Source organism: Mauremys mutica, chromosome 2 (assembly GCF_020497125.1).
Source record: "Mauremys mutica isolate MM-2020 ecotype Southern chromosome 2, ASM2049712v1, whole genome shotgun sequence".
Lineage (NCBI taxonomy): Eukaryota > Metazoa > Chordata > Testudines > Geoemydidae > Mauremys > Mauremys mutica.
In genome coordinates this window covers 174,905,853-175,027,748 of record NC_059073.1, presented here as the reverse complement: position 1 = coordinate 175,027,748, position 121,896 = coordinate 174,905,853, and the positions used below count along the sequence as shown (strand labels likewise).

The 121,896-nt window shown below is 43.6% G+C and overlaps 1 protein-coding gene and 1 long non-coding RNA gene across 3 annotated transcripts; one reads left to right on the top strand and one right to left on the bottom strand.

Annotated features, from left to right (window-relative positions):
• Positions 1–1,334: 1,334 nt before the first annotated feature.
• GALNT12 (polypeptide N-acetylgalactosaminyltransferase 12) lies at positions 1,335–102,696 on the bottom strand. The gene is made up of 10 exons (XM_045008033.1): positions 102,153–102,696; positions 77,460–77,629; positions 61,160–61,349; positions 56,804–56,989; positions 56,026–56,143; positions 37,294–37,470; positions 26,816–26,947; positions 16,808–16,921; positions 8,523–8,678; positions 1,335–2,648 (listed from the first exon to the last, which is right to left on the bottom strand). Exons 1-10 carry the CDS (start codon positions 102,539–102,541, stop codon positions 2,511–2,513), a joined length of 1,770 nt encoding a protein of 589 aa, XP_044863968.1. The 5' UTR covers positions 102,542–102,696; the 3' UTR covers positions 1,335–2,510.
• LOC123365298 lies at positions 16,889–42,439 on the top strand. Of its 2 annotated transcripts, XR_006577520.1 has the most exons (4): positions 16,889–17,318; positions 19,948–20,053; positions 37,955–38,118; positions 42,285–42,439. It is a non-coding gene; the product is annotated as an uncharacterized LOC123365298 (long non-coding RNA). The 2 variants fall into 2 exon arrangements; XR_006577521.1 differs by lacking the exons at positions 37,955–38,118; positions 42,285–42,439 and adding an exon at positions 23,783–23,996.
• Positions 102,697–121,896: the final 19,200 nt, after the last annotated feature.

Genomic DNA, 121,896 nt, shown 5'->3' with positions numbered 1-121,896 from the left:
AGAGGATTCGCTGTGAGAAAACAGGAGTTTTACGCAATTTTATGTTACTGTAAACCTAAACCTCATTGCTTTTCTTAACAGATGGTTCACACTAGGCAACAGGATTTCTCTCTGTACAATTCTGTTGTGAAGTCTGTTTTTTCTTCATCTACAGGTGAAATCCTAAAGTCCTGACTCCATGAAAACTCCAAGTTTTCAATGGGAGATCTGTGCGTGTATGGACTGTAATATATGGCTCTTTAACTGACTGATATCATACAATTTTTAAAAGTACCAGAAGGAAACAGAAGTGACCAGATAATCTTGCTTTAATTTTAACACCTCTCTCTTGTGCCAACATCTGGTTTTGATTTGTGGATCCACCAGAATGGCTTTTTTTTTTTTTAAACTGAACACAGGTGCTACTAGCCAGTGAACAAAAGTGCTAATGAGTTTGAGCCTCTATTTAGTCCCTTCACAACCATCGCGATGCTACCACACACTTATTTTATTGTCTCTTCCTCTCTCATGCACACACACACAGTCAGTTCCTTTATTTGTTCCCTTACTATATGTACTGGACTGAAGCCATTACCCTATTTCTTTGTAGATTTTTAGATATCCAGGGACAAATTCAATAGTGAGCTAAATGGCAATGTAAGTGGGTAAGGAAACAGTTGTAAATGGTTAGTGGTAAAGTTGTGTAATTTATACTAATTTGGTATCCAGCAGGTGAGTAAAACTACTGCAATTTGTATACAAACAGAGAGAGCAAGGCAAGAAGTTATTAGGAAAAAAGAACTAACAGGAGTGTAAGATAAAACAGTTGTCTTTTCCTATGTGCTTAATTGTTGGAAGGATCAGGGCCAAAGATCAGAGAAATTTTAAGAAAAAAGTATTGAGACCGCAAGAAAGAAATACTTACAAAAGAGTTTCTAAACTATCAATTCACAAATTATTTTATTAGATCCAATATCAGTTTCATCAACCAAATCCACAGAGACAGAATGGTAAAGGTGTTTATAAAAACATTAGTTTTGCAACAATCTTGGAAGAACCTACATACATATTCTCTAAAGGCACCGAGTCCCCAACAATCATGAAATAAGTATGCAAGTATGACATGAGTTCACCAGGATTCAGAAAAGGTATGGATGTTTATATGGATAACAAGAACATCCATAATTACAAAAGTAAGGATAAAAGAATAAATTTAAGTATTTTGGAAGAGATATAAACACTCATGTTTTAGCACATAAGTGGACCTCTGACAGCGATAAGGAGGAAACTTGCTCTATGGGCTGAGGCATCTGTTGCTGACCACTGTCAAAGACAAACGACTGGACGATGATAACTTGTCTGATTTAGTATGGCAATTCCTATGCTCTAAGCAAACAACTTCTTGTATAGATGCTAATTAAATATCCAGACTTCAGCAGGAATGTATATGATGAACTGAACAGCTTGTTATTCATAATCAAAATTCTTAGAAAACAATTACAATCATGAAGACAAATGTTTAGATTAGCATCAATTACAAAACTTATCACTTAAATTTATTACAAAACAATTTTTGTTACAATGATTTTTGTAAAAAAGGAGTGCATTAACAGTAGCAATGAAACTGAAGTTATCCATTTTTAAATGTATTTGCTTAAAAACTGAACTTTGAATTAAAGCTTTAGTGTCTATGAATCAGATTTTGAACGATTTATTCATGCAGAACTTCCATTTGAAGTACATACTACACACTTCTAAGGTTGGGCCCGATATGAATTTAATTCTTCCCACAAAGTCATTTTTAATATTGGTGCTTTATTTCTTACACTAACAAAAGATCAGTAAATAATCACTAATTTTACTCCAAAGATAACCTTAAGCAGCTTTATTAGGAATCTGTCAAGTACCATGAACATTTAAAATGTTATAACATTCAGTAAAATATGTGCAATCTGGAGTGTTATTTGTGCAAGATTATTAGGACTTAGTCTGGCTTGAGATGTAGACATGCCACTCCACATTGATTTCAATGAGAGCTCTGCTTGACTTTCACATCTCAGGGCAGAATTTGACCTAAATTTACATTTTTGGAATTTAAAAGAAGAATCCTTAGCTAATATCTGTTAAAAAGCCACCACTGTAGAATGTTTTAGAAAAATAAACATTTTAAAGTTACTGGTAGATAGCTTTAGTGCAATTACTTTCACTTCCTTACTTGCACACAGTAGGTTAAAAAAATATAATCATGTGTGAAAAAGCATAAAACATTTTAAAAACAGTATAGCTGCCAAGTAAAGAGAACAGTGGAAGAGGAGATTTCTGCAGTACAGTATATTCACAGTGCCCGTTCAATAGAGTTCAACACTTAATGCCTTTTAGTGCTCCAGAAAACAAGGTTTACAACTTGTAAACAAGTTACAACTCTTTTCATACAAAAATAGATCAGCTATGTAATTCTTCCACGGATTTCCTAGCTGCTGACTAGAAAGTTAATATTTTCATATTCAGCCATACAGTTGATGACATCTGGATCAACTTTTTTCTTTGAAGAACCATTTTTGGAATTCTGAATTGCTACATGGTCGCAATAACGGTGCTGAATTGCCATTATAAGAGTTAGACTCGGCTTGTAGGCACTTCTGGGTTTGTACATGGAACAAAGTACCATCCTGCAAAAGATGATGGAAAATTATTATTTACAGCACAGTCTTAAAATTAGAGTTATTCATTAAATGTTACCATATTTGAAATGTAACAGGAAACATCTATATCTAAACTTATACTTTTCCTTAAAAGTACTGCACTGAATCTAAGGAGCCTGATGCCAAGGTCAAAAACTGTGTCTTTTGACTTTACATGAATGTTGCTTTGCAGCAATAGGGCCCCAAAACCTCAATTTCTTTCTTACTGGCACAAGCTGTGGCTAGAGGAACCTAAGGGTTAAATTGCTCAAGATAGTTAAGACCACAGCAGACTGTGAAGAACTTCAAAAAGACCTCACAAAACTAAGTGATTGGGCAACAAAATGGCAAATGAAATTTAATGTGGATAAATATAAAGTAATGCACACTGGAAAAAGTAACCCCAACTATACATACAATATGATGGGGGCTAATTTAGCTACAACTAATCAGGAAAGAAATCTTGGAGTCATTGTGGATAGTTCTCTGAAGACAACCACGCAGTGTGCAGCGGCAGTCAAAAAAGCAAACAGAATGTTAGGAATCATTCAAAAAGGGATAGAGAATAAGACGGAGAATATCTTATTGCCCTTATATAAATCCATGGTACGCCCACATCCTGAATACTGCGTACAGATGTGGTCTCATCTCAAAAAAGATATACTGGCATTAGAAAAGATTCAGAGAAGGGCAACTAAGATGATTAGGAGTTTGGAAGGGGTCCCATATGAGGAGAGATTAAAGAGGCTAGGGCTTTTCATCTTGGAAAAGAGGAGATTAAAGAGGGATATTATAGAGGTATATAAAATCATGAGTGGTGTGGAGAAAATGAATAAGGAACAGTTATTTACTTGTTCCCATAATACAAGAACTAGGGGCCACCAAATGAAACTAATGGGCAGCAGGTTTAAAACAAATAAAAGGAAATTGTTCTTCATACAGGGCACTGTCAACCTGTGGAACTCCTTGCCTGAGGAGGCTGTGAAGGCTAGGACTATCACAGGGTTTAAAAAAGACCTAGATAAATTCATGGAGGTTAAGTCAATTAATGGCTATTGGCCAGGATGGATAAGGAATGGCGTCCCTAGCCTCTGTTTGTCAGAAGGTGGAGATGGATGGCAGGAGAGAGATCACTTGATCGTTACCTGTTAGGTTCACTCCCTCTGGGGTACCTGGCATTGGTCACTGTCAGTAGACAGGATGCTGGGTTGGATGGACCTTGGGTCTGACCCAGTATGGCCATTCTTATGTTCCCCTCATATGACTTTGTCTGACAAAAATCCTTAGCTTTTTGCTTATTTTGTAAATAGTTTTTATTTCTGTTGGTAGTTTTAGGAATTTTGTATAATTTTTAGGGTAATTTACTCATCTTGTTTAGGTGGCCATAATTCTAGTGCCTCTATTCCAGGTGTGTCTCTTGCCCAGAATCTTTGTGACGTTAGATGCCTATTTTGCTTCTGGGTAGTGCAAGCCTTGGATGGATGCAAGGTCTGCCAGCTCTTCATACACAGAGTCCCCAAGGAACATCAAGCTGACGTTTAAGGCCTTCTGATTACAGGAGTCTCGAGTTCATCCAAGCGAACCTAAACTCCATCAGCAATGCCTGCCAAGAAATTAGGTTCCTAGGAAGCTACATATCTAACTGTGGAGAAATCAAAGTCCCCTTTCCCAGTCCAGGAGGAGATTCCAGGACCCAGCTGTTTCGAGGTTATGCCACAACCTCTCTACTGCACTTTAACATAGTACTGTTTCAATGGAAGTAAATTACTTTGGCATGCACCAACAGCGTCTACACAGAGCAGTTAATGCACAACATGCTAGTGCACTTTAGAAATCACAGCCATGTAAATGAGTGTTACCCCATCATGTAGACAAGCCCAGGGATGAACTATTAATAGTTGTCTATTGCAAAATGCAAAAATTTTCTGAATTGGAAATAACTCTCGTAAAACATTACAAGAAAAATGTAATTATCATTGACAGCATAAAATTTGTGGGCCAAATCCAGAGGTCCTTTTTTTTTTAGGTTTTACTCATTATTTACTTAGGGCCTGATTTAAAATCCATTGGATGTGCCCTGCATCAAAATGTGCCTGTTCACCATCTTAACCTCTGGCAGTGTAATGTATGGTTATTTTGTACTGGGAGTCAATCTTCCCACTGACTTCAATGAGTTTTGGATCAGGCCTCATGTCTTTAAATCAGGCAATTATCATCGGTTTCAATACATGTCACACTATTAATGGTATGATTGTACATTATTACCAACATCTAGAGTATACATGTCAGTACATAATACTGAACCTAATAACATCCACACACAAGACCATTATGTTGTCTAATGACTAAAGTTTCTCATGATAAATAACCAACATCACAAACATAAATATCTAGGGAAACAACATTTAAGTTCTGTTGAAAATCAATACAGCTACTTCACAGCCGCTTATAAAATGCATCATCTTTAGCCAACACATGTAACAAACATCATAAACTAAAATGCAACAAACAACTTAATTCTGCTCCTGTAGTGACTGCAGCCTCATCTCTTCTTCATTCTGTTCCTTTCATTTTCTTAGAGAATGATTTTTCAAACTCTGATTCACAACATTAAGGATTCCCATAATTATGCCTCTACATGGCAAAATGCATTTTCCCCTCTCTATATAGGTTTTTCCTAAATGTTTTTTTAATGACAGACTATGACCTCTGTCATCAATCTCTGATAAATTAGTGCAATTTTACAGTTTCATATCAATTCTATCCTCCAATTTTACCTCTGTCCTACCTTTTTCCCTAAAAGAGCGTAAGAACTTTCCATACTGCAGCTGGAGATTCTCAGTTTCGGATGCACAAAACATCACATGGGAACATATGACAAATGGCAGTGTTCTAATTCCTCTCCTAACCTGTTCAAAAAGGCTTGTGCATGCTTCACTGGAGTATGGAAGGAACAATGTAAACCATAATTTCCATCAGCTAACTGCAGACCCCACAAAAGAGTCTAAACGCAAAATAGAACCCAGCCTTAATTATAGCATCATTGCTGCCCTGTCACACTACATTATTCAGTTGGGTAATTTTTTCAGTAACAATTCCCAATACAAATGTATTTTTATCAGTATTTGTGGTAGGAGGTCTTCTGAAGCTCAAAAAGGGAAGTTAGGTAGGAAGGGACAGATTTATAGAAAGCCTTGAAGGTGGTGACTGGTATCTTAAATCTAATCCAACAGAAGATGGGGAGCTAGTGTAGGGATTAAAAGGGAGTTATGTGATCAAGTCAACAGCCATGGGAGAGGATTCTAGTGGCTCAAAATCAATACATTACTCTTAAAAATTAATGCTTCTGAATGCACTGAACTCGGAAGTATTTCAAATCACATTTTTTCAAATCTTGCTTTTTCTGAAGTGTCTGGTATCCATTCAATATGTGTCATCTTAGGATACGTCTACACTGCATACTCCTTATGGCAGCACACAGAGTACATACACTATACACACCTCTAGCATGGGTATAAATAGCAGTGTAGACAGAAAGGCACTGCTTAGGTAAGTAAAAACACACCTGAACCCTGTGGGTATGTACCCTACACAGCTCTCTATATGGCCAAACAGTCCCTTCCCTGTCTACTTTGCAATTTTTAGCAATGTAGTGTCCCAGTGGGAGCCTTTTCCCACTGCTGGGAAAGGCTCTGGCAGTGGGGATAGCAGCACATCAAAATGTGCCCTCCTTTGGCCTAAAAGTGAAAAGTGGGATGGTGGCACCATTTTGATTGACTCTCAATATTTGTCAAAACCACCATCTTAACCTCTGCCAGTGTAATGTATGGATAACAGGCACATTTTGATGCAGGGCACATTTTGATGTGATGTGATGGGGAAGGCAGCAGGAACTGTATGGGAAGGGGGCTGAGGGCTTGGGGGAAGGAGGAGGTTATGGGGTAGATCAGATGGGGGGGATATTAAGGGGCTGTGAGCTATGGGGTATGTGTGACAGCTGGGGTAGCAGTTATAGTTCCTGGACAGCAGGGTGTGTGAGGTATATATTGGTGGATAAAAGGACTGCAGGGGTAACGGGGACCATGGGGTGGCAGGGCAGCCTTGGGATATGCAGAGGTTGGAGGAAGTAGATATGGAAGCAGGAGATGCTGTGGCTATGGGCAAGGAGAGGATAATACGAGTGATGTACAGGGGGATGTGAGTATGTGTTTGAATGTAAGGGGAATGGGATTTGATACAAGGAAGGGCAGAGAAGAATGGTAGGTAAGTGAGTGGGCAGGGATAGTGGGGACTTCAATGAGTAAGGCATAAGGTCTATGGAGGCAGCAGGGAGCATGGAATTGGCAAGGAAGTCTTGGGACACAGAAAGATAGGCAGGAACAGCAACAGGCAGTGGTGTGGGTGAAGGCGGAGGCATTGCTGTGGTGGGCGATGGGGTTGGGAGACAGTGGTATGCTGGGAAAGGCTCTGGCAGTGGGGATAGCAGCACATCAAAATGTGCCCTCCTTTGGCCTAAAAGTGAAAAGTGGGATGGTGGCACCATTTTGATTGACTCTCAATATTTGTCAAAACCACCATCTTAACCTCTGCCAGTGTAATGTATGGATAACAGGCACATTTTGATGCAGGGCACATTTTGATGTGATGTGATGGGGAAGGCAGCAGGAACTGTATGGGAAGGGGGCTGAGGGCTTGGGGGAAGGAGGAGGTTATGGGGTAGATCAGATGGGGGGGATATTAAGGGGCTGTGAGCTATGGGGTATGTGTGACAGCTGGGGTAGCAGTTATAGTTCCTGGACAGCAGGGTGTGTGAGGTATATATTGGTGGATAAAAGGACTGCAGGGGTAACGGGGACCATGGGGTGGCAGGGCAGCCTTGGGATATGCAGAGGTTGGAGGAAGTAGATATGGAAGCAGGAGATGCTGTGGCTATGGGCAAGGAGAGGATAATACGAGTGATGTACAGGGGGATGTGAGTATGTGTTTGAATGTAAGGGGAATGGGATTTGATACAAGGAAGGGCAGAGAAGAATGGTAGGTAAGTGAGTGGGCAGGGATAGTGGGGACTTCAATGAGTAAGGCATAAGGTCTATGGAGGCAGCAGGGAGCATGGAATTGGCAAGGAAGTCTTGGGACACAGAAAGATAGGCAGGAACAGCAACAGGCAGTGGTGTGGGTGAAGGCGGAGGCATTGCTGTGGTGGGCGATGGGGTTGGGAGACAGTGGTATGGTGAAAGGAAGACGGGGAGACAAGGGATGTGAGGAGACAAGCTGCTGTGTGTGTGTGAAAATAGGAGCAAAGAGACTGTGGGTGGAATAGATGAGTGAGGGTCAGGTGGCACAAGTGCCTGAAATACTCTCCCAGCACTGGTGCCTCAGGATGACAATATAATACAGTTGGAGGTACCAAAACAGGAATGCCAGAGGTGCTGAGTGACCCTGCAATCAGGCACCATCAGCACAGAGGGACCGGGCTCACTCCACAGCCCGTTTTCCCAAGACTCTTTCCCCCACACATATCACCACTCACCCTGCTCCCTCCCTCATGGCCATACCATGACTCTTCAGCCAAAAATGGGCCATTTAAGATTTTTTTTCAGAGTTTCACCTGTTTTGTACTCACATAGTAAGAAAATTATGAATTTTTGTGATTTGAAAATGGACTCGCTTCCAGATGCTAGCACCACATAAGAGTAGGCTACTTTTACAAACAATTAATGTCATAATTTTGGATTGATAAGACAATTCATCAGAATGGTTTCTATCTAAGAGCTCTGGATGTAACACCCCAATCCATATACTGAGTTTGTGTTGCTTGCATGATGACCAGAAACAATAAAGTTAAAAAACTGACATGCTTACCTCTCTGAAAACAAATTTCTGATTTTCAGGAATATTTTGAACATTGTCTTGACACAAGTACATTGTCAAATAGTCAGTCCCGGAATCAACGGCTGCACAGGCTTCAGGCTGCCGGGTGTTGTAACGTATTTCATTATGAGATGTATATTCGAAAAACTGCCAGTCCCAGACAGGAAACAAAGGACATTAATGTTACACGTGCAGTATGCAAACAAAAAGCATTTTATTAGAAAAAAGGATGCAGTAAAGATAAAAAATTCCATCTATCAATGTGCTAATAAGGTCACTTAGAGTTGGAGAGAAATTCTGTTGAGAGTTTACGTTCCAGGAGTCTTGACTAGTACTAGTACTAGTATTTACTTTACTTTCTACAGGAAAGCAATCCTGCAGCAGCATTATCACCACATATTGTTTCTGGTAGCACCCACAACATGCTAAATGCTGTACAAACATGAAGGAAAGCAGAGTTCCCTATACTGACAAAGTTACTAATCTTACAGATTGATTTAAAAGTTTGATTGTAATGCAATAGTTTTTAATCTATATCATCACTACAGTGGGATGAAGACTAGTTTATAGATTGACACTAGGCCTCCATAATTTTAGTGTCACAAATAATGTCATTTTTATTTAAGGAGTTGGTTGTTCATTGAAACATTAAAATGTTCAGTTTGATCAAAAACTTGTTTCCAATTACAGTTTACAGTATGCAAGATGAAGTGCATTTCACGACGTCAATTTTCAGGATGATATTCTCAGCAAAATTAGGTACAGCTTCTTTTAAACATAAATAGGATTTTAAGGAAGTTGTGTGGCGTTGGTTATTGTATAATACTCTACAATCCAGTTTTGGTTGCATTCCTGGGCATCTCACATCTTGTGCCATTAAGGCTGAAAATGCTGTAATTGTAATAATTGGGGTAACAGAAATTTGCTAGGAATTCTAGCAAAACCAGACTTTTTTCCTGCTTTTCCTGGAGCTACAGTGATATTTATCATGGATTTTTGCCAAAATTTAGACTTCATCAAAGGGAATGGGGAAAGTTTAAATAGTTATTTGTATTTAGCATGCTTGTAAATCATCTTGAGCACTATTATGCAAGGATGTGAGGGATGTTTACATTGTTTTAGGGGGACTAAGTTATACTTACTATGGTAAGACAAGAGACTTATCCACCCCAGAAAATATCATACTCATTGTTATCAGTGCAGCTGCCCCAGTGTTAAAAACAGTTTAACTGACAGCATAGAAGAGAAAACCATTTACAAAACAGTTTTAGGAAGTATGACTGAGGCTTTATGGAACAAAATATACCTGAAACAATTGAAAACAGCACTCATGTTAATATGTACAAAATATTCTAGTGTAGAAAGGCCAAGGTAAGTAATTTAAAAATACTTTAAAAAAGCCACTGTAGAGAACTGCTGGAGGACCACATTTTATAGATCACATAAGCTTCCAGAAGCCACATTGTAAGTGCCTAAGGCTTTGTAACTGACAACTAGAACTTGCCTGAAAATGAAATTTCTGTTTTGTGGGAAATGCTGACTAAAAAAAAGAATCGGAACGAAATGTCGAATTTTCTTATGGAATAAAAACTTTTATTTTGAAACCACAGAAACATTTCATTTTGCTAATACTGAAACATTATAAAATAAAATATTAAATATATAATTTTAAACTTAAGGTAAACGAAATGAACTGAAACAATACTACTGAAACAAAACATTTTGACATTATTGAAATGACTCATCCTCCCATAACATTTTGTTGAAATTGACACGTTCCAATGAAATGTCTAAATTTTGACAGAACTGCATTTTCTGATGCTAAACTGTTCCACTGAAAAATTTTCAACCAGCTCTACTTGCAACATGGTTTACACCACTTTTTAAAGAAAGTACCAACCATCTCAATTCTATGAATAATGGAACTATCAATAGTCATAATTAGCACATCACACATTCCCATGCAGGAGAGTCAGGTTATATTTCTGGATTTGATTTCTTATTCCTCATGTTGAGCACACCTTGCTGGGGAGGGACTACATCACAGTCCAAACTAGCCTTTGTAGCAGCATAAGGAGATGAGTTTAATACATTCTATAGAGCCAATACGGAAACATTCAGCAAACTCTCCCTATCAGTGTGGAACTGAGGGTATGTCTGCACTACAGCCATAAGTTGACCTACGTTAGGTCGACTTACAGTAATTATTGTGGTGGCTGATGTCCACACTACCCTCCTTCTCTCGGTGGTGTGCACCCTCACCAGGGGCACTTCCACTGACTGAAGAGTGGCAGTGTGGAGGGCTGAGAGCCAGGGCTCTCAGCTCCCTGCCAGGAGCCCTGCAGTGCCCCCTGGCTGTCAGCTCCTAGTTGGGAGTGGGGGCCGGCCACCTGGGCTTCTCAGCTCTCTGAGCGGGAAGACTCCAGGGAGCAGCCCAACTGGGCGTGGAGAGCCGGGGGTGGCGGGGTTCTAGCTACCTGGCTTTTTTGTCAATTTCACGGCTTCTGGAGACATGAAATTGACAAGATAGCCAACAGCCGATGTAAGTAACACAGTGTCTACACAGACACTGCATCACCCTAACTACACCAACATAAGCACTATGCCTCTCGTGGAGGTGGAGTTATGATGTCAGTGTAGTAGGGCACTTACACTGGTGGGACAAGGCGGTCGTGTGTACACTGACATCATTAGCTGCCTTATGTTCCCTTCTCAGGGACCAGCTCACAAAATCAGAAGGCTTTTACATTCCACCCCTCTACTCCCCATTTGTCTAAAAATGGTCAGCTGTGAAACAGTAACATCCCTGTGATGAGTGCTCTGTGAACCAGCCTCCCCCATGGCCACAAGGTCATCTTAGCTCCAATGGTGATCCCTAGAAATATTATTCTATCATGGGGGACCCATAATCTTAGAATTCTGGAAGGGACCTCAAGAGATCTCCTAGTCCAATCCCCTGCACTCATGGCAGGACTAAATATTATCTAGACCATCCTTGACAGGTGTTTCTCTAACCTGTTCTTAAAAATCTCCAACCTCCCTAGGCAATTTATTCCAGTGCTTAACTACCCTGAAAGTTAGGAAGTTTTCCCTAATGTTCAAGTCTAAACCTCTCTTGCTGCAATTTAAGCCCATTGCTTCTTGTCCTAATCTCAGAGGTTAAAGAGAACAATTTTTATCCCTCTTCCTTGTAACAACCTCAGTCTTCTTTTCTCCAGACTAAACAAACCCAATTTTTTCAATCTTCCCTCATAGGTCATGTTTTCTAGATCTTTAATAATTTTTGTTGCTCTTCTCTGGACTTTCTCCAGTTCAGCCACATCTTTCCTGAAATCTTGTGTCCAGAACTGGACAGAATACTCCAGCTGAGCCTAATCAGCACGATCTCTCAACACTGATTCTTAATCATACTTAAAAAGTCACTGGACTTTTGAGGATTTGAACCCGAAGGCCGGCTACAACCTGTCACTGTGACAAAACTTCCCAGACTGGAAGTGGTGTTCAGCCTGCTTTCAGACTTGCATCCACGCAGATTTGGCTCCTACCACTCCAAACAGTAATGGATCAACTACTGCAGCCAACACTGGCCTCACCTCCTTTCCCCAGTGAGTCCAAATATCTTCCTTCTATACCCCACTCAGACTGATGCCACCATCCTTATAACTTTTAAACCAGTGGTTAGGGTAATTACCTGGAATGTGGGAGATCTGGGTTCAATTTCCCCCTCTGCCTGCTTGGAAAAGAGAGTTGAATTTGGAACTCCCATGTTGCAGAAGAGTGTCCTAGCCACGGGTCTATGGGATATTCTGGAGGGGACTCCTAACCTCCTCTGTTAATGCTGTTCCATTTTTATAAATAATTAAGTAATCATTGGAGCAAGGACTTGAACTTGGGAGTCCCACATCTTTGTGCAACATTAACAAATTCTGGTGACCTCTTTTGTGAGTGCCCCCATGTTCTGGAGCAGGGCACTGAAATTTGGCAGGAGGTGGCCTGTCTGTCAGGGATGTGCCTTTTACTGTTCCCCTTGACTGCACAGGAAGACTTCTTCACAACAGAATGAGAGTTAATTTTCTTTTATTTCTAATCAAGAAAAAGAATAATTGCAAATTGTCATCCTGTCACAATAACTTTTTAAAAGCAGGAATATAATAGTTCTCTCTATTGGTTTTGCCCTTTTACACTTTTTTTTTTCCTGTTGGAACAAAGCTGAAATTAATATGTTTTTGTTGAAAAACTTGCATTAGAATATGAAAATATCCTAAAAAGGAACAGAAACCCCTGAGTATAAAATTACTGGATGAGTGCCTTTTGGAGTTCATCCATTCCTTTGGATGTGATTAGCTCCGATGTCAATCCATGGAAGTAGTCACTTCTTTCTAACAAGAAGCTAGCTGACTAAATTATCTGTTTATCTATTTCATTAATCATCTCACTGAACTACTCATTTGAAACAGTGTGTTGGGGGAGGAGGACTGAATTGTGGAACAAGGAAAGAGATGACATTTAGTGTGCTTAAAATCTAAGATGTGCCTAACCTCACCCAAATCCCTTGGCTTTATGATGTATAACTACACCCCCACCCTTCATCTGTCTTTGTCTTCAGGGCAGGGACTGTTTCCTGTGTTTAGAAAGTACCCACACATTTTGGCCTCTTCTGCAATCTAAACAACAAATACTATTAAATACTAACACTGATAATACAGCTGCTAGTAATAAATCTTACTGCCACATGATAAATCATGGCAGGAACAACTCTGTTCTCAATTAAATTCAATGGAAGCTTGCAATGCCTTTTTCCCCCAAAAAAGAAGGTAAAATTAATTCTGTACTGAAAGTTGCCCTTTGAAGATAGCTTTGCTCACACCCCTTTATATTTTAAATTTCTTCATAGTCTGACAGTTTCAAGAAGTTTACAAAGATGACTGGTAAACTGCATGACCCTCCTCAACTCTGGTGCTCCTCTGAAACTATTTATCCTTCCCGGAATATCTTGTCCCTGTTCACCTCCCCAAACCCAGCCACATGCCCAAGTTTTCTAGTCCCTCTTGCCATACACTTACACTCCTCTGCCTCTCAACCACACACCTAGATATTGCACCATCCCTTCCACTATGGGCACGCCGTACCTCCTCATCCTGGAAGGAACCAGAAAACATACCAGGATGGCTAATACACCAATACATCAGAAAGATTGCTGGCATTTGGAGGCACCAATCAGTCCTCAGTAGAGTTATGTGAAACCCCAGCATTAAAAGGCTACTTACTCAAATATCTTAAGTTATTACAGTCCTGGAGCCCTGCAACCCTTTCAGAGGGTTAAGGTCTCATGACTGTATGTAGATAGACCAAAACTGTACACAAAACTAAAGCCATTTTTGTACTTGGTATTTCAAACCATGAGAAGTATAGAAATTGCAACCCCTTTGGGGTTTAGAGAGCATGGCCCCTTTAAATCTTTTTCCCGGGGGGAGGGAGAGAGTAAGAAAAAAGGAGGGAAACTCCAGGGGGCGGGTCTGGAGCTCCAGGGAGGGAGAGAGGCAGCCGGCAGGCCCTGGAAAAGTGAAGCAGGGAGAACCTGCCTGAAGCCTGGGAAGGCCAGAGCGGCTGATCGGGGACAGCCCAGGACAGGAGCCAGGAGGAGCACGGTGCCAGGGGGTAATCGCCCGAGAAGGACAGGCCGGAGCTGGATCCAGTATCACGGCTGCCCAGCGCTGCATGGGGCTGTGAGTACTGGGGCTTATAACTCTGCATTGGGAACAAGGAGGGAGGTTGTAGCTAGTTAAGTGGGGAGGGGGTCGCTCTGTGTGGCTTTGCAGAGAGTGGCAGAAGAGGGCACCGGAGGGGTTTGCTGGGGAAAGTTCACTGGCGCCGAAGACGACCAGGAGCACCCAAGACTCACCACTGGACTGGAACTTTGCTCAGGCCTCCTGAACTCTGTGTGCAGACACACTGCTCAGTGTCTGTCCTGTCAGACTGTGCTACCACTGGGTCTATGGGGCCTTGGTTTGAATGCAGCCCTGTTTTACTGCTCCCCCTATATTTCCCCTTGTTGTATTTCTCCTCTAATCCCTCTGTTCATAAATATCTCCCTTTGTTATATCCATTGTACTTTTCCTGTGGGTGTGTGTGTTCACTCTGGGGGGGTTGGAACAGGTGCCCCTGGGGTGGAAGGGATTTCTCCTGCTGCGTTCCTGCGCGCGCTGTCTCTTGGCCAGAGCTGCCTGCAGAGCAGACTCCATCTTGGCTACCAGGGCGCTAAAGTTACACTTGGTGGCCCATACGGGGAATTTTGCAGTACACATACACACACACACCCCTGCGTTGCGCATCCTGGACTCTCCTTCACAGAGCAAAGAAACTCCTGAGTGACTTTTATCTCAGTTTTAAAAAAAAAAACATGGAGAGAAGATTATTAGAAGACCTGTGCCGAGGAGCACGAATCCCAGTAACCAAAGCTGTGCTGGTGGCGGGGTTCCCAGAAGAGATGGAACCAAATGAGATTGAGGAGAGCCTAGATGCAGCTGAAATACTGGGGAGGGTAAATACCCATATTTACAACCGCAAAGTGCAGGGCATAGTAGCACTATGTACTCACTCCAAGGAGGCAGATCTTAATAAAGTGCCCAAAGAGGTCCAAGTAGAAGGTATTCCCTGGACAATTTTGGGGGCAGAGCAGTCTCCTCCTAGTGTGCCCATGTCACTTGAGGCAGATTCTTTAGCGCAGAAATTGCAAGCTCTGATGGTGGATGAGAAGCGGACAAGAGAAGAATTAATTTTGGCATTAGGAGAGGCTCCAACACCTACAGCACCCAGCCTGGTGGGATGGGCCAAAGAGCTGGGAAACGCTCTCAAAGATGCATTGAAGCCGGTATATGACAGTGCTCCATACAAGCGGTTACGTTCTTTCTCAGGGGTGTCACCTGTACCCTCAGGGGAGGATGATTATGAGACCTAGAGGGATTTTACAGTGCCACTTGTCCAAGAGTGGGAATGCTCTGATGCTAAGAAGTGGAAGCATGTGCTTGAGAGTCTGAAGGGACCTGCCATGCGACTTATCCGAGCCCTGAAAGACTCCCAACCAGCTGCCACAGTGCAAGACTATTTAACCGCTCTTGAGAGTGTCTACAGTGCTCCTGATAGCAGTGAAGACCTGTATTATCGTTTCCACCATACCTATCAAGAGCCCCACGAACGATTGTCAGATTTCATCAGGAGACTAGAGGATTTGCTACAGCAGGTAGTGCAGAAGGAGGGCATCCCCATTAAGCGCATTGATTCTGCTAGGTTGGACCAAATCCTTTGGGGCACCCGACAAGATGGGTTGATGTTGTGGCGACTGCAGCTGAGGGAGCAGGCCCAAAACCCACCCCCATTCCACAAGCTCATTCGAGAGATACGTGAAGAGGAGGAGCGATTGTTGCAAGTGGATGCAGTGGTGCAGCCGAAGATGGCAGCGAGTCACACCACCACAGTGCTTGGAGAGATGGAAGACGCCCTGTCAGTGGCAGCAGCACTGAGAGATTTGACCTGAGAAGTGGCCATGATGAAGGCTCAGGGACATACTGTGCCATCCTCAAGAGGGGAGAGTAGCAGGAAGAGTGACAGCCGGCGAGAAGGTTTCTGTTATAACTGTGGAAGAGATGGTCACTATGCCTTGAACTGCCAAAACAAGACAGATCATGCAAGGGTATCTCAGAGATTGCAGCAAACCATTAGGAAGTTTCAGGGAAACACCAACAGGGTTTGGGGAAGGAGCAACCCAAGACCCTTGATATTCCAAAGCTCCCCAGAAAAAAACACAAACAGAGGTTACCCAGATGGGCTGATAGGCTAACAGGCTTCAAACCAAGAACGCAAAAACCAAAGCTGAGAAAGGATCAGGTTCTAAGGGAGTTTAGAAGAAACACCTTTACCCAGGAGGGCAATTAATATGTATATATCTAAAAAAGTTAGACACGTATTCAGATGAGAACACATTTTAAAAGGTACAATTGCTTGACAGATGTGGGGAGACTTAGATGGGTCAACATGGCCAGTTACCTTCCAAATGCAACTTAGAACTGTGAAAACCTGACTTCGGTTTTCTATTGGGCACAAGAAAGTTAACAGAATCTCATGGAGGAAACAAAAATAGAAATGGTGCTGACTAAGATCACATTGCAGTGGTCACATGTCCCCCCAGAAATACTGTGGAGCATTTTTACTTTGTATCATACATCCTAAAACAATTAATCATAACATTTGTCATAACTAAAGTAAAAAACAAATCTTACCTGATTTTGTCCCATGCCATGGCATGGATATAATATAATTCTGTGCCCTGTTACTTCATGTTCATTTGGAGGATTATAATCAAAGCAGTAATTTGCCATTCCTCTATTTTTCAGCTAAATAAGAAAAAAGAACAAATTAAAGCATCAGCCTGAAGTAGATACATGTGTGTCACTACATACCCCTATGCTGTATTATACGCTTCCCACTCGCAGTTCTGAACCCTGGTAGAGATGGTTTCACTGAATCTGGCCCTGGCAACAATAGACCTGATAGAGGTGGCTTTGTAAAACTGAACCTGATAATAGTGGACCAGAGTAGACCTTGTGCAGCTGGCTTTGCTGAACCAGAACCTGGCAGCAGCAGATCTGGTGGCAGCAACTTTGACAGACTGGATTGGAGCAGACCTGCTATTGCTGACTTGATTGGACTGGGCCATGCCTGGCAGAAGTGTATGAGAGGCACTCACTTGGATTGCCACATAATCTAACTGGATTCTTGAGTCAAGTTTAGGTAAGTGGGGACTGTATCTGAACAGTAATTTGGGCCCCTAGCAAACTAGCCAATTAACCACTGAGCCTGGGAAGTCTGCCATATCTCTGTAGTTCTTTTTCTCCTTTTGTTCATTTAAATAAAAAATTGTTGGGTTTAAATAGAGATTTATTTCATTTTTTCAAAATAAAAGAACTCTTGTGTGCTTTCAGAATGAAGAAAAAACCCTGTGAAAGTAACTAGTGTTTAGGATTTAAGTTCCTAAAACCTGCATGTGGATACAATTTCAATGGCGTCTTGAACCAAATGTTTTTTTTATTTTTAAAGGGAAGACTAGTCATCATGTTGAACCCAGCTTTTCTAACTGCTATAGACACTTGCAGAAAGATTACATTATTTATTTTTTATTACAAAATATTCCACAGACAAATCAATAAGGACTTCCAATTAATAAAAATATCCAAGATAAACAAAAGTTACTTGAAAATTAGTTGAACCAGGGCATAATGATAGTTTAAAAATTTATACATGCTTTGCACACTCACATATTATCCACTTTAACGAAAGTTGAAACAAAACAACTTCTGTAAATAAACATTAAAGCTAAATGCCTCTTTTACCTGAATCCTACTATGTCACATATAAAAGAATAAAACAGGCAGGGTTAGTGTCAGGGGCAGCTCTAGCTTTTCTGCCACCCCAAGCACGGCAGGCAGGCTGCCTTCAGCAGCCGAATTGCCATTGAATCCGCGGGACCGGCAGACCTCCCACAGGAAAGCCGCCGAAGGCTGCCTGACTGCCACCCTCAGAGGGACCGGCAGGGCGCCCCCCGCGGCTTGCCGCCCCAGGCATGCGCTTGGAGCGCTGGTGCCTGGAACTATTGCTGGTTGGTGTCCCTATGACTACTGAAGGTGTAATTTTGCTTCTTCTTGAGTACTAGGTGATAATTATATCCATAGTTTCCAATGCAGAGAACGAACAGACATGAATAAATTAGGACAAATCAAAGTAAAGCAAGTGAAAGGATATTCCACAAATATTTTTCTTTACTTTTGTTTTCCTCCACTTTTACCTACTACCCAATCTCCTCTTTCCACTTTTTTTGGATCCGTTTGCACTGTAATACATTTAGCCTCAAGAACACTCCTTACACACTCTTCTCCAGATATTTCTCACCATTCTGGTGAGTGCATTAACACCATTAATCAACATGTGACTAAACAATAAGAGTGATTTTGAATTCTGATGATCTCTATCTAAGCAGCCGTAAACCTTGCAGTTTAGTGGTGCTTTCCAGAGCTATACAATACAATATTATTGCCTTTTAGGCACAACACTATTTTGTGTCTGTGCGCATAAGTTAACTACAAACCAAATTATTGCACACAGATACAACTCTTTCTTTGTGTGCTGTAGACAAAGTAGACATAAAGGAGAAGAAAATTTAAACAGGGTTCTGAAACTGAAAACTCAAAAGAAAAAACACTGTATAAAAGATGCCTAATTACCTCAAATTTCAATTCAGAACAACTTTTTATATAGTATTTATGCTCCATCATTATGTCATCGCATCTTTGTGTCCCATACACACACTTCTGTTGTGCAAACTACTAACATGTAGTGCCAGTATTTCAGCCTGACTATAACTGGATCGCTTACTTTGCGAACTCCGGAATTTTCTAATGTCATTTTACAGCCATAAAGTAAGCCTTTTAGAGATCTAAGAACCTTATATATGGGTACAACCAGGTACTAAGCACCTAAATGATGCAAGATGCACCTGCAGATATTTGCACCCATAAACTGCAGGTTTAAAAATCTGGTCCTGAAACCATTTATGCATGAATTCACCAGTCTCTTGTTCCAAGGCAGGAACAGGTGAGAGAGGGTTTGTGAAAACACTATCTTCTCCCATGAACTGACGAAGACAGTTTGCTTTGCGCTGACAAAAATAGTACCATAATATTATCCATTCATTCATGTAATCTCTTTTAATATTTTTTTTCCAACACGTAACAAACAAGCTTAAATCATGCAAGAAGAGCTAAAGTAAGAGTATAAACAGAAACTTAGTATGGGATTTTAAATTTGTCTGTGACTTACCTTAATATTTTAGTAGAATGCTGCATTAAAGAAAATAAAAACGAGAAAATATTTGTTCTCCTTATGAAGCGTTTAGTTCAGCTCATAAAAGTTGTCAATAATTCTGTCTATGCAGGATTTCTGACTGTTTCTTTGCCTACATATTTTTTTTTCTTCCATGCTGTGTATTCTGTAACCACAGTTAGTCACCATTCCCTTTGGAGGTTGGGGATAGGTAATTTAAACTGCAATTGTTAAAATATTCTGAAATATTAGGGACCACTTCTGACAAGAACACATGATAGGATTTTCAAAAAGTGCTCAACACTGGCTCATTGTCACTTGGAGAGGAGTTAGACATCCAACAACTAGTGCTTTTGAAAATCCCCCTCCTAAAATCATAGGCTAACTGTGTTTGTGCCCTTCCACTTCCTCAAAGCCTAACAGATTTCAAAGAAGTGGGGATGGAGGGCGAGGTCTCTTGTCTGGATCTGTATTAACAACGTATTCAAGAGCTTCATTTACAGATTAATAACCTTTTTGTTGCCTTTTGATATTATCACTACAGATCCAAAAAAGCAGTGATAAACACCAAGGATGTAGGACAGAAGCAGCTCTCTTACCTAAAGAATGGCTGGAAGTCTGCTGTCCTGAACTGTATATTAGACCTCAAGGTAAGTTCAACAGTAATGCTGGGCAAAGGTATGGACTGAGTGGGGGGTTTTCATGAACATTTGTATTCTGGTTCTTGCAAAACCAGCTGGCTCTGCAAACAAATGAGCTTTGTGGAGAATTCCTATCTAAGAAATAGGTTAGGTAACTATTGATAAGTGTAAACCAGTGTTCCCTCTAATTTTGTAAGTCAATGTGCAGAATTAATTTTATTATGTGCACCAATATGGTGGTGATATGAGCTGGGGGTGGGACCGAGGGGTTTGGAGTGTGGGAGGGGGCTCAGGGCTGGGGCAGAGGGTTGGGGTGGGGTTGGGGATGAGGGGATTGTGGTGCAGGAGGGGGCTCAGGGCTAGGGCAAAGGACTGGGGTGTGGGGGGAGGGGTTAGGGCTCTGGCTGGGGTGCAGGCTGCCCTGGGGCTGCAGCAGGGAGAGAGGAATCCCCCAGCCCTCCCTCACCGCAGCAGCTCCGGTGGAGCTGAGCTGGGCTGGGCTCAAGCTCCTCTCCCCAGCCGTGGCAGCTCCAGAGGGCCTGGGCTGGGCCTGGGGAGGGGCTCCTCTCCCTGGCAGCTCCAGAGGGGCTGGGCCAGGCCGGGGGACCTGTGAGGCCCTAAATAGCCTGCTGCATGGCTGCGCAGCTTACAGGGAACCTAGGTGTAGACCCACATCACATTGTATGATTTTGTTTTGTGTTGTGCCGTTGTTTCCATCACTTTCTCCCACTTCTAGCTAAATCATGGGTGGGCAAACTTTTTCTCTCAAGGGCCACATCTGGGTGGAGAAATTGTATGCAGGGCTATGAATGTAGGGCTGGGGCAGGGGGTTGGGATGTAGGAGGGGGTGTGGGAGGAGGAGTGGTGTGCAGCAAGGGGCTCAGGGCAAGGGGTTCGGGTGCAGGTGGTGTGCGGGGTACAGGAGGGGGCTCGAGGCAGGGGGTTGGGGTGCATGAGGCATTCGGGGTGTGGGCCCCAGCCCTGCGCCGCTTACCTTGAGTGGCTCCAGGGTGGCAGTGGCGCACAGGGGGATCCCACCTGCCCTGGCCCCACACCACTCGCGGAAGTGGCTGGCATGTCCGGCAGTGGCTCTTGGGGGTGGGGTGGGGCAGGTGGCTCCGCTGCACTCTGCCCTCGCCTGTGGGTACCACCCCTGAAGCTCCCATTGGCCGTGGTTCCCCATTCCTGGCCAATGGGAGCTGTGGGGAGCAGTGCACAGAGCCCTCTGCCCCCTCCTCCCGCTGGGGCTGCAGGGACGTGGTGCCAGCCGCTTCTGGAGTGGCGCAGAGCCTGGGCAGGCAGGGAGCCTGCCTTACCCCTGCTGCGCCAAGGGGCTGGCAATCCTGCGATTGAAAAGCTCTGACGAGCTGGATTGAAAGCCCTGACAAGCCGGATCCAGCACGCAGGCTGTAGTTTTCCCTCCTCTGAGTTAAATCTTTATTTTTTCTTAAATAAACCTACGTTTGTTTTATATTATAAGTGCTCACAAGTGATGTGACTTACAGGAGTGGTGATGGAAAGTAAAAAAGGTAAAATGGGGTATAGTGCACCTTTGGGTGCAGAAAGGATGTTGAATTTATGTGATTAGCCAGTTTCAGGGGCTGGATAGCACAAGGGAACGATTCAAAAGGACTTGGAGATTGGGGTGCACTTATTGTTAACTTGCAAGGCGAAGTCAGGGCTGGCATAGCCCTGGGAAGAGTTCTTCAACTGCTGAAAGGCTGGTGGTGTCAGGTGGCTAACACTCAGCTACCACAAGAAAGGCTCCCTCTTGCTGGAGGCAAGAGGTAACAAGGTGACTCAAAGTCTGGGAGCCTTGAGAACCATCACAATACTCTAGAAGCAGACTTGGGGCTTGTAAAAGGCACTTTGAGACCTTCAAGGGCTTGTGTGCTTGCTAACTCATATTCAAAAATATTATATATCTTAATTCACTTAGCTCCAGGTTGGGAGGGGATCTCATTCTATAAGCCTGTCTCCACAAACTACGAATTAACTTGATGATTTACAAAATCACGTTGTTACTACATATCTTAATAGAACAAACTCTTAGTGTGTACGATGTGTTCCTTGACTTCTCCTAGCAAGGAATATGGTCTGAAGAAGAAAACCTGACAAATTTAAATTCTCTGGATTATTACCATAGATAGAATTTAGAGCAAAGTCCTGAAGATCAAATAATCAAAGTCATGCTAAAGAAAGCCTGACATTGGCTGGAAATCTTGTTGAACTTTATTTTGAAAACTGACCTTTTGTGGATTTGATTTAGACTGTTTTGAATTTGCCCAAGATTGCCTTGCTTTTGAGTAAAGATTATTTGGGATGATTGTTTGGGATGATATACCCTACTGGAATGCTCCGGAAGAACTACTACATACACAGTCTTTAAATTTTTCATGAATTACAGTATAAAACCCAGATTAACCTGGAAAAAGAGAAACTAGTGCTTTTGTTCATTTTTGTCAGGTTTCTTTTATTTAGTATGGTTTGATTTCTTTGTCTTGTTTTTATTTTCCATTCAAAGTTAAAAAGTCTAATGGCATCTTGGTTTTCAACCAGGAACCCTAGCCATTCATAGGTTTGGTTTTGCCTGCTCATCTGATGCTTTTTATACCAGTTACTGACATTGGGGGATGTGAGGGAAGAGACTTAATCCACTAACAGGACCTAGCCTCCATTCCAGTCTTTCTGGATGGACCAGGAATTAGGTTTACTACAGAAAGATTTCCGACTTTGGTCTCAAACTGAAAACAACTACTATCAACCTATCCTTAAAAGAATGCGACTATTCTCTCCCCTCCCATCTTTTCCTTTTCCTGTCTTCTATTTTATATGTGTGTGCACATTTGGTTGCAGAAACTGACCTTAAAAAGCAGTCAGTTTTGTCAGTAAACTGAGAAAGCTTTGCTTGTAAGTAAATTGAGAAAGATTTGGTTGTAAGATCACTAGATCACTAACATTTACCTCATGTAAGAAACATGATTAAAAACAAAGCTCATTTTTGTAACTTGCAGTTTTTCCTGCATGCTTAGTTTAACAGTGTGGGAAGGTTACCATCACATACATTTATTGAGAAATTATGCCTGAGCTCATTAAAAAGAACCCTAAAACACAGCATTTACTGGAGTCAGCCACATAATAACAGTTTGCAATAATTAATACCATTTTTGTTAGTAGCTGAATTTCTTAATTCGTTAGTTCCATCAGAATTTTACTGAATCTCATTATAACAATTTACTTTTCAAATTGCCCATTATGTTTTTGATTATACTTTTTTCTCAGATTTTGTTTCACCTTCACCTGTTAATGAGAGAGACTGGTGTATCTTCTGTCATGCAGATCAATGCAGACAAATGATTTGGCTTCTTTGCAAGCTCTTTAACCTTTGACCAATCTTTTCACTTGTTTTTAATCTAGCAGAACAAGATTTTCTTCTTCTGACATATTTAAAGATTTTACGATCTTTGTATATGTGGCTATTTGTTCTTTAACATTTTTATCATCAGTCTATGGCCTTGATCCTGCAGAACTCTGAAGTTAATGGGAGTTTTGTATGAAAGAGAATAGTAGCAATAGAGGTAGTACAGACTCTCAAAGTGAGGTTCTGTTTTGAAAAGGGACTGGAGTTGCAGGATTTAACAATTACTATCTCAATGATTCTGATCAACTGTGCTCATTTTATCAGAAAAAAAGCTATTTTTTTCCAGTTCTGCAACTCAAACCTGTGCTCTTCAATAGATTTGCATGAATCTGGAAGGAATGGATGAGACTGCTTTGGACTGACTGCATTCTTTGCTTGTTCAGAGGTCCCAAAGGATTGTATTGGACAATTGGTGATCAACTACAAGTGCACTTTCATATGGGGTACTGTAAGGTTCTAACTTATCACCTCTTTAGTTCAGTATTTAATGGGTCTGTGTGACACTCTGTATCTCGGGGGAACACCATGCACCCCCATGTTCATCCTTATAATATGATTGTGTTGTATCCAATGCAAAGTTTGTCATATTGGGTGTCTTCAGAAGGCTCATGATGCTCTGAGCATTGTTACAGTAATGTTATAGGTTGTAATTTCATGTATATAATTATGAGGCTGAAAATGTGTCCCCATGGCTTAAAACAAGCCCAGGCAAAACTCTCCAGGAACAGAGGGGCAGTTCACAGCTCATCAGGGCATGTATGGGACAAACCCAGCCCAGCCTCACAGGAACAAAGGACACTGGCTTAGGCAGCAACAAAGGATCTGTTGGACTCTCGAGTGAGTCACCCCCCTTCCCTTGGTCAGTTTGGGACTATGATGAGGTAATGCTCACCTGACCCAAAAGAGAGGGGGGGAAAGCCAAGAGGGAAGAAAGAACATGATAAAAGGGAGAGATGTTTGCCATGCTCTTCCTCTCTCTCCCACCTCTATCTACGGACACCACCACCAAACGACTGAAGCGCTGATCAAAGGGGAGAGCCTGACTGAAGGACAAGCAGCCAGCCTGTGGTGAGAAGCATCTAAGTTTGTAAGGGCACTGAAAGTGTTAAGATCAGCTTAGAATGTGTTTTGCTTTTACTTCATTTGACCAAATTTGACTTCTTGTGCTTTGACTTATAATCATTTAGAATCTACCTTTTGGAGTTAATAAATTTGTTTATTCTACCTGAAGCAGTGCGTTGGTTTGAAGCATATCAGAGACACCCCTTGGGATAACAAGCCTGGTATATATCAATGTGTTTGTTAAATTGACAAACTCATATAAGCTTGCAGCATCCAGCGGTCATAACTGGACACTGCAAGACGGAGATTCCTACGGTTGTGTCTGGGACCAGAGATATTGGCTAGTGTCATTCGGTTGCACAATCCAAGCAGCGGCTGGCCAAAAGTGCTCACTCATGTAGCCGGGACCAGTTTATATGCCAGAGGCTGTGCGTGAACATCCTGGGAGTGGGGGTTCTCACAGCAGAGCAGGGTAAGGCTGGCTCCCAGAGCTGAGGATTGGAGTGACCTAGCAGATCATGGTCCAGATAACACCAGGGGAATGTCACAGTCTGCTAGGGGAATGAATGAGGAGACTTGCGCTAGGGTGTTTTCAGTATACTGACAACACACAGCTTTATTTCTCTACTGAGAAAAATCCAGTAGAGGCAGTTAAGTGACTAATCCAGCACTTGGCAGTATTAAAGCATGCTGGGTCAGTCTGGCTCAGTCAGGACAAGACTGAGGTGATGTTGGTTGCCTGAGATTAAAAAGCAGAAGTGTCAGAACTTGCTCTAGGAAGGGCCTGAGATTATAAACTTGGGGTAACCACAGCTACACTTAGAAGACCAGGTGACATTTAGGATCATTTACTTGTCCGTGCCTGGCCAGAAGGGTACAGCTTTATCTTTCAGATGTGGCTTTTGTACCATCATCCATGCCTTTGTCCTCTCAGAATAATATTATTTCAACGTATCTTAAATTTATTTGTAAGATGCAACTGGTGCAAAAGGTGGCTGTCCAAGTGGTAACTGAGGGTACATTTACACTGCAAAAAACAAAACCAAAAACAGAAAAAAAAAGTGGCAGTGAGTCTCAAGGTTTGGGAAACCAACTCAGGTTTGCGCTATAGGGCTAAAAATAACACTGCAGACATGCCTGCTTGGGATGCAGCCTGGGCTCTGAGACCCACCCCTCTCTTTGGGCGGGCAGGAATGTCTACACTACTATTTTTTAGCCTGCAGCATGAGCCCTAAGAGTCAGAGTCAGTTGATCAGGGTTCTGAGACCTGCTGCTGCAGGGTTGTTGTTGGGTTTTTTTGCAGTGTAGATGTACCCCTGAGTGTGTTAGACAGCACATGACACCTGTGCTCAGGGATCTGCATTGGTCAACAATTACCTACTGGATAAACTTTCAAATGTTTAGTTTTGACATATAAAGTCCCAAAAGGTCTGGGGCCAGAATATCTGAAGGATGACCACCGCCCACTGCTCCCCATGACAGAGCACCACAGTTGTGATCACTGGAGATGCTCATGCTTGACATAACAGAGAGGGGACAGCTGGCTGAGCATTCTCCATAAGGCCCCCAGGGCTTTGGAATACCTTCCTTAAACTGGTCCAAAACAGTTCAGGTTTGTCAGCTTTGATGGCATGCTTTGGAGTCCTTTTGGGGGAGTTCAGAAACTGAGGTGTTATTTGGTGTACTGGATTATTAGCATTTTTTACATTAAGGATTGCTGCTTAGTAGAAGGAGTGATGCTAACTAAGATGTGTATTACTGATAACCAAAAGCATGCTCAGCTGATTGGCGTGGGTGCTTTATATTGCTACAAATAAAAATAAAATTCTAAAAAAAAATCACTAATAGAAATTTTTTTTTTATTTCCTGACTATTAGTCTAATCTCAATTATGTGTTCATATATGTTTAAAAAGCACTTTATTCCTGTTTTCAAGTTCAAAACTAAAAACATCCCAAAACCCCAACAAATGCTTTTTTTCCTTATCTTCAATGTTTTAAGAAATGTTGAAAGCCATACTCACTAACCCCATTAGCCCATTTAAGACTTAATTTTGAGCTGCAATTTATGGCAGGTTTTGGTCTTAACCATACTATTTTACTTTATATTAAATTTCTAATACCCAACAAATTTTAGTGTCTACCAAGTTTAATTAAATTCTACCAAAATCAATATTTTCTGGAATAAAAATACCAGGTACATCTTTATCTTCCATATTTAACTAATAAAAGAGAGGAGAAAGTGACTTAGTGAGACACTTTCCAGACACTAATCAAGCATGTTGCCTACCATTCCAAAGAAGCCAGCTCTGTCTTCAGGTACATGAAGTTCAGGGTAAATATTCTCCAAGAACCATTTAAAGTCTTTACATTTGAGCTTCTCTCGAAGCAGCCTCCTTTCTGTCACATCTCCATAGGGCTCCTACAATAAAATAAAATACAATAGAAGAATAAGAACAGGTGCTTTCTGTTAGATTAGCAGCATACACTATTAGGAAACTGATCCTGCAGTGCTTTCCCAGGAAAAAAAAACTCCCATTGCTTATCCCTGGATTTGGTTTCATTATTATTAAGTTTCTTAATATTTTAGCAACAACAATGCTTTCAAACACAGTGCAAATTGAATTATTTAAAAAAATCTGTTTAAAGTGAGAACACAGTAGCAAATTAACAGTTAGGGCTCTTTGACTGGATATTTTAAAGTCTCAATAACAGTGCATGAATTTAAATTAAGAGTGCTAAATTATTCTCACCATCCATTTGCAAAATCCCCTCTAAAGACATCATTAAACCTAAATGTGTTTAAAAGTTTGGAAATTCTCAGTTAAGGCTGCCTTTGAAGTTGTATCTTGTAAATCAGTAAATTCAATAAAAGAAAACTAAGTTTAAAAATGGAACCTTAAAGCTGCTAAAGAAAGCCACCACTCAAACTTTTCACTTGCTACAGATTCAAATAGAGCTCACATAATTTCTTCAAATCTGCCTTCAAAATCCACTTCTTTCCATAGTCCAAGGGTTCTCAACCTGTGGTCACAACCTCATTTGCAATCCCCAAGTTTCCCAGAGGCCACCTCTCTTTTCCTCTGCCCCTTTCTTATCCTTTCATTAAAACAAAAGTAAGTTTCTAGCCTCTCCTTCCATCCTTTCCACAGATAAGACAGAGTCTGGGAGGCTTATGAAATTACTTTGTCCTCTGCAGACAAAAGGCAAAGGCCCTACACACATCCAAGGAGTACCACATCACCTCTTGCTTACTCATGTGTGAAATACAGGCAAGTGGATACTTGACTGATGTGAAAGTAAGATATTACCTTAAGAATAAATATTGGGTAAAGCCTCATGAATATTTTATCCTTCTGGAAAACTGTACGGTGAGGAGTGTCAGCCAGGAACCCTCCTAACTCCCCTATTCTTCTGGCAGACATGATTACAACTAGAACTGTTACCTTTATGGAAAGATGTATCAAAAAGCAAGATGCCAGAGGCTCAAATACTGCCCTTGTCTGAGTTGATAAAACCTGGTTCAAGATTTGATTAATAAAAGATTTGGAGGGAAGAATCTAACCAAGCCTTTCAGGAAGCGAGATGGAGTAAAAACTGGATGGCGATCCCAAGGAGATAAACTCTAGTATTCACTTGTCCATAGTGTTCTCCGTCCAGACTGGCAGGTAGTGGGAGAGTCTTCCTCCAAAAGGGTAGAAAAAACAGTGGAAATGTCTAGAGCTGATGAGGTTGTTGGTGCATGTCTCTTGAAAGTTCCATTAAAACACTCACTTTGGGGCCAGTGCTGGCTGGGAGGTAATGGACGATTGCCCCAGAGCACCATTTTCACAGGTCCTCTGATATCTGAGGAATAGTTCTTACTGCTGCTAATGGTAAAAATGCCAGCAGGGCTGGTCTCTGTTGAAATTGCTGCTTGCTGGATTTCCACTTAATCGTAAGTGTGTGCACATCAAGGGCGTAGAGCATGGCTCCAGAGACTTTTAGCAAGTGGAAGGATTCTTCTGTCTTTGCGCAGACCAGCTTGTCGCACTCAAACAGAAGGTCCTACACTGTTGTTTGCATTTCCTTCAGGAACCCTAGAAAAGAGGGAGCCACCACATTACCACTGACATTGCCATTGCTGCCGTGTTCTCCACATTTAAAGCCATCTGGCCATCAGACCTAGCCACCAGCTTCCCCTCTTCGATCAGGGTCTAAAACTGCTCCCTAGCGTCCTAAGGTACTTTCTGGACAATGTCTGTCAGCTTATTAAAGATGATAAAATTATATTTAGCTATCAATGCTTGATGGTTTCAGTTTGACACTGGAGAGAGGCCAACGAGTACACCTTCCTCCTAGAGAGGTCCAACCTCTTTGCCTCTTTCTCATGAGGCACAAACCTGGTTTGTTTCTGCCTACTACGCTCAATAGCAGCTGATACTACCAGAAAGTTGGGAGACCAATATGAGAATAGTTAGTCCAAGCCTTTTGCAGATATGAAATACCTCTTTTCAGCCTGCTTGGATACTGGTGGAACCATCTGCCAAAGTGTCCTGGTGGGTTCAAGGATACATATGATGTTCCGCAGTCTGTGCAGGGCTTCCTGGATTTCTTCCAGGGAAACCTGTGGTGTCTCTGCCACACTTTTAAGCAAGTTCTGGAAAGCCTTAGGATCATCAGGATATGGCTGGAATCACCACCTCATCAGAGAGGAGCATCAGCCAGTGGGAGTGGGGTGGAGGCCTTGGAGCTGGACAGAGTCAAACTCAATGTGCTGCTGAAGAATTGGCCTGAAGAAGGTAGGAGATATATATATATATATATATATTGGCCTGAAGAAGGTAGGATAGATATTATATATATCTATATCTATATATCTATATATATATATATCTCCTACCTTCTTCAGGCCAATATACAGGTCCTTGCAATCAGAAGTTTTCCCTGGTCTCCAGGACCTCTCCATGAGGAATCTTTGGAGCAGGAACTTCCTCAGCTGTTTTGTCCTTCTTGGAGACAACTTGCAGATACTGCACCTGGATCAGACGTGGGTTTCATCCAGGCAGTACAGACTGGCATAATGGTAGTCTGTGATCAGGAAGGATTTGTGGCAGTTGATGAAGTTTTTGAAGCCAGGAATCCTTCCTTGGGGAACTCTCCCCACTAATGTCAAAGAACGGAGGTGTAATGGGGAAATACAGGAATCCCTCTCTGACCCAGAGGAAGATCCCAAATCTCAGGGGACAGAACCTCAAATGTCTATCCTAACTATACTAAATAGCTAAACTATTCAACTTTTTCCTGTAAATAATTTGTAAGAAGTCAGTGTGAACACTGAAGCTCCATCCTAAACCACAAGTCGTAAAAAGGAACTAAGATGGCAGCTGTCTGGCAGCCCCCTTTATAACTTCGGTGCAGAGCACAAGAAAAGCAGGGGCACATACTCAGACCAGATAGACACTGCTAGGAAAATTTCTGCAGTCCTTGACGCATGGCGCAAATGCGTAAACCTGAAGTGCACTACACATCGGGACAAGCTCTTAAAGAAGAACCACTGCATTCCAAGCCATTCTGACACATTGTTCAATTGACTGGGAAGCTTAGGTGCCAATAGACTGGATAAAAAAATCAAACAAACAAACACAAAAAGCAAACAATGTACTTGATAAGGCTCTAAAAGTTGAGAACTTTATTAAAAGGTAAGCCCACAAATTCACATCCCTTCACTATTTTCTGAGAAGAAACACGCACTCTACATTGGCAGCTCCTCCCTCTTTCATACTCAGGTTTGTTGGTTTCATGTGGAAAAGTTCTGAACCACTTATCTGAGATCACACAAGATGCAAGGATTTTCCTTGCTGCATGTGACTTTTCCCTTGCTGAATACTTCACTGATTAACAATGGCTTACTCTGAATACTTTTCTCCCTGGCCAGATTACAATATGAGTTGTCATCCTAGAGTTTGAGACTCCTAGGAAGGTAGCAAATAGGTGTCAGGGATCACGATCACCCTCCCGTCTCCACTGCTAAATGGGAGGAAGACCTGAGATACAGACAGACAGACTCTAACAGATAGATAGAACAATGTGATGTTAATATTGGTGGAGTCATAGCACTATCCGTAGTTAAGATTTTCCCAAAGTTTTAGTTTCAGTGGGAGTGTTCAAGTTTCACCAAAACTGTGTTTTGATTAAGATTACTTTAAAATGCCAATAGTATCTTGTGAAGTGTTTGAATTTTCATGTCCAAGTTGAAGAAAAACATGGCTAATATGAGCTTAGATGTAATGGTTCCCACATTCCAAATGGCTAGCACATGTGGATGAGAACAGCAAGTATGCCCTGTCACCCAATGCCCCCCTTTTCTCCTCAGCAAGGCCCACTATTTTCCTGTTGCATGAATATGTCCTCCACTGGGTTTACGATCTCAGTATTGATTCCCTGGAGATCCCCCTTCCTCAGGAATGCTTCCGTACTCCATCACCACAAAGAACCCTGCTGCGGAGAGAGGCCGTCAAACTACCAAGGGCGGGCAGAGTAAGGAACATCCTGTATCAGGACCCAGGACAATTTGTGGAAAAACAAAAAGCAAACCCCCAGCCTAAACAAAACAAAATCTAGGCTATTAACAGAAATAACTTCATTTAATGACAGTTAAAGATTCAGCACAACATCCTGCAGCCACCCAACACCTTAAAATTATGGAATTAAAAAATAAAGGGAAAATTTCCCAGCATTTATTGCCACCTTCCCATCATGCATGATGCCATCAATAACATTCCCAAGCTCTGGAAAGCATTCAATTCCATCTCCAACAGATACGGAAAAACAATGCACATCCCTGTTTCATCAAACACAAAACTTTAATGGGTAACCTCTGTAATGTTAAAGTAGAACAACTCTACATATATGTGGATTGTGATAATCAGATGTGCCAATATCTTGAAACAAGAGCGCATGAGATCGAAGTTAATGGGGTTTTTTGTTTGTTTTAATACAATACAATAAATATGGAGAATGGAATAGAGTTTGGCCAGAACCCTGGCATTAATATCTCTACTCTTATGAAAAGTGCAGTGAGGTATTTGACCACAAGTGGCCAAGGATATCCAAGTTATGTCTCTTTTGAAAGAGGGTACCTTTGCCAAAACTGCCCCATCCCTAAGGTCACATGTACACTAGGAGCTCTTTACCAATATAGGAATACTAGTATACTATATCAGCAAAGTGCTCCCACTCTAGATGTAGTTATACCAGCAAAAAACGTGTTTTTACTGGTATAGCGGATTCCACCCACCCTATGAATGAAAAAAATCTATTCCAGTAAAGCACTTTTATCCCAGTATAACTGAGTCTATGTAGGAACTTTTGCCAGGACAGCTGTGTCAGTCAGGGATCACATCTCTTCACACCCCTGACCTAGTGGCATAGCTATGTTGAAGTCTGTAACATAGACATCTCCTGAAACCACATTTGTGCACTGGTTAAGTATCAGCTAAAACAGAAGAGGGTTAACTAGTGAATCAACACTACCATATCCTGCAGCATATATGGTATATATATTCCTTGTATGTCTCCCATTCAACTACTGACCCCGTCTGGCCATGCTTAGCTTGTGAAATCAATGGGACACAGGACTAAATATGCTGTGTTGACAGGTTCAGCAAATATGTCTATTGTGTGCTTCAAGCTGTCGTGTCAGCTTATCCATATAAGTACAGGTTTGAAGTGTTCTGTACTTTAGTGAGCAATATGTAAGTGGCTGATGTTTTAAAAAATTCCATTACTCAGTAATGGCTATCCCTCCAGCAATCGGATCAATTAGTGGAGATTCTGCTTCCTATAATTTATAACAATCTGTTTTCACTTCATGATAATAAAGGTATATAGGAGATGGTCGGGTCTCGTGGTTAAAGCATGGGGTTTGAAGATGGAAGTAGAGTCCTGCACAGGACTAGTGTAGAGCCCTATAGCAGGACCAGGATCCTGCTGCTCTAATAGTGGGAACAGCCCAGGAGCAGGATTAAAAATAATCCTGCATAGGGCCCTAGATGGAAGATTTGGGTTCTACTTCTAGCTCTGCCACAAGATCACAATATTATAATTTTAGGTAGCACAGTAGTATAAACCACTGAAAACCATTGACAGTATTGCTCCCTATGGTTAAGATTACCTAAAACTTTCCTACTATAAGGCCCTGTTTTCAGGGGTTTATAACTTTGCCAAACATTAACCATACAGATTGTAATTCTCCATGCCAGGTGTCTGTTTCATGTTGAAAATTTTGGGAAAGTTTCAGCTAAAAATGATTCAGCTGCTTCCAAGAGGGAGATAAGGGGGAAATGTTTTTTTCCCATATTAAAAAAATTCTTATAACCATTTCAATGAGAAGCTCTAGTGACATGTTGTTGAGCTAAAGCATCTTGTTTAGAAAGTAGGGCTGTCAACAATTAGAAAAATTAATTGTGATTAATTATACTGTTAAACAATAATCAAATACCATTTATTTAAATATTTGTGGATGCTTTCTACATTTTAAAATATATTGATTTCAATTACAACTCAGAATACAAAGTGTACAGTGCTCATTTTATATTTATTTTTTATTACAAGTATTTACACTGTAAAAAAAAAAGAAATAGTATTTTTCAATTCACCTAATACAAGTACTGTAATGTAATCTCTTTATCATGAAAGTTGAACTTACAAATGTAGAATTATGTACAAAAAAAGTGCCTTCAAAAATAAAACATGTAAAACTTTAGAGCCTGCACGTCCACTCAGTCCTACTTCTTGTTCAGCTAATCACTCAGACAAACAAGTGTGTTTACATTTGCAGGCAATAACGCTGTCCACTTCTTGTTTACAATGTCACCTGAAACTGAGAAAAGGCATTCTTGTGGCACTGTTGTAGCCAGCGGCGCAAGATATTTACGTGCCATCTGTGCTAAAGATTCAGATGTCCCTTCATGCTTCAACCACCATTCCAGAAGACGTGTCCATGCTGATGATGGGTTCTGCTCGATAACAATCCAAAGCAGTGCGGACCAACACATGTTCATTTTCATTATCTGAGTCAGATGCCACCAGCAGAAGGTTGATTTTCTTTTTTGGTGGTTCAGGTTCTGTAGTTTCTGTATCAGAGTGTTGCTCTTTTAAGACTTCTGAAACCAAGCTCCACACCTTGTCCCTCTCAGATTTTGGAAGGCACTTCAGATTCTTAAACCTTGTGTCCAGTGCTATAGCTATCTTTAAAAATCTCAAATTGATACTGTCATAAATAAACAGATCAGGGTTAAGGTCTCTTTTCCCTGGAAAGGGTTAACAAGCTCAGTAACCTGAGAAACACCTGACCAGAGTACCAATCAAGGAACAGGATAATTTCAAATCTCTGTGGAGGGAAGCCTTTGTCTGTGTTCCTTGTTTGCTCAGAGTTCTCTTTGGATCTAAGAGAGGACAGTCATGTCTCTAAGTTCTCCTGGAGTAGTTTCTACTATTTAATAGTAAGTATTAATTAGAAAGGCGGATTAGTCTTTTGAGTTGCTTTCTATATTTGCAATTGTGTGTTTTGCTAAAGGAAATTCTTTATTCCTGTTTGCTGTTACTTTGCTTTCACTGAGAAAGAAAGGGGGAGGGGGAATTCTCTCCAGAGATTGATAAGTTTAGACCCTGTATTGTTCTATCTTGGATTACAGAGACAAGTTACTTTCTTTTTATTCTTTAATAAATTCTTTTCTATTAAGGACTTGGTTGACCTTTCTTTGGGTGGATTCTCAGGGAAAGGGGAGGGGGAGGTATCCCTCTGTAGTTAAATCCCGGTGTCTCTCCTAGGAAAAGGGAGGGGGGAGGAAGCAGGGGGAATGGTTTATTTCTCCTGGGTGTAAGAACTCCATGGATTTGGGGCTCTTGGAATCCCCTAGGATTTTGGGGAAGGACTGTGTCTCAATCCACGTACCTGATTGAGTGGTGGCAGCTTTTACTAGAGCTAAACTAGGATTTTAGTTTAGAGGGAAACCAAGGCAGGTCCCCACATTGGAACCGAACAGCTCCAAGTGGGGGTGAGACCTATGACAGATACCTTCTTTGCATTTTGTCAAATCTGCAGTAAAAGTGTTCTTAAAATGAACAAAATGTGCTGAGTCATCATCTGAGGCTGCTATACCAGGAAATATATGGCAGAATGTGGGTAAAACAGAGCAGGGGTGTAACAGGATGCTGGCTAGGAGATCCAAGCCAGGCCCCTGTTAGCCCAGCTCCACTTAAAAAGGGGGATTAGTTAGGACTGGCTGGGGATGCCACACCCTAATCACTTGAGGGGATGGACCTGCAGGCCTGAGTGGCCAGCCTGCTATATAACGCTGGCTGGGAAGAAGCAGAGGGGGAGAGACAGGAAAGGGAGGAGCCAGGAGCTCTAGATCCCTGCTGGCAAGAGAAGCTAGAGGTCTCCCAGGATGTTGGTCTGTAAGATATGTAAATAGTAGGTGGTGGGGATAGGCACGAACAATAAAAGAGCACTGGTGCATGTACTTTGGAGCAGTCTCTGACTGAGTTTGTGGAGGGGCCGGGAGCAGGCACTGCTACAAGGGGACATACAATATTGCCCCAAGGTGTTCAGTAAGAAATTTAATTAACACTTATTTTTTTAATGAGCATCATCAGCATGGAAGCATGTCCTATGGAATGGTGGCCAAAGCATGAAGGGGCATATGAATGTTTAGCATATCTGGCATGTACATACCTTGCAATGCCAGCTACAAAAGTGCCATGCAAATGCCTGTTCTCACTTTCTGGTGACTTTGTAAATAAGAAGGCAGCATTATCTCCTTTAAATGTAAACAAACTTGTTTGTTTTAGCGATTGACTGAACAAGAAATAGGACTGAGTGGACTTGCAGGCTCTGAAGTTTTACATTGTTTTGTTTTTAAGTGAAGTCATGTAACAAAAAAAAATCTACATTTGTAAGTTGCACTTTCATGACAAAGATTGCACTACAGTACTTGTATGAGGTGAACTGAAAAATATTTTTTAAAAACATTTTTACAGTGCAAATATTTGTAAGCAAAAATAATATACACTGATTTAAATTACAACACAGAATACAATATGTATGAAAATGTAGAAAAACATACAAAATATTTAATAAATTTCAATTGGTATTCTATTATTTAACAGTGCAATTAAAACTATGATTAATCACGATAAATATTTTTAATCGCGATTAATTATTGAGTTAATCAGCGTGAGTTAATGGCGATTAATCAACAGTCCTATTAAAACGACATCTAAGTTAATCCCCTTCCCCCTATTCCTGCAATGTTAGATATCTTCAGTTTATGTAGATACTTATAGTGATAATATAACCTTCTCTTTGACAAGCAAAATAAATTGGACTCCTTAAATATTACATTGTAAAGAATATTTTTCAGACTCCGAATCATTTCTCTATTCTCTCATCCCTCTCCAATTTTTCATCACCTTTTTTTTTTTTTTTTTTTTTTTTTAAAGTGCGGCCATCAGAAATGGACACAATATTCATGCAATGGTCTTACTAGTGTGGTATGCAAAGGTTATACAATCTCTCTACTCCTACTTTATATTCTCATTTATACATCCAAGGACCATGTTAACATTTTTTGCCATAGCATCACTCTCAAAGCTCACTACAGTGATCTTTCAGAGTGACTGCTTTCCAGGATAGATACCACCCTATAAGGATAGCCTAGATGTTCCTAGATGTATGACCTCTCATTTGGCTGTATCAAAATGCACATTGCTTATCTGTGCCCAGCTTATCAAGTGATCAGATCATTCTATATCAATGACCTGTCCTCATTATTAACCATCCTGCCAATCTTTGTGTTACTTGATAACTTTTAGCACCAATAATTTTATACTTTTTTCCATATTATTCCTAAAAATAACTAATTTTGGGAAAAAACAATCTCTGGAACATCCCACCAGCAGCATTCTCTCTTATTTATGATTCTCCATTAACAATTATGTTTTTAGATCTATATTTTAATCAAATTAATTTGCACCATATTAATTTTGTATCACATTAATATTTTAAAATCACAGTGTACTACAGCACTATGCCAACTTACAAAAAAACAAATCGATTATGTCAACAGTTACTTTTAGAGAGAAAGGTGGGTGAGGTAATATCTTTTATTGGACCAGCTTCTATTAGTGAGTGAGACAGTGCTGGGTAGCTCAAAAGCTCGTCTCTCTCACCAACCGAAGTCAGTCCAATAAAAGATATTATCTCACCCACCTTGTCTCTGTAATATCTCTGTAAAGACCAACACAGCTACAAAAACGCTGTATAGAACAGCTACCTTTATCAACCAGACTTGTAATCTTGTTGAAGAACATTGCCAAGTAGGTTAGATAAGACCTATTCTCCATTAAACTAGTTGGTAGCATTAATTGTATTTCTATCATGTACTGACAGAGTCCCGTATCAGCTGCTGCATTATTCCAATATGCATCAATGTCAAGCTAACCAGCCTGTCATTACCTGGGTCATGCAGCTTACCCTTTTTAAATACAGGCACAGCTATTGCTTTCTTCCAGTCCTCTGGAGTTTCCCCAGTTTTCCAAGAGATATTAAAAATTAACCCTGTAGATAATGTTCAATTTTATGTCAGGGAAAGACATTAATTTGTAAAAAAACCTGAATTTAGCTACTAAAACAAACTAAAAACCCCCCACCATAAATAATTTTTCTGTTAAATTGAAAAGAAATACAAGTTTAGTTCTAAGCACAATAGATATCAAACTCACCATACGTGCATGTGGATTTCGGTGGTAATAAAGCTCTTTATATTCGTCCATCCAAACTTCTGCTGCACGTACACTGTTAGCCAGGGCCTTGGCGCGTGAGTAGGGAGCTTGTTTGGGGAAAACGTGACCTACATGAGAACATGGGTGGATCTCAAGACTTCCTCCGCACTGCCAGATCTAAACAAAGAATTTACATTACGTGTTGGCAATCTGAAATCACGTGAACAATAGAATATGCAGAATAACAATACTTTACAATACTTTGTATTTATAGCATTTTCCCAAACATCTCAAAGCACCTTATAAACTATAAATATCATAGTCTCAGGAGGGAGGCAAATATGATCCTCAATTTACAAGTAAATAAACAAAGGTGTCAAGGCACACCAATGGGAGAATGGGTAAGATAACGGAGCCAGGAATACCGTGGTGCTTTCACTGGAGTTCTGGTTGGCAAAGATGAGATACTACAGATGTTCAAAGCATAATCATGTGTGCTATGCTGAGCTGCACCGGGCAACTCAGGCTTGCTTCCTCCTCTCTGGGGTTCAGATAATCCAGCTCTCCCCCTGGGGTGTAAGTAATATATACAATAGGAAAGTGCCTACCGCCCTAGCTCTTAAACATGTGAACCTAAGCTTTCATTTAAATATATTTCTAGCCTTCCTGGTTGTGAAGAAGTGATGTCTGCCAGAGTCTGCAGACAGCCTTCAGCAGAGGGAGAAACAGCATTCGCTAGATGCAGGGAGGAAGCCACCTGTCCTGAGAGTGGCCAAGATGAACAGCTGGTGTGGCCTATCTCCAGGAAAAACTAACAGATCTAAGGTTAGAGTGCTACAGACCTGTATCAAGAAAACCTTTGGAAAAGACCTAAAACCATTTAGCCAAAATCATGTTAAGGTCTACAAAATGCATGCAGGAACCGTGTCTAAACTTTGTTTCAACAACTGGATTCTTATGGATATGTTTTGGGTTTTCCCAACATTTTTCTTGTTTATGAGCTGAGACTGTTTAAGTTAGAAGAGCTCCTGGGAAAATTCAAGGATTGCTGTGAACCATCTTAGCATTATTCCATAGAGCAAGTATAAAACCCAGAGTGAAGGGTCTCTGTTCAACCTGGTTGGTCTTTGTCTTTTCTTCTGCCAGCTTTTTACTGTCCTATTCTAAACTTTTATTTTTTGTCCCAATTAATTAGTATGAAGACTTTAGAACTTAAAGCCATGATGTTTCCTGATTTTTCCTACATCCACTAGCCACTAAATTTGATTTAGCTGGCTTCTGCCATTAGGGTGGGGGGGGGGGGAATTTTGTCCAGCAGTGGGACTGCACTTCTAATCCAGCCTTCCTAACCTGACCTCAGATGGACCAGAGACTCTGCCCCCACAAAAAAAGAGCCACAACTTCAACCAGAAGCTGATGGCAATCACACCCCACATCCCACCAGAACAGAAAATGGGCACTTATTCTCTTCCATTTTGCCATCTCCTCTTTGCTCTGTCTATGTTCCGCTGGGGGAACTTAAGAAAATTCACAACTCTGTCAGTAAGCTCAGAAAGTTTCAGTTGTATCATCATTTCCATCTTTTTCAAAGAAGATTAAAAACAAAGCTGTCCTGCACACTTAGGTAAATTAAGTTTAGGTAAATTAAGCATTTGGATCTTGTGTTATTAAGAAGTTGGACCCAAGACTGTTAAAAAGCACCCAGAGATGTAGTGCTGTCTGTGGGGTGCAAATTAAAATCAAAACAATCTTTTAACTGTATTTTGGTGGCCTAAAACTCTGCATCTACCACTAGAACAGATCAAGCCTCACCTGCTATTCCTGGGGATGGTATGGCATGCTGGGCTTTGCAGGATTGGTTTCCCATTGCTAGGGCTCAGTTGCCCCTGGGCTCTCCTCTCATTCACTTTCTTGCTCCACAGGTCAGGTGTGTGAATTCTACAAAGTGGCACCCACTCATGGAACCAAGAACCATAGAATCATAGAACTGGAAGGGACCTTGAGAGGTCATCTAGTTCAGTCCCCTGCACTCACGGCAGGACTAAGTATTATCTAGACCATCCCTGACAGGTGTTTGTCCAACCTGCTCTTAAAAATCCCCAGTGATGGAGATTCCACAACCTCCCTAGACAATTTATTCCAGTGCTTAACCACTCTAACAGTTAAGAAGTTTTTCCTGATGTCCAACCTAAATCGCCCTTGCTTCAATTTAAGCTCAGAGCTTCCTGTTATATCCTCAGAGGTTAAGAGGAACAATTTTTCTCCCTCCTCCTTGTAACAACCTTTTATGTACTTGATAACTGTTGTCATGTGCACTCTCAGTCTTCTCTTCTCCAGACTAAACAAACCCAATTTTTTCAATCTTCCCTCATAAGTCATGTTTTCTAGACCTTTAATCATTTTTATTGCTCTTCTCTGGACTTTCTCCAGTTTGTCCACATCTTTTCTGAAATGTGGTGCCCAGAACTGGACACAATACTCCAGCTGAGGCCTAATCAGCACAGAGTAGAGCAGAAGAATTACTTCTCGTGTCTTGCTTATAATACTCCTGCTAATACATTCCAGAATGATGTTTGCTATTTTTGCAACAGTGTTACACTGTTGACTCATATTTAGCTTGTAATCAACTATGAGCCCCAGATCCTTTTATCCCTTTCTGCAGTACTCCTTCCTAGGCAGTCAGTTCCCATTTTGTATATGTGCAACTGATTGTTCCTTCCTAAATGGAGTACTTTGCATTTGTCCTTATTGAATTTCATCCTATTTACTTCAAACCATTTCTCCAATTTGTCCCGATCATTTTGAATTTTAAACCTATCCTTCTAAGCACTTGCAACCCCTCCCAGCTTGGTATTGTCCGCAAACTTTATAAGTGTACTCTCTCTGCCATTATCTAAATCACTGATGAAGATATTGAACAGAACTGGACCCAGAACTGATCTCTGTGGGACCCCACTCGTTATGCCCTTCCAGCATGACTGTGAACCACTGACAACTACTCTCTGGGAACGATTTTCCAACCAGTTATGCACTCACCTTATAGTAGTTCCATCTAGGTTGTATTTCCCTAATTTGTTTATGAGAAGGTCATGCAAGACAGTATCAAAAGCCTTACTAAAGTCAAGATATACCACATCTACCGCTTCCCCCCTATCCACAAGGCTTGTTACCCTGTCAAAGAAAGCTATCAGGTTGGTTTGACGTGATTTGTTCCTGACAAATCCATGCTGACTGTTATTTATCACCTTATTATCCTCTAGGTGTTTGCAAATTGATTGCTTAATTATTTGCTCCATTATCTTTCTGGGTACAGAAGTTAAGCTGACTGGTCTGAAATTCCCCGGATTGTCCTTTTTTCCCTTTTTATAGATGAACACTATATTTGCCCTTTTCCAGCCTTTTGGGATGTCTTCCATCTTCCATGACTTTTCAAAGATAATTGCTAATGCCTCAGATATCTCGTCAGTCAGCTCCTTGAGTATTCTAGGATGCATTTTATCAGGCCCTGGTGATTTGAAGACATCTAACCTAAGTACTTTTTGACTTGTTCTTTCCATATTTTAGACTCTGTTCCTACCTCATTTTGACTGGCATTTACAAGAAGAGATACTGTTCTCAGCAGATTGAGTAGATCTTCATAATTATAGTCCATCTCTTGGGAAAATTTTGGCCAAGCTCTTAGCATCACTTCCCACGTAAGGAACAAAACTTTCCCGCTCTGGCCACACACTCATTTCTCTACTCTGAGCAGTCCCTTTCTGGCTGCAGCTCTCTCACTTAGAAATGCTCTTGGCTGGCTTTCACTGAGGCTAATGAGCCCAAGCCATCTCTGAGCTGTGTTTGTTAACTCTTGCCTCCCCAGCCTGCAGTCCTAAAGCTATTGCACTTGGGTGCACTTTCTGCTATCCCCTGACTGTTCTTGCTAATGACTAACTTCAGAAATATTCAGACCTGGAGACCCCTGCATTACTGACTGCCTGTCATAAGACACTGGCTACAAATTTTGATAAAGTGTTTGGGAAGTACTGCTGAAAAAATTGCAGCATCTGAATTCAGTGTTGTGCAGAGGTACCGTGTGGCAGACATTCTTTGCAGCCTCATAAAGGTTTCTGAAGTTAGTCAGAGGGGAGGACAGGAAAGTTCTGCCAGTGCACTGGAACAAGTTAAGGCTTTCAATAATGGTTAACCTGAGCTATCTGTAGATGCCTTTTGCAAAATACATTTCAATGAGCCAGTTTATTGTTTCATTTTAGTTATTATGCAAGCAGGTAACCCTCTTTGAATGGAGAGCAGGATATTAGGATATGCTCAAAGGTGAGGTAGGGTTGTCCTGCGAGCATCCTGTTATGTCAAATATATTTTTAATGCATTGTTATAAGCAGTATAAGAGGGCACAGCTGTTGGGAAAGTAGAAGGGAAGCAATGAAAATCTTTGTTCATTTGGATGAGAATATGGTTCTGGTAGGCACTAGAGAGGAGAGCAGGCCCATTTTTACACACTTGACCTGTATTCAGCAGCAGCAGGAGCTAAAATTAATATGGACTAGAGCAAAGCAATCTACTGGGGACTAAGGAAGTCTCTTTTGCTCTATCAAAGAGAATTCAGACACTGAAAGACCCTCCCAGCATTGCTGATACCCTAGAGGTCTCTTTCAGTCAGGCTTCCCCAGCAGTACTGTACTAAATTAGCAGAAAAAGATAACTGCTTTGTCAGCACCAGATTGTGAAGTAGAACAACTGGATCTTGATAACTGGTGGACAGGATACAGTTGTTCAAAAAGCACTTGCTACACATTTGTAATTATTTAACTTATGTGCATCCATCATCTGAGAAAACAACTCAAGAATGGTTTAGTCTTTCATTGATTGTGGAATTACAAATACAATTTAGTGAAAAGAAACATTACTCATGTGCCAGTTCTAGAAGGAGAATTAGGGATAGTGTGTCCTGAAGTTTTAATTCTATTTGTTTTTGTTCTTCCTTTCCACAGGGTTAATAGAGTAATAGGGAAGGCATGGCTGGTGTGCTTTTAAGCATGATTGGGAAGGTTCCAAGGCTCAGTATATGTCAACTAGTGAGTAAAAGGGTTGAGAAAACAGAGATGCCTAAAAATTTACATTGTAAAGGCACAACATATCAGTGCTTGTCTACACAACCCCACGGTGCGGGCTATGGGGGTGTGAGTTCCAGCACATAGTAAAGAGTTGTGTCGTAACTGTCCTGTGTAGACCTGCCCTAGCACAAACTAAAGGGTTAGTCAGCATTAATGTAGTCCAGTTTAGTGCACACTGCAACTCACACCCCTGTAGTCAGCAGCATGTGGCTGTGCAAACAAGCCATTTGGCTCTCTCATGTATTGAGGGCTTTAAAACTATATTTAAAAGGTGGCAAATGCTAGTAACTACATTTCAGGAAGTGGGGCTTTCAGTTTTGGAAAGCTTGGTATAAGAATATCCTGTGGGGGATATTATGTGGAAAAACATCTTCCTGTTACAAGTTGTCTTCTGAACTACCTTACCAGGAGCACTGAATTTTATTTAGGAAGTTTTAACAGGTTTACAAATCATCGCCATGTAAATATCAGAGACAAAATTATAATCATTACAGCACTGAACTTTTGTTCAGAGAAACGTTCTACATTAATACAAGCTGTCAGATCTCTCTATTTAACCAGGGGTTACCATATTCCAGAGTGAGTCTGTTTATACTACGCAGGACATATTGTTTCTGGTGATTTTATCAAACTGGGTGAAACTTCTGATTATATATATTTATCAAACCAGGCTTTTCTATCAAAAATAATATTAAAAATATTTGATAGGTGTGCTTTTTGTTGTTGTTGTTGTTTTTTGTTTTTTTGCAGGACAATGTACTATTGAACAAATAGTAACCAAATATTTAAGTATTTATTTGTTCTCTGTATATTTTTCTGGATACGTAACTGGTGAATTTATTGTTACAGAAAATTAACTCCCATATTTTAGAACTATTTCTCTAGTTTTGGTCTATTTTCCTATATGTTGTTTTCCCTAAAGTGGAAAAGACCTTCCCTTATGCCGCTCTCACAGACCCATATCACTACTGAAAAATGACAAATATTTTAGCAAAAATACTAATCAGTCAATTGGAGTCCATTGCCTCCATTTATATAAACCCAGATCAAACTGCATTCATTAAGGACAGACAAATGTTGGACAATATTTGGAGAGTAATTGAAATCAGCCATAATTCCAGATAAAAAAAAAATCCATTACATTTTTTATTACTCAATGCAAAGAAAGTGTTTGCACTGAAAATTCTCATCAAATTTACTGTCCAATTTCACTCCAAAGTCTTTTGGTTTAAACTTTTTAAGTTTAATCTTCTCCCCCATGGAATAAATATTTTGAAACATTCTTCTCTGTATGTTATTACATTTACTGTAATCTCTGTCCAATTTTTTTTTAAATCAGAGTCTGACATTTTTTCAAGAAGTATATTTATATTAGCAACTCAAACATTCTTGTTCCACTATTTCACTAAGGAAAGTAGAGTTTGTTATCATTTGTGTTTTGACCAAACATTTTTAACAGACAGGTAACTGGGTACTGTGGGGTACACGTTTAACTGTGATAAGTTGACAACAAATGAAACAAAGTGGCCTCTAAAAGGCTCAGTCCTGCAACTGCCTAACTCTGTGTATTAATGTGTACCACTAAACTATTATACAATAAGATTAGAAGGAATGGGCCCTAAACTCTACTGAACCAAATAAAGTACACAGGAGAGTGGAACTTCCTTCTGTCCTTTTCTCAGGAAGTCCCATTCCACTCGACTCTATTAAAAAAAAACAAAAAACCAAAAGACTGCAAATGCTCTCCTCAAAATCACTGAAACAGCTTTTAAAATTACAGAAATCCCCTCTACAGTTGTAATTTTAAATGTCCCTAAAAAGAAATCGTAAAGTTACTAAGCAGTACCATTAAATTATATTTTCTTCATTAAGGCATAATTGTACAATATTGGTCACCCTTTTAAAGAGATTACACTGCCAGATTTTTATTTTTTTTTTAATACTGAAGATATATTATGATCTCTATATAAACTGAGATACAAAATGAACAGCTGTAAAAACTAAGTAAAGAATTCAGCATAAAAAAAACCCCAGATACTAAATGGTACTTAATGTGGTATTAATGGGTAGAACTCCTTTCCCACCAAGCCACATCCAGCCAGTAGAACATAAGAGTACTTAATACATAATGTAGAGCTAAGGTAGAGCTGTGCACATTGATTGTTTGGTTTGTAGGCATTTCTGAAAATTTTTAAAAGACATATTTTGGTTACACAAAATGCTTTATGTAACCTGAACTGTGATTTTTGATTGAGGGTGGAGTATTTTAAGATTTTTTAAATAAAAAGGAAGGAAATTATTAGAAAAACAAAAAGTCATTTTGAATAAAAAAAATCAGAACATATCAAAACAAACCACTTCAACTTTCTGAATTTTGTTTGCTTTTTCCCATGACATGTACAAATCAGTGAAACTGACATGAATTTGAGAAATAATTTTGTATACTAAATGTTTCAGCTGAAAATTTTCACTATAATATGGTATGTGCTTACATATATGTATGTGTGTGTTCTAGTTCTTGTTAGCACAAGGCTTTCGGTTAGAAAGCACAGGAATTTTTCCACTAAAAACAATGGAATGACAGACTTTTTCCCTTCACTTTGCCCATATGTAAAAAAACCGCATGTATATGGAAAATATTTTTTATTTAAAAAAATAGATTTTCATATTATCAGGGAAACTATCAAATATATTAAACAAAGGAGACAGGAAAATCACTTTCTGGCTAATCTGTTTGTTGTTGTCTCTTCTCCCATTTTTTACTAGTGGTTTAAGGGATAGGCAATGTTATGATGCCACCTATTGGGAAGCAGAGAGGTAAAGCATTCTGAAACCTGGTCCTTGATGATATACGCCTCAGCTAGACTCTTCCCTCCAGTGGGAGAAACAGTATGCTAGATAAATAATAAAACAAGCACACAGTGGCATACCACACAGCAAGATGGAAGGTGGAATTCAGGAGAAAATGAGACTATGATAAACAAAATTACCTGTAAGTAATTTTACCTTCTCAAATATCTCTTTTCTCCCATCCTATGACAGTGCATTAAGGGACAGAGAGCAGATATAGCAAGTACTAACACCAGGAGGTGAGTTTACTTTTTAGTGCCACTAGCAAAACCCTGTTGCCAAAGGAGGCTTCCAGAGAGCGGAGAGGTTCAGTTGATAATGACATGTAAAAGGAGTAAGGAGATAACAGGTCCTTGCCTTACACACCTTGGAAACTTATGCCTCAGTGCTCACAGACTATGAAGTGGAGATTTCTCTAGCCAAATGGCATCTGTCAAGTTCGCACAAGACTTATCAACATGATTCTACACTCACAATGCAGCCTCAGTCCCACCTAGCAATGTTGTCTTTAGCTGGACCCTTGCCCTTGGTGCAACTCCCAAAACCAAAGAAATAATTTCTTCAGTTTAGAAAATTTAAGCATGAGAAAGACAGACAGACAGACATGTTCTCAAGTCTTAACATCCAACACAGGCAGATTTTCTTGACCTAGAAAGTGTATTCTGTTTGGACAGAGATGAGAAGAACAATGGGTTTGTTCAGGTGGAATTCACTATTCACCATGGCAATGAGTTCTAGAGAACAGTGAAAAGACTCTTTCCAAAATCCTTTGGAGATATGGAGGAGAGATGATGGGCACTCATTTCACTTACTCATCTGGCTGATGGTGCTGCAATAAGGACAGCCCTCTGAAAGGAAAGGAATCTTCCCTAAAGCTTGATAGGGGTTCCCCATCAGAACATGCAAAATGAGGGTCAAGTCCTACTGATGAATCACTTGATGAAAATCTTACCTGTTCTTTGAGTTCCTTTTTTAATCTCAAGACATTCTGCCATGAGCAAGACAGGGGAGTATTGCTTAGGGTGCCACATCAGGCCACAATATCTTCCATATACAAAAGTACAAAAGGCAGAAAATTTTCTGCTGTTCACCAGTCTGTCAACTCAGTGGAGAAACCTTCTTTAAGGAAATTGATCTGCTGAACTCATACACAGCCACCCTGAAACAATGCAAAATACCAATCCCCAAGATGATCTTGGAAGCAGCCATAAAAGGACTCATTTTTAGATTTTCAGGCCTGAAAACCTAGGAGCAGCCACAGAGAGAGCAAAATCACAATTGCTTTATTCTGCCTGATCTCCCTCAGCACCTGGAGCAGCAGGGAAAGCAGAGTAAAGCAGCATTCCTGTTCCCTGGCTACAACTCCATGTGAAGTATAACAAAAGAGGGCATAGGAGTTGGGGGTCCAAGCTTGCAGCCCTGCTCCGCCTCTTTACCTTTCTCTGCCTCTATAGAGCCATGAGCTCCAGAACTGGAGGTCTCCTTCTGCTCCCAATTCTGGTAAATCCTTCTCTGAGGGGTATTTCTTCTGTCCCCAGCTGCCTTCTGTGCCCCACCCTGGGAGATCCCCTTTCTGCTCCTGTTCTTTCAGGTCCTGCAGGAATTTCTGCTGCTCCAGATTCGGCCTGTTGGAGACTGTGGTGGGCAGATTCCTGCACTCCAGTCAAGAAGATGTTAAAGACATTCTTTGGACACAATCAGCCTCAACCTGGTGCATCTGTGAGGCCTGTTGCACCTGGAGAGCAGTGGGTCCTTAAAAGGGAGGATCCAAGTCCAGTTCAGGGTGGCACTCTGAGGTGAGCAGAGCTAGAACACAGAGCTCCCAGGCCCCATGGGGCAGGGGCTGCTTATCAGGGAAGATGCTGAAGAGTAGATGGACCATCTTTGTTTTGTTTTCCCTTTTAGGAACTTCAGGTAGCTCAGCTTGGGTCCTTTGGACACATGGAATTAGGAGTCCAGGCCCCCTTCGCCGAGACTACTTATCTTTTGTCTTGCAGGAAACCACAGGGTGAGCCTGGACCGTTTTATGGGGTTCAGGGCTATTTTTGTTTGAAATGCTTTATACCTTTCCAGAAGGGGACATCCTCCCTCAGACAAACAGCCAGGGGACCACACCTCAAACTCCAAACTGGCTCTACAGTGATGCCAATATCCAGGAAAGGATACCTTGGGATGAGAGAGGCACCCAACCTCATTCAAAAGGGGCTCCCTCGAGGTACAACTTGGCACAGGGCCTTCTGGTGTTTCCCTGCCCTCATGCAATTCTAACCATCCAGCTGGAGAACTCTTGTATTCCCCATGTGAACAATGCAATTTCTGCCTGCAGGTGACCCATTCCTCACTCCACCTTTATGTAGAGGAAGGAGTCGTGACATCAGACAATGGCTGGCCCTGACTGAGCAGGTGGGGTGCCTGGCCACAGGGTTTGGAAGATTGCCTTCCATCCTCTCCGTTCAATCAAAGCCATCAGACTTCTTCTGTCCTTTTCTTTTTAACCCCCTTCTTCATTCTTGTCCTGTCCTCTTGGTCCCTGCACTACAGAAACAGGCAGAAGGAGAGCAATAGTGAAAATTCCCTTTTTCCAAAGTTAGGAGGCAAAGAAAACTGTAGAAAGACACTCCAGACCTCAGCAGATTTACAGAACTCTCTGCCTCCTTGCTTCAGTAGATGTCACCATAAAACTGTCTATTACTTAAATCCACTGTCACAGGGTAAGAGGGGAAAAAATAATACATTTCTTACTTGCTCCTTTTTCCTTCTCTCTCAGAGGATCTTTCTGAATTCATTATGAATGGGTTAATGCCCCCACCAGCTATGGAATTTGGAGGTGATCCAATATTGTTGCAACTGTAGGCCTCAGGACTAAGCTCCACCCTCAAATTGGGCCAGCTGTAGAAACACTCCAGCCTTACCTTAGTGGTAAGGCAACTTGGTATAATGTATTAAATTAACCTTAAGCCAATATATGTCTAAGCCTCCCTTTAGAGAAAATTTTCAATGTATATTCTGCTCATTTACCAGACTACCAGGTTGGGTTAAATTTGGAGAGAAGGTGCTGACAGAAATAAAATAAAATTATCTGGTATGAAAATTCTCATTTGGCTACACAGCTTCTCTTCTCATTCATTACTCATGGGATGTAGCGATCGGTAAATACCTGACATAGGGAGGGAAAGGATAAGAAGAGTTTAATCATTATAGTACAGTAACTGGCAGGAATGGAAGTTCTCCCCATATAAAACAAGAGTATTATAAAATAAGGAATTGTGTCGGAACCAATCCAGTAGCCCCTTCTTACCAAAGGACGCCTCTGCAGAGGAATGGAAACTGAGGCCTGGTCTACACTAAGAATGGGGGTCGAACTAGGGTACGCAAATTCAGCTACGTGAATAGCGTAGCTGAATTCGAACTACCCTAGTTCGAACTACGTACCCGTCCAGACGCCGCGGAACCGAACTCCGCGGCTCCAAGGTCGACTCTGCTAACTCCAGCTGCCGAGGTGGAGTACCGGAGTTCGAACTAGCGCTTCCGGAGTTCGAACTATCGCGTCTAGATCAGTTCGAACCTGATCTAGATCTGTACCAACTAGATCAGACGCGATAGTTCGAACTCCGGAAAGTCGAACTCACCGCGTCGACCCGCGCGGTAAGTGTAGACTAGCCCTTACTTTGCAAATCTTCCACAGAGGAGACTCATACACTTTTCCCTCAGTGCCTAAGGGGACTGCTGTGAATTGTTTCCCAGATGTCTAGCATGCCAACTGGTGCAGAATTTTTACATCTTGCCTACAGCAACCTAGAGGCCGTTGGCCTTGGCATTTGGGAGAGAATGAGATGAACAGGGTACAACTGGTGTATGTACTCCATATGCTTGAAATATAACTTTAGAGCTCTAGGCCATTTATGCCACAACCTTCCAGGGGTTAGAACATAGTGATGGGAGAATTGTTTCCCAGGAATTGTGAAAAAGAGGAACATACTTTGAAGAGAGATTTCTGGAGCTATAAGAATAACCCTTTCCTCAAGGCAGTGTGGTTCTTGTAGGATGTGGGAACAAATTCTAAAACTTGCCTTCCAGAGGTAATGGGCACTAGAAAGACCAGCCACACGCTTGTCTAATTTGTCACTGTTGTTAAACTTGGCATCTGATACTCAAATAGAAGTTCTGATGTGCCTGGCTATAAAATGCCACTATGGCTGGTATTCATGTTTCTAAGGTGCCTGATTATAGGACGCAAACCAAACCTCCTGGAAAAACACTAGTGTAGCTGAGATCACCAGAGCTTTGGGATTATTATAATATTTGTATTACAATAAGCTACAAGAGGTTAGGGCCCTATTAGGCTGGGTATTGAACAAACACAGATGCAGCTGCTGCCCCCAAAGAGCTTTGTTTCCCCTCACACTAGAAATGTTATTTTGACTAGATCAATGAGTGAAATATCCAGACAGAACTCAACCAGGATACCAACCTGTATTAGAAGTTAGTCACAGAATCATAGAAATGTAAGGTTGGAAGGACCTCAAGAGGTCATCAAGTCCAGCCTCCTGCCCTGAGGCAGGACCATGTAAACTTAGACCATCCCTGACAGGTGTTTGCCCAACTTGTTCTTAAAAGCCTCCAGTGATGGAGATTCTATATCCCTGCCTTGGAAGCCTATTCCAGAATTTCCAAGGGAGAATGGAGGATCCATGCTGAACTACACTTCTCTTCTGATATCCAGGCGGTTAGTTCTAGGTGTTCACAGTCTGAATGAAGGAATCTCTGCTTCAAGAGCTCTGGTGTTTTCGGCAGGTACAATGTGGAGTCCTTGACTATCTAGCGAGTGCAAAGTTCCTTCTGGGCCAGTGGCGGACTAGGAGGAAAACTACTACTCTCCCTTTTCCTCTTTTCCATATCCTTTACGTAAACTCTCTTGAAAGTAGCAGATTCTTCTTTACCCAGGAACTATTTCCATTGGCATGGAGAAGCTTTGACCTTTGTTTACTTTCTGGTTTCAGAAAGGATATCAACACTCATGCCCCAATCATAAGCCAATCTCAACTAGGAAGTTGGAGACTTCCTCTGCAACTACCATAATTGCTCACTGTATGGTTTTTTACACCATATAGTTGGTACTAGTCACTGTTACGGACAGAACCTGATCCCATATGGCTATGTTTGTGGCGTTTTCTCCTTTTTGTTTTTAAAGACACACCCTGATAGAGGTGTTGAAAAACTAAAAGGATGTATACTATGAGATTTTGGAAATTTGTTTTCCAAGTATGCTTGCTGCCATAGAGAGCATGCAAAGGTCTACAGTGAAAGTTGGGTTGGCTTTCAGCATGTTGTATGTACTTACCTTACCTCCCCACAAAGAGGCATTCAGCTGTGATCTGAGGATGACACCTAATTTTACATTGCATCAAGTGCATGATTCTATTCCTCAGAAATAATTTTTGCAGGTGCATTTTGAGAAATCCACTCAGGGGCTGAAGCTGATGCATGGCACTAGGAATCCTAATCATTGGAGATAATTGGCTACTAAGGAGCCCTCAGGAAATGTTTGTTGCAATGAAATTTTGGATCTTTGCATATCTTGATCACTGTGGTAAAATTACAGCCAGAGCCATGTCTGTTTTGAGCTCCGGATGAGCAATTCTCTGCATTGTGATCAAAAGCGCCTCTGGATTTTGAAGAACTGGTGGCTATGAATCCTTTCCAGCAGCTGTTCATTTCGGAATGGGTCTGTTTCTCTGGGCACAGTACTGACTGGCATGTTGTCAGTGCATGTGTATAGGTGCATAACATGCAACCTGTGCCTTGCTGTGACTACAACCAGCCACTTATGGATCTAGGTTATGAGGGTGGATCAGAAGGAAGAATCTTGTACAGGAAATGTGAACTCTTGTACACAAATGATCTTTGTCTTTCCATAATGAGGATTTTGGTGGTTTGGAAGACAGTTTTTCTAGGTTGCTTTGTAAGTTTCTGCTCCAGATTTTCCCCTCTGCGAGGGTAACAATCCCTTCTTGGATACCAGGGCCGGCTCCAGACCCCAGCGCGCCAAGCACGCGCTTGGGGCGGCCTTTTGCCGGCAGGGCAGCAGGCGGCTCCAGCGGACCTTCCGCAGTCATGCCTGTGGGAGGTCCACCGGAGCCGTGGGACAGGTGGACCTGCCGCAGGCATGACTGCGGAGGGTCCGCTGATACCGTGGCTCGGGTGGACCTCCCGCAGGCATGCCTGCGGATGCTCCATCAGAGCCACGGAACCTCCGCAGGCACGTCTGCAGGAGGTCCCACGAGCCGCGGGACCGGCGACTGCCAGAGCGCGCCCCGCGGCACGCCGCCCTGCTTGGGGCGGCGGGATTGCTAGAGCCGCCCCTGTTGGATACCGCTGTTGTTTGTAGCCAACAACAGATTGCTATGCTGGCTTCGACAGTGAGGGCTGAGGCCTCTTTTCAAGCTCAGCTACTAGTTTCTCTGATTTTCCCCCCCCAATAGCTCTTCACCTGCAAATTTGCACAAGATATACATTTAGGATGAACAATGGCTATTTGTGGATATAACATGGCTTCCTTGCAATCGCCAAGTTAGAACCATTGCTTGTCACAAATCATACCTTGACCAAGACAGAACCCAAGATGTCCCAATCCAAGCAAGGATCACTCCTTTAGACAATGAGCTACTTATTTGCCGCACAGTAGGCTTTCCTTACTAAATACATGAAAAACCTTTGGTTTGAAAGACTATTGCTGAGACTTTGAAATTGCTGTGCTGTGTGCCACCTCTACTGTAGTCTATGAGTTTTTTTGGAAGAAAGTCCCCTTCAGGTGCCGTGATTATGTCTTTCACTGGTACAGCTACTGCTGCACCTTTAGACTCCCAAAATGTATGAAATTTCTTTGTTTATATACAAATGTGTTAGTTTAACACAGAGGTCGGCAACCTTTCAGAAGTGGTGTGCTGAGTCTTCATTTATTCACTCTAATTTAAGGTTTTGTGTGCCAGTAATACATTTTAATGTGTTTAGAAGGTCTCTTTCTATAAGTCTATAATATATAATTAAACTATTGTTGTATGTAAAGTAAATAAGGTTTTTAAAATGTTTAAGAAGCTTCATTTAAAATTAAATTAAAATGCAGAGCCCGCCAGACTGGTGGCCAGGACCCAGGCAGTGTGAGTGCCACTAAAAATCACCTCGCATGCTACCTTCGGCATGCATGCCATAGGCTGCCTATTCCTGGTTTAACATTTGGTTTAAATCAGATGTCCCCATTTGGATCTTATGATGCCCTCAAAGGAGGCATCAATGGTAAACCATGTATCTAATAAAGCTTGAAAGGGAAGACGTTTTATTAATATTAATGGGTTACTTGCAAGACACTGCTGTACTGTCCTGGAAAATTCCAGCAGGTGTTTTTTTATTTTTTTGTGATGCACGTGTAGTATTTCTTCTCCTGACTGTTTACAGGGGGAAGGTAGTACAATGTTCACTCTGGCCTGGGAACAACATAACAGAGGAGGGTACTGGTACACATACCTCAGTTGTGAAAATGTCCATGGGAGCTGAAAGGCTGTCTACCTGCTCCCCCAGGGTGGCTAGCACCCTGGTAAGTGCTGTAGGAGCAACCTAGTACCACTCAGGGCTTTCCTCAGTCAGTCAGGATCATCTGATCATGAGAAGGGAATTCTCACTTACCTCCCTGTAATCCCATGATGCAGCTTTGCGGAGAGTGAAATTGGCAAGTGCCTGCGTCTGGGCATAGACTGCCTAGTGCTCCGAAGGCCTGTGTGTGGAGCCAGCCTTGGAGCAGGGAAGAGGTGAAGAAAGGGAGGCCCCTGTCCCTGGCAGAACGAGGGCTGGCTGATGATCACAAGGCACAAATCCCATTCCACTGCTGCCTGACTCTTAGCCCCGTCCCTGGCAGAGCACGGGTCCCTGGGCTGGGAGCCAGCCAGGCACAATTCCTGAGGGAAGGTTGCACAGGAGGGATAGTCTTTTGCACATACCCAGACATGCTGCAAAGGGATGGGGGGCGGTGAGCATGGTACAGAGCCTTGCGAGATGGCATCTGTTTAGGAGAAAAGCCCCAGCAAACACACTATCAGTGGGAGAAGGTAAAGGAGAGGGGGTTAAACCCCTGATTATCACCCCACTTGCTTTTTGCCTTTTGGGACTCTCCAAGGTTTGCAGCACTTATCCTGAGTATAATGAAACTCCTCCAATTTGTAGTGGGAGGAAGGGGAGCTGGGTAGGAGCCCTGCTACTTTCCCCAAGTAGCAGAGGACCTTCTTCAGTATCTGGATCCTTTCAGGGTTTTTCTGCCTCCAGCCCAGCTCTTTTGTAGGACTTGCCCACTAAGCTGGCCAGATAGCTTTCTCCTTGTCCTTAGGTTCTCTTCCCAAAGCTCAGAAACCCCAAGTGAGCTTTTGTGCTTTGAGGTCATGACTTCACAGGGCAGGGCAGGGACCTGACATGCCAGTCTGACTCCGAGTCCCTGGCCCTGGGAACACGCAGGGCATATTTCTCTTGCTGCAGAGCCTGTAAGTGCTGCCTCACATTAGATGTAAGCCATGTGTTTGCAGGACAGCTCAGCCATGCCTGAGTGGGGACAGAAGAGGCTGGCAGGAGGGCGCTGCAGTGACAAGGTGGTTGAAACCTAATCCGGAGGAGGAGGAAACCGAAGAGGAAGATTGTAAGTCACCAATGCACAAAAATGAATAAAAATAAAAAGGTTTTAAAACAAAACAGGACAAACTGAACCATGAACTTGTTCCACTGCCAGAAGCAGAATACCTGGTGGCCTAAACTGAAGGGTGGAACTTAGTCCTGGAGGCTCCAGCAACAATAATGGACCATCTCCAGATTCCACAGGTGGAGGGCATTAACCCATGAGTAATCACTTCTAAGACAAGCTATGCAACAAAAAAGAGTGATTTACCACAGCGATATCAATATTGTCAAAAGTCTTTTCTGGTGATGAGCAAAAACAATAAACTCCCAAGTACCCAGTTCTGAAGCCCACACGAGCTGATAAGACTACCTTAAGTTGGGCTACAACTTAACACTGCATCTCTAGCAAGAGGAGGACCACACAGGGTAAAGCATGAGCAGCCTGTGCTCACCTGGAAAACTGCAGCAGTACCAGTAATCACCAAAACAGTAGAGGACAAGAAGCCCTTTTGCCATCAAAATGTGTTGGCCTGTATCTCCTCCCTCCTTCTGTGCCAAGAACCCTTCCCATTCTAGCATAACCATCTACCTTGATTGTTCTCCGAGTGCTATCCCTGGAGAAACGAGCCAGACCCACTCACCCATAAGCTGCTATTACGTCGATGCATGGCAGTTTTCCCTCTGAACTGCACAACCATCATCCTGTTGCATAGTACACTGCTTTGTGGGGGCTCTTTAAGTGAGCCCTCTTGTCAGTGGTCCCAACTTATTGCTGTGGAGGGATGTAGATCATCCCTTTTCACCAACTTCGCAAGGGGTTTGCTGTTGATGCCCCCAATCTATTCCTAAAGTCAAACTGGATAAAGCCTTGAAGGAGCACAGTCTGGCCTCTGCTCTATCAGTAGCTGCTGTATCTTTCTCTCCTCCCACTCTCCCTCTCACTCCAACCACTATAGAAGGTCCAGGTATGGGTCAATATAGTAACTCCTCATTTAACGTTGTCCCACTTAATGTTGTTTCAATGTTACGTCCCTGCTCAATTAGGGAACATGCTCGTTTAAAGTTGTGCAATGCTCCCTTATAACGTCGTTTGGCTGCCTCCTTGTAAGATTCTGCGGAAGAGCAGTGACTTTACAAGAGAGCATTGCACAAGTTCGCTTCTCCGCCTCCTCCCCAGAGCTTCTGTTTGGCGGTGCTTAGAACTTTCTGGGAGGGAGGGGGAGGAGTGGAGATGCAGCGCTTCCCTGCTCCTGCCCCTACCTCCCAGAAAGTCCTAAGCGCCGCCAAACAGAAGCACTGGGAGGGTGGGGGAGGAGGCAGAGAAGCAGAACTTGTGCAGTGCTCTCTTGTAAAGTCACTGCTCTTCCACAGAATCTTACAAGTAGGCAGCCAAACGACATTATAAGGGAATATTGCACAACTTTAAACGAGCATGTTCCCTAATTGAGCAGGGACGTAACATTGAAACAATGTTAAGTGGGACAACGTTAAATGAAGCTGCTGCTGCTGCAAAGGTGCTTCCTAGCGTCCTTGCCTGCAGCGGGCTATGCCTGTGTGGGGTAAGCCAAGGGAACTTCCCAACCACAGTACAGTACAGTACAGTAGACAGTATAATCCCTTTTGTCTGCCCCAAAATATTTCCTTGGAACCTAACCTCCTGCATTTACATTAAATCTTATGGGACAATTGGATTCATTTAACATTGTTTCACTTAAAGTTGCATTTCTCAGGAACATAACTACAACGTTAAGTGAGGAGTTACTGTATAGCTATAAACTTCTCTCTTTCCTCCCATCCTCTCTCCTTACTTCACAGTCCACCAAAGGCAAATTTCATAGATGGCCATCAGCCCACTTATCAAAATTTCATGCTGAAATTCTGAATAAAAGTACATTTCTGCACATTTTGCTTCCAAAATGAACACTGTGGGGTAAGTATAATTTCTGGAGCATGAGAATGATGGAAACAAACTCTTGGAAATCTCTATGCAAACACTGTCACTTTTACACATCTCTATGTTAAACCTCCCTCCCTGTGCAGAATATGTAAAGAAGCAAATGTAAGATAAAGCCAGTTTTTATCCTCCAACAAAATTGCTGATGGTGTCACTTACCCTAAATGAGAATTCAAGGTTTTCTCCTCCCCATACTTCCATTCCTGTGTCATAGGAGCCAAGATAGTCAAAATATTTCTTGCTGACAGCAAACAATCCACCAGCCATAGTTGGAGACCTATGCAAGAGAAAAATAATTCTGGATTAGGTATGGGGAGGGGGGGGAGGAATCTACACATACATCTACTATTTTCTTAATTGTTCTCTAGTTACAAAGTAACAATACACATCAGATAAGTATCCTAGTGATATAACACTTAAGCTTTATTTGCTAATAAAATTGTATTGGAAAAGAGTTTCTGAAATGCATTAAGAATGGACTTGAGAAAAAAATTCTGGGGAAGTAAATATAATATTAAGATAAACCAAGGTATATTTTAATGTCACCACAGGTTCCAGTTGCTTTGAAATGAATGAAAATACATGCCTCTTGCCTTCAACAAAATTGGGGCTTAATCTTGCTCCCACTGAAGTCAATGACAAAATTCTCAGACTTCAATGGATTAAGCCCCTAAGTAAATGCATTCATGACAATTTACATAGCAAAAGTAATGCAGATTTCTTTTTTAAAAGCAAAATTTTGCCAAAAGCATAATGACTGGAACTACATTAAAAAAAGAAAGAACAATTTTTTAAAAACTCTGTACTTTCAGTTTCAGTGCTGAATGCTAAGTGCTCAGTTATACAAATTCTTTTATTTCTCTTCAGCTGAAGTTAAAATTTGTAAATTTTATAAAATTTGACATTTAAAATGAAGATACAGCAAAATAATACTCACCTGATTACATCAGTTTTGGACTGTCTTCGTTTTTGCTCCTTCTCTGGGATAACATGCCAAGTGAAGACGAGTCTCCAGTCAAACCCTCCAATCTGTGGTTCCCCAGCATTTCCCAAGTACTCGAATGTATTCCATTCAATCACATCGATCACAGGACACACAACTGCTGACTCATCTTCCCCAATTCTAAATTATTTTAAGAAAGAAAAAAAAATATTTTTGTTCACACTAGCAGAAACTAGAAATGGCAGGACTAAAGAAAGGGTTTATTAATACAAAAGTAAAGTTTTTACCCCCATTTTACATATATTGGGATACAAGTAATGATCAGTTACTTACAGTAGGTGTGCTTCTTCGAGATATTGTAGTGAGTGTGGATCCCGCTGTAGGTGCATGTGTACCTTATGCACACAAGACCAGAGTTTTTTTGCTAACCGTGTCCATCAGGGCTGCACTTGGGCCCTGTGTCTCCTAGTGTGGACAATCCTTCTGTAGGTGACAGACAAGCTGTATCCTCCCTGAACTGTGGAAGTGAGGCATTTCAGCTGTATCTGTCAAGAAGTGACTGAAGTGCTGCTCTCCTGAATTTGGCATCCAACCTGGCTGCCATGTCAAGCACAGAATGTCTAACAAAAGTTAGTGGGTTGCTTCACTTAGCTGCCTTGCAGATCTCAGAGACTGGCACAAAGGGCTGGCATTAGGGGTATAGCAAGCAGGGCAATTGCCCAGGGCCGCACACCACAGGCGGCCCCATGCAGCAGGGCTTGGGCTTCAGAAATGTTGCAGAAATCCAATGTGTGAGCAGGTAAAGGAGGCAGGGTAGGGGCTCACTCCTTAGCTTCTGCCCTGGGCTCCAGCAAGTCTAACACCGTTCTGGCTGGCACATTCCTAAAGGAGAGTGCCTTGACGTTCAGTGAGAGAGCCTGACCATTATAGCAGATTTTTATTCTCTGAGATGAGACAGTTTGGTCTTTCAACGTGTCCCATTTCCTCAGGCCAGGATCAAAGCTAAGGGGTGCATCACTGGAGCTGGGGTTGGTGCTGAAGGAGTTGCTGCACTGTAGGTTGCTGCTTCTCCCCAGGCCTTGACACCCTTCATGGCTTGGTGGATTCCTCTCTGGAGACTTAGCAGTGTTTGTCCTTATGGGAGGACACTGCACTCCTTCTTGAGCTTCTGCCTCCATGTTTGGAGTGGCCTTCTCAGTACCTGACTTCAGCTGCTGCTGAGACCTGCTGGATCTTTCCTCAGCACCATCTTCTCCATGCTAGTCTTAGGCTTCACCTGCTTGCTCAGTGTGGTGCTGGATCATGCTGGCTCATCCACCAGCAGGATTCCAGAGCTCGTTTCCTTAGGGTCTGAGGAGACCTTCATGGACTGTTCCAGCAGATGGCAATTAAGCCTTGCGTTTCGTGTCTTACGCATTCTAGCAGAGGAAGACAAGCACACCAAGCATCTTCTCTGAATGTGCAGTTCCTCCAGGCAGAGAGACACCTACTGTGCCCATCCTTCAGAGGGATTAGTCCATTGCTGGATGCACAGGATTGGAAGCCCGCAGGTTTTGAGTCTGCCACGAGAAGGAGCCCTGTACAAAGATGTGTGTATGGGAGGCAGAGTCTGAATAATAGACTTGAGTCTTAATGGGTTGCATCAGTTCATGGTGGTCAAATACAGTAGATCAGAATAGCTTCAAAAACTTTAGAAAGTTTAGCCTGAGTGAAGAACTAGCAAGCAGAACAGGGGAGGGATGAAGCCACCCAGCCCTTTATATGGGCACATGCTCATATGGGAGTATGAGGATGCATACATAGGATGCATACACAGCCCTGATGGACACTGCTATTCAAAACAGCTCTATTTTCATGTACATGATGAGGTGCATGTGCACTTACAGTGGGATCCACACATAACTTGAAGAAACACTGGACATTTTTCCATCCTAAAGGAAATATTTCATAGAAATATTTTGCTGTATATTTAAAAAAAAAAAAGTAATTGCCACACAGGTATAATTACAAAAGAAAGCAGATAAACAAGCACAAAAAAAATCTGCTTTTTCTGCAAATTAAGACTGAACCAGATCACCCAAAGTATATTCAGTACACAAGTAAGAAAAACAGTTAACTTATGTTCCATCCTCAACAAAAGGGATCCAGATTCTGAGATCACCTGACTAGGCTGATTTGTATAGAGTTGTATGGAAGGCAATTCACTACATTTTCAGTAAAGAAAATCAGACTATTCATCCAAAGTCCTTCCTAAGACTGCCATCTTCTGGCTTACCTAAACTACTTACAGACTGCCTCTTCATACGTAAGGTTGTTTCTTCAATCACTTGATATTAAAATCCTGATTATTTTAATCACCTTTCCCTGCTGTTTTACATCTAATATGTCTGGAATTTACCATACATGGTCCTGTCCCAGAGGTTAAAATTTAGGGGAAACAAATCAGACAGGTTGTTTGTAACAGGTCAATTAAAAAAAATCAGTGAGTTTGGAGGAAGCTGTCAAACATGCCTAAGGAAGTTAGGAGCATGTTTCTATTGAAAGTCAATGTGATGCATGCTCCTAAACCCATTAGGGCAAGGCAGTTTTGGAAATCTCACTTGTGTTTTTTGTAAAGTTGTACTTTTTGGCCTCTTCTTCAAAGTCCATTATACTCAATGGGAGTCTTTGTATTGACTTTAAATGGGTTTGGATCATGTCCTTTAGCCTCAGCAAGAGCTGGTGCCTTTGGGAAGAATTGAATATAGTCTCCTATCTGCAATACAATCTTCGTAAAGTCTGTTGTAGGCATTGTAAATATTTGCAAGTGTAGCTCTGGCATTAGAAGGGGTCTGGGTGTGGCTTTGAGAGCAGAAAGAAGAAAAAAGATATGGCATCGTTTACAGAGCCTGAGAGAAGCTAAACTCTGCTGTGGGAATATCTATGGCTCCATTCAAACTAGGAAAAATATACAAGTGTATTTAGTAGATGTGTACTATATGGATGCAGCTGAAATAGTATTACAAATGTTTTAATGTAATGTAGATGGGGTATTCCGTGATTTGTTCTGTTAAATGAAGGCTTGGATTCTGCATCATTCTGTGATGGAGATGGCATATGTGTCAAATGACAGCTGTAAATCAAAGCATCGCTGAGTATACAGGACTCAAATTATAGTGTGTGTACACACAATCTTAAATTCTTTCCCTTTGAAAACTCTTTTGCATAGTGCCTGACCCAGCCCTCTTTATTCCATATGAATATGGAAAGAAAACTTGAAAGGCAAGTTCTTCTTTGCCCTTATTTCCAACTTGCTTATGTGTATCTTGCACTGAAATAGTGAACCTCTGTCTAGAATTGACTATCTCTAGAACTGTTCCTTGGTCCCTTACCAGGCTGACAGTGTGGTCACCAACAGAGCTGTGCGAATAAATGATTTTTTGGTTCACTGGCAGGCCAAACAATTGGGGGAAAAAATGGTTTCAGGTTGGACACTTACAGCCTTATCTATTCATAGCAAAGGGTTAGATTCACAAGGCAACTTCAATGCCAGTGGCATTCACAAAATGGCGGAGAAGTCACAGTGGTAGTGCTCCCCCTTATACTTTATAGCCTAGTGGTTAGGGCACTCACCTGGGATGTGGGAGACCCAGGTTTGATTTCCTGATCTGGAGCAGGGACTTGAGCCCAGTCTGTCCTTCCTAGGTGAATGCCCTAACCCTTGGTCTATAGCAGTGGTGGGCAACCTGCAGCCTGACAGGCTAATCCATTGGCGGGCCGTCAGTTTGTTTACATTTGCACAGTCGCCCACAGCTCCCAGTGGCCATGATTCACCATTCACGGTGGAAATTTTGAAACTCACCATTTTGACATTTCTGAATTTTATCCCCTTTTTTCCCCCCCAACAGAAATAAGCTGCCAAAATTGACACAAATTTGCAATATGTTTGGTCAACCCGAATATGCATTTTTCAGTAAAAAAAAGCTGTGGCCAAAAAACATTACCCAGTTCTAATCACAAACACCAAATTAGGTGAAAAGTTCAGGGTTCCATATAAAACATTGTCCCCTCTTCCTGGCAACAATCCTTCAATCCTTTAGGAAGAAGGAAATTGGATCTTCGAACCTCTAATTCCACTAGGCTATTAATCTGTTCTATAGAGAAACAAAATTTGCTGTTAAATAAACTGAATATTTATCATTCTGTTGCACTTCAAATAGCAAATACTTGCATTCTCTCAGAAATCATATTGTGGTAATTATTGGTAAATGACGATATTTTCATTACCTCTACAAACACGGAAATTTAACAGATGACTCTTTTTTCTCAAGTTTATAATAAAAAAAAAATGCACAATTGGTATAACTTTACCTTTCCAGTAGTGGTTCAAGCCACCCTTCATGACACTCACAGTGGCAATCAAGAAATGTCAAAACATCCCCTTTCGCAAGAGAAGCTCCCAGAAGTCGAGCTCGAACCAGTCCTTCTCTTTTATTTGCACGAATAAGACGTACCTTGCGTAAACCAGCCACATAGTTTTCCAAAGGTTTCTTTAAATGGTCTATTACAAAGAAGTTGAACAGATCACTGTAAAATTATTGTACATAGTAGGTTATAAAAAAATAGTATTTAAAGCACTGTTGTAATACACTGATAACAGTGCTGTGCGATCTGGCCTGTAGCCCTTCTCCCACTCTTGGCATGTCCCCAATACTTGGACAGGCCAAGGGAACCGGTGATGTAAAACTAGGGTGGACAAAAATCATGATTATCTTGTTAAAAATAGATTTTATTTAAATCAATTTTTAAAATTTAAAATCAGACTTTTATTTACATGTTGCTAGTTCTTAGCTTTCTTCCTTTCTTACAGCCTTTAATGGCTGAAGTGGATGATTTATACTTGTTTCTTTAAATTAGTTTTCTAATTGTTAGGAGCATTTCAAATTTTACATTTTTTTTTTTACTAAGAAGTTTCACACTTAAAATGGTCATTTATGCTATAAAAAATAAGTTATGGGCCCAATACTGTAACATTCTTATTGTGAGAACACCACAAACTCAAATACAAAATTGATAAACAAATAGCCCATATTATATTTGCAACCAGCACCTTCCAATATATTGAACTTCCACCAGTCAAGAAAATTTAAATGTTCTGCCCATGCTGTTCTCCTCCATTAGGGTTTGCAGCCTGAAGTCAATAGGATGTGTACTCTTAAATCGCACAGTGCTTTTGAAAATACCACATTTTAGGAGCCTAATCCTATTTTGAACATTTTGGCCTGTGTGTACAAAAAAATTCACAATAACTTTGTTCATGTATTTAAAGTTTAAACAGCTTTTCTTTATTAATTTTGAAACAATTTTGTTTTGAAGTGACAAAGATTTTGTGCGGTTAATAGTAAAGATTTTTAATCAAAATACAATTTAATCCTGATGCTGCAAAGTTATGCACTTGCTTAACTTAAGGACAAGCTGTCCCACTGAAATCAAGGGGGAATACTCACATGAGTACGTACTGAAGGGTTTGGAGAGTGAGGGCCTTAATTTTCAATATTTTTGGTTTTTCCAAAGCCTCAACTTGATCTAAATCAATTATTTAAAACCAACCAACCAAACAAAAGATTTAAATTATTATTTAAAATGGTTCCATCTTGTGTTAAAGCAGCTGTACCAGTTTTACACCAGTCAAAGATTTCTCTATGTGTGGGGAAAGGCTCAGTTGCAAGTTTGAGGGAGCTGGTTGCACTGCTCCCATGGAGCAAAGGGGACTTTGACAGGACCAAAAATCCTGACCTTGTATTTCCAATTGAAAGATGTACGTGTGTAGTTGGTATAAAATATTTTTTGAAAAATACACTCTTTTCAAGTGTGGTTCTGCTCTGAAGAGTGCCTATTTAAAAAAGGTACGTAACATATCTACTCCAGGCAAGACTGAGTTCTTCAGGTCAAGGACTACGTCTTTGTATGGAGTATGCATCATGCCTAGCACAATAGGGCCCCAGTACTTTGGGGGACTTCCAGGCACTATTGTAAAGAAATGCTCAGAGAATAAGAACATAAGAAAGGTCGTACTGGGTCAGACCAAAGGTCCATCTAGCCCAGTATCTGTCTACCGACAGTGGCCAATGCCAGGTGCCCCAGAGGGAGTGAACCTAACAGGCAATGATCAAGTGATCTCTCTCCTGCCATCCATCTCCACCCTCTGACAAACAGAGGCTAGGGACACCATTCTTACCCATCCTGGCTAATAGCCATTTATGGACTTAGCCACCATGAATTTATCCAGTCCCCTTTTAAATATTGTTATAGTCCTAGCCTTCACAACCTCCTCAGGTAAGGAGTTCCACAAGTTGACTGTGCGCTGCGTGAAGAAGAACTTCCTTTTATTTGTTTTAAACCTGCTGCCTATTAATTTCATTTGGGGACCCCTAGTTCTTGTATTATGGGAATAAGTAAATAACTTTTCCTTATCCACTTTCTCAACATCACTCATGATTTTATATACCTCTATCATATCCCCCCTTAGTCTTCTCTTTTCCAAGCCGAAGAGTCCTAGCCTCTTTAATCTTTCCTCATATGGGACCCTCTCTAAACCCCTAATCATTTTAGTTGCCCTTTTCTGAACCTTTTCTAGTGCTAGAATATCTTTTTTGAGGTGAGGAGACCACATCTGTACACAGTATTCGAGATGTGGGCGTACCATGGATTTATATAAGGGCAATAATATATTCTCAGTCTTATTCTCTATCCCCTTTTTAATGATTCCTAACATCCTGTTTGCTTTTTTGACCGCCTCTGCACACTGCGTGGACATCTTCAGAGAACTATCCATGATGACTCCAAGATCTTTTTCCTGACTCATTGTAGCTAAATTAGCCCCCATCATGTTGTATGTATAGTTGGGGTTATTTTTTCCAATGTGCATTACTTTACATTTATCCACATTAAATTTCATTTGCCATTTTGTTGCCCAATCACTTAGTTTTGTGAGATCTTTTTGAAGTTCTTCACAATCTGCTTTGGTCTTAACTATCTTGAGCAGTTTAGTATCATCTGCAAACTTTGCCACCTCACTGTTTACCCCTTTCTCCAGATCATTTATGAATAAATTGAATAGGATTGGTCCGAGGACTGACCCTTGGGGAACACCACTAGTTACCCCTCTCCATTCTGAGAATTTACCATTAATTCCTACCCTTTGTTCCCTGTCCTTTAACCAGTTCTCAATCCATGAAAGGACCTTCCCTTTTATCCCATGACAGCTTAATTTACGTAAGAGCCTTTGGTGAGGGACCTTGTCAAAGGCTTTCTGGAAATCTAAGTACACTATGTCCACCGGATCCCCCTTGTCCACATGTTTGTTGACCCCTTCAAAGAACTCTAATAGATTAGTAAGACACGATTTCCCTTTACAGAAACCATGTTGACTATTGCTCAACAGTTTATGTTTTTCTATGTGTCTGACAATTTTATTCTTTACTATTGTTTCAACTAATTTGCCCGGTACCGATGTTAGACTTACTGGTCTGTAATTGCCGGGATCACCCCTAGAGCCCTTTTTAAATATTGGCATTACATTAGCTAACTTCCAGTCATTGGGTACCGAAGCCGATTTAAAGGACAGGTTACAAACCTTAGTTAATAGTTCCGCAACTTCACATTTGAGTTCTTTCAGAACTCTTGGGTGAATGCCATCTGGTCCCGGTGACTTGTTAATGTTGAGTTTATCAATTAATTCCAAAACCTCCTCTAGTGACACTTCAATCTGTGACAGTTCCTCAGATTTGTCACCTACAAAAGCCAGCTCAGGTTTGGGAATCTCCCTAACATCCTCAGCCGTGAAGACTGAAGCAAAGAATCCATTTAGTTTCTCCGCAATGACTTTATCGTCTTTAAGCGCGCCTTTTGTATTTTGATCATCAAGGGGCCCCACTGGTTGTTTAGCAGGCTTCCTGCTTCTGATGTACTTAAAAAACATTTTGTTATTACCTTTGGAGTTTTTGGCTAGCTGTTCTTCAAACTCCTCTTTGGCTTTTCTTATTACACTCTTGCACTTAAGTTGGCAGTGTTTGTGTTCCTTTCTATTTGCCTCACTAGGATTTGACTTCCACCTTTTAAAGGAAGTCTTTTTATCTCTCACTGCTTCTTTTACATGGTTGTTAAGCCACGGTGGCTCTTTTTTAGTTCTTTTACTGTTTTTCTTAATTTGGGGTATACATTGAAGTTGGGCCTCTATTATGGTGTCTTTAAAAAGGGCCCATGCAACTTGCAGGGATTTCACTTTAGTCACTGTACCTTTTAACTTTTGTCTAACTAACCCCCTCATTTTTGTATAGTTCCCCCTTTTGAAATTAAATGCCACAGTGTTGGGCAGTTGAGGTGTTCTTCCCACCACAGGGATGTTGAATGCTATTGTATTATGGTCACTATTTCCAAGAGGTCCTGCTATAGTTACCTCTTGGACCAGCTCCTGCTCTCCACTCAGGATTAAATCTAGAGTTGCCTCTCCCCTTGTGGGTTCCCGTACTAGCTGCTCCATGAAGCAGTCATTTAAAGTATCGAGAAATTTTATCTCTGCATTTCGTCCTGAAGTGAAATGTTCCCAGTCAATATGGGGATAATTGAAATCCCCCACTATTATTGTGTTCTTAATTTTGATAGCCTCTCTAATTTCCCTTAGCATTTCATCATCACTATTAGTGTCCTGGTCAGGTGGTCGATAATAGATCCCTAATGTTATATTTTTACTAGAGCATGAAATTTCTATCCATAGAGACTCTATGGAACATGTGGATTCGCTTAAGATTTTTACTTCATTTGAATCTACACTTTCTTTCACATATAGTGCCACTCCTCCCCCTGCACGACCTGTTCTGTCCTTCCGATATATTTTGTACCCCAGAATGATTGTGTCCCATTGATTGCTCTCAGTCCACCAGGTTTCTGTGATGCCTATTATATCTATATCCTCCTTTATCACAAGGCACTCTAGTTCACCCATCTTATTATTTAGACTTCTGGCATTTGTGTACAAGCACTTTAAAAACTTGTCCCTGTTTATTAGCCTGCCTTTTTCTAATGTGCCAGATTCTTTTTTATGTGACTGTTTATCATCTGATCTGGCCCTTACATTATACTTTTCAGTCCTCTGCTCCTGACTATAACCTGGAGATTCTCTATCATCAGACTCTCCTCTAAGGCCTGGTCTACACTAGGACTTTAATTCGAATTTAGCAGCGTTAATTCGAATTAACCGCGCACCCGTCCACACCAGGAAGCCATTTAATTCGACCTAGAGGGCTCTTTAGTTCGAATTCGGTACTCCACCCCGACGAGGGGAGTAGCACTAAATTCGACATGGCTATGTCGAATTAGGCTAGGTGTGGATGCAAATCGAACTTAGTAGCTCCGGGAGCTATCCCACAGTGCACCACTGTGTTGACGCTCTGGACAGCAGTCCGAGCTCAGATGTTCTGATCAGCCATAAAGGAAAAGCCCCGGGAAAATTTGAATTCCTTTTCCTGTCTGGCCAGTTGGAATCTCAATTCCTGGTTGGACATCGTGGCGAGCTCAGCAGCACTGGCAGCGATGCAGAGCTCTCCAGCAGAGGAGTCCATGCAATCTCAGAGTAGAAAGAGGGCCCCAGCATGGACTGACCGGGAAGTCTTGGATCTGATCGCTGTGTGGGGCGATGAGTCTGTGCTTTCGGAGCTGCGCTCCAAAAAACGGAATGCAAAGACCTACGAGAAGGTCTCCAAAGCCATGGCACTCAGAGGATACAGCCGGGATGCAACGCAGTGCCGCGTGAAAATCAAGGACCTGAGACAAGGCTACCAAAAAATCAAAGCGGCAAACGGACGCTCCGGAGCCCAGCCCCAGACATGTCGCTTCTACGAGGCACTGCATGCCATTCTCGGTGGGTCTGCCACCACTGCCCCACCAGTGACCATGGACTCTGAGGATGGGATAGTGTCGACAGGCAGTTCCTCGGCGATGTTCGCCGATGGGGAAGATGAGGAAGGGTTTGGGGAGGACGAGGCAGGCGACAGCGGTTACAATACTGCTTTCCCCGACAGCCAGGATCTCTTCATCACCCTCACAGAGATCCCCTACCAACCCTCCCCGGCCGTTAACCCGGACTCTGAATCAGGGGAAGGATCAGTCGGTAAGTGCTATAAACATGTAAACATTTATTTTTTAACAAAACAGGAATAAAAACTATATGAAAAGAAGGTCAATGCATATAGGGATCGAACAGAAATCCTCTTGGGACAGTTCCACGAAGCTCTCGGAGAGGTACTCGAAAAGCCTCCGCAGGAGGTTCCTGGGGAGAGGTGCCTTATTGGGTGCTCCGTGGAAGCACACTCTTCCGCGCCAGGCCATCCTGAGGTATAGTGGGAGCATTGCCTCGACCAGCATGGCAGCATAGGGCCCTGGTCTGTGCAGGGATTCACGCAGCATGCGCTCTCTGTTTCTCCTGGAGACCCTCCTCAGGGTGATCTCGCTCAGCGACTGCTGCATCTAATTAGGGGAATTACTTTAATGTTACTATTGTGAATGCTTGACTTTTCCTTTGCATAACAATGACCGTCGTTTAACAGCCACGTGTTGGAGGCTGCAGAGGAAAAGCATACAGGGATCTTTCCCGGGGACAGCCGCGAGGGGCTGGAACAGGGTCAGACTTTATGCTTTCCAGATTGCCTGCAGCAGGAGGGCACTGCTATCCATTAACTGTTAAGCAGCCTAAAGTTTACGGCTTACCAGGCCTGGCTGCTACACGGATTCTGCTGTCCTGCCCCGCTTGTCCGATCTCCAGTGCAAGACCCCAGGCAATGAAAGCGAATGCTGAAAATTCGAACTTGTCCTGAGAGCACATGAGATTAGGTGCCCTGTATGGTCTTGTTCACAGAAACTGAGTAGACTGTGTTCAGTGTTCGCAAACATGTATCTTTGCAAGGAAATCACTTCCTTTTTCACATCACACAGCTGCGGCTCTTTCCCGAACTGCCCCGGCATCCCCCTCACAGAGGCTGGCGCAGATTAGGCGGCGAAAGAAAAAGACTCGGGACGAGATGTTCGCTGAACTGATGGCCTGCTCCAGAGCCGAGGCGGCCCAGCAGAGCCAGTGGAGGGAGACCCTCTCTCAGCAGCAGCGCTCACACAGTGAACGGGAGGACAGGTGGCAGCAGGAAGACCAGCAGGTGACTCAAACGCTGCTTGGACTAATGAGGGAGCAAACGGACACGCTCCGGCGCCTTGTGGATGTTCTGCAGGACCGCAGGCAGGAGCAGAGAGCCCCCCTGAACTGTATCTGCAACCGCCCTCCCCCGCCACAAAGTCCTGTCCCCCCCTCACCCAAAATCACAAGAAGGAGGGGCGCTAGGGGCCGTGAAAACTGTCACTCCACCCCAGCAGAGCGCTCATGTACCAAACAGCTCTCATTCCCTAAAGTATGAGAATTGCTTGCCTTCCTGGCTCACCCGATCCCAAATCCCAGTTTCATCCCCCAACTGTGTAGTTGAGTATTAAAAATAGTTTGCTGTTCATTACTGTTTCCGTCATGTTTCTTTGCAGAAGACTTTGTGTGAAGGGGGGGGGGGGTTGTTAATTGCATAGGACAGCCACCATTAACAGGGTACAGACATGGGGGCAGGATCAACAGCAGGTCACACACAGAGTGCAGTCACTAGGCACCCGGGTCACTCTGCGAGGTGTCTGCTGCCCCAGGTCAGTCTGGGAGGTGTATGTTGCCCCAGGGTCCGAGCGCCTGGCATCCACAAATGGCAAGGCAGGCTGCCCTTACCATGCCCTTCCACCCTAGTCATGAACCTCTCCAATGCCCTGAGCCCCAGCCAGAGCCATCATCCCCCCACACCTACTCACCCTTCCCACACACCCCTCACCCCTTCCTGCAAACCCACCCCTTCCTGCACACCCTCCGGTAACCGTCCTCCCCCCAGAGACCGCTGTAGGAGCAGGAGCCTGTCAGTCCTCGAGTGTAGAAGCGGTCTGTACATCACTGCACACCGTACCCACCACAGTCTGCGTCCCTGTTGGAACCCTTGAACGAGAATTCGTTAGTAAAGAAAACTTTGTTAATTAAAAATGTTCCAATAACTTTATTTTTAAACGTCTGTTGGAAGGGGGGAAACCTGGTGAACGGGGTATGTAACCGCTGAAAAAAGTCAATAGTAACTGAAACAGGGGCAGGTTCAGCTTCTCTGTAAAGAGACTGGACAGTCATAGGTTACCCTGCTCTCTGAGGAACCTAGCTTTCAAAGCCTCCCGGATGCACAGCGCTTCCCGCTGGGCTCTTCTAATCGCACAGCTGTCTGGCTGAGCGTAATCAGCAGCCAGGCGATTTGCCTCAACCTCCCATCCCGCCATAAAGGTCTCCCCCTTGCTCTCACAGAGATTGTGGAGCACACAGCAAGCTGCAATAACAATGGGGATATTGGTTTCGCTGAGATCCGAGTGAGTCAGTAAGCTCCTCCATCTCCCCTTGAGACGTCCGAAAGCACACTCCACCACCATTCTGCACTTGCTCAGCCGGTAGTTGAAGAGCTCCTTGTCACTGTCCAGGGCGCCTGTATAGGGCTTCGTGAGCCAGGGCATTAGCGGGTAGGCTGGGTCCCCGAGGATCACTGTAGGCATCTCCACATCCCCAACACTTACTTTGTGGTCCGGGAAGAAACTACCTTCCTGCAGGCGTCTAAACAGACCAGAGTTCCTGAACACACGCGCGTCATGAACCTTGCCCGGCCACCCGACGTAGATGTTGGTAAAACGTCCCCTATGGTCCACCAGTGCTTGCAGCACCATTGAAAAGTAGCCCGTTCGGTTAATATACTGGCTGGCCTGGTGGGCCGGTCCCAGGATAGGGATGTGAGTGCCATCTATAGCCCCACCGCAGTTTGGGAATCCCATCACGGCAAAGCCATCTATGACGACCTGGACGTTTCCCAGGGTCACTACCTTTGAGAGCAGTAGGTCAACGATTGCGTGGGCTACTTGCATCACAGCAACCCCCACGGTAGATTTGCCCACGCCAAAGTGGTTCGCTACTGACCGGTAGCTGTCTGGCGTTGCAAGTTTCCAGAGGGCTATGGCCACTCGCTTCTGCACACTCAGGGCTGCTCGCATCCGAGTGTCCTGGCGCTTCAGGGCAGGGGCCAGCAAGTCACACAGTTCAAGGAAAGTGCCCTTACGCATCCTGAAGTTTCGCAGCCACTGTGATTCATCCCAGACCTGCAGCACTATGCGGTCCCACCAGTCCGTGCTTGTTTCCCGGGCCCAGAATCGCCGTCCCATAGCATGAACGTGACCCATTGCCACCATGATCTCTGCGGCGCGGGATCCCATGCTTTGTGAGAGGTCTGTGCCACTATCACACTTCATGTCCTCACCGCGCTGCCGGAGCCTCCTTGCCCGATTTCTCAGCAGCTGACTGTGGAAGAGGTGTTCGATAAGGTGCGAGGAGTTGACAACGGCCATAAGTGCAGCGATGATCGCAGCGGGCTCCATGCTCGCAGTGCTGTGGCGTCCGCGCTGTCACTGACCAGAAAAGTGCGCGAACAGAGTTCCCGCCGGCGCTTTCAGGGAGGGAGAGCGGGAGTGACGGTTGAATGACAACAGTTACCCAAAACCACCCTCGACACATTTTTCCCCCAGCAGGCATTGGGGGCTCTACCCAGCATTCCAATGGGAAGCGGGGACTGCGGGAACTGTGGGATAGCTGCCCAGAATGCACCGCTGCCAATGTCGACGCTTGCCCCGTTAGTGTGGACTCACAAAGTCGAATTAGTGTCCTTAGTGTGGATACACAAATTCGAATTCATCAGGTCGAATCCACAAATTCGACCTAAGTTAAATCGAACTACTCTTGTAGTGTAGACATACCCTAAGAGAAGTCTGCGTCCGATCCACACGCTCCTCTGCAGCAGTCGGCTTTCCCCCATCTCCTAGTTTAAAAACTGCTCTACAACCTTTTTAATGTTTAGTGCCAGCAGTCTGGTTCCACTTTGGTTTAGGTGGAGCCCATCTCATTTGTACATCTCATTTGCACCTAAAAGTTTATGACGAGAGAATTCTGAGACAAGTAGCATCATATGAGCAAGGAGAAAACATTTATTTGGAGAGGCAAGAAAGGATATTATTTTAGAAAAAAAGGGGGTGTGCCCCAAAAAATCTTTATTCTGCAGTGCTGAGGGTCAGAAATGTCTTTACAACTATAACCCTCAGGTGTAAACTAAAGGTGCCCAGGGGCTGCTGTTTTTGCAGTGTAAAAGAAGAGCTCTGTATACAACACTAAAGCAGCCACAGACCAGAACTCAACGTAGAAAACACACTCAGAATTATCCAGGGAGATTCCACGCACATGGGCACCAGGTTTGTATAATTTTTGGTGGTGCCCAGAACGGGTCCAAGCAGAGCCGTCCCATCTATACGATGGACCAGGGCAACCGCCCCAAGCCCCACGCTTTGGGGGGCCCCATGCTTCAGGCAGCAGAGAGCGACCCAGCCCCAGCCTGAGCAGGGATGGGAAGAGGCGGGGCGGGAGCCACGGGGAAGGGGGGGGAGTGTGGGCGGGGCAGGGGCTGGAAGAGGTGGGGCGGAGCGGGCTGGGACTGGGTCACTCTCTGCTGCTGGCGCCAGGCCCCCGCTAACCCACCAGCCTGCCCTGGACCCCACGTCCCCCTGCAGCGCAGGCTCCCCAAAGCGCGGGCCCGGGGCGGTGGCCCCAGTCCATCCAAATATAAAGCCCAAACATTGGTGGAGCCGGACCCATGTTCCTGAATATTGGTGGAGCATGAGCACCACAGGCCCATACAACTCACAGCCTATGCCTGAGCACTCTGAGTAACTTGCTTCTGATAGCAGGTTTTTGAACTGCAAAAACGAAATTCATGTGGTGTACAGTGGAGCTCTCCAATTGTTCACGGGGAGGTCTTGATCAAGAGGCTGAAAGTCATTCAGGCAGACTAATATGCATAAAAATCCAGGCTCCCTCCCTAATGTTCATTTGGAATGAGTTGAAAGATGCAATCCACTGAAATATCAAGATTATCAATTGAAACTGTAAAAATGCAATTACACTTTTATTCCAATGTTTGTGTGCAATATGCCTGACTAGGTACTGTGTGCCATCAGAGCACTATAACCAGCACAGGCACCGACTCCGTGGGTGCTCTGGGACTGGAGCAACCATGGGAAAAAATTGCAGCCAAGCTCCCCACTCCTTGCCTCCTCCCCGCCCCAAGTGTGCTGCGGCCCCGCTCCTCCCCCTCCCTCCCAGAACTTCCCACCCCCCAGCCACCTAACACCTGTTTGGCAGCGCTTAGGATTTTCCGGGAGAGAGGGGGAGGAGCAGGGAAGCGGCATGCTCAGGGGAGGAGGCGGAGAAGAGGTGGGGCAGGGACAGGGACGTGGGGGAAGGGAGTGGAAAGGGGGTGGGGCTGGGGTGGAAAAAGGCGGCGTAGAGCGAGGACTTTGGGGAAGGAGTAGAATGGGGGTGGGGCGAGGGCATGGGAGTCGAGCACCCACTGGGCAGAGTGGAAGTTGGCGCCTATGCTAACCAGCAAATGGCTTAGTGCTCCATACATGTTCAAAGTGGACTTTCTGGGTTTTTCAGAAAGATGACAAACAAAAATCAGAACGGGCATTTTGGAAAACCAGACTAAAAAGTCATAATTCCTGTACACACTCTTAGCAATCCCTTAAGTAAATTTAGCTGCTGAAAATGCAATCTGGAAGTGAATGGACTTGGAGATATGATTTTCTTTTAAAAAAAAGTTCAATAGCAGAAATTGTCCCATTTACATGAATAATAGTACAATATTTCAGTAATCTGTCTTCTATCTGTAAACGTTTTGGTGAAAGTTTAGGAAGGGGCTGAAAAGCAGACCAATTTATCTGTGAAAAGGAGACTGTCCTAAAAAAGAATATTAGGTTTGTATTGATTTAATCATTTTGCTCCAACAGTGAGAGAGGTTTAATTTTAAATCTCTACCCCTCTGCCCCTTTCCCCCTCTGCTCCTGTTGCCATGTCCTGTCCCTCTCACACAGCTCCTGTCTCTGTCCCCCTCTTTGCCTCTCCTTTACATTTGAATCAATTAGCTTCTTTCTCCTCCTCTTCCACATTGCCTGGCTGCTGGGGGGAGACCACTGAGGGTATGTCTACACTACGAAATTAGGTCTATTTTATAGAAGTCATTTTTTTAGAATTCGATTTTATACAGTCAATTGTGTATGTCCACATTAAGCACATTAAGTCAGCGGAGGGCGTCCTCACTACCGTGGCTAGCATCAACTTACAGAGCAGTGCACTGTGGGTAGCTATCCCACAGTTCCTGCGGTCTCCGCTGCCCATTGGAATTCTGGGTTAAGCTCCCAATGCCTGATGGGGCATAAACTTTGTCACAGGTGGTTTTGGGTACATGTCGTCACGACCCCCTCCCTCCCTCCTTCCATGAAAGCAATGGCAGACAATCGTTTCATGCCTTTTTTCCGGGGTCCCGTCCACTGGACCCGCTCAGCCCACTGCCTGCCTGGATGATCGGAACCCCAGACTGACAGTGGGCTGAGCGGGGCTGGCGGACAGAGCCCCAGACCGGTAGCGGCTTCATCCGCCGGCCCCTGCCAGCCAGGGTCCCGCTCAGCCCCACTCAGCTGGCAGACCTCGGTGAGGTCAATCAGAGGTGCCTGGACAGACATGGCTATCCTCCTCTTAGAGCACCGACTGGGAGTGACTCCAGGTCATTCTCTTTTTTAAGTTTTGTCTAATGGAGATTCAGTCCTGCCTGGAATATCATGCGAGCTGGAGGCTTCTGCCTCAGGCTGCTCTCCCAGCCGGCAGCACCGCGCGATCACACCTACCCCAGCCTGCCCCTTGCTCCCATGGTTAATGAAGCCTGGACAGTAGTAAGGAGCAGTTCAATTTATGGAATGACAAATCCACAACGAAGGATTGCACTCGATGGGCCACGTTAAGATTATTTCAGAGTCCTAGATAGCATTTAGTCCCGATAAAAGGCTTCATGAAAATTTTCCACCGCCCCTAACAAAAATGTTAATTTATCAAAGAAGCTGAAAGGATAAGGAACCCAGGACTATAACTCAGAGAGAGCTTCCATAGTATTTAACTCATAAATGATATAATTCAAAGTAAAATTTCACAGTGCGGTCTGTTCTAAGACTACAAATGCAGGAGAGGAGTCAGATAAAGGAACAATGACCTGTTTCTACCAGGTTTTGAACCGGAATGTTTCGCATGTTAGGTGAACGTGATCACCACTACACTAAGGGGATTTCGCGTGTTAGGTGAATGTGATAACCACTACACTATGGGGTTTCTCTTTTTTTGCCCCAGACTTTGCCAAATGCACAGGAATGTTTTCTCTACCTACAGAAGCTACCTAATGCAATGTCTATATCTATGGCCTTCCTGCTCACAAAGCGGTCATGCCCTCGTTCAAGGCTGACACAGCGCGGAGTGCATGTGACACAGCGACCTGGCTCGGGCAGGATCGCTAGCGAGGCATGATACTTTTGCCATTAAGCAAACACAGCAATTCTTTCCTGGCCTCTGTCACTGAATGCCTCCATGCATTACACTGTGTCCTATCAATGCGGGAGGACTGCATGAGCTCAGAAAACATGTAATCACGAGTGCATTTTTTTCGCTTTCTCATCTGCGATAACCTCAGGGACTGAGATGATAGAGGGAGCGTAGAAACATTTTGAGGGGACTGCATGGTTACCTGTGCTGCTGAGTGCTGATGAGTTAGCCATGCTGGCCAAACAGGAAATGAAATTCACAAGTTCCTGGGGCTTTTCCTGTGTACCTGGCTAGTGCATCTGAGTTCAAAGTGCTGTACAGAGCGGTCACAATGGAGCACTCTGGGATGGCTCCCGGAGGTCAATACCGTCAAATTGTATCCACACTACCCCAAATTCGACCAGGCAATATCGATTTCAGCGCTAATCCCCTCGTCGGGGAGGAGTACAGAAATCAATTTTAAGAGCCCTTTAAGTCGACAAAAAATGGCTTTGTCGTGTGGACGGTGCAGGGTTAAACCGATCTAATGCTGCTAAATTCGACATGAACTCGTAGTGTAGACCAGGGCTGAGAGTCCAGAAAAGAGTCTCCTGGCTCTCACTTTTATTGCCTGGCAACATAACAGCTAGGAGGATCAACTGCAGGAGAAGACCTGCTCAGGCTCTGCATCCCTGGGAGGCAGTATGCTCAACTGCTCCATGAGAACGGACCATCACAGTCAGTTCAGCAATTAGGAGCAAGGGTTCTGGAACAATTTTTATATTGGGGTGCTAAGAGCCATTGAACCAAATAGTAAACCATGTATATAATGGAAATCACTTCAAGCCGGCACCCCCAGTTCCAGAACCTATGATTAGGAGCTGTGCAGTGACTGATCATGCAGGGAACCATTCCCTGAAGTACATATTTATATTTTCCAATCTTTATGTTGCATTAGTGTGGTCATTTAAGATATTTACAGTATTTTAATTATACATTCAAAAATATATATTAGTATGTTTAACATAAGTTGGAGACAATACCTTACTATATTGTATGCATTGAAACATAAAATGTATATTTCAAAATATATACATTTTAAATAGATTTTTAAAAGTTGTTTTAAGATATACAGACTGTGATAGATATACTTTTTTATTAAGTACATCACAATTAAAAAAAATCATTGAGTAACACTTCTGAATCTAGATGTGCTAGTATAATACAAAAATATTCAGAAATAAGTTGTGGCAGAAAAGAGCAGAAATTTGTAGAAACTGAAAGGACCAATAGCTTAAATTTATCACTCATTTGTGTATAAAATTTTGCATCCATGCTACAATCCTTCACTGTAAGCCATATCAATTTACAGTGCAGGGAAATCAAGTAAAGTTTTTAAAAAGGGGAAGGTAAGAATTTTGAACAAGCTATGTTTGTACCAGAATGTTCTTGATAATTAATTTTTCAGAATTTTCCATACTTCCCCCTTCATGTGGACTTTGGACAATAGTACTGCCACCCTCTATCTTCCTTGTACTCTACAAATATAACCCTTACTTTTAATAAAATATTCCATAGGAATAGGAAAAATATACCCAATTCTTCCACATACATTCAAAGTGATATTTTAGAGTGAAAGAACTGTAAACATGCATTATATATAGATAGATATCTTAGCAGTATCTCTCAAAATCCTGAAAGCTCTTAAAAGATAAGTAGCAATTAAAAAAAAAAAAAAGGGATATCCCCGCCAGTAAGCCATTTCTTTCATATAATAATATTTGCAAATAGCCAGAGTATAACGATCTTACATTATGAATGGCAGACAAAACTACACCTAACATTTTTACGACACATATTTCTATCTTACATGGGCCCCCACTACTGTAACACGTGAGTGCCTCACAAGTCACAATCTTCAATGTTATCCTCATAACAACTTTCTAAGGTACCGACGGGGAACTGAGGCTTACAGAGATTAGAGGGACTTGCCCTCGGTCACATAGGAAGACTGCAGCTGACCAGGGAATTGAATCCAGATTTCTGAAGTCTCAAGTTAGCACTATAACCATTACACTGCTCCTCCTCTTAACTTGCTGAACAAGACACTAAATTTGACAGTCCCAACAGCATGGCAAAGTAAAAGCGATTTCGAGCTGCAGTATGGCTAAATATAACAATTACAAAATGTTAGTGAGCTGTTACCATTATCAGTATACTTTCTACTCCTGCAGACTTTGGCCTTGGCTACACGGGAGAGTTACAGCGCTGGTGGTGGCTTTACAGCGCTGTAACTCACTCCCTGTCCACACTAGCAAGGCACATACAGCGCTGTATCTCCCTGGCTACAGTGCTGCATGCACTCCACCTCGAGGAGAGGAATAAAGAGAACAGCGCTGGTGCTGCAGCGCTGGGGTGCCAGTGTAAACAGGGAATAATCTTAGTATGCTGTAACTGACCTCCGGAAGATTCTCATAATCCTTTTAAGTAAAGATAACTCTTTCCCGAAGCTGCTTATCAAAAAAACATACACAGCTAGTGTTTGCTGTGAATGAGCAGAGGCAGGCAGGGGGCTCCCTTTGGAACACACACAGCTAGTGTTTGCTTGAAGAGAGGGGAAGGGAGGGGGCTTGAGGAGAGGAACAGCGTGGCGGGCGGGGGGGCGGGGTCCGTTTCAGGGAGGCTGCTTATCTGGTCTGTGAGGAAAAAACCAAACCGCTGTTGTTTGCTTTCAGTGAGTGAGAGAGGAGTGGGGGAGGGGGTCGGAACTTGCAAGGCAGGATGCTGACACAGTGTTGGCTCCAAAAATCCACTCTCTCTCTCTCCCCCACACTCCCTGTCACACTCCATCCCACCCCCCTCTTTTGAAAAGCACGTTGCAGCCACTTGAACGCTGGGATAGCTGCCCATAATGCACCGCTTCCCAATGCCACAGCAGATGCTGCAAATGTGGCCACGACAGTGCGCTGGCAGCTGTCAGTGTGGACAGACTGCAGCGCTTTTCCTACTCAGCTGTACGAAGACAAGTTTAACTCACAGCGCTATACAGCTGCAAGTGTAGCCATACCCTTTTACTGCACCCACCTTGTCTGTCTGACAAGAGTACTGTTATTTATACAATGAAATACCTACCTTTGTCACTATAATCATCCACCAGGATAACTTCTTCCAGCAGAATATCTGGGGATGTCTCAAGAACACTATGCACTGTTCGCAGAAGTGTTGACCAAGCCTCATTATAAAAAGCTATTACAACTGAGGTTTTTGGCAGGTTATGATAATCATATTTCTTCTCTTTGCACCTGTAAATAAGGGGACCCAAATTAGTAAAAGTGTGAAATTATCTATAAATTTTCAGAAAACAGTTTTCAAATGAAGACTGCATACAGTGCTTACTAATTTTTTTTTTAGCAAGAACATATCAAAGATATAAAGGAACAATGAGGAAGGTCATGCAATGTGCTTAGTGAGGTAGCTATTATTCAGGGGGACTCTAACTTCTTCAGTTTTACATTTATATTTTAAAAATATCCAATCATCTAAAAAGACAAGGGAAGATGTCTCTGGCTCATTTACATGCAATGTGTGTCCCATCAGAAAATGACTTCAAATTAAAGAAGAATTTTACAATGGGGAAAATGCTGTAGCCTCCAGCTCACCACAGGAAGACACACCCAGTGAGGATACTGCAACAACTAAGATCTGCTGTTATTTTGTGCCTAAATTACTGATAACTTAACTTTTGTCCTGGAGGCTAAATTTGAAAAACTAGAGAACAAAGTGGAAGTGCTCAATAGCAAAATTGCTACTACAGAATAAGCCAAAATATATCTAAAGAAAATTCAGTAACAGATAAAGACAATGGAATTTGTGCAACAAAGTGCCTTAATTCCAAGAAGACCATAAAAATGCTGGAATGTGATATTAAAAACCTCAAAAACAGAGAAAGGTATAAAAGTACACACATAATAGGCTTTGCAGAAGGAGAGCAAATTCACAATCCTGTCAAATATTTTGAAAAATGGCCATCAAACACCAAAATACTAGTATCTCTTGATTAAAAAGTTCACACAGAATTCCAAGGGTGATCTACAACAACAGACCCAAGACTAGAGTTGTACGATTCCAAACATACTGTGATCAATAAGGTTTTTACAGCTTTGCGATCAGAGTGTAAGATCAAGGAATCTGGGAACAGAATTTATATTTTTCAGCATTTTTACTTGCAATATAGAAATAAGAGGGCAGAATGTACCATGCCCCTGCCTGGCAACAATTCCATGTCAAATAGATTGAATTTGCTTTGCTTTACCCAGCTATGATTTACTACAAAAATGCTATTTTTCTACACCAGTAGAAGCACTGCCTCAAGAAACTTCCAAATCTGCCAGATGACTAGACTGCAAATTTAACAGCCTCCTGGCCCTTTAGAATGGAAATGTATACTGTAAGTATAAATGTTGCTGTTTGCGCGGTCTAATATTTAACCATAAAAACATGAATAGAAAAGACAACATATATAGAATCACAGGGTTAGAAGGGATCACATGGGTCATCTAGTCATAGCACTTCCCTAATTTAAAAGCTAGCAGTTATACCTCACCTTTTTGCATTTCCTGACTTGTGTACTTAACTATACTACCCTAACATGACATCCCTCCTTTTATTTTTGTATTTAACTCTGATAAATAGGTTTTTAGTTTGCACACATCACCATAGCATCTAATTATCTACACTCTGTATGAACCATTTCACCTACCCCTGGGGTATTCAACACAACACATTTATTAGAAAGAGAAGGTGGGTGAGGTAATATGTTTTATTGGACCAACTTCTGTTGGTGAGAATGACAAGCTTTTGAGCTTACACAGAGCTCTTCTTCAGGTCTGGGAAATGTACTCAGAGTGTCACAGATAAATACAAGATGAAACAGATTGTTTAGCATAAGGAGTTAACACATATTTCAAAGGGCACATAAGTAAATAACACATATTTCAAGGTGAGGTGGCCCGTTAACACCTCTCCAGTCATAGGGGAGAGAAAGGGGGAAAACAGCTGGGGGGATGGGTGAAGTGGGTTATAGATGGTTGTAATAAGCCATAAATCCAGTGTCTCTGCTCATTCCATGATTTTTAGAAGAAGAATTTCTTCAGGGCAAAGGGCTCACTGGTATCATGTAATGAGGTTCGGCTGCCCTGACCAATTCTGTGTACCGCAATTCACTGATGTCTTAATCTGTATCTAATAGGTGGCATGTAAGATATCACTAGAAAACTAATAACTCACTGATCATTAATATTTTTGTGTGATGTATGTTGGTAAACAAGTCTGCCCTAGACAAAGGAATATGCTTATTTGTCTGACTAGCCTGGTCGTCAGGCAGAGAGAATGAAGGTCTATTTACATATGAGATTAAAAAAAACTATCAAGTTAACAGGTGGGGAAGGATACAGCATGAGGTCTACACCTCAGCTGGGAAAAGAAACTTTATCTGGGCTATAAAGATGGGGTCTGAAGCTCAAGTGATAAGCAACTGAATCAACTGACTGTACAGTACTACTGTATTATAAACATATGATGAGTGAAGTGTTTTATGAAAACCTATGACACACTGGTGATTAATATAATTGTGAACCGTATGTATTAATGCTAAATAAGGAATTATGGATACGCTTTAATATTGTGCTTTACAGTTTGTAACCAAACAAAGGGAGAGACAGGTCTCTCCCAGACAGGAGGGAACATCACAGCTCTCTACCTGTCTCCAATGACATTAAGCAAGGTGTGACCAAAACCAATCAAGGCCCCATTTACATTTCAATCAGCAGCAGGCTGCGAAGATCACAGGAAGTGAAGAACAGCATGGTGTCACCCTGCCTCTTGAAACAAGGTCATTGAACTTTGAGAGATATAACAAACAGAGGCAGAAAGCCATTTTGGCATTCAGCACTACACAGACACAAGGGGCCAGAAGTCTTGCAAAGCTGAGAAAGGGTCCTTCTACCAGCTGGGGGAGAGGGCTTGAAGTCTCTGTGAACTGAGGTGAGAAACCTGCTTAGGCAAAGACCTTTCACCTAAGAAGCCATGGGAAGCCAGCATCTTATACTTCTGTAGAAGATCCTGACCGAGGGAAAGTCAGCCACGGCTGGGAAGAAGAATAATTGGAGAGAGAACCATTGTCAACAAAACTTGTATCTTGCTAGATTAAGGGTTAGGCTTTTAGATATGTGTTTGCACTTTTATTTGTTTGTAACCCTTTCTAACTTTATTCCTTTTACTTGGCATCACTTAACCTAGGTCCTATTATATATATGAATCAGTTTAATTAATAAGCTCTAATGTGGTTTTGTCTCTTTAACAAAACCAACCTTATTATTTCTCTGAGTGGTCCAGGAGAGGACTGGACACTTCAGAGCAGATGGTTTTGGGAAACGTCAGGACTTGCAGTGTGCTGGGGGTCACCCTGCAAGTGGTAACCAAGGCTAACGGAAGCCAGGGTGGGGCTCTTGTGCTGTAGGCAGGCTGCTGGAGTCAGAGCTGCTGATCCAGGACTGTACAGCACACAGGGCTTGGCTACACTTACAAATTTGCAGCGCTGCAGCAGGGTGTGAAAACACACCCTCTCCAGCGCTGCAAATTGCGGCGCTGCAAAGCGCCAGTGTGGTCAAAGCCCCAACGCTGGGAGCGCGGCTCCCAGCGCTGTCCGTTATTCCCCACAGGGAGGTGGAGTACGGACAGCGCTGGGAGAGCTTTCTCCCAGCGCTGGCGCTTTGACTACACTTAGCGCTTCAAAGCGCTGCCGCGGCAGCGCTTTGAAGTGTAAGTGTAGCCAAAGCCATAGAATCGTAGAATATCAGGGTTGGAAGGGACCTCAGGAAGTCATCTAGTCCAACCCCCTGCTCAGAGCAGGACTAATCCCCAGACAGATTTTTTACCTCAGTTCCCTAAATGGCCCCCTCAAGGATTGAACTCATAACCCTGGGTTTAGCAGGCCAATGCTCAAACCACTGAGCTATCCCTCCCCCCAAACACTCAAGGAGTGACCTGGATACTTGTCTGCTGGCATTCTAGTGTGTGAGCCACTGCAACAGGGCATTTGAGGCACCTAGAGTTACAGGGCAGGCAGGGACGCAACCCCTCACTGGTCTGAATTGCACCCCCAGAACATGACACCCCTATTCTGACACCTTTCTTTCCAAAATTCTCTCAATTTTTAAACGACATTTTGCTTCAGAGCTTTGGATATAGGGAGACCAGATGTCAAGTATGAAAAATCAGGATGGGGATGGGGGGTAATAGACACCTATATAACACAAAGCCCCAAATATCGGGACTATCTTGATAAAATCAGGACATCTGGTCACCCTATTTGGATACCCTCTGCAATTCATACACCATTCAGTTTCACATCACACTCCCTGTAAAACCACCGTCCCCTTCTCCCGTTCCCTTCAAGGATCCTTCTCACAAGACAGTACTTTAGGAGGCATGAGACTCATCAGAAAAGGAACCAGATCCCTCAAGAAAAGGTGGTGGTACAGGCACAAGCCTGTTATGCATGGTCCTAGAATGGCTCTGAGAAGGCTACATAGATTCATCACAGTTTTTATGTTCAAGTTTATGACCATGGAAAACATCATCATCCCTTCTGTATCCTAATAAGATTGGTTTGTGGTTCTCAATCCCAAAGATGTCTACTTCCTCATAACCATCAGAAACACATTACAAATATCTGAGGTTATATGTGGGAAAAAAGCACTATCACAATGGAGTGCTACTTGTCAGTCTATCTATGGCATTGAAAGGATATGCCAAATTAAGAACTGACTCAGATCAATGGTCTATCTAGCTGAATATCCTTTCTTTTGACAGTGGTTGGTTACAGATGCTTCAGAGGGAATGAACAGAACAGCACAATTATCCAGTGATGCATCCCATGTCATCCAGTCTCAGCTTCTGGCAGTCAGAGGCTTAGGGACTCCCAGAGCATGGGATTGTGTCTCTGACCATTTTGGCTACTAGCTATTTATGGACCTACCCTCCATGAATTTATCTAATTCTTTTTTGAACCCAGTTATATTTTTGGCCTTCCCAACATCCCCTGGCAATAAGTTACAGAGGTTGACTATGCATTGTGTGAAGAAGTACTTCCTTATGTTTGTTTTAAACCTTCTGCCTACTCAGTTCTTTGGGTTATCCCTGGGTTTTGTGTTATGTGAATGGGTAAATAACACTGCTTCATTCATTTCTACACCAGATTTTATAGATCTCTACATATCCCCTTTTAATCATCTATTTTCTAAGATGAACAGTCCCAGTCTTTTTAATCTCTCTCCACATGGAAGCTGTTCCATACTGTCAATCATTTTGTTGCCCTTATCTATATTTTTTCCAATTCTAATATATCTTTTGGGGCAAACAGAACTGCATGCAGTATTTGAGATGAGGGTGTACCATGGATTTATATAATGGCATTATAATATTTTCTGTCGTATTATCTATCCCTTTCCTAATAGTTCCTAACATGCTGTTTTGACTGCTGGTACACATTGAGCAGATATTTTCAGAGAAATATCCAAGATGACTCACAATGATCTCTTTCTTGAGTAGTAACAGCTAATTTAGACCCGAATATTTTGTATGTATAGTTGGGATTATGTTTTCCTATTTACATTACTTTGCATTTATCAACATTGAATTTCATCTGCCATTTCGTTGCCTAGTCACCAAGTTTCCAGAGATCCCTTTCTAACTCTTTACAGTTTACTTTGGATTTAACTCTCTTGAGTAATTTTGTATCATGTGCAAACTTTGCCATCTCACTATTTACCCCCTTTTCCAAGTCATTTATGAATACGCTGAACAGCACAGGTCCCAGTACAGATCCTTGGGGGACCCCACTGTTTACCCCTCCACTGTGAAAACTAACCATTTATTCCTACCCTTTGTTTCCTATCTTTTAACTAGTTACTGATCCATGAGAGGACTTTCCATCTTATCCTATGACAGCTTACTTTGCTTAAGAGCCTTTGGTGAGGGACCTTGTCAGAGGCTTTCTGAAAGTCCAGTTATACTATATATCCATTGGCTCACCCTTGTCCATGTTTGTTGACCCCCTCAAAGAATTCTAATAGATTGGTGAAGCATGATTTCTCTTTACAAAAGCCATGTTGACTCTTCCCCAACATATTTTGTTAATTTATATGTATGATAATTCTGTTCTTTACTATAGTTTCAACCAATTTGTCTGGTACTGAAGTTAGGCTCACTGGCCTGTAATTGCCAGGATCACCTATGGAGACATTAAAAATGAATCAGTGTTACATTAGCTATCCTCCAGTCATCTGGTACAGAGACTGATTTAAGAGAGAGGTTACACACCACAGTTAGGTTTCAGAGTAGCAGCCGTGTTAGTCTGTATCCACAAAAAGAACAGGAGTACTTGTGGCACCTTAAAGACTAACACATTTATTTTAGCATGAGCTTTCGTGAGCTGCAGCTCACTTCTTCGGATGCATAGAATGGAACACACAGACAGGGGATATTTATACATAATAAATGTATATGAACATGAAAAGGTGGAAGTATGCATACCAACAGGCAGAGTCTAATCAATTGAGATGAGCTATCGTCAGCAGGAGGAAAAAAAACTTTTTGAAGTGGTAATTAAGATGTCCCATAGAAGGTGTGAGGAGAACTTAACATAGGGAAATAGATTCAATTGGTGTAATGACCCAACCATTCCCAGTCTTTGTTTAGGCCACAGTTAATAGTATCTAGTTTGCATATTAATTCAAGTTCAGCAGTTTCTCTTTGGAGTCTGTTTTTGAAGTTTTTTTATTGCAAAATTGCCACCTTCAAGTCTGTCACTGTTAGTTAGTAGTACTAACTAGCAGTTAGTAGTTCTGCAATTTCATATTTGAGTTCCTTCAGAACCCAGGACAACTTCTTCAGGACCTTCATGATGCAGGCAGCAGAGCAAGCCCAATGGTAGAAGATGAGGATAGAGGGACGCCTGACATGAACAGCTCAGCTTCTCAGAGTGGAGAAGACCCTAGCCTTCAGCTGGTCTCTGTTCTGGTGCTGAAAATGAGTGAGGTGAACTGCGGGATAGAGGCAAAAGGCGATGATCTGTCACTTGCTGTACAAGTTATGGAGGTTACTCTAGAGCAGTTGGGCAATATTGGAATGTGGCAGTATCTACAAAGCAGCTGTGTGGGGGATCCAAGCGTAGAGAAGCCCTTAACCACAGAAGCTAATCAGACCCAGCCAGAAGTGTGCTTACGTCTTGAAATAGGACCGAGCGCCACTGTGCACTCACCTCTGGCTGTCCAGAATGGGTTCCTTCACATCCTGATCCACAGCTATGGTGCAGAGCTCCTGATGTCCTCTCTCACCAACCTGGGACCCTTCCGCGAGGACAAAGTGGTACCCGAGGTGATTCCCATGAAGATAGAAATTGTGGATGCCAAGATTACACTGAAGGATGACAGCCCTCGGGTGTACCCTACCTCTCCTGGCACCATCCCCATAACCTTGGCGGTGGATCATATTGTTGTGAAGCGCAGCGATGATGGAGTATTCTCTGTAACAGCTGCACAAAAGGAGGGACTATCTTTACAGAAGAAGCCTGAGCAAGGTCTGAAGGAAAAGAAGGTCCCATGAGCTCCTTCAGAACTTTTGGGTGAATACCAGCTGAGCCTGGTGACTTATTACTGTTTAATTTATCAATTTGTTCCAAAATCACCTCTACTGACACCTCAATCTGGGATAGTTCCTCAGATTTGTCATCTAAAAAGAATGACTCAAATGTGAGAATCTCCCTCACATCCTCTGCAGTGAAGACCAATGCAAACAATTTATACTGCTTCTCTGCAATAGCATTGTCTTCCTTGAGTGCTCCTTTAGCACCTCGATCATCCAGTGGCCCCACTGATTGTCTGGCAGGCTTCCAGCTTCCGATGTACTTTACAAAGTTTTAGCTGTTAGTTTGTGTGTCTTTTGTGATTTGCTCTTCAAATTCTTTTTTTGCCTGCCTAATTGTCCTATCACACTTGACATAAGGTCTAGTTGTGGTAGCTGCACAGCTGAGACATCATGGGATTCATCTACCTTCTCCTACCTGGACCACCAGCTCATATGAGGAAGATCCAGCCAGGCACTAACAGGAAGACATGGACATGGATTTTCAGACTCTGGTCTGCAAATAAACTGGGGAAAATCCATCCTTGTTCCCTGTCAAACGATATGCTGCATAGGAGTAGTTCTGGATTCAGTGTTAGGAAGAATCTTTCCGCCAGGTGACAGATATCTGAACATACTACAAGCCCTGTCTACCTTAAAGATTAAACCACATCAGACAACAATTTTCTCTCACACTGATGGAACTTCATTCACATATATAACATCATATACTTGGTTACACATGAGGTCTGTATAACACTGAACATCCCAAAACTACACACTCCTATATGGACAGTTTGGACTTTCTTCTCTTCAGTCCAACAAAGACCCTAACACAGCTCAGTTGGTGGGAATGCAAGGACTGTTGGGTTCTCTACCCCAATCCAGAATCTCTGCATCTGGAAAGCACAGATTCTAGGCATTTGGCTTTCAGAGACCTCAACTGTTTCTCTCAAGTTCAAGCAATTCTGCTACCAACTTGGGAACCTTCAACTCTGAAATTCTACACCCAAAAGTGGAAGAGATTTTCAACATGGACCAGGAAGAAAGGCTACCGAGTGATAGTCTCCTCCATCTTAGACTGTTACATCTGAAGAAACTAGGACTGTCTCTACTATCTATCCAGGTCCATTTCATTGCCATATCACAAGCTAATACAGAGAGCTAGTGTATACTCCTACTGAATAGTCTCAAAATTCCTGAAGGACCTCACCAATACCTTTCCTTCTCTGAAAGACTTGCCCCTTTTTAGGACTTTAATTTGGTGCTAACAAAGTTAACAGGAGCACCACTCAATTCCCCTAGGAGACTGCTGTTTCACACCTCTCATTTGAAACATCATCTTAACAGCCATCACTTCAGCCAGAAACTACAAGCCCTGATGACTGACCTGCCTTACACTAATATTCATAAGGACAAAGTGATTCTTAGACCACACTTAAACCTTATTCCTAAAGTGGTCACAGATTTCCACATGCATCGATCACACTCTGCTCCTGACGTACCACCCCAAGATCCACACTCTTCTTTGGGAGACCCATCTATACACTCTAGATGTGAACAGGGCTCTCTACAAAAAGCTTTGTTCTCTCCAAATAAAAGTAAAGTCCACTAGACCAGGGGTCTCAAACTCAATTTACCTTAGGGCCAGTGTCAATCCTCAAATCCTCCCAGCAGGCCAATAATGTCACTGAAGATGGTGTTCAGAAAAGAAAACATTTATATTGTATTTTTTATTTCAAATTTCTTAGAAATAATAAACTGGCATACAACTTTATACAACTATTCGCCTGCCAGAGAGTTTTTAGTGTTTGCCAGACACCTGGCAACACTTCAGTTCTGTCAGTTTCTTGATGTTTGGCCTCAGTGACTGAGCAGTTGAAACCTTCAGGATTGCAGCAAGGTGTGCATCAGACAGTTGTGTTCGGTATTTTGACTTGTTTATATTCATTGTGGAAAAAAAATGACACTGCCTTCATGGGTGACTCTGCCCGGCAACTAATGATGCTGCCTCCATGGCTGACTCTGCCCGGCGACTAGTGATGGTATCTCTGTCCCTCTCCCCCAGCTAATAGGAGCTGCAGCAGACAGCTGGCCGTGTGGCTGCATGCGTCTCTCCTCCGCGGGCCACAGTGGGCAGGTTCTCGGGCCGCAGATGGCCCGCAGGCCGGGACTTTGAGACCCCTGCACTAGAGTTTGTAGTTTATGGAGAAAACAGCAAAGGAGATGCAATATCTACTCAGAATAGTCAGAAAATGGAGAAGATCATGTATGGAAACTTATTACAACATAGTTTAAATGCCCATACCTGCAAGGATTAGTGCTCACTCCAAGAGGACTACAGCTCTTTCCATAGTCTGTCTGAGGCCCTGTCAACTTCAGAGCAACTTGTACAGGTCTAACTACACTGATTGTAATTACCCTAATACAAACGTCTCATGTAGATACATTGCATAGATGTAAAATGAGGCTTACAGTAGTGCAGTTTACTTCAGTGTGTTATTATATAAAGCAATCCATGTAGGGGTAACTACATGAATGAAATAGGTATTCTATTCTATATGGATTCTTATACCATGCTCATCACTGTGGTATCTGATCGCCTTCCAGTAGTGCATTAAGCAACATGACTACACATCTGTCATGTGGCATTTGTTCTCTCATCTGCTCTCTGGGAGAGAGATGTGTGCAATGGTATCTTGTTTTGGTAAGTTGTGGATTTGATTTTTTTTTTAACAGTACATGTTGCTTTGTTTTTATGTTAGCGAAGGCAAAAATCAAAGCAATGCGCCTCACACTTGGAAGAGGTGGTGGTGAAATTTGTGGTGGTACTTAGTTCCTCAGAAAGTTCAATCCACAACCGTGAACCCCAAGGAAGGTCTGTCCCCTACACAAAACACTGCAGAGTTTATTTATTTTATTGCAGAATTCCACTGTGACAAAGCAGAGTAGTTGTCAACCATAGTCTGCATCCCAGAGCTTCAGGCAGTCTTTTAAATATCCAGGACCCAGGCCATGGACTGAAACCTTAAACTTGACTCAATATTCTATGAGAGCGCTAAGGGCAGATTCGATGTACTGTATGGCTGAGGAGATGCACTTCAGAATTCTGTACCAGCTGTAATTTCCTAAGTGCCAAAGATTTCCTGCCTATGTATAATGCATTGCTGTAGTCCATTTGAGAACTGAAGGTGCAAATAACTGATGTCAGGTCCTCATCTACCAGGATGGGATGGAGTCTCCTAACAACCAGAGATGACAAATGCATTACTCACAGATGCTGCTGTGAGAACTTAGTATCAACAAAGAATCAGCTCAATGTGTTGCTGCAGTCATCTAAGAGGACACAATATATTAGGATGGATATGGAATGAGACAGCAAGTAATACCAAATAATAAATAAATAATAATAATAATGCCACTATATAAATCAGTGGGCAGTACTTTTCACCCCATCTCAAAAAGAGTGTTTCAGAACTACTGGTGGTTCAGAGAAGGACAAAGAAAATAATTAAGGGCGTGGAAAAACGCTTATATGAAAAGTCTGAACAGCTAGATTATTTATCTTAGAAAGGAGACAACTAGCAGAGGTAAGAGTATATGGTACAGAGAAGGAACGTCTGTTTACCTTGATTTATAATACAAGAACAAGTGGACATTTGATGCAGTTAAAAAGTAGAAAATTCAAAACGGATAAAAGGAAATACTTTTTTTAATACAACATGTAATTACACTGTGGAACTCATTGCTACAAGATGCAATTGAGGACAAAAACACAGCGATATTCAATATGGAACTGAATATTTAAGAACAAGATAAGTTAAAGAACAGGATAACAAGAATATCCACAGTTATAACAGTTAATGCTAACAAGTTTTGGAAGAAGTATTAAACTTCACATTTCAGGGCTGAAATCAGTTCCTAACTACTAGAGAGCGAGAGCTTTCTTGCATATTCCTCGGAAGCATATAGTGCCTGCTCCTGTGAGAGACAGGATATTGAATTGAATAGAGCATGGTGATGCAGGATATTGTGGGAGGTTCATATCATCCTAATCCATTTTGTATAATGTTTGTGAAAAGCAAGGTGAAATTTTCAGTGAATAATGCTGAAGCTACTTAACTGGCCTCAGCCTACGCACTATTGGACAGACAAGCAGTTGCAGCTTGGGCTGCATGAACTGCCTGGTAAGTGTGTGGCACAGATTAGAAATATTCTACACACTTCCAAAACTGGGGATTGAAAATTGTATACAAAAGCAGTTCTTCTCTTGTCCTTCCATTGCAGTCACAGGTTTTTCCAGTGTTAGGCACATGATAGGGCCCAGTCTGTGGCCTGGGTGTATCTTTCATGGTGTATCATGTGTCTCAGTCACTGGAATAGCCCCACTTCCGCATATGGACCTTTGACCTGCCAACTCTTGTCAGAGGCAATTTAAACATCTCCAGGTGGATCAATCCTCTTCTGTGCCTGCAGAAAGGCATTTGACAATGCCAATGTGAATTTTGACATCTGCGTTGAGTAATTCTAGCTGTTCACATCACATTTCCAGCTGGGCAGCGTCAGTGATTTTTTTTTTTTTAAGTGGTTCCATTGCAGCTAGGAACCTTTTCCAAGATTTCAGGCAACTCACTGCCAGCATGCAGCCATTCAACAGATGTCTGGTATCTTTGGCTTGTCATAATCGTTCCATTTTGCTTTTGACCAATCTCCTGATATCTGGTGGATCAATTCCAGCAAGCACATAAAAGTTGTTCACATTTGATGGTTTTAGACACTGCAATATAGCAGCAGCCATCATTCAGAACATGATCCAGCTTTTTTGAATAAGATGATCTTTCCCACACTAGACTTGCGTATTTGGACATTGAACAGCAAAGTGCAAGAGCAGTGGCTCTTAGTGTTGCTGGGTTGACTCCCCATTTTGAATTTGCAAGCTTTTTGAGTATGCTATTCTGCGTGCTAACTGTGCCTTTTATCTTCTCCATACGTGCCTTGAAGAAGAGAACATGGTCTAGTGTCACTCTAAGGTGTTGTGTATTTGGTTGTCATGGTTTTGTTGCTATGGCAACTGAGTTAGATTATTATGGGTTAGCTCAACCGGTTTCAACCGGCTGAGGAGCTCTCTGTATATATGTAAATAAAATGGAGGTTTTGGTTAGCTGCCTGCTCTCTGGTCTCAAGTGATTGCTTCCTACACCGGCTGCCCCAAGTATATAACACTGGCGACGAGGGTGAGACTCCGATGCTGCTCCAGTAACAGAAGGAAGTAGAAGTCAAGGTAAAGAACAAACAAACAAAAAAGCTGCTTGTTTGCACTGACTGTGAAAGTGAAACTAAAAATCATGGCTACTCTGACCAGGCCCCTGGAGCCTTTTGATGAGAATACAGAGCAGTGGCATGTGTATACTGAGCGTTTTGAGCTTTTTGGTATTGCAAATGACATTATAGAAGCGAAGAAGGTGCCAATATTCTTAACTGTTGTAGGGGCTAAAACCTACTCTCTGCTACGCAGCTTACTACACCCTGTTAAGCCTGAGACTAAATCTTACAGTGACATTGTGGAAATCCTGGGGTCTCATTTCTCCCCAAAACCACTGGTAATTGCTGAAAGATATAGGTTCCACAAAAGAGACCAAAAGGAAGGTGAAACAGTTGTACAATTTGTAGCCATTCTAAAAAAGCTAGCAGAACACTGTGAATTTAAAGAAATGTTACATGATGCCCTGCGTGACAGGTTAGTGTGTGGCCTGTACAGTGAAGCTATACGGAAGCGCCTACTGACAGAGGCTCAGCTTACCTTACAGAAGGCTGTTGATATTGCTGTCTCCATGGAACTGGCTACAAGGGAGGCACAATACATCGGTGCACCCCCTAGGGTGCAAAAAGTGTCACAAGAACCGACCCACAAAACTGTGCAGAGTCAAGAATGTTACCGCTGTGGTAAGCCGGGTCACCAGGCATCAGAATGCTGGTGTAAGGACCTGGTGTGTCGACACTGTGGCAAAAAGGGACACATTGAGTGTGCCTGTAAACAAAAGAAAAAGAGGCCTGTGGTCTGGCCGACAAAAAGAGGAACCCTGCATACCTTAGAGCAGACCCAGGATGATCAAGGTGACACCTCATCGCAAGAGGAAGTGCCACTGCATGTTTTGTCTTTGGCAATGGGCTCACATGAATACTGGGTAACCCCGTTATTGGATGGCAAACGTATACGCATGGAACTGGACACCGGTGCAGCCATCTCACTGATCTCCGAGACTGTGTATAAAGAAAAGCTACAGCATCTTCCGCTTAAGGCAACAAAAACTGTTCTGAAGACGTATACGGGAGAAGCTGTGCCTATGCTGGGCACTATTGATGTTAAGGTGGAGCTCAATGGACAGGTGGCTAAATTGCCACTGTTTGTGGTGAGAGGTAACTACCCAGCCTTAATGGGTAGGTCTTGGCTTGGGAAGATTCAACTGAACTGGGCAGAAGTGCACCGGATGACTAAAGAAGAAACCAGTCTAACCCCTATACTAAGGAAACATGCTGCTGTTTTTGGAGATGATTTGGGAAGTATGAAGGGAATCACTGTGACATTGAACATTAAACCTGGCAGTCCACCAAAATATCTGAAAGCCCGAACTGTGCCATATGCCATCAGGCCAAAAGTTGAAGCAGACCTGGAGCGCCTGGTCACCAATGGAGTCCTAATACCAGTTACCCATAGCTCATGGGCCACTCCTATCGTTCCAATCGTGAAGAAAGATGGCTCTCTCCGGATTTGCGGTGATTTTAAAGTCACTGTCAACCCAGTGTTGTGTGCAGAGCAATACCCGCTTCCCCGCATCGATGACCTCTTCGCAGGCCTGGCTGGGGGACAAAAGTTCAGTAAGATTGATCTGAGTCAAGCATATTTACAGATGCACGTCGATGAAAAGTCCCAAGAGCTGTTGACTATTGTGACTCATAAGGGGCTTTATCGATACTGTCGTCTACCCTTCGGAATAACATCTGCTCCCGCCCTGTTCCAGAGGGCTATGGACCAGATCTTGTGTGGCTTGTCAGGAGTTCAGTGCTATCTGGATGATATCCTGGTCACTGGAAGAAATGAAGAGGATCACTTAAAGAATTTAGAGGCTACCCTACAAAGACTGGAAGAGTATGGCCTACGAGTTCGCAAAGACAAGTGTGAATTCTTCAAGCCCTCTGTTGAATATTTGGGACATATCATTGATTCTGCAGGTCTTCATAAGGCCCCTGCAAAAGTTAAAGCTATTGTGGAGGCTCCCCCACCTCGAAATGTAAGCCAGCTGCGCTCGTTTCTAGGACTCCTGAACTATTATGGAAAGTTCATCTCACAGTTAGCCACACTGCTAAAACCACTTCATGAGCTCCTTGGGCAGAACAAGGCCTGGAAGTGGACTGAAGCCTGTGATGTTGCGTTTAACAAAGCTAAGGATGCATTGCTAAATTCTGAAGTTCTAATGCACTTTGATCCATCCTTACCACTGTAATTGGCCTGCGATGCCTCCCCTTATGGAGTGGGAGCAGTCGTGTCACATATTATGCCTTCAGGAGAAGAGAGACCTATTGCTTTTGCTTCACACACTCTAAGCAAAGCAGAAACTAACTACGCCCAAATCGAACGTGAGGCATTAGGAATTGTTTTTGGAATTCGGAAGTTTCATCAGTACCTGTTTGGGCGAAAATTTACTCTTCTCACAGACCATCGACCTCTGACATCAATTTTTGGACCTTACACAGGCATTCCCCCATTAGCTGCTAGTCGTATGCAACGTTGGGCATTGTTACTTTCAGCACACACATATGAAATCAAATATCGGAAATCCACTCTACACGGCAATGCAGATGGCCTCTCAAGGTTGCCTTTGCCGGTCAAACACCAAGATAGTGCCCACAAGGAAATCTTCTACTTTGAACAGGTAGAGAATACACCCATCACTGCTACTCAGATAAAGAAGGCAACTCGCGTTGACCCAGTATTGTCCCACGTTATGGACCTGGTGATGCATGGAACATCTCGACAAACCTCTCCGGTCTCATCCGACCTTGTTCCCTACATGTCCAAGCGGACGGAGTTATCGGTCCAATCTGGTTGTTTGTTGTGGGGGAGACGTGTCATTATTCCACCACCACTGAGATCACAGATGTTAGAACAGCTACATTCCGGTCACTGTGGAATAGTGCGCATGAAGGAAATTGCACGAAGCTATTTTTGGTGGCCTGGACTGGACAGCGCTATTGAAGAGAAGGCAAAAGCTTGTATGTCATGTCAGGGTGTGAGGAATGCACCCCAGTGGGCACCCCTACACCCATGGGACTGGCCTGAAAACCCGTGGCAACGTATTCACGTTGACTTTGCTGGCCCCCTTGAAGGAAGCATGTTCTTGGTGGCAATAGATGCCCATTCTAAATGGCCAGAAGTCTCTATAATGCAGTCCACTTCTGCAGAGAGTACTATCCAAAAACTACGAGGACTCTTTAGTCGTTTTGGTCTGCCAGAACAACTTGTGAGCGATAACGGACCGCAGTTCGTTTCTCAGGAGTTTCAAAATTTTATGAAAGCAAATGGGATACACCACATCACGTCAGCACCATATCATCCGTCCACCAACGGATTAGCTGAAAGATTTGTGCAGACAATGAAAAACGCTTTGAAATCAGCAAGGGGACAACACTCCATTCAAAAGCGTCTGGATACCTTTTTACTTTCCTACAGAAACACACCTCATGCTACGACCCACGCATCTCCGGCCTTTCTAATGATGGGACGACAGCTGCGCACTTGCTTTGATCTGCTGAAACCTTCTGAACCCCGACAAATTGTGCAACATCAGCAGCAATATCAAGTCATCAGACGGGCACCCAGAGCAAAAGACCGAACCTTTAGCCCGGGACAGCCAGTTTTGGCTCGGAATTATACTTCCAGAGCTAAATGGGTTCCGGCCACAGTCATCACTCAAACAGGACCTGTTTCCTACACAGTCCGGACTGCAGAGAATCTTACCTGGCGGCGACATGTAGATCAGCTGTTGCCAGGTCATGCCAGTCCTCAGGACCCATCTGCAGTTGAGGGGTCTGACTTCACCTCTTCTGGTGAGGGATCGAATCACGAGTCACCTGTTTCTGACTGTTCTCCTCCATTACTGCCGGCGGCTGAGATACCCCTTTGCCCAGCACGAGCTGATACCACCTCCTCACCTGTTCGTGCTGCGGACCCTGAGCCCCTAGTGCTTTCGGGTGCAATAACACCAGTAGTTCGCTGTAATCCACCTAGAGACAGAAGGCCTCCTCATCGGCTGGATCTTTAGCTAGGGCGAACCCACGGTTATGGGGCAAAATAATCCCCAGGGTTTAGCCGGGAATGGAGGCAGTCTACCCTCCTTCTCTAGTCTAGTGTGTGTTTTATTTAGGGGACGTTCTTATTAGGGGGGGAGGAATATGTTGTGTATTTGGTTGTCATGGTTTTGTTGCTATGGCAACTGAGTTAGATTATTATGGGTTAGCTCAACCGGTTTCAACCGGCTGAGGAGCTCTCTGTATATATGTAAATAAAATGGAGGTTTTGGTTAGCTGCCTGCTCTCTGGTCTCAAGTGATTGCTTCCTACACCGGCTGCCCCAAGTATATAACATAAGGTAGACAGGATTCCAGCAGTGGGGAAGTGATACCCCATTCCAGATGATGTTGAGTTGTCTATTGGCCTCACAGCTAAGAAGATAGAAGAGACTCACTTGTATTTTGTCTGGACTGGCACGCAATTGGTTCTTGATGTAATAAGAACATAAGAACGGCCATACTGGGTCAGACCAAAGGTCCATCAAGCCCAGTATCCTGTCCTCTGACAGTGACCAATGGCAGGTACCCCAAAGGGAATGAACAGACAGGTAACCATCAAGTGATCCATGCCCTGTCACCCAATCCCAGCTTCTGGCAAACAGAGGCTAGGGACACCATTCCTGCCCTTCCTGGCTAATAGCCATTGATGGACCTGTCTCCCATGAATCTATCTGGCTCCCTTTTGAACCCTGTTATAGTATTGGCCTTCACACAGAAATATGTGGATCATTTGCTTTAAAAAATATAAACTTCAATACATATAATCAAGCTTACATGCCCCTCTAAGTATAGAAGCAGTGGCAATATTAATATTCACATACCAATGCAACTTTTTAAGGTAAGCTATTTCTTTTTCATCATCTTGCTGTGGATGATTGTGAGAGAACAGAAGGATAGAGGTAGTCCAATATGGACTATTGTCCAGACTGAGGGCATAGTACTGGTCAGGCAGAGCAGAGACCAGATGATGGGTTAGAGTAATAGTCTATTTCTCTTACCCTTTCAAAAAAAATTAATTTACTTCACTGTACTCTTTACTCTCTCCTTTCTTATACATTCCTGAAGCATTTTCTTGTCTACCTGTAGTAATGTGTCCTGTCATGCCAAAGTCTTTCTACACTCTTGTCCAGCTTTTTAATGGTGACCCTCACTTTAAATTCCTCAGACCAGTATGTTCTGCCTGAATCCCTAGTCACATTTCTGAGCATTTACATGAACAGCTTTTTTTTGGTTTTTCTTTCCTGAACTGATTTAAGTTAAACTGGTGCAAACCCCTGAATGCACACAATCTTTGTTTTTTAAAAAGTGTCTTATTTCAGTTTAACTTGGGTCCTCCCTTCTCCTGACTAGAAGCCAGCCTGCCTGAAGACAGAGAGTGGTGTCTAGGCAGGAGAGAGGCCCAAAGAATACTGTTTTGCACTCTAATGTGAGTGTACCCTGCCACTATCATCCCAAGAAGAACAAGACTGTTGCATCTTGGGGGCATACCTTTCAACCAGCTAAGGTTCAAATTTGGGACACAATGTGTCATAAAGACCCACAATGTGGAACACACAAATTTATTCAAACACATCATGGAATTCTTTCATTTAGTGCAAATGTCTTTCTGTGACCTCAGCTACATTACTTTTATTTCTAATGTAAATAATTTTGAACATGAGTAAAGGGACACTGTGTGAAAAATAGATAACCTGGGACTAAAAATGAGTGACATCCCTTGAAAGGAGGGATATTTGAAAGGCAAGATGTGTAAGGGTGTGTAGAGGCCCTTACTCCAGCCCTATCACGCCCCCCCCACAATATGCTATAAAAAAAACAGGGCCCTGTTTGGGGGAGAGGCCTCAGAGCTTCAGCCGCTGGGCCGGGAGTGGGGAAGCTTTGGGGCTTTAGCCCTGTGGGGCACCCGGGCGTCTGTCCCGTGGGGCGCTGGGGCTCTGGGCTTCAGTTGCTGGGTGGGGGTGGTTCTTGGGCATAGGCATAGTTTGATTTCTATTTTGGAAGGGCAGGGCCCAGTAGAGCTCAAACCAGCTCCGCACTGCAAGGCCCAGGGAGGGAATGCCACCTCCATCCCGTGACTCACCTCAGCAGGCCACTCAGCCTGTCTGGGTTGTGGGCGGAGGGGCACAACCAAAAATTCTATCTCAAAGTGGGAGGGGGGGGGAAAGGCTCAGCTCAAAAAGTTTTAAAACTGCTCAGGGTGCAGTCAGAGGTAGCTAGGGGCTGTGTGCCAGGAGGACGCCCCACTGCTCCCCGAGGGCTCTGCCAGCCCTGGAGTCGGGTCCCCATGCCCAGTCAGCTTTTACCAGCTGTGCAGTACTCAAAGAGGGATGGGAGCTGAGGAGCAGCAGCAGAAGGAGGTGGAGGAGCACCACAGTTGCCCACTGGATGGCACCAGCCAGAGCAGCAGCCACCCCACACTGCCCAGCTCCGACTTCCTTTTTCTGACCTGGCCAGGGGGCAGGGCCTTGGTGGGGGGAGAACAAGAGGTACAGGGAGTCTGGGGCTGCCTCCCAGGACTGCCCCGCTCTGGTTAAGACTGATGTTCCTCCAACTCCACCCATGGGCTCTGGGCTTTTGCCCCATGGGGCACCAGGGCTCACAGACCAGTTTGCGCCCCCCCCCCCCGAGGGCTGCGAACCCCCAGTTGAGAACTTCTGTTTTAGACAAAAACATCCAATCTTGATTTTAAAACTGCCATGCAGTAATTTATAGACTGTAATCAAGACACCTCTTAACCTTCTTTTTGTTATATTAAATAGATAGACTCAAGATGCTCAATCTTCATTCGGCACATTTTCTAATCCTTTAATCATTCCTGCGGCTCTTCTCTCAACCTTCTCCAACTGATCAGCATCCTTCTTGAACTGTGGACACCAGAACTGAACACAATATTCCAGCAGCAAAATTGCACCAATGCCAAAAACAGAAGTAAACTATTCTCTCTGCTCCTACTCGAGATTACCTGTTTATGCATCCCAATGGCCCTTTTGGCCACAACATTGCACTGGGAGCTGACTTTCAGCTGATTATCTATCATGACCCTCAATCTTTTTCAGAGTCCCTGCTTCCCAAGGTAGAGTTCCCTATCCTTGAAGTATGGCCTATGTTCTTTGTTTCTATATATATATACACACACACACACACACACTTTTGCATTTAGCAGTATTAAAACACGTATTATTTGCTTGTGCCCAGTTTACCAAGCAATCCAGATCACTCTGTATCAATGACCAGTCTCCATTATTTACCACTTCACCAATTTGTATGTTATCTGCAAACTTTATCAGTGATGATCTTATGTATACTTCCTTGGCCTAAATTGTGTAGGCCAAGAACCAATCCCTGTGGGACCACACTAAAAACAAACACACTTGATGCTGATTTCTCATTTAGAATTACATTGAGGCCTATCAGCTAGCCAATTTTTAATCAATTTAATGTGTACTATGTTTATTTCATATCATTCTTTTTTTTTTTTAATCAAAATGTTATGTGGTACCAGGGAAAACTCCTTACATAAGTTTAAGTATATTACATCAACACTATTATCTTTATCAATTAAACACAATCTCATCAAGAAAAGATATCGTTAGTTTCCATAAAACCATGTTGATTGGCATCAATTATATTATGTTCCTTTAATTCTTTAATAATTGAGTCCCACATAAACCACTCCATTATCTTGCCTGGAATCAATGTCAGGCTGACAGACCTATAATTGCCCATGTCATCCCATTTCCCCTTTTTAAATATTGCACAACTTTAGTTTTTCTCCAATCTTCTGGAACTTTTCAATAAGTCTTGGAACTTCTGGAGATCAACATTAACAGTCCAGCAAGCTCCTCAGCCAGCTCTTTTAGAACTCTTGGATAAAAGTTATGTGGACTTGCTGATTTAAAAATGTGTTGACTTGCTGACTTAAAAACTTTAGTAGTTTTTGTTTAACATCCTCCAGAGAGCCTAATGGAATGGAAAAATTATCGTCTTCATATGATGAGACTATATCATCTATTTCCCCCCCAAATACAGAACAGAAATATTTATTGAAGGCTTCTTACTTTTCTGCATTATTATTGATAATTCTATCATTTTCAGCTAATATTGGACCAATACCATTGTTAAGATTCATTTTGTTCCTAATATACTTTAAAAAATCCTTATTGTCCTTAACTCTGCAGACCAAAGATTTCTCCTTGTGTTTCTTTGCTTTCCTTTTAATTTTTCTACAATTCCCAGGTTCTCATTTATATTTACTACTATACACTTCCCCTTTCTTCCATTTGTTATATGTATGTGTGTGTATGTATCTATGTATATTTTATTGTTGATAGCTACCTTCACTTCTCTAAACCAGGTCAGTTTAGTCTGGATTGTGGCTTTGGGGGCATTTAGTAAAATGTTCTTAAACAAATCCTAATTATCATTCACATTTTTCCAATTAAATTCTTCCTCTCAGCTGATTTGGCTCATAATTATTTTCAACTTTGTGAAATTGGCCCTTTTAAAGCACCAAGTGTATATATTAGTGGTCTAGACTTTATTCTGTTGGCACACTATAAATGTGATCAAGCCACGTTCACTTGTACTTAAGGTTCAATTAATTTTTTGTTCTGTGATCGGTTCCTTTTTCATCTGTCAACTCAGGTCTACTATAGAATTCCCCTATGTTGGATGCAACTCTTTTGAGTTAGTGAATTGTCATCTATAATATTTAGAAATTCCAAGGATGTTTTAGTACCGGCAGCAGGAGACGTCCAGCATATGTCACTCCAATTGAAGTCACTCGTGATCATGCAGCTTTTTTCCCCTACAGATGACTGACAGATGCATAAAGAGGGGGCCATTTTGTTCCCTAGTGTGATTTGGTGGTCTGTAGCAAACACCAGCTAAACACGTGTGCTTTAGGTAGCTATGCCCTGCTTTGTCACCTGATTATGGGGTATTACATAATACAGTTGAACTGATCCTGAACCCTCTTTGCTTCCCAGAAAGTTATCAAAGCCTGAATAGTGGCCTCGGACCAGTCTGAGTTATTCGTATGATAGCCAACATTAAGGCGTGCCACTACAGTAAGAAAAACTTCACATAAGTGTTTGAAGATATGGTGGAAACAGCACACAAGTGAACTTTAAGGCCTGTGCAGCACTATTTGTAAAAAGTTAGGGGTGGTTTTAGAAAGCAGACTACTAGTCCATCATAACAGATTCTTGTGCACTGTGGGGCAGCAGTAAAAAAAATTGTGTGTTGTGAAGATTACTACATCAGCAGTCTCCACCCCCACTAGCACTGCACCAGTGGAGACTCTGTGTCAGACCACATAGCTGTTAGTCTTGTTTTGTGTAAGGCAAACCCAAAACAGTGGTTGCAAGGTGGGCACCACTAGGAGCATTTCTGCGTGTGGATACACAAGATGGCCATATCTTATGCTCAGGATAGAAGCTAATGGTAAGCGGCACTGGTTTGAACTTGAGAATATTTGTTCTTGGGCATAATTGCTCATATCTGCTCCACTAAACAATATTTGTTTAAGGAAGATATTACATTGCTATTGCAATTCAAGGAAACTGACCCTCGCCCACCTCCATATGCACACTGCCAATATACTATTTCCATGTCTTTTAAACAAGCATACAAAATACAATAAGATGTCCAACAGTTTTAGGGTCATTCATTTTTAAACACTTTGAAAAATCATATGCAAAGTTACTACAGGGCAGGAAGTCTGTATATTAGTAAGGAATTGGCAATTAAACTCAACAGCTAACTTTGCTCAGAGAGCAGACTGCTGTCATCTAGTACCACTGTAACTGGTACACAGACTGTTTCTAGTCTACCTTTCTAAATTAAGATTTAAAGACCAGCTGACGCTCAGGTAAACAAAGAATCTCGTGGCCCGCCTGGGGCTTACCCTGAACAAGCCGCAAACCAAATTTGGGAACCCCTGGTCCAGAGGGACCTAGACAAATTGGAGGACTGGGCCAAAAGAAATCTGATGAGGTTCAACAAGGAGAACTGCAGAGTCCTGCACTTAGGGCAGAAGAATCCCATGCATCGCTATAGGCTGGGGACCGACTAGTTAAGCAGCAGTTCTGCAGAAAAGGACCTGGGGATTACAGTGGATGAGAAGCTGCATATGAGTCAGCAGTGTGCCCTTTTTGCCAAGAAGGTTAATAATGGCATATTGGACTGCATTAGTAGAAGCATTGCCAGCAGATCGAGGGAAGTGATTATTTCGCTCTATTCGGCACCGGTGAGGCCACATCTGGAGTACTGCGTCCAGTTGTGCCCCCCCCCCCCCCACTACAGAATGGAGGTGGACAAATTGGAGAGTCCAGCAGAGGGTAACGAAAGTTATCAGAGGGCTGGGACACATGACTTACGAGGAGAGGCTGAGGGAACTGGGCTTGTTTAGTCTGCAGAAGAGAAGAGGGAGGAGGAATTTGATAGCAGCCTTCAACTACCTGAAGAGGGGTTCCAAAGAAGATGGAGCTAGGCCAGGGGTAGGCAACCTATGGCACGTGTGCCGAAGGCGGCACTCGAGCTGATTTTTAGTGGCACTCACACAGCCCGGGTTCTGGCCACCAGCCCAGGGGGCTCTGCATTTTAATTTAATTTTAAATGAAGCTTCTTAAACATTTTAAAAACCTTATTTACTTTACATACAATAGTTTAGTTATATATTATAGACTTATAGAGCGAGACCTTCTAAAAATGTTAAAATGTATTACTGGCATGCGAAACCTTAAACTGGAGTGAATAAATGAAGACTCCTCACACCACTTCTCAAAGGTTGCCAACCCCTGAGCTAGGCTGTTCTGAGTGGTGGCATTTGACAGAACAAGGAGCAATGGTCTCCAATTGCTGTAAGGGAGGTCTAGGTTGGATATTACGAAACACTGTTTCACTAGGAGGGTGGTGAAGCACTGGAATGGGTTACCTAGGGAGGTGGTGGAATCTCCATCCTTAGTGGTTTTTAAGGCCCAGCTTGACAAAGCCCTGGCTGGGATGATTCAGTTGGGGTTCGTCCTGCTTTGAGCAGGGGATTGGACTAGACGACCAGGGCTGGCTCCAGGCACCAGCATTCCAAGCAGGTGCTTGGGGCGGCAATCAGCAAGGGGCGGCAGTCCTTGTTTTTTTGGCCCCAAGCAGAACGCTGAATTGCCGCCGTGCACGGTGGGGGCAGTCTGTGTACCATTAGGGCGGCACGTGCGTTTCCGCGGCAGCGGCAATTTGGCGGCAGCTTCTCTCTGCAGCTGTCCACGGTGGCGCCGCTTCTGTCTTCCGGCTGAAGACAGAAGCTGCCGCCAAACTGCCACCACCGCGGAAATGCGCGTGCTGGTCTAACGGCACACGGACTGCCCCCGCCGTCCACGGCGGCAATTCGGCACGCTGCTTGGGGTGGCGAAAACAGTAGAGCTGGCCCTGTGGATGACCTCCTGAGGTCTCTTCCAACTATAATCTTCTGATTCTATAAATCTTAATTCCTGCTGTGTTGGCTGTACATCTTTTAAACCACAGAATGGCCCTTAATGCTCAGTTCAGTCGGTCACGGAAGGCGAATGAGGCGACTAAACAGTCTGCAGGGCCAAGATCCCTGGCAGGGCCAGGAGGGCTCCCGGAGCGCAGCGGCACTTCTGGGGGATCTGGGGCCGCGTTTGCGCGGGGCAGGAGAGGCTGGCTGCCGCGAGTGGGTGCAGGACGGCCGCGCCCAGGGAAAGGGAACCCGCCCCACGAGGGCGGCGGGCGGCACCTGAGCGAGTGCCGGGCAGGGGCGGCGGGGGCGCCGGGTACTCACAGCGGGATCCAGCGCTCGGGCAGGCGGCGGTGCAGGGAGATGCGGTCGCTCAGGTAGACGTTGATCTGGTGATGCCGGATACTCTCCTCCTGGCGGTTCTTCTCGGCCGGGCTCAGCTCCAGCCGCACAGCCTGGCCCAGCTCGCCCAGCGCCCCAGGCTCCAGGGGCGGCTTCTCGTACACGGGTCTCCGCAGGCGCTCGGGGTCCCCGGGCAGGGGCGGCCGGGGGGCCCCGCGGGCAGGACGCGCAGCATCGCTCTCCGGGGGGACTCGCCGCCACACCAGGAAACCCAGTGCCGCCAGCAGCCCCAGGGCCAGCAGCGCCCCTGCTCCCCGGGGGGCCCGGCCCCGCCTGCCCCACCACTTACCGCGGCCGGCCAGCCCCACCATGCCCGCGCTGGGGGCGCTCCTGCCCGCGGGCGGCCTGGGAACTTTGCAAAGTTTCACAAACCTGGGAGCAGCACAACTCCCCGAGAGCGGGCGCTAAAGCTCCCCCTCCAGGAAACCCGGCCGGATCCTCCGCCAGCGGCTCCTCCCTTCTCCCCGCCCCACTGCCAACAAGACCTGGAGGGCAGAGCCGGACAGAGCAGCCTAGGAAGCGTCAGCCCAACAAGAAAAACCCAGCCCCCGCTGCCTACATTTAATAGGCTCAGAGTTCGTCCTGAACTCTTTCAAGGGGGAGGTGAGTGTTGCTGCCCTGCTCAGCTTGTACCGACGGTTCCAGAGGTCCGACTGCTAGCTATGCTCCCGTGGCTGCACAAGCCTCCCCTCCCCAAATACAAACAAAGCACTGCCCATGGACAGGAACGCGTCCTCGGAGTGTAAATGTCAGGCAGGAAGGAGCTCAACACCTGAAGCATCTGATCTGCCCTTAATAGAGCTTCACAGTAACAGGAAGAGCTCCTAACAATACTAATCCTCAAAACCCCATTGCACTTGGTGATGCACAGTTTTATTGCAAGCTTTATGGTATTTAGTGTTTTTCTTAAAAGAACTAGAACCTCTCTTTATTTCCAACACTTCTGATTGCAGAGAAAACCTGGAAAATGTGACCCAAGTGGACCCTAAATGTAAGGGCACTGTTGGCCCCTTACTAAAATTCAATGTGTGTGTATGGGGGAGGGGGTGTAGCGCCCAGTACCAAAAGTAAGTGGTAAGGGCAATGGGAAATCAGGACCCTGATACTGACAGTCCCCAGAAACCAGGGGAGAGGCCAGTGCTCCAGGTCAGCCTGATTGACGGGGCGGGCAGGCTAATGAGGGAGTCAGGATGCCAGGAGGTCCCATCCTCTGTGTGTGCCAGAATTGCCTGGGTCAGACAGACTGGGGCCAAGCTAAGAAGAGAGCAGGGGCTGAGAGCAGAGCCTTGCCTGCCAGAGGGGCCAGAAAAGGAGTCCGGGAAGCAGGTCAGTGCTGGGAGCAGAGCCACAGAAGCAGCCCAAAGAGCAGACCTGCACTGGGAGCAGAGCTGCAGCAACCAGAGCCAGAGGGGCCAGAGAAGCAGCTCAGGGAGCTGGAGGCAGAGCAGCAGCAGCAGTGCTGAGGCAGAATGGAGCTGGGGCTAGGGCTGGTGCAGTCTGGAGCTCAGTGTGGTGAGCAACTGGGGAGAGCGAGGGGCAGTGGGCCCAGTGCAGGGAGACGCCCCCAGCCAAGTATCAGAGGGGTAGCTGTGTTAGTCTGGATCTGTAAAAGCAGCAAAGAATCCTGTGGCACCTTATAGACTAACAGATGTTTTGCAGCATGAGCTTTCATGGGTGAATACCCACTTCGTCGGATGCATATAGTGGAAATTTCCAGGGGCAGGTATATATATGCAAGCAAGAAGCAGACTAGAGATAGCGAGGTTAGTTCAATCAGGGAGGATGAGGCCCTCTTCTAGCAGCTGAGGTGTGAAAACCAAGGGAGGAGAAACTGGTTCTGTAGTTGGCAAGCCATTCACAGTCTTTGTTTAATCCTGAGCTGATGGTGTCAAATTTGCAGATGAACTGAAGCTCAGCAGTTTCTCTTTGAAGTCTGGTCCTGAAGTTTTTTTGCTGCTGGATGGCCACCTTTAAATCTGCGATTGTGTGTCCAGGGAGATTGAAGTGTTCTCCTACAGGTTTTGTATATTGCAATTCCCAGCCAAGAGGCCTTGCAGGCTAGACTTAGAGGGTCCCCATAACGCCAGTGGGGCGGGGGGGGGGGCGACACGAGGAAGAAGGGTCCTGTCACCTAAAGCCTGAGGGGGTGTGGCCACCGCCAAAGCAAGTATCCGACCTGAGGCATCCCTGCAGCACAGCCAGGGCCTGAGAAGGAGGCCTGGGACTTGTGAGGAACAGACTGAACTTCCCTTACATTCCAGAGACTGCTGGTTGTGACAACCGCGCACAGTGGCATGGGGACATGTGTTTTCCTTTAACCTTTCCCATTTTTTTCTTATTTTTTAAATTGATTGGTGTTTAATAAATTGTATTTGCTTTGAACTGTATATAATGATCAGTGGATCAGGAAAGCATCCAGTGCAGAGAGAGCACCCCGGAGTGGGTACACCCTAGCCCCTGCCCTAAGTGACCATGACAAAGTTGGGGGTTGAGCCCCCCAGGAATCCTGGGCCCAGCCTTGTTGGGGTTATGAGGACTCTGCCACACAGATGAGTGGAAGAGGAGCTCTTGAGGTCAGACAGGCCTCTGTGTAAAGGAAGTGCAGCAAGGACTCAGATCCTTTTGCTAGCCCATTTCACCGGGGTAGTGTTCCCCACAATAGCAGGACCATTCCCCCGCTTGCATAATGGCTCAAAGCAAAGGAAAAAACCCATGTCATATAGTGATTTTTGAATGTTTAGGGTTAGCAATACTCATTCTATGGCACAATAGGGCCAAATTTCCCAAGATCCCCTAAAATTTCACAACAATGCTAATTCATTTGTATCCATGAAAAACCCTAAGGCTATGTCTACACTTAAACCGCTACAATGGCATAACTAACATGTCAGTGTAGCCACTCACTAATTAATCCACTTCCCTGAGAGGCAGTAGGCCTTCTGTTAATCTAGTGCTGTCTACACCAGGGGTTAGGTCAATTTTACTAGGTTGCTCAGAGATATGCATTTCTCACATCCCTGAGTGACATAGCTGGGCCAACTTAGCTTTTTAGTGTAGACCTGATTTTAATTCTCATCCCTTTCCCCCCCCCCCCCCCCCCCCCAGACAACACCAGATGAAGGCATAGACATTGTAGGCCTGTGCCCAGGGTCCCAGCTCCTGAAGTCATGTGATTACATCAGTCTCTTAGCTTTCATTTTAAAACACTTTTCTAATTCTCATAGGTGCAAAGGAAATCTTGAAAATGTGACTTTGATAATCTGCCTGTGTCTGTGGACAGCCTAGAGCAACAGCTCTGAGGTGTGAAACACCCCCACGTGTAATAGCAGAGTGTTCATTCCAAGATTCCCTGCTCAGGAGGTGCGGGACCTACCAAGACCACCTCAGCAGAGGACTCTGTAAAAGTAGAGCACTAGAGCAGGGGTTTTCAAACTGGGGGTTGGGACCCCTCAGGGGGTTGCAAGGTTATTACATGGGGGGTTGCGAGCTGGCAGCCTCCACCCCAAACCCCGCTTTGCCTCCAGCATTTATAATGTAAAAGTGTTTTTAATTTATAAGGGGGGGGGTCGCACACAGAGGCTTGCTATGTGAAAGGGGTCACCAGTACAAAAGTTGGAGAACCACTGCACTAGAGGCTTTGCCCATCCACTCAGACACACCCTGACTACTGGGACAAGTGGCACTGGGAGGCGCCTGCTGCCGTTACTGGCAAAAGAAGGGGACCCCATTACGCTGTCCCTGACTCTGGGAGTGCAAAAAGGAAACTCTGCCTCTGTCATGCCAAGTGGGGGCAGAGCCATGACATAAGAATGGATACACAGGAGCTCCTCCCTCACCCGCCACTCCCCGTGTTTCTCTACAGTGTCTTAAAGCCTTGCTGTCCCCAGACACACAAAATATGGCCAATAGCTGAAAATATTTGACATAACATTTACCATGCAGCAACATTATTTTTGAGTAGAGGTTTTCTTTGTAGGTTCTCTAGGATCCATAGGCTTGGCAGCCCAGATAGCCTGGCTCAGAATCTCATTGCCCCAAGTAAAGTGAAGGAGAGAGCTAGCAGCCAGTTTCAGCAGCTCATCTTTTGGGTTCCTCTGGCTTCAACTGCTGCACTGCACTCTAGCCAGCCCAGCTCTCGTTGATCCCTTGTTGCAGCCGGACTCCAGCTCTCTGCTTCCCTTACTTGCAGAGTGCTGTGGTTTCCTTAGCAGTGTTAAAACAGAATAACTTTGCAAATACATGAAATGGGCAGCAGTCAGATATGCTGATCTGTTAATAAAAAAGAATATGAGATCACTGTTATGGTTTTGCATTAGAGTGCAAGTTTGATTAAGTTAGGATACATATTGTTTTTTTAAAAGAACAAGAGTACTTGTGGCACCTTAGAGACTAACAAATTTATTTGAGCATAAGCTTTCGTGGGCTACAGCCCACTTCATCGGATGCATGTAGTGGAAAATACAGTAGGAAGAGATATATATATACACATAGAGAACATGAAACAATGGGTGTTATCATACACACTATAAGGAGAGTGATCAGTTAAGGTGAGCTGTCATCAGCAGGAGAGAAAAAGAACTGTTTGTAGTGGTAATGCAAACAGTTCTTTTTCTCTCCTGCTGATAACAGCTCACCTTAACTGATCACTCTCCTTATAGTGTGTATGATAACACCCATTGTTTCATGTTCTCTATGTGTATATATATATCTCTTCCTACTGTATTTTCCACTACATGCATCCGATGAAGTGGGCTGTAGCCCACGAAAGCTTATGCTCAAATAAATTTGTTAGTCTCTAAGGTGCCACAAGTACTCTTGTTCTTTTTGCAGATACAGAATAACACGGCTGCTACTCTGAATATTGTTTTTTGGCATCTGTTGGAGATGGATGTGAAAACCTTATGGAGTGTTGGAGTGAGTTATCTCTACAGTGTTATAGGCAGCACGAAGGTGGAAAGGAATGCACAATTTTTTCCTCTTATTTCTATTATTTTAAGGTTTTGTATGAATGGGGGGGTGTTCTGATGCAACCTTCCTGTCACTAAATGTTAGCAAACAAAAACCATTATAATAAAACCACAGTTTCATTGGAAAATGGCGGGTGGGATGACTGTATTGAAGGGACCATCAAAGCCCTGTTATAATGAAAAAACAGCTTTGAGGAAATTCCTGTGCAGATATAGGTGACTCGAATACTAAATTCAAGATAACAATATGATAGATTTGTCCAGGCCTATGACTCCTTATTCGAAGTTGGATGATTTTGGATATCACAGGGTTACAGCAGCTGACAAATTTATATCAGGAGCCCAAAGACTTTGATATATTCTGTATGCAATGATAGAAGCTGTGAGCCAGGAATGGAATAAGATGTTAAGTGATGGGATTAATGAAGAAGTGCAAAAAAGGACAACAGGTGCCAAAAAGTAGATTGAAAAAATTAGATTGTGTAGCTATAAGAAGTAAATAAAGTTGTGGGTATAGAGCACCTGTACCTAGTAATAATAGTATTCTCTAGGCCCCATGGAGTAAAATGCTTCAACAAATCTATTGCAGTTTTGACAAATTTTTTGCCAAAACATAGGCAGGTTTCCATTGGAAGCTTGATGGTGTTCCAGGGAACCTGCCGACTGCTGGACTCTCCGGTTGCTAGGTGTCCCTTCTATCCAACCTGGGGATGAATTGGGGTTGTATAGGTAAGGAGGCTGTTGTCTGTAGGACCCCTGCCTCATTTGTTGCAGAATTGAGATGTGTGTACTATTTGTGTGTACTGGGACAGGCAGGTCTAGGCCTGCCCAAAGCCAGAGGCCCATCCCCTCAACTGAGAGGGAGGAGTCATTGGACCCAGGCCACAAGTCAGTATTGGGGACAATAAATGAAATAAACAGGGACAGGAGAATTAGTGGGTGCACAGCACCCACCGACAGCCAAGCTCCCCTCCCTCCCCACAGCACCTCCCATCCACCGGCGGCTCCCCTGATCAAATCCTCCCAGCATCTCCTGGCCGCTGCGATCAGCTGTTTCGCAGCATGCAGGAGGTGCTGGGGGGAGGGGGAAAAGTGGGGATGGGGTTCGCTTGGGGAAGGGGGTGGAACTGGGTGGGAAGAGGCGGGCGGAGGTGAAGTGGGGGCAAGAGGAGGTGAGGTGGAGGTAGAGGCTTGGGGGAAGGGATGGGGTGTGGGGAGGCCTGGGGCAGAGTGGGGGCAGGAAGAAGCAGAGCAGGGGTGGGAGGTTGGGTGAAGGGGTCAGGTGTGGGCAGGTCCTGGGGCAGAGCAGGAGTTTGAGCACCCCTGGGCCCAGAGGAAGCTGGCGCCTGTGGACAGGAATGAAGGTTAAAGGCTGAAAATCAGGAATCTATGGGGAGTCACTGAGCAGAGAAGCCCCAGCAGTGCCATCTTCTCCTTAAAGGTGTCTAAGGAGTCAGTGAAGACCACCCAGAGGAACTCTGCCTGGAGGTGTGATAGGATGAGGAACTGGAAATAGGCCAACACTCGCAGAGCACACACACCCCATCCAGCTTTCTCCTTCTGGATGACCATCTTGGCAAGGAGCAGGTTGACAAGGAGCTCCTGTGACTTTGTGGGGCTATGAAAGGGGTGTGTATAAATGAGAAAGTGCAGGGAGAAGTGCAGCCAGAACTTCAGTAAGAAGTTTAGGAGGAGCTGGAAAAGGGGCTGCAACCTGATGCACTCTACATAGATGTGTGTCAGAGTCTCCCACTCACTGCAGAAAGAACAGGTGTCAGGGGAGTTTGTGAACTGTGCCTGTGTCCTGTGCTTACAGCTCCATGGAGGAGCTGCCAACTAATATCCCAATAGGTTGTGGAACACCAGAGTGGAGTACAGACTGGCCCACCAGGGTTCCCCACCCTCCTCAGTTGGGGCAGGACATAAAGGTCTGGAAGGGGATGGTACGAAGTACCAGCTTGTACAGAGGTTTTCTGGGCACAGCTCAGAGACAGACTGTCTGAATGTCATTCAGCTGGCTCAGGTGGCAGGTCGGGGGAGGCTTGCAGGACGGGGCCCAATGACAAGTTCTAGGAGGCCAGGGTTAAGGGGTGGGCAGGGAGCACCCTCCCAGATAGCCTGATCGAGAAAATTGAGATAAATGGGACGCAAGGCTGCCCTTGCCTTCCGGAGCACATGATGATGGGGAACACACAATGTGGGCAGTCCTATACGCTGGCTGAGCACCATGAGGTCCACTCAGTCTCTATGAACATAGTCCAGGAGGTCTTGAGTTCTGGTGACACCAGCCAGGATCATCCTCTGGTGCACCAAAGTGGACTCCATCAGCTGCACACAAAGGTAAGCGTTGTGTGGCAGGGCTTCTGTGAGAAGATTGTCCCACTCAGTGGCTACGGACTTAGTTACTGAAACTAGATTCCAAGTCCTAAAGATGTCCTGGTAAAAGACTGGCAGCTCAGAGAAGTCTTGGGGGTGATCTCTCGGGTGATGATAAAAGAGCCGCCAGTCATATTGGAGGCATCAGAGGGAGAAGCACACCAGTATGTTCCATGCCAGACTATGTGCAATGTAAATGACTCTCTGTAGGGCCTAAAGGCGGAAGGTGTGGACCTGGCTGCAGATGCATACCAAATAATATGTCTTCACCTCCTCCCATTTTTCTCCAAGCTGTAGAAGAAACAGGATCCACAATTAATCTTCCAAAGGAGCTAGATGCAGGATCAAACAAAAAGCAGCCATGGTCCAATGGTCGTCAAGTGCCTGGAGTTCTTCCTGCTTCTCCTGACTCTCTCTGCATAGAGATGGATCCCTGGGGTGAGCGGGCAGGTGCCTCTCCAGCTCCAAAACCTCTCACCCCCAGGTGCAGTCACTGCAGAAGAGGTGTCAATGAGGCCATCACAGCCATCAGGTGGTGGTCTGAGAATAGGGCCAGCCTGATGATGGAGAAGTGGGCCTGCAAGTTGTTAAATCAAGAGACATAAATGCATTCCAACTGTGAGTGGCATAACTCAGTATCCTCTACCCAGACATAAGTGCTTTTCACTGCAGTATGTAGCTATACGTACGATACATGCTACCACCAGCCATAGGCTCTGGCTGAGTGGGTCAGATGAAATGGTGACATAAAATTGTGTATCAGCAGTTTAGAGAAAACACTGCAGCCCATATCTTTTTACTAACCCTCCCAACAGCCCCCTTTTGTAAAAGAGAGGTAATGAAACAAAACCCTATGCAACTTTGCAAGCAAGCTCCGTCACACAGCAGGAATAGTTTCTCACCATTACCTTTTGAGAATGCTCCACAAGGAAGAAATGGAGCTACTCTAAGAAAGACACATCAGCCCCTCTGTGATTCACAGTTGAGTCAGCATCTCATAATCAAAAGGCAATTGATAGATAGATTCAGTATCAGCATGGACACCTGATCATCATCCATTGTCAGAAATAGAGTATCTGCCAATGCAACGAACAGGGTCTCTGTTCTGTATCCAAGTCAGTACCTCATTTTACAAAGGCCTAGATTTGATACTAGATACTGTGAGAGTTGTCTTGCCAAAACAGTTTCAATAATCATAACTAAAAATGGAAGATGGGACATTGTGATAATTGGCTAGAATGTCAATGTGAAATGAAGATTTCTTGAGCAAGCCACACACATGCCTCTTTAAGTGAAGCAGACTATCTGCTCTCCTGCAAGGAGGCATTAACAATCACCACTAACAGTGGGTCCAGCACTTCCCCACAGGCCAGCCAGGAATGATATGGATCCCAAGCACAAGTTATTGTATACATTTCTCCCAGCTCCTCCAGAGAGAGACACTGGCCATAACTCAAGCAGAGAAGATTGGCATTTGTCCCCTTGAGAATTTGCCCTGCTCCCATGGAGGCATATAGCCGTGACTAACTTTGAGTAATTTTACCTGCAAAGTAAGAATACAATTCCTGAGAACAGGATGTACTAACCTCAAAAGCCAAGCAGAGGAAACCTGGATTAAACATGTTGCCCACCATAAAAACAAACAAACAAAAAAAGGATGAACTGACTCTTTGCAGTTGTCTTCTTTGTTTACTGCAGAGACACAGCAAAAGACATTAAAAATCTTTACAATCAATTGGTCAATTTAGGTCTGAGATGACTTCTACTGTTGTTCTAACTGTCTTTGCTCTCACTTCATTTGTCACAGTTAATCTGTAATCCAAGGTGATCTGTGAAATTAAAGTGGAAATATGACATTTAGAGGCCTATCAGGAGAGGTGACCATCTATCTTAAATAGAAAGAAGCAATAATCAGGCCATGACAAGTGTTTAATTTACAATTTTCTGACCTTCAATCCCAATCCCAAAACTAAATCCAAAGTGTGCATGAGGACTGAGATAGTTACTATAGTGACCATGAAATCCTGGGCTGTTTCAGAAGTCGTGCTCAATCTGGGCATTGAAAGCACTCTAGTGTCACTATTGGTTGAAGAATATCTCGGTTTGCTGTATCTGTGGGTGACTGCTTGGATAGAGTTGGCCGAACTCAAGGGATAGCATTTTGGATAGAACGAACAGGCAGGGTTTTAAGGGTGTTGGACAGGGATGAAATTGGTCAGATTGGGATAACTGGACTGAAGAAACTGGACTGAAGAACATAAGAACATAAGAACATAAGAAAGGCCGTACCGGGTCAGACCAAAGGTCCATCTAGCCCAGTATCTGTCTACCGACAGTGGCCAATGCCAGGTGCCCCTGAGGGAGTGAACCTAACAGGCAATGATCAAGTGATCTCTCTCCTGCCATCCATCTCCATCCTCTGATGAACAGAGGCTAGGGACACCATTCTTACCCATCCTGGCTAATAGCCATTTATGGACTTAGCCACCATGAATTTATCCAGTCCCCTTTTAAACATTGTTATAGTCCTAGCCTTCACAACCTCCTCAGGTAAGGAGTTCCACAAGTTGACTGTGTGCTGCGTGAAGAAGAACTTCCTTTTATTTGTTTTAAACCTGCTGCCTATTAATTTCATTTGGTGACCCCTAGTTCTTGTATTATGGGAATAAGTAAATAACTTTTCCTTATCCACTTTCTCAATATCACTCATGATTTTATATACCTCTATCATGTCCCCCCCTTAGTCTTCTCTTTTCCAAACTGAAGAGTCCTAGCCTCTTTAATCTTTCCTCATATGGGACTTTCTCTAAACCCCTAATCATCTTAGTTGCTCTTTTCTGAACCTTTTCTAGTGCTAGAATATCTTTTTTGAGGTGAGGAGATCACATCTGTACACAGTATTCGAGATGTGGGCGTACCATGGATTTATATAAGGGCAATAATATATTCTCAGTCTTATTCTCTATCCCCTTTTTAATGATTCCTAACATCCTGTTTGCTTTTTTGACCGCCTCTGCACACTGCGTGGACATCTTCAGAGAACTATCCACGATAACTCCAAGATCTTTTTCCTGACTCGTTGTAGCTAAATTAGCCCCCATCATGTTGTATGTATAGTTGGGGTTATTTTTTCCAATGTGCATTACTTTACATTTATCCACATTAAATTTCATTTGCCATTTTGTTGCCCAATCACTTAGTTTTGTGAGATCTTTTTGAAGTTCTTCACAATCTGCTTTGGTCTTAACTATCTTGAGTAGTTTAGTATCATCTGCAAACTTTGCCACCTCACTGTTTACCCCTTTCTCCAGATCATTTATGAATAAATTGAATAGGATTGGTCCGAGGACTGACCCTTGGGGAACACCACTAGTTACCCCTCTCCATTCTGAGAATTTACCATTAATTCCTACCCTTTGTTCCCTGTCCTTTAACCAGTTCTCAATCCATGAAAGGACCTTTCCTTTTATCCCATGACAGCTTAATTTACGTAAGAGCCTTTGGTGAGGGACCTTGTCAAAGGCTTTCTGGAAATCTAAGTACACTATGTCCACCGGTGAAGAGGTTACTGCATGGAGTTGAATGTGGAAGGAGGGAGATAATTGTACCAGGGAAAGAAGAAACTTAATTGGGCAGTGGTTGTATTAGGTTGGAGAAAAGGCTGGGGTGTGCAGTGATACTGAAATGGGTGAGTGACTGTAGCTATTGAGGTGGAAGTGAGAATAGGGTTGTGACCAGGATCCCAGGGGAGCCAACTGGGGTCTCTCAATTAAGGTGAACTGCAAAGAATGGGGCAGACAATCACCAAAGCTGGTGGATATTCCAAGACTTAGATTTACCAAGCCAGCACAAAACAGTTTCTGTTATACCACACTGGTTACCCAGAAGCCAACAACACAGTTCCCTTAAAGTAACCCAGCCTCAAGCCTCCACCCAGATACCCAAGTCAAAAATGATGAAGATTACTGAAAATCTTATTTCATCATATAAAAAAGAAAAGGTTCTACCCATCTGAAAGGATCAGACACATTACACATACCTCCCAGTTTAATGAATATTCCAGATCTTACCCAAATACACGCTTACAGACAATTCCTATTAACTAAACTAAAATTTATTTAAAAAGAAAAGAGAGAGTGTTGGTTAAAAGATCAATATACATACAGACATGAGTTCAATTCTGGAGGTTCAGATTCATAGCAGAGATGGTGAGCTTTGTAGTTGCAAAGATTTCTTTTAGAAATAGTCCAAAGGTTATAGTCCAATGTTTATATTTCAGGGAAGTCTAGTGTGAGCATCCCGCTCCTGCCCAGAAAGGCTTAAAACAGCCCTGTGAGAGGGCTGTGGTGGGGAACCAGTAAGCCTAGGCTGGTTGGGGAAGCAGCCTCAGCTGGGGCCAGGCCCTAATCAGGCCACAGCTGGCCCTATCATGGGGCTGCTAGGCTGGAGCTAAGTCTTTCTCTGGATGTTGAGAGGGATGGGCCTGGCTGCTGGTATCTGAGCTGGGTACCTAAAGTGGAGCAGGGCTGGGGAAAGGCCAGAGGAGCCGGGGAGCTCTGGCCTGGAAACCCCTGAGGCTGCAGGCCTTGTTAAAGGCCGAGAAGGTACTGGGGTTGCAGAGGGGCAGCCTAAGGGTAGGCAGAGGCAGCAGGTCTAGACCTTCCTTGCCGATGATGAGTGGCAGTTATAGTGCAGTCGCCCCAATGAGCAGGGCTAGATGGTGACTGGCAGTAGCCGAAGACTGAGGCGAGGTGGGGATAGGGGTTCCCTGGGGAGGGGAGACCCAGTGAGACTGTGGGGTACTGCAGGGGGCAGAACTCCAAGAGAAGGGGCACCGGGGTCCAGGAAGGACACGAGGGCCAGAGGCAAGTTGAGACACCAGCCTGCAGAGGGCGCTCTGGAGGCTGGGGAGCTAATTCCCAGGATGACCAGCAGGAGGTGCCATGTCAGTGAGTCTTTGCATAAACAAACTGGACAATTTTTTTCATCAATTACCTCTTTTTGTAATCTGCTGGTTCTTATCACAAATTTATCTATGGTTGTTTTCTGGATGATGGAGATTTTTTTTCTCCTTTTTTGTGATATACTGTGGCTGTGTGACTGTAGCGAGGTGAAGACTCACCCAGGGAACCCCTCTGCAACCCCAGTACCTTCTCGACCTTTAACAAGGCCTGAAGCCTCAGGGGTTTCCAGGCCAGAGCTCCCCGGCTCCTCTGGCCTTTCCCCAGCCCTGCTCCACTTTAGGTACCCGGCTCAGATACCAGCAGCCAGGCCCATCCCTCTCAACATCCAGAGAAAGACTTAGCTCCAGCCTAGCAGCTGAGGCTGCTTCCCCAACCAGCCTAGGCTTACTGGTTCCCCACCACAGCCCTCTCACAGGGCTGTTTTAAGCCTTTCTGGGCAGGAGCGGGATGCTCACCCCGCTACAGTGACATACATGATGTGACTGAAACACTATCATTGGCAGATAACTCTGAAACTACAGAAAATGATGGTGATTTTGAAGGTGGATAGTCTTCAGAATCCTGTATGTTGAGAATGGATTCTCCTAAACAAAATAAGTCAATGCAGTTATTTAATTATTATTACCATACTGCTCATTTAGTATTGCTCATTGCATTCACTGACACTCAGTACTACTTTAAGGTGAAATTGTAAAAGGGTGATCTGCCTATTTCAGCTGTTTATTTTTTATCACAGTTGCATCTAAAATGATAATACCATAGAGCAGAGATCGGCAACCTTTGGCACGCAGCCCACCAGGGTAAGCACCCAGGCGGACCGGGCCAGTTTGTTTACCTGCTGCATCCACAGGTTCAGCTGATCGCGGCTCCCACTGGCCACGGTTCGCCGTTCCAGGCCAATGGCGGCAGGAAGTGGCACGGGCCGAGGGATATTCTGGCCGCTGCTTCCCGCTGCCCCCATTGGCCTGGAGCGGTGAACCACGGCCAGTGGGAGCTGCTATCGGCCGAACCTGCTGGACACGGCAGGTAAACAAACCAGCCCGGCCCGCTGGGGTGCTTACCCTGGCAGGCCGCGTGCCAAAGGTTGCCGATCCCTGCGATAGAGTAACAACTATATTTTTTTTGCTCAAACATGAGAATTCAAGAATAGTCCAGAAGGAAGACAGGCAGTCCTTAAGAAAGAAGTATGAAATAAAAAAGTTTACCAACCTGAAGATCCTGCATGTTCAGACATGTTCCTTTCTTCATCTTCAACGCAACTTCCTCCTGAGAAGGAACATTTCTCAGGATGTTGTTTCATTCGGGCAACGGGGCCTTGCATTTCTTTGTTGCACTGTTTGCATTTTGCATGCATGCCTGTCTTACCCACAGGTAGAGGAACTTCATTAAAATATTCCCAAACTGGGTCTCTTTTACGGCCTGCTACCATTATAGGTTTTCCCTTCTAGTGAGAGAATGGTATGGCAGATCTCAAATCAGTGAAGGCTACACTCAGAAAGACCTCAAGACTTCTGGAATATGCTGCTCAAACAGTTTCACTTTTGTTTCTGCCTGTCCTTCCCTTCTCACATTTATCTCCAGACTTCTTCTCCTTGTCCAGATCTATTCCATCCCCAACAATCTTCTATTCATTAAACTTTTTGAAACTTTTAGAGAGAGATAAAGGATTGACTCTGTGTACACAGATTTGCAGAGGGACAATAGGGTTGAGGTCTGTTATTTCTCACCTCTATACATTTATGTATTTAAAAAACATTTTTCCAAGTGGGTAGATCGAAAAACTAACCTATATAATCTATACAGAAGCCCCTGGAACCCGATAAGACTAAACAAGCCCAGTTCCCTCAGCCTCTCCTCATAAGTTATGTGCCCCAGTCCCCTAATTTTTGTTGCCCTCCACTGGACTCTCTCCAATTTGTCCACATCCTTTCTGTAGTGGGGCCCCCAAAACTGGACACAATACTCCAGATGTGGCCTCACCAGTGCCTAATAGAGGGGAATAATCACTTCCCTCGATCTGCTGGCAATGCTCCTACTAATGCAGCCCAATATGCTGTTAGCCTTCTTGGCAACAAGGGCACACTGCTGACTCATATCCAGCTTCTCATCCACTGTATTCCCCAGGTCCTTTTCTGCAGAACTGCTGCTTAGCCAGTTGGTCCCCAGCCTGTAGCAGTGCATGGGATTCTTCTGTCCTAAGTGCAGGACTCTGCACTTGTCCTTGTTGAACCTCATCAGATTTCTTTTAGCCCAATCCTCCAATTTGTCTAGGTCACTCTGGACCCTATCCCTACCCTCCAGTTTATCTACCTCTCCTCAGAGCTTAGTGTCATCCACAATCTTGTTGAGGGTTCAATCCATCCCATCATCCAGATAATTAATCAAGATGTTGAACAAAACCAGCCCCAGGACACTGGGAAACGCTGTTTGATACCGGCTCCCAACTAGACATCAAGCTGTTGATCACTACGCATTGAGCCCGACGATCTAGCCAGCTTTCTATCCGCCTTATAGTGCATTCATCCAATCCATACTTCTTTAACTTGCTGGCAAGAATACTGTAGGAGACCGTACCAAAAGCTTTGCTAAAATCAAGATATATCATGTCTACTGCTTTCCCCATATCCACAGAGCCAGTTATCTCATCATAGAAGGCAATTAGGTTGGTTAGGCATGAGTTGCCCTTGGTGAATCCATGTTGACTGTTCCTGATCACCTTTCTCTCCTCCAAGTGCTTCAAAATGGTTACCTTGAGGACCTGCTCCATGATTTTTCCAGGGACCAAGGTGAGGCTGACCGATCTGTAGTTCCCCGGGTTCTCCTTCTTCCCTTTTTAAAAGAGGGTCACTATATTTGCCTTTTTCCAATCGTCTGGGACCTCCCCCGATTGCCACGAGTTTTCAAAGATAATGGCTAATGGCTCTGCAATCACATCAGCCAACTCCCTCAGCACCCTTGGATGCATTCGATCCAGCCCCAGGGACTTGTGCATGTGCAGCTTTTCTAAATAGTCCTTAACCTGTTCTTTCACCACTGAGGTCTGCTCACCTCCTCCCCATACTGTGCTGCCCAGTACAGCAGTCTGGGAGCTGACCTGGTCTGTGAAGACCGAAGCAAAAAAAGCATTGAGTACTTCAGCTTTTTCCACATCATCTGTTACTAGGTTGCCTTCCCCATTCAGTAAGGGTCCTACTCTTCCCTGACCACCTTCTTGTTGCTAACATACCTGTAGAAACCCTTCTTGTTACCCTTCGCATCCCTTGCTAGCTGCAACTCCAGTTGTTTAGTCATACTTTTTCTATAGTAATAATTGGAGGTATACCAATCTCCTAGAACTGGAAGGGACCTTGAAAGGTCATTGAGTCCAGCCCACTGCCTTCACTAGCAGGACCAAGTACTGATTTTTGCCCCAGATCCTTAAGCAGCCCCCTCAAGGATTGAACTCACTTTGGCCTTCCTGATTACACTCCTGCATGCTCCTATGCTCTGCCCCAGACCCCAACCCCACTCCACCCCTTCTTCCAAGCCCTTTGATCCACTAAACAGATTGCCTTTATAAACTGTTATTTTGCCTCTCTATCCAGCACCTTAGTGCTTTTTCATGTCACATGTGTGTAGAACTTGGTTCCCATATATTCACCACAGGCCAGAATTTTAAAGGTTGAAAGCGCCTAGATGCTTTTGAAAATCTCACTAGTTGCCTAAATACCTTTAAAAATCTGGCCCAAAGGGCACTATACTAGATTTTATGAAATCCTCCTCAAAGGCAAATTTCTACTGTATTTTTTTACTTAATATAGGCTAGCTATACAACCCCAAGACAGATGGACAACCACAAGTATTCAAAAATCATGAATTATGTCCCCCAGAATCATGACATTAAAGTAGATAGATAAATACATTTGGGGCTCTTTTAATTTTCCCTTATATTTTTGAGCGTTTGGGGCACATTAGCTTGATACTTTTGCTGTCATCTGAAGCCTGGTCTACACTACGCGTTTAAACCGGTTTTAGGAGCGTAAAACCGATTTAACGCCACAACCGTCCACACTAGGAGGCACCTTATATTGATTTTAATGGCTCTTTAAACCGGTTTCTGTACTCCTCCCTAACGAGAGGAGTAGCGCTAGTATCGGTATTACCATATCGGATTAGGGTTAGTGTGGCCGCTGATCGACGGTATTGGCCTCCGGGCAGTATCCCACAGTGCACCACTGACCGCTCTGGACAGCAATCTGAACTCGGATGCAGTGGCCAGGTAGACAGGAAAAGCCCCGCGAACTTTTGAATATTTCCTGTTTGCCCAGCGTGGAGCTCCGATCACCACGGGTGGTGATGCAGTTAAAAATCAAAATAAAGAAAGAGTTCCAGCATGGACGATGCGGACGTGATCGCTGTAAGGGCAGGCAAAACTGTACTATCAGCGCTCCGTTACAGAAGACGAAATTCAAAATCATTTTTTAAATATCTCCAGACAGACGCCATAGCAGGGACTCAGCGCACTGCTGCATGGCAAGCGTAACGGAAAGCCAAAGAATCAAATGGACGCTCATGGACTGGAGGACTCAAGCTATCCCACAGTTCCTGCAGTCTCTGAAAAGCATTTGCATTCTTGGCTGAGCTCCAAATGCTTCTAGGGTCAAAAACAGTGTCCGCGGTGGGTCAGGGCATAGCTAGGCAATTTACGCACCCCCACCCCCCACCCCCAGAAGTGAAAGGGAAAACAATCCTGTCTTGACTCTTTTACATGTCACCCTATCTTTACTGAATGCTGCAGATAGACGGGATGGTGCAGCACTCAACAACAACATCCTTCCTCCCACCCCGCCATGGGTGGCTGATGGTACAATAGGACTGCTACCCGTCCTCATCATCAGCCTATTGGCACATGGGGCAGTGCAAAAGGACTGGTAACCATACCAACTTGCTTGGGACAGGTCGATCAAGGTCGCCTGGTCCTAATTTTTCCTGGTAGATGGTGCAGTATGGCTGATATCCATCATCGTCATAGCAACAGGGGGCTGAGCTCCATCAGCCCCCACCCTTCATGTGTAAAGAAAAGATTCAAGTGCCCCTGAACTAGCAGAGGGATGCACTCCTTACTGTCCTGTCTGGACTATCATAGCAGCTGGAGGCTGCCTTCACTAACAAGTCACTGTGTCTTATTCCTGCATTCTTTATTACTTCATCACACAAGTGGGGGGACAATGCTACGGTAGCCCATGAAGGCTGGGGGAAGAATGAAATGAACAGGAGGGGTTGTTGCAGGAGCACCCCCTGTGAATAGCATACAGCTCATAATTTCTGCAGGATCTGACACAGAGCAGCTGTGCTCTCTGGTTCTCTGATACAGTGGTTCTCTAGTACACTTGCCCATATTCTAGGCAGGACTGATTCTATTTTTAGATACCAAAAAGGAGGGATTGACTCAGGGAGTCATTCCCAATTTTGGCTTTTGCGCCCCTGGCTAAGAGCAGCCAGGGGCACTTATGACAGCAGCAAATGGAACAGTGCAAAAGGACTGGTAGCCATGATCATCTTATTACATTTATGGATTGGTAGATGGTGCAGTATGGCTGATAACCATCTCTGCTGTCATGCAAAAGCAAAAGCATGCTGCTGTGTAGCGCTGCTGAATCGCCTCTGTCAGCGGCATCTAGTACACATACGGTGACAGTCACAAAAGGCAAAACAGGCTCCATGATTGCCATGCTATGGCATCTGCCAGGGCAATCCAGGGAAAAAAGGCGCAAAATGCTTGTCTGCCGTTGCTTTCCCAGAGGAAGGAGTGACTGACGACATTTACCCAGAACCACCCGCGACAATGATTATTGCCCCATCAGGCACTGGGATCTCAACCCGGAAATGCCAAGGGGCGGGGGAGTCTGCGGGAACTATGGGATAGCTACGGGATAGCTACCCACAGTGCAACGCTTCAGAAATCGACGCTAGCCTCGGACCATGGACGCACACCACCGATTTAATGTGTTTAGTGTGGCCGCGCGCACTCGATTTTATAAAATCTGTTTTACAAAACCGGTTTATGCAAATTCGGAATAGTCCCGTAGTGTAGACGTACCCTCACTCTAAGAAGCCATATACCTAAAAGAGTTGTACATTCCCATAATATTCCATATCATTTTATACTTCCAGTAATGTGATTTCTACCTCGTTTTGTAATTGAAAACAAATTAAAATTCCTTATTTCTGTAAGTAATTCCCTATCCTGAAAACACTGACGTGCACACTTTACTCTCCTATTACTTCATTTGCTGCATAAATAAATGTTGATTTTTCTATGCAATTTTTTATATTTCTAATTGCATATTTTAATTTCATAGTCTTTTATGTATGCTACATATTTGGTTATGTTACATTTCAGTGATGTTCTTCTCTCTGACAAATTGACTGTTCTGCACTGCTAAAATCAAGGATTTTTAAGATGATTTATCCAGTTACTCCTTTGCATTGGTTGGATGGGGGTGGCATAGTGCTGACCCTACCTAGTTTGCCTTTAGTGAAACTATGTCTACACTGGCAACTGAACGACAAAACTTTTGTCTTTCAGAGGTGCTAAACCCCCCCCCCCAGACAAAAGTTTTGCCTACAAGCTGTGTGAACAGCTGCTCCTGCTGACGCTAACGCTACTCATTGAGGGTGGAAGTTTTTTGTTGGAGAGCCGACAAACAGCAGCTACACTGCGCGCCTTTTAGCAACACAGCCCTGTCGCTAAAAGCTGCGTAGTGTAGCCATAGCCTAAAATGCCTTGTCTCCACAGAGTTTTTACTAATACATGTTGTTACCTGACACTGAAAATACACATTTTCTTAGCACTGAGGACACAGACTATATTGGTGATTTAGATGTTAAATTAATCTTTATTATTCAGCGCTTGACAACTCTGATATTGATTATGTAGTGAACACTGCACCTTCTACAGCAGAGGCATTTGCATCTGAATGTCTGCTACCCGCCACCCCATTTGTATGAGTGTCATGGAAAACCAGTTAAAACATTTTAAACTAAAGGAATTAATAAAGACTTCTTACATCTAAATTTCCGTTATTCCCTTCCCCTATTAACGCCTTGTCTAGATGGTGTGACACACACTACAGGTGTGAACTTAATGCACATAAGTTACTATGCCTTAAACCCCTGCGTAGACACTTTTGTTTTGAGATTATGACCTTAGTTTTGACGACGGCAGTCAAGGCAACCATAGAAGACTGCAAAAGTCATTCTCCAAAACACTATCACCATCAGGCCTTTGACTTGGGTTCAACATTTTAAAAACATTGTATAGTCTAGGTGTATCCAAAGTGAAGTAGTGGAGCACTCATCTTAGACTGTTGCCCTATA

Coding starts and splice junctions, on each gene's coding strand:
- GALNT12 (XM_045008033.1), bottom strand. CDS start 102,541: ATGGTGGGGCTGGCCGGCCGCGGTAAGTGGTGGGGCAGGCGGGGCCGG. Junction 77,630..102,152: donor CCCGAGCGCTGGATCCCGCT/GTGAGTACCCGG, acceptor CCTTATTTACAG/GTGCAAAGAGAAGAAATATG. Junction 16,922..26,815: donor GAGCTGGCTTCTTTGGAATG/GTAGGCAACATG, acceptor TTTCTTATTTAG/CTGAAAAATAGAGGAATGGC.